This window comes from Syngnathus scovelli, chromosome 1 (assembly GCF_024217435.2).
Source record: "Syngnathus scovelli strain Florida chromosome 1, RoL_Ssco_1.2, whole genome shotgun sequence".
In the NCBI taxonomy this organism is placed as follows: domain Eukaryota; kingdom Metazoa; phylum Chordata; class Actinopteri; order Syngnathiformes; family Syngnathidae; genus Syngnathus; species Syngnathus scovelli.
The window spans coordinates 19,052,501-19,165,494 of NC_090847.1; the positions used below are offsets into that span (position 1 = coordinate 19,052,501).

The 112,994-nt window shown below is 42.6% G+C and overlaps 3 protein-coding genes and 2 long non-coding RNA genes across 16 annotated transcripts; 2 read left to right on the forward strand and 3 right to left on the reverse strand.

Annotated features, from left to right (window-relative positions):
* Positions 1-8,349: 8,349 nt before the first annotated feature.
* On the reverse strand, positions 8,350-18,693 carry LOC125988542 (uncharacterized). The gene is made up of 4 exons (XR_007488398.1): positions 18,609-18,693; positions 15,509-15,659; positions 15,239-15,401; positions 8,350-9,274 (listed from the first exon to the last, which is right to left on the reverse strand). It is a non-coding gene; the product is annotated as an uncharacterized lncRNA (long non-coding RNA).
* Positions 17,092-20,422, forward strand: il12ba (interleukin 12Ba). Its single transcript, XM_049753845.2, has 8 exons — positions 17,092-18,019; positions 18,287-18,374; positions 18,466-18,747; positions 18,844-18,949; positions 19,230-19,462; positions 19,761-19,933; positions 20,052-20,173; positions 20,259-20,422. Exons 1-8 carry the CDS (start codon positions 17,993-17,995, stop codon positions 20,266-20,268), a joined length of 1,041 nt encoding a protein of 346 aa, XP_049609802.1. The 5' UTR covers positions 17,092-17,992; the 3' UTR covers positions 20,269-20,422.
* A 6,155-nt stretch (positions 20,423-26,577) lies between these two features.
* On the reverse strand, positions 26,578-27,909 carry LOC125991025 (uncharacterized). The gene is made up of 2 exons (XR_007489173.1): positions 27,760-27,909; positions 26,578-27,636 (listed from the first exon to the last, which is right to left on the reverse strand). It is a non-coding gene; the product is annotated as an uncharacterized lncRNA (long non-coding RNA).
* On the forward strand, positions 27,592-98,329 carry ebf1a (EBF transcription factor 1a). 8 transcript variants are annotated; one of them, XM_049758264.2, is made up of 17 exons: positions 27,593-28,190; positions 28,886-29,042; positions 29,813-29,876; positions 30,383-30,438; positions 31,448-31,521; positions 32,860-32,928; positions 68,659-68,740; positions 69,818-69,959; positions 72,207-72,337; positions 74,770-74,896; positions 83,202-83,290; positions 87,277-87,342; positions 88,356-88,518; positions 90,545-90,724; positions 93,099-93,296; positions 93,805-93,873; positions 96,185-98,329. In XM_049758264.2, the coding sequence occupies exons 1-16, from the start codon at positions 28,057-28,059 to the stop codon at positions 93,870-93,872; spliced, it is 1,800 nt and encodes a 599-aa protein (XP_049614221.1). In that variant the 5' UTR covers positions 27,593-28,056; the 3' UTR covers position 93,873; positions 96,185-98,329. The 8 variants fall into 8 exon arrangements, with proteins under 8 accessions (XP_049614240.1, XP_049614221.1, XP_049614211.1 ...); XM_049758254.2 differs by having other exon boundaries at positions 96,188-98,329; XM_049758283.2 differs by lacking the exon at positions 90,545-90,724 and having other exon boundaries at positions 27,592-28,190; positions 96,188-98,329.
* LOC125990923 (uncharacterized) lies at positions 44,107-55,487 on the reverse strand. Of its 5 annotated transcripts, none has more exons than XM_068650122.1 (14): positions 54,648-55,487; positions 53,681-53,797; positions 52,822-53,457; positions 52,588-52,692; positions 51,777-51,881; positions 50,968-51,072; positions 50,157-50,261; positions 49,158-49,262; positions 48,345-48,449; positions 47,443-47,547; positions 46,610-46,737; positions 45,871-46,020; positions 45,712-45,798; positions 44,107-44,638 (listed from the first exon to the last, which is right to left on the reverse strand). In XM_068650122.1, exons 3-13 carry the CDS (start codon positions 53,038-53,040, stop codon positions 45,735-45,737), a joined length of 1,296 nt encoding a protein of 431 aa, XP_068506223.1. In that variant the 5' UTR covers positions 53,041-53,457; positions 53,681-53,797; positions 54,648-55,487; the 3' UTR covers positions 44,107-44,638; positions 45,712-45,734. The 5 variants fall into 5 exon arrangements, 2 of the variants coding, with proteins under 2 accessions (XP_068506223.1, XP_068506224.1); XM_068650123.1 differs by having other exon boundaries at positions 52,822-53,011; positions 53,302-53,457; positions 53,681-55,478; XR_011086608.1 differs by having other exon boundaries at positions 46,633-46,737; positions 53,681-55,479.
* Positions 98,330-112,994: the final 14,665 nt, after the last annotated feature.

The following is a 112,994-nucleotide window of genomic DNA, read 5'->3' on the forward strand; positions in this document are numbered from 1 at the left end:
TAGGGTTAGGGGGGTTAGGGTTAGGGTTAGGGTTGGGTTAGTGTTGGGGTTGGGGTTGGGGTTAGGGTTAGGGTTAGGGTTAGTGGTTAGGGTTAGGGTTAGGGTCTGGGGTCTAGGGTTAGGGTTAGAGCTAGTGCGAGGGTTAGGGTTAGAGCTAGGGTTAGAGCTAGGCTTAGGGTTAGAGTTACAGCTTGGGTTAGGGTTAGGGTTAGGGTTGGGGTTGGGGTTGGGGTTAGGGTTGGGGTTAGGGTTAGGGTTAGGGTTAGAGGGTTAGAGGGTTAGGGTCTGGGGTTAGGGTTAGGGTTTCTAAGGGGTTAGAGTTTTCCAAAGGGTTTCCAGGGGGTTTCCAGGGGTTAGGGTTTTCCAAAGGGTTTCCAGGTGGTTTCCAGGGGTTAGGGTTTTCCAATGGGTTTCCAGTGGTTTCCAGGGGTTTCCAGGGGTTTCCAGGGGTTTCCAGGACTTTCCAGGACTTTCAAGGACTTTCCAGGACTTTCAAGGATTTTCAAGGATTTTCAAGGACTTTCAAGGACTTTCAAGGACTTTCAAGGACTTTCCAGGGTCTGGGGTCTGGGGTCTGGGGTTAGGGTCTGGGGTCTGGGTTAGGGTCTGGGGTTAAGGTTTAGGGTCTGGGGTTAGGGTCTGGGGTTAGGGTCTGGGGTTAGGGTCTGGGGTCTGGGGTCTGGGGTTAGGGTTAGGGTTAGGGTTAGGGTCTGGGGTTAGGGTCTGGGGTTAGGGTTAGGGTTAGGGTTAGAGCTAGTGCGAGGGTTAGGGTTAGAGCTAGGGTTAGAGCTAGGCTTAGGGTTAGAGTTCCAGTTTGGGTTAGGGTTAGGGTTGGGTTAGTGTTGGGGTTAGGGTTAGGGTTAGGGTTAGGGGGGTTAATGTTAGGGTTAGGGTTAGGGTTAGGGTTAGGATTGGGTTAGTGTTGGGGTTGGGGTTAGGGTTAGGGTTAGGGTTAGTGGTTAGGGTTAGGGTTAGCGTTAGGGTCTGGGGTCTAGGGTTAGGGTTAGAGCTAGTGCGAGGGTTAGGGTTAGAGCTAGGGTTAGAGCTAGGCTTAGGGTTAGAGTTACAGCTTGGGTTAGGGTTAGGGTTAGGGTTGGGGTTGGGGTTGGGGTTAGGGTTGGGGTTAGGGTTAGGGTTAGGGTTAGAGGGTTAGAGGGTTAGAGGGTTAGGGTCTGGGGTTAGGGTTAGGGTTTCTAAGGGGTTAGAGTTTTCCAAAGGGTTTCCAGGGGGTTTCCAGGGGTTAGGGTTTTCCAAAGGGTTTCCAGGTGGTTTCCAGGGGTTTGGGTTTCCAATGGGTTTCCAGTGGTTTCCAGGGGTTTCCAGGGGTTTCCAGGACTTTCCAGGACTTTCCAGGACTTTCAAGGACTTTCAAGGAGTTTCAAGGATTTTTCAAGGATTTTCAAGGACTTTCAAGGACTTTCAAGGACTTTCCAGGGTCTGGGGTCTGGGGTCTGGGGTTAGGGTCTGGGGTCTGGGTTAGGGTCTGGGGTTAAGGTTTAGGGTCTGGGGGTAGGGTCTGGGGTTAGGGTCTGGGGTCTGGGGTTAGGGTTAGGGTTAGGGTTAGGGTCTGGGGTTAGCGTCTGGGGTTAGGGTTAGGGTCTGGGGTCTAGGGTTAGGGTTAGGGTTAGAGCTAGTGCGAGGGTTAGGGTTAGAGCTAGGGTTAGAGCTAGGCTTAGGGTTAGAGTTCCAGTTTGGGTTAGGGTTAGGGTTGGGTTAGTGTTAGGGTTAGGGTTAGGGTTGGGGTTGGGGTTGGGGTTGGGGTTGGGGTTAGGGTTAGGGTTAGGGTTGGGTTAGTGTTGGGGTTAGGGTTAGGGTTAGGGGTTAGGGGTTAGGGTTAGGGTTGGGGTTGGGGTTGGGGTTGGGGTTAGGGGTTAAGGGTTAAGGGTTAGGGTTAGGGTTAGGGTTAGGGTTAGTGGTTAGGGTTAGGGTTAGGGTCTGGGGTCTAGGGTTAGGGTTAGGGTCTGGGGTCTAGGGTTAGGGTTAGGGTTAGGGTTAGGGTTAGGGTTGGGGTTGGGGTTGGGGTTAGGGTTAGGGTTAGGGTTAGGGTTAGGGGTTAGGGGTTAGCCTCAGCTTGTTGTCTCCCCTCAGCATTTATGTTGTCATGGCAACCAGCCGCAGCAAGCAAAAAAGGTGGGTGACAAAAAAGTATGACTCATCTTCATTCCCATCTCAATGTGCAAATCAAGTTAAAAGTAAGGCCACAGTAAACATTAACCAAGTCACACAGGCAGAACCAGGGAGACATCAATGCCTACACTTTTATGTTTTTGCCGTTCATGTATAGTGTATTGGATTTTAATGAAAGAAAACTACTCAATTTGTTCCCTTCATTCATCTACTGTACCTCAATTTTTCATAAAATTACAGGAAATGGGACGATGTCTCGACCCTGCAAACTAATGAAACTATCTAATTAATTTGCCATCAGTCAACTAATAGATATCAATCTATTTTCTATAGCATGTATCTTCATTAGGATCAAAGGTTTTACAAAATTAACTTCTGGGCATTCTGATGCCTGCATTGTCGTGCCCTTGCGTTTTCTTGGCTCTTGAAAGCAAAGGTAGTAAGTGGAATCTCTGCACTGGTTTGAAGTACCTTGTGTAGCACCTGCAACATGAAAGACACTGCAATAAAAGCTAACCCAATTTGAGCGCTTCACTCAGCCTTAAACAGCTTAATTACATCCAACTCTGTGCCACTCTCAACTCCTTTAAACGCACATTTTGAAGTGATGATGTCAGGCTTCATTTAGTGTAAAATGGAACTCAAACATTCATTGGTCATAAACTTGTGTAATTTATATTTCGACCAAACGTTTCTTTAATTGTGGCTCGGAACTTGCGCGGAACCTTACCACGCAAGGTTTACTACAGCGAGAGCTCAATTTTTCAAGTAAAAACTTGTTGGGCCTGATTTTGTAGTCAAGTCCAGGGGTTTTCAACTGGTTTTGTCCAAGGGACCACCATTATAATCAAAATGTTTCAATTATTTTCCATTTCCAATTTTGTGGACCATCTGCAATACCGCCAAGGATCACTGCCACCGGTTGACAAACCCTGGTCTAGTGCAAAGTACAGTCCAACAGTGTGCCTGTGTGGAATTTTCTTTCTTTTGGTATTGTCATAGAAAGGCGGAGCTAGAAAAGGCCGTTTGCACCACTGTGGGAGTGAACGCAGCCGAATTGCTTCCCAGTCAAATGAAGCGTCTCCCCTCCTTCTGTTTAAATTTAGCACGGGAAAGGCGCACGCTACCTTGGCCGTTGCAGAGGCAAAAATAGACTCGCTGGACGCCATGCAGATAACCAAAGCGTGCAAAGGAACTGCGAGAAGACCCCCAATCATGAATGATGTAAAGTTGAGTTAGGCAATCACAGACCACTGTTGTGAAGAGGGCCCTTGGTCTTCCACTCTCATGTTGAACAACAAAACCAAAATGAGGCTGAATTTTTGTTTTTAGTTAAAAATTGTCTTGTTAAAAAATTGCAACTTGACCTTTATTACATCTACATCAGTCAAACAGAGTTAAGACACTAATTGAATGTTCTGACATTTCAATTTCAAATTTACAAGCGAGTTTACAAGCATTACAGAACTGATTGTGTTTGAGCTTGTAAATTCTACTCATCATGCCTAAATTCATCTGATGGTGAGCCAGACAATGTTTCGGCTGGTCAGTGGCTTCAATGCTTTGTTACTTTCTAGGACTGCAATGAACTTCAAATAATCAGAAACCTAGCTAGCCAGTCAGCCCTGCCGCCACTTTTCTATTCCAGGTGTCTGGCTGTTCACATAGTCTTCTAGGTCAAACATACTGGAGCAAAGCCTTCAGACAGTGCTGAATGATGGTCTATTTATGTTGATAAAACAATGATGTCACGCGCCTCAAATCAGGCCTCAAACGGCCTTTGATTGTGGAAAGTCATGCACAAAGCTGGCAGAGAGAATATAAGGTTTTAATTTACCTCTGATATTTTTGTCTTTGGGACATGCCAATTTGAAGTAAGGAAGAAGGATCATGTTAGTGGCTTTTTATATGTGCACTCAGATATAACTATGTTTACAAGCACGTGATAGCATTTCACTCCTTTACTGCTGCCGATGATGTGTAAATGTAGCCATAAACTGGTTTCTGATTTTTTAAGACGATCTGCTCAATAGACATCTGGTGAAAGTCAAGGCATGTATATGTCTTACCAAAATAACAGAGTGATTTAAACTCAGTCACTCAAGTATGCGGTGAGTGAAGATGCACACGGATAAAATCATCAGCCGAGGATTAAATTTGGCCTGATGCTGTCCTGGTTTGAACTGCTACTTATCATTGACACTCAGGGCTACTAGGTTTCATTTCACCAGTATGCGTACAGCGCCAGCCAGTGAAGGCCAATGACAGCTAGGCCTCCACCTAGCCAGTAGACTAACTAGCATGAGCATGATTTGTATTTCCTGGCAAACACATGCATTCCTGCTTCCTGTTTTGAAATTTAAATAAGACACTCAATGGGCCTTATTTTGAGTGAGCCTGCAATTCAGCAACGCTATGCAATGAATGTTCATTTAACTAGATCACACCCTTTTAAAATGTTGACATGAGGAGTCAAGGCACAGAAGCAACACAAACAACATGATGACAGCAGGTGAATCTTTGCACGCATTGCCTGTCATTCAAATTTAGGGACATGAAGTTCATTTGACGCTCCAGAGACGTCTGTCAGCAGAAGCCACTTATCACTGCCAGAGAGCTATCTCGTCATGCGGTATAATACATTCTTAGCTTAGGATTCAACCTAAACACCAGCGACAGAGCTTGCGTGGAAGAGGAACGTGCAGGAATCTGCTTGCCGTTGGCCGCAAAGTATTTCAATGAGGTCACTGTACACATGAATTTTCACCAGTTGGCACGTACAGGAGTGAAAACAAACATTCTATTTTTTTTACAGCTGTCTTTACTCCACATAGCTTAATTATCATACCAGCTGAAAGAAGGGGGAATTTGCACACACAATAATAGACATTGTTGGATACTCTTCAACATTTGAGCCCTAAAGTAATGTCCGTCCCATTGTTTAACTGGCTAGCTTAAGGTTCTTTTCATTGGAAACAATTCACACTCAACTTACATTTAAGGGTAATTCACATGTGTCAATACACAGTCATACTCCAATACACTTGTCCCATTTAAAATATCTGAGATTATCGCCAAATAGATTTCAGATGTTCTAGCAGGCTTTACCTCACACTGTTTTTGCTTTCTAGCAGAAGCCTGAAGGTTTTGTGGTAGCACTAACAGCTACAGTATTTCCAAATAGTTATTATTCTTTCTTCATCTTCTGAGGCCACTATTCTAGCTGAAGAAAAGCCACAAGATAATGATGCTCTTTGTTTGTTTCTATTTTGTGATGATCTGTGTTGTGCTTTGTGCCAAACATTAAGGGACCACAACAAAATCTCCAGAAAACATGAATGAAAGCTGCCCTGTTTATTTGTGTGCTCTTAATACACTATCAAATTCATAAAAATGTACAGTAGCAGATGACGAAAGAGCCTCCCCAACACACACATATACTACCATGTGCAGAACCTTTCAAAGTCAGAAATAGAGTGATCAGCCTGACAAAGTAACTGAAAAAAGTGCTTCAAAGGCCCTAACAGGAGTGCTTTTACCACCATGCTGTGACCTTTCCGCCAACCCTTCTCACTCACACAAGTGTAGCAGGAGCTGCAATTCTTTACTTTGAGGTTCCAAGGCTCTGATAATAATGGGCAGCCATGGGAAACTAACATCCCATCAGGGACGTAAAGGTATTTAGGGGCTGCTTTCACCAGCTGCCAGGGTCGCTGTGTTCATTATATTTTCAGCCCAGACAGAGGACAGGTTATTTCCATCTAGTGGAAGGCTTGCTTGTTGGCAGGCATGTTTTTTCAGTAGCTACCATGGAGATGGAGACTTGTTTGAGCCAGCGCACATGACAAAAGGCATGACTGAAAATGAATGAATGAAATTAGTGTATTGAAGCATTAGAGAACTGTTTAACTACATCATTAGAAATCCACTTGATGATGGTTATTCACCACCAACTTTCATCAACAGTCTCAAGTTGACGTCCTGTTAGAGCTTCAAAAGACTCTAAGGAAACAGTAGCATAATCTTAGTCGCATTATATGTGCCAACTTCCAGTTTGCAGCTGTTTTTTGCTGTGTATGAGAGACATTGCAACTCGAATCTATCAAAAAGTTATTGTTTCACACTTTATAACACTTCTGAGTCAGATTCATGGAGACATCTGAGCAGCTCCTGTCTTTCAGTTCACTCCAATTCCTTTTGAATACGTGCTATCAAGCCCTGAATAGTGCCTCTTTTTCCCTTTAAGTTCTGTGCATAGACTGATCCCAGAGGATGAATAATACAGCTTCTTAATGCTGAGGGATGCATTAGCAGAATTTTTATTAATAGGTTTGTGTTCAGAAGAGAGCTGACATAATTGTGGAATTTGATTGCTCTCCATCTCCACCATCATCTCTGACGTGTTGTTTACGAAAGATGAATGAAAAACTTAATCGACTGCCATTCCACTTCCTCAGGAACCTGCATATGAATAAATGAATGAATATTGAACAAAGATACCGTGATGTCACAGCAAGTGGTGCGATGGATAAAAAATGGGTGAATTTTGCTGCTTAACTCTAATCCAATAAAGGTGATAGTAATCAGAATGCCGTGTTTAGACTAGTGGGGGCACATATAATAATAATAATAATAATAATAATAATAATAATAATAATAATAATACATTGTATTTGTTTCAAGGCATTCAAGGTCGCCGTACAACATGATTTCCCCCCCGGGTATCAATAAAGTACCTACCTACCTACCTACCTACCTACCTACCTACCTACCTACCTACCTACCTACCTACCTACCTTTATTTAAAGCATTGCTTGTGTGTGTTAAAGGAGTGCAGTCATTTCACTTAGATTTCTCAAACACATTTTATTATGTGATAATTTGGTCTAGTATTATGACCAGTTTCAAATATTATAATACCATTTTTATTACGTTTGTGCTTGTGTCTTGACTGTCCTCACTAACAAAGGGGAAACCTTATGAGATGAATGATTACGTGACAGTGGATTGCTGGCTGTTTAACAACATTGAACATTGGGTCTCTCATCCAATAAGTATAGAATAATGACGTGATCCTCCTGCCTTTACAGTGGCTGCCTCATTGCATTGCTGACATTCCGCTGGCACAGCTTCACAGCATTGGATCTCATATCAGTTAAGATAATGCAAAGTGAGTGAATGGTTGAAAATAGTCATTTGCAATCATTGCAGTATCCAAATTATATACTGTATACCACTCTTCGATCTAAAATTACTTCATCATACAGGAGACAGACATGTGGGGCACTGACACTATCTTTTGACACAGTTTTAAAAATCTTTAAATTATCATAGCATACTGTACTGTCCCCAAATTGTTCAGTATTACTCAACATTTCTGCCTGAGAGTGCAGTACTAAAAGATCGTCCCAGTGGACTACCCTCCAGTATGACGTGGATTTATATCCAAAGCCAACTAAAGATGGCTGGACTTGCCAGAGGCGAAGAAACTGCTCAGTAGATCAAGGTCGGTGTTTAAACCAAGAAAAAGTGAGTCACAATGTTCCAGTATTTTTTAGAGTGATTTGCATAAACAAGGATCAAGTTCATTTAAAGTGTGACTTCACTATTGGACTGTGACAAACCTCAGTAGCTACTGCCAGGTGGTGCAGATGCACACACAAAAAAAAACCATCCAGCTCAGGTGACCAGGACGCTGCAAACATGCACAGCTTGCATCTCTGCAACCTGCACTGGACACACATGCCGAAGCACCTCTGTGCCGATTCATGGACACTTTATTGGACGTAAAAAAGGTTCGAAGGACTCTCTGACAGGGGAGGACGTACTTGTAGCAGCAAAAAGTCTCACACACAGGACCATACCTCTCACCCGACAGGCATGTTGCGAAACATTATCTTTGTGTCTTTATTCAGCAACACCTGATTTTGACAAGTAAAAAAAATACAATAGAAACATGTACTGTGTTTTTGACACATGCTGTGTGTGATTCCAAGCGTAAACATTACTGTTTTGAGTCACACATTTTCCTCATCCTTCAGCCTCATTGCTGTTAGTCATCTAAATGTTGAACAGAGGCTGTGATGTACCGAAGTCAAATTCCTTGTTTGGCACGCTCAAACATGGCGAATAAAAACTCTTGAATCTATATTTGGCTGCCAATGCTTTACAACAAAAATGTTGAGCGACCACAGGACAAGGGAAGGTGTGCCTTTCTTCAAACATTCCTTTCTGAAAGCAATTTAGGGGGAGTGCAGAGCCAAACCTCTGAAACAGAGTCAATGGTAATGGTTCATTAAATTCAAACAATTGTTTTGGGTTTGAAATCTTTAGTTCAAACAACAATCTAGTGTTGAGCAGGTCAGTGAATTTATATCAATCACCAGCGGTGGTCGCAAAAGTATGTCATCGTCAGTTATCGTCGCTCATCGTGATTTCAGGCTAACCAAATTCGGCATTCCATCTTTCTCGTTGTTGTTTTTAGCGTGCTTCCTTCATTTCTAAAAACAATTACTTCATCACAAATTTATGTCAATCAGTGAAAAACTGTTTACAACGTAGAAAATGACTGAAAGGAACTACGAGCCTGAGCCATCAGGTCGTTGATGGTTTGGCCCTAGTTCACAGGCAAAACATTCAGGGCTGGAGTCAGAACAAGGTACTGATTGTTAGGAATAGGCCACGTCTTGGGGTCTCTACTGCAGCATTTTGGGGTTCTCCCTCGGGGGTCAATGTCTGAGGGGAGTAAAGAATCCAAAGCTGGAGTTGGAGCAAGAGAAGCAGGAGAGTGCAGCTTGTGAGATTGTGAGCTTCTGCAGCTTGTTGACTAAAGGTGTGAGTGTAAGCTTTAACTGCTTGCCAGGCTTACCAAGTTACTCTATCACATGCTCATGTTGCTTGAGGACACCCTCAAACCTCTTCAGGGAATTCAGGGGAGGGAATTTGTGTGCGGTCCAGATCATACAGTAACGGATAGCGTCAGAACCAAATATCACACAACACAGAACTCTTGGCACCCTTTGAGATTTAGTTCCACACGTGACATAGTAGTTGCACAACAGAAATAGGGCTTCACTCGATTTGGAGTAACTTGCCACGAGCAGGTCTTGAAACAGGGCTTCTCGTTTCCCAGGCAGGAGTGTTTTGTCTGAGCCAAGCAGGAGATCAGGCAGTTAACCGGGATAAGTTTCATTCAATAATAATATTTAAAACACTGTTTTATTATGATCAGTGTTTAACTTCTTTCTATTCCACAATAATTAAATGACAGCCTGCCTCACAATTCTTGTCACTTTCATATATTTCAATTAATTGTAGTTAACTTAGTACACTTTATTCAAATAATTGAAGATTATATGACAATGGAAATATTCAGTAGCACCGATATGAAGGTGACCACTGGTGGAGTATGTTTGTGTTGTTGTTGTTGTTTTGTATGATTTATTTGTTCCATTAACATCCTCTCACAAGCTCCCTTTTGCATTCAAAAGGGTAACGTAACCATGGTAAGGCACACTCTTTTACACATACCAGAATGGATTAGCCTATTTTGTCAGAAATGGGGACCTACCAATTCAAATTGCATTCATTTGAGCTGTGTAAAAATAGAGACAACACCAAACCAGGAAGACCTACACACATTAAAATAAAATATTCCATCTTTGTAGTCCATATAGAGGTGCAAAGCCACTGAAATGCAGTTGGCGCCTTACAAGAAGATTGGATATAATTACAGCTTTAATTCCAAAGGTTATCTCTACATAACTCTTGAGTATATCTACATATTAACTGATAACGAATCATGAGTATCATGTTTAGTTGGTGTGCCACAAACAATCCAGTTGGACTTGTTTCATAACTTATTCAACAAGTCATTCTGGATATATACAAGTCAGGAATAGATAGATTATAGCTCTTAAAATAAAACTGATTAGGTTTATTTTATCTGTCATAGACAACTCCATGCACATATTGACATCCTAAATCTTAAGATACGTTTGTCAGATGGAATAACATTGTGCTCATCAATAAACTTCTCTTGCACTACCACAAGACTTCCAAACAATATCCCATTGAAAATGAGTAGCATGGCTTGTGTTTGAACGTTCCTGCTATTTACAGCCTCATATGTAATGTCATTCCAGCCACCATTTTGTACTTTTTATTTGGTTTGAGTTTTATCTTGTGATCTTTTCAAAATTACTAACATTGTAAAGAAAGGTACAGGCAGAGATCTTGTAAAATGACAATCACAACATCATGAATAATGTCTCAAGTGTCTGAGATCTTGTCATAATTTCTCCCTTGTCAATGCACAGCAAAATCCATCACTTTAATAACTCCTGTTTTCTACTGATTGAACCTTTCCTCTTGTCTGGAGAGAAAATCATAGGTTTGACTTGCTTATCCTCAAGTCACTTGTTGTTATGCAGTCTCTTTGAGAAGTCTTTTTTTTTTTTTCAAACTCGATTCCTCCCTGAAACATTGCCAAAGTCTAAAACAGCATCCATCTATCAGGAGTAGTGAAACTTTTAGTTTGGAGCCTTGCAGAAGGTGATATAACTTTGAAGAAAGTCTCTTGGGCAAGCTTGGTTTCCCTTCAGTGACCATGTTTTTTTTCTGACAGTGATAAACGGTTTGCCACCAGCCAACGTTTTACTGAGAGACGACGATAGAGAATGTGTTAGACTGCTGTGGGTTCATTAAGGACTTCATCAGCATGAACACTTGCAAAATTGAATTAATCCATTTAGAAGCAACATTTAGTCACCTCGGTTTTATGAAGAGCTGACGTCAAATTGTGTTGATAATAGTGGGTCAAAGTTTTATCAAAATGATTAATCAGCAGTCTAGAACAAAGAGTGCTCTCCGGACTTCTATTGGTGCAATTACTGGGACGTACTATAAAGGTCAAAAGATTGTTCGACTGCCACTTGTTGACTTCATGCAGATGAACAAAGACGTTATTCATTGTAGTGTGCAGTTAGAGGGGCAAGAATTGGATTTTCACAATAACCCTTTTTGTTTAATAACAACAAGATTATGTATTTGTATGTTTGGCAATTCTGAAAAGTGTGTGGGGCCACAAAGTGGATTGGCGCCCTTGAGCACCGGACTTGGTGACCCCAGTATAGCTGTCAGACATGGCTAAAATGAGTTGGCAGTGAGTGTACAAAATTAATGTTAGAATTTTCAAAATGTAAAGATGTAATTTTAATGACCACTTGAAAAAAAGATTTTGGCCTCAGTTCCAATTATATTTTGGTATCGATCCGATATAAAGTAAACTGGGGCAGTATCGCTGATACCGATACTTGACAAAAGTATAATTAAGTATCATTTTCATGAGGTTTAAGTGTTTTTATGATGTTTCTTTTTTTATTTTCAAACCATTAAAATCCAACACATAAATAAGTCAAACTTGATTGTTAAATCTTAAAGTCTCATTTTTCCCCACACATTGTCAGTGGGTGGATGTTTTTTTTTTTCTTAAATAAGGTGAATAAATTGAGTAGCAGAAAGCATTTTCCAGGTATTTTTCAGAAAGTATTATACAAAAATTTGATGGAAATTAGTTGTTCAAGATATCACTTCACAACAAATTTTCCTTTTCAAGTGTAATGTGTGTTCAGAGAATCTAATGCGAAGAAACAAATTATTGTTCAGAAAGTACTATACAAACATTTGATGAAAATTACCCTTCGTTGAACTTTTCTGCATTTTATCCTGTCTTAAAAAGAACAAGTTGTTCAAGATTATCACTTCACAACAAATTTAAACCATTTAGAAGAATTTTCCTTTTCGAGTATAATGTGTGTGCAGGGAATCTAATACGAAGAAATAAATTATTTCTCCCACTTATTTTTCTGGTGGAAAAAAAAAAAACAAGTGGTGAAAAACAACATCAGACGGTGAACAAAAAAAGGGTAAACAATTAATCCCCAGAGCCTCTAATTAAAACAGAAACCACACTGCATAAAAACACATTATGACTGATGGTTTCGTGTTTTTATGTGAACTAGCGTTGTTTTTGGCAGCCTGTTTTAGTCTCTCGTCTTTGTCACAAGCTGTAATTTTAGTTTTTCTCTCTGACTCTCTCCAACTTTCTCTGTCTCTATTCTCTTTCACAAATAAACAATTCCACTTCTCCTTTTGATTAGGTCAGTTTTTGTTTTGGTTTCTGTCAAGCCTTTCCACATATGAAATTAGTGGACTTAATTTCACCCCCAAATGCTCGTCCAGCCCATGTGAAGACTACCCAGTGCTTTATATGCTGCTGTGCAGCTGTGCATTCCTTACATACAATCTGTAGGGCATTAGTTAGAACAGCTGCTTGGCACCAAAAAAAACTGTATCTGCACTGGAAAAGCTGATTTGTCAACCAACACAAGATTGTGCTTGGAGGACAACTTGTTAAACGTGGTTGGCATTAGCATCTTCAGTTCACATCTTGTCCTCTGGGAGCATCTAGTGGTTAGTATGGCATGCACATTTAGTTGCACAAGTGGTAGGTACACAGTTAATTCTTCTCTGACGGCTTGAACATTTTTTGTTGTAACTATTAACTATTTTAGTGAAACTCAACACAAATTAATAAACATTTAACCAAATTCTGAAAACATTGTAATGACAAAAGCAAGTATTGTGTCATCCTTTTGATCTGATTTAGATTCCGAACAGGAGAGGATTCTTGACCGGCAAAAACATATACGACACCTACTGAAAAAGCAAGGCAGCAAGATGTGGCTCAACAATGGCCTTTTCGCCAATAAAAGATCAACAAGGCCTACAGAATATTGAAGCTCAAATCCAGAATGAAACTGGTGAATAGGTGGTGTCTGATTTAAAGTGAAATTGCACATTTGCTCAAGGTGTTTTTTTGGGAAAGCCTTTCAATTCAAAGTGGTGTCATCAAGACTCAACGCCAAAGTCAACATTAAAAGATTTTCAAAATACCAGATCAAATCCACACACATTAACAGTCATCTACACATACACCTAAAATAATTATACAAAGTTACAAATACAATATCAAAAGTTTTATACAATTTGTTAAGTCACACTGAAATTACACCACTGCTACTGTATTCATAAAGCTTTTTCTGTGCAAATGTAATATATGGCATACATGTCATCATGTGGACAACCAACCAAACAGGATCAAATGAAGACCAGTATGTCAAATATTTATGAAATGTATTCCTGAATTGTATGTATTGTTTTTATATTTTATTAACCTAAAAAAAATGTCTTATTATTTTTGTTTGTACTGCTGAACTCAGAAACACTGCTGCTCAAGGGTAAATTGTCAGGTTCTGTTCTTTGATCACGTTAGGTCAGGTACAGAGACCTTTTGATGCTCAAGCCACTTTCGAACTTGCCAGGGGGCTTCGTCAAACAGCTACTGGTGAGTTCAGCTGGGCGGTTCCTTGGCAACACATCAGCAGCTATTTAAGGGCAACTGCTGCAGTGTGTTGGTGCTCAAGGATCGTATCGCTTGCTTCCATATCCTCTGTCGTTTGTCTTTTGAGTTGTGTCTGTTTGTCGTTGGTTATACTATTAGGTACATTAGGGCTGTGCAATTAATCAAAATTCAATTACAACTACAATTATTACACTGCATCATGATAAAATTGGAATAATCGTAAAAAAAGGTCACTAATATGCATTAAAATTGTTTTTACAAGTAAACATACATGAATTTATTAATTAGCACCTGGTTTTATTTCAAACTAATTAATTTTCTGAATTTTGTTTGGTCCAAAAGGAGCTACATGTTATTGTGCTTCAAAGAAATGTGTCTTACTATTTTTTACGATTAAACATTTTCTTGTTTTGCTAAAAGCTGAATGATAATCACCAAACGCCAGTACTTTCGGTGGTAGTCTTCAACAATGCCCAAAAAAGCAAGACCAAGTCTGAAACCCAAAACATGTTGATCACAATTTTCAGGGTGAGGGAAATTGGCAGCTGCAATTTCTTGCTACAGGGCCAGACGATCAACCAGCAGACAACATATGACATTTGCGTCATTCAGTACACGAGAAGAGAGTCGAGGCAAGACAACTCGCGGCTGCTTCATAATGACTATTCTCACGATGTTCGATCATCTGGACACTTTTGGTAAAAAAAAAGTATCACTGTGGTGGAGCCTCCACCCTCCTCACCCAACCTGGCTCTGTGTGTTTTCTTCATTCCAAGCCCAAAGGTGGTCATAAATGAGGCCACTTTTGAAGGTTTTGGTTATATCAAGACAAGCGTGACGTAGGATCTCTGAAGAATTCGAACAGGAATGTATGGAGGCGGGACAGCGAAGGGCTGGAAAGTCAATTAGACTTCACGGGGGATTGGGTGGAAGGGGAAAAATAGTTTGGAGTTTGTATTTGAAATGATGCGTTGCATATATGTTATTATTATATGAATGTTATTTCATCCATCTATTTTTTGAACAGCTTTGTCCTCATGAGGGTTGCAGGCATGTTGGAGCCTATCCCAGTAATTTTTGGGCAGCAGGCGGGCTACACTCTGAACTTCTCGCCAGGGCACACAGACAAACAAATGTTCACGCTCACAATCACACCTATAGACAATTTGGAGTGGTTTATCCGCGCGTGTTTTTGAAATGTGGGAGGAAACTGGAGCTGCCAGAGAAAACCCATATAGGCACGGGGAGAACATGAAAACTCCAATGCTGCACCTCTGAACTGTGAGGCGGACGTGCTAACCAGTGCTCCACCATGCCGCCTTCATTATAGTATTATCATGTCTTATTATATTAGATAATCAGACATGGGCACTACCAAATTTTTCCAAAATGCTCGTTTTTAGTTGGAAGATGACCCTGATTGTGTCTCAAAAAGACCACCAGATCGTAATAGTATCGTACAATATTTGGTTGACAGTGTAACTGCTCAAAAAGAGTCAATCGTATTTCTGTCTTATCTCCCATAAACAGGATTTTAGAAAAATCACTTTACTTCACTTGAGTCTCTTTTTGCCACCTGCTGAATGAAGACAACCAACTTTAAATTTAATTTTCTTTTTGACATTCACATTCAGTCTGAATGCATGGATTACACATGTGGGCCATAGTGGAAATGGAAACCCCTACCTTTGGCAGATTTCCAGGATAGTGTGCTGCAACGATCCGTCAGATGGGCTGAAAGTTTAGTTAGCACCGGATAGGGAGGATTACACGGACGGATGAAAACCGTCCATCTAGGACACACGACCTGTCGACCATTCCGTCCCTTGAACAGAATGCCTGCCCCCCTCTGTAAAAACAATAATATAATCAGTTTAACGTTATTGTTAGCGAATTATAGCCATTCCTTTGATGTTACATTATAAATAACCACCACCCAATCCCTTTTTAACTTACCACAATGTCTTTGTAGTAAACTGCGAAAGGTCTCTTCATGTTTGTTGATTTGTGCCCCGATTCCTTCTTTTGGACTAAAATCAAGCATTTTTCTTCCTTTCAGTGTAGCGAAAATGTGTCCATATATCAGGTCCTTTCGTCCTCCTGCGCCCTGTGAAAAGCATGACCATTAAAGCTTCACTTTCACCAACAAATTGCATATTTGGTCTCGTCTTTGAACATGAACTGATATGTCTGTACATTTCAGCCTAGTTTTTTATTTAATGAACTGCATTTGGTCTCATCTTCATTAGGCCATGAAAATGCATTCTGATTTGTTTATTAAAGAAGCACGAGGTTTTGTTTTTACCTTCATAAAATATTCTCTTAACTCTTCTGATGAAACATTGACTTACGACTGACGGGGTCTGTGTCACTTTTACCAGCACTAAAGAACTTTGAGGAAGGTAGCACAAACCCCGCTATACAATAAAAAAAAATTCCCCTTTCATTGTAAAGACGGAAGTCAAAGTAAATGTCTGCGCAAAATAACTGCTGTTATTGCACAAGCTCCAAAACATGAGAAGAAATGGCCGAATGATGTAAATATAGTAAAAATAATAATAGGGAAGTGGAGTGGCCGGCCACTCTCCTGTATTATATTGTCTCTTTGCCACTGTCATTTTTTTAATTACTAAAAGCCTTTTTTGTAATTCAAAAATGACAGTGACAATAACAGACTCGCATAGAGTAATAAACGCAAGCTATGTATGATTCTCTATATTTTTTATTTATTTTTTAATTCTAATGATGAAAATATAATAGCAGAGGAAACAATAAAATGTGAATAATAGTATAATTAGGTGTACATTCCTTGAGTGACTGAACTGTATATTGGTACGAATTGTGCAGGGTTGGTACAAGTGAGGTAGCACCTTCCTGACGGGATTTGTATGTCTACTGTGCTATTTTCCATCATAACGTTTTATTTATCTGCCTCAAGGGCTCTTAACTCCTCAGCCCATCAGTCACTGATGAGTGAGATGTTTGCTACTGTGTGGTTTTGTTCTCACTATTTGATTGTGCTTTATAAAGATTATCATTTATGTACATATATGTATAATAATCAGTGTTGTACTGAACAAAAGTTATACTTCTTCCCACTCCTTTTCAGGCATGTGAATGTAATTTATGGTTTCTTTGTGGTTATATCTTTATTTCTACCTTTTTAGTTTGTGTGTATGTATGTGTGCATATATATATATATATATAGGTATATGTATATTTTATAGGTATATATGTATATGTATGTATGTATGTCTGTATATATATGTACGTATATGCATGTATTTTGTCATGTCTTTTCATTGTGTACAGTAATCATATTTTTTTTTCTTTCACGTTTGAAATAAACGAAATGAAACAAAACGAAACAAAAGTTCATGAACTCTCATATTTTGGACAAACGTGAACTGGGGCGCGTGTTCATGTGTCCATGCATGTGTGTGTGTGTGTGTGTGTGTAAAGTGGAGTTTTATTGACCAACCTATGACTAATCCATCCATCCATTTTCTGTACCACTTCTCCCCACAGGGGTTGGGAGCGTGCTAGAGCCGAGCCCAGCAGTCATCCAGCAGTAGGTGGGGGACACCCTGAACCGGTTGCCAGCCAATCGTAGCCTATGACTAATCACTCTGGCAAAATGACATTTCAAGACTCAGAGCAGATCCAAACTAAATAACAACAGGAACAACTGTTACTCACCAACACAGAAACTCCAAAATAGGAAGAGTAGAAAAGTGAATGGAAACCTCTCTGAAAGTGGTTTGAGTTTCAACGTATTATCCATGCCAAGAATTTTAGTACTACTACTCAATTCCACATCTCCTATTACAGATAAACCTACAGAACATAAATTATGTTTGTTAATGTGTTTACTAATCACTGTAATCCATAAACCAAAGAAACAACACACCTGCATCAATAAACTCAACCTATACAAATTCATGAACCAAATCACAACACTAAATCACTTGGACCAACACTTATTAGAAACTATTCGACATACCCATCAACTACAATAACTAAAATACACAAAGTGGATCACATCTAATACTTATCAATGCATACATTTTTTTGGAGATGTCTGAACCTTTTCTGAGAAACTCATTCCTTCCATTGAATAGCATAAACGATGTTGGTTCTAACTAGGTAAGCAACATATGGTTCTCTGAAAATAAAATGGCCTTTCAATGAGTATGGGGGCTTAGGCTTGAAATATTACTGCGTATGAATGAGATCATTAAACCAGAAGAAACAAGAACAATGTGTTAGTCTGAAAGTAAACATGAATGCAATCCACAGAGGAGTGAATATGCTGTGGTGGAAGTGGCAAAAGGTCACTCACTGACGCAGCTGGAATGCAGTTCCTCAGGAGTTTTTTGAGAAGTTTGTCAAAGAAAGGTCACTCGACTACATATATATAAGAGTGAGAGGATAATTGCCATGAATGCCTCTGACATCAAAGATAAGGTAAGATGCCACTCATGATAAGAGTTAATAAACGTAGCACAAAACCTGACTGTCGAGCGCTCTAGGCAGTTGTCTTATTTTATCCATTAGCTCATTATTATTATTGACATTGACAGTAATTGGTTGGACTGAAGTTATTTCTTTGGACCGTAGCTATTTATTCAGAGAAGCAGCGATATTTAGTTTATTGAAGGGCACACTATTAAAAAAGACATGCACTCCAGGTAGGATATCTTTTTGTGGTAAAGATCTCACCTTTCCATCCAGATGAACGCAATCGATTTCTGTCTTCTGTGTGCGTTTCTACACGTGGGTTATCAGAACCCACTGAGCTCCTGGACGCTCCAACCTAACAGTAGGTTTGATCACCACGGAAATACTTCAGGTGAAAGTTCAAGTGATCTTTCCTTACTAATTGGCTGTGTATGTGTTTGTTTTCCATTTAGCTTTGGTTTTGAATGTAAATGGTATGCGCAGCCAACAAGTCCTCAAGTGCCTGCACTCAGCAGCGGGATTCATGAATGGCGATGACAAGGATATTTTGTGGAAGAAGAACGGTGAAGAAAAGGCACAGAGGGGTAATTCATACCTAGTGCAGCTCGAGGAGAGTTTGGGAGGAGGCCTCTACAGCTGCCACAGCTCAAACGGATCTCTTCTCAATTACACTGTTGTCCTTATTCAAGAGGACTTCACCAAGAAGAGGAAGATTCTGATGAAAACTGACTTGGGTGAGTCACTTTTTAACCAGTGCAGTATTGCAAGATGTCAAAAGAGTATTTCAACTCACCTGAAATGTTTGTGTTGATATGTCTCCATATGTGTAGCCGAATATTTAAAGTGCACTACTCAGAATTTCGAGGGAACGTTCAGATGCTCTTGGATCTGCGACAGGATGCGTGATGGAAAAGTAGCACTCATCAGAGCTGGACGGTAAGCTCATACACTGAAGCCCTGTTTCCTGTGTCACTGTCAAATAATAATAACACTACATAGACTCACTGCAGCGCTGAAGGGAACAGACAGAAATACTTGTTTTTTAAAAAGCTAAAATATACTTCAGGAATCAAGGGTGCTTTTTTTTTTTAAATTCAGTTCTACATGAAAGCACTTATAAATGATGAAGAATGAGTGATGCTAAAAGACCTAGGCAAAATGATGAAAGTTGTGAGAAAAACTTTGACTACAGAATTCTTATGTTCTACTTATTCAGAGGCAGAGGTGTTGAGTGTTCTGCTGACGCCAGTGGTAAGCACTGGACGTGCGCCTCCACTGAGAGTCACATCACCTGCTCAGTAGACGACAGCAGAGACGGGATCTCCTGTGTGGACAAGCAGTACTGCCCGTTTGCTGAGGAGAAACACAAAATCTTCTTCACAGTCTATTTTAGGACGGAACATTTCCTGCTGGAGAGCTACTCCAAACAATTCTATGTGTCTGAAATTGGTAATTGTCTTTTGTTTGCAAGACCTCCTAATGCTCTCCCACTTTTTTAAATCACCCTGCATTGCGTGATTGTATACAGTTGCACATCCGGCCTAAAAACGTCTGAATATTATTATTATTTGTTAAATATAAATACATACTACACATAAATGTCCCAAGAATAACATTGTCGCCATTTTAATGTAACTTTGTATGTTTAGTTTTGTCACTGCCAACAGTAGTCGAAACATGCTGCAATGTCGCAGTTTAATCATGTGTGCATTTTTTTTTTCTTCCTTCCTGTGCTTTGCTTTAACAGTGAAACCTGACAAAGTGACAATCAGGAAAGTCAACCAATCGATGATAGAACTGACTTACCCAGGTTCCTGGAGCACCCCCCACTCCTTCTTCCCTCTCACCTTCCAGGTTATGCAGAGCAGACATGGGTGTAAAAATTGTGACAAACCCTGTGATGGGTCAACGGGTGCAAAGGTAAGGATCACATAGCAGCTATAATTCATAAAATGGTTAAGAATGAAAGTTACTGTTTTGGGAGGTACTGCACAAGGTTTGCAGAAATGTCAGTGAAAGTGCTCTGTTTCTCTGTCAGATGCCAATGGCGGACTCCTCAAGCGCTTGTCTGTTTGAGTTGGAGAACAATTCCGGGTCTGTCTGTGTCCGAGCCAAGGATGCCCTCGGCGACTCGCAATGGAGCGAATGGAGCCACCTCAGGTTAGTGTTTTGGAAAGAAGGGTGAGAATTTTGCATTTTACTCATTCATTGATTTGCTGGGTTTTGTTGACATTTTCGATTCCAGCACAGATTGAGAAAGAGGCCAAAAAGTAAACAAGGAAAACGTACCAGCGGAAAACGTCAAAGAAATGAGAAGGAAAACCTGGGTGTCTACAGGAGCAATATTTATTAAATGATATATTTCTATTATTGTATTGGTTTTATGAATAAAATGTTTGTAATTAAAAATGGTCTGCTTAATTAATGCACATGTAGTCCTGCACCTTAGTGATCAAATGCAGTGGGATCATTCTTTTTTACACCACAGAGGGCTTAGTGCTTTAGTGATCACACTTTGGACATCTGGAGGCAGTATGATACAAAACGTACAAATATATAATATGGAGACTGTCTTCGGTAAGCTGCAGGTACCTTTCTATTTGTCATTTTCAGAGTAGTGCTTTGATATACGGATGGGCCAAGTTTTAATTTTTGGGAGACACGTACTGTCATCCCAACAATTTTTTGCTGTGTCTCGCGTCCATAAACTCAACATAGGAGCAAATGTACTGTATGTTGACAGTGAACTCGATTCAACTCACAATACAAGAAGCAGCAGTTGTCATGACCGTGTGCCCGGAATGTCGAGCGCCAAAGCAGAACCAGAACACAAGTAGAAACAGTATGTACTTATTAAAACAAGGGACCTGGAGAACATGAGCTAACAAAATAATACGAGTAAAAAACTAGGTCAGCAAAAGACTAACGTGGGATAAATCCAACAATTGCAAAACGCAAACAAAATAACTCAGCCTAATAGGTGACAAAGAAATACAAAATTAACACAAGGTAATCCTAACCACACAAGAAAGCTATAACTATGTTTAACTAGACACGAAACCGGAGAACTGGAATTTGGATAACCGTGACAAAAAACAAGCATACGATCGACCAGGACAAGTAGCAAAAAGAAACAAAATTCTAGCTTCCATCTTCCCAGCACTTAAATAGCTAGCTAATTGGGCTGCCAAACAGGTGTTTGCTGGAGGCTCCGCCCATTCACCTGGCTCACCCACAGGAAAAGTACTGGACAAAGGATCATGACAGCAGTTTTGGGCAAATAATGAACAATTCATCAAAAAAGAGGCTTCGAGGTGTTTAATGCCTTTCCCGGTTGAGATTTACTTATAAGATACACATTTGTATATGTGTAGACAGTTAAAAAGACAGTTACCAGTATATAAAATAACCACAGCTTTGTCTTTGGATTGTCCGTTAAGTTTAGCTTGATACTAATCTACAATATAAGATGCCATTGACATTAGTTGTTAGAGTTTCAGTGAGTGTTGTTTTTTCTCAATGCATTCAGACATTTGTGTTTAAATCACCATTGCTTGAAGCGTTATAACACCACAACACTGATGCTTTTAAAAAGCCATTCATTGGCGTTTTGTTTTGTTTGTTAACATTAAGCTCAAGGGATCTTCTTCAGGCTAGGTTTTATGATTGTTTCCAATATGAAATGTGAGAATTGTTTTATCTTCAGTTTGTCAGCAAACTTTAACTGCGAAAGGGTGACGCCTCATTTTGGAGGAGTTGTTTATCATCTGCTAATTTTCTGCGGGCTGAGGAGTCAATTTGCACAATACAGTGCTTGCATCTCATTTTTTTTAAATTATAAATAAAAGAGAAAAACTAACCACTACGATTTTGAAGAACTTTTAGGTTGGGTCATTCATGTAGTATGAGTGTCGACGTACGTACATATATTTTTTCTTTCATATTTCGGATCCTGTCACGACTTTTAATACTATATCGAGTTTGCGGATTAAATTATTTCACTTGTTCAAGTGTTAGAGATTGATATCAGTTTCTCATTCTGTTCCTCATTTTCAAACCAGATTGACCAATGTGTGACACATGATGAAAATTCCTCTTACATTTTGCAGCTTTGTTTTATGTTCTCTGGAAGGGGATGTGGCCTGTGTGGTGTTTTATGAACTGTGTGGAAAAAGAAACATGAACCATAGTAAAGCTGTCTGTCTGTCTGTCTGTCTGTCTGTCTGTCTGTCTGTCTGTCTGTCTGTCTGTCTGTCTGTCTGTCTGTCTGTCTGTCTGTCTGTCTGTCTGTCTGTCTGTCTGTCTGTCTGGATGTATGTATGTATGTATGTATGTATGTATGTATGTATGTATGTATGTATGTTGTCTATCTGTCTGGATGTATGTATGTTGTCTATCTGTCTGTATGTCTGTATGTATGTCTGTCTGTCTGTCCATCCATCCCCCCCGTCCATCCCTGTCTTTCCGTCTCTCTCTAGCTATAGCCATTAATCTAATATAATCTATTTTTCTGTCTGTCTGCCTGTCTGTCTGTCAGTGTGTTTATCTCTAGCTAGCCATTAATCTAATATACTTTTCTATCTGTATGTCTGTCTGCCTGTCTTCCTGTCTGTCTGTCTATCTCTAACTAGCCATTTAGCTAATATTCCGTATTTTTCACACCAAAAGGCTCACTGGATTATAAGGTGCACCCTCATTGAATTTTGAATTGAATTTCATTTTAGAAATTATTTCATACATAGGGCGCACCGAATTAAAAGGCGCATAAAATAGAAACTATACTGCAACAAACTGAGGTTGACTAGGCTTGCGGTATGCATCCACTAGCCGATAACCAATGAGCCCTCTGTAAACAATCGCGTTTCTCAAACTATCTCCTATAAAATGATCGGAACTGACTAAAGTTCGATCTAACACCTTGGAACTGCTTACTTATGTTTCCCTTCCATATCGATCCGTAAATTTACTCGAAACATTAACGGAGCAGCCTATTTTGAAATGAAATAGCCTCGTGCAGCTATTATTATAGCATTAGCCACCCGCAAACTCCCATGAGCCTCAGCTCGTAGACTCCCATGAGCCTCAGCAAAGTGTCGTGGCAGCCCCTTGTAAACAATCACGTTTCTCAAACTCTCTCCCATAAAAGTGATCGGAACCGATTTAAGACTGATTTAACACATTGGTGCTGCTTATTTATGATTCCGTTGGATACTGATCCGTAAACGTACTCGAAAACATTAACGGAACAGCCTATTTTGAAATGAAATAGCCTCGCGGGTACAACAGCTATTCAGTGACACCCCTGACCACGGTTGCCGTAATGCTGGGAAGCGATGCGACCTTGTAATTTACTAGTCGTACTAAAACGTACTGAAACATTTTGGCAGAGCGCTGTGCGCAACCAGTATGGATCAACAAATTCATCAATTGATCCATATATAAGGTGCTCTGCATTATAAGGTGCACTGTGGTTTTTTGAGTATTTTTTGTTTGTTTTTAAGTGCGCCTAATAGTGCGGAAAATACGGTACTCTATTTTTACATCTGTATGTCTGCCTGCCTGTCTCCCTGTCCGTCTGTCTGTCTAGCTCTACCTAGCCATTAATCTAATACAATCTATTTATTTTGTTTATTTATTCTATAAACCTGTCTGCCTGTCTATCTTTAGCTAGCCATTAATCTAATGTAATCTATCAATTTTTCTGTCTGTCTGTCTCTTGTCTGGTCAAGATATTTCAGAGCAGTGCTGGATGCCCTTGCCACTGGTGTGTTAGCCTCAAAGATACTGGTTTTTGTACCCTTGACACTTGGATTGACTAACATGGAAACATAGCTGGCACAGGAAAAGGAGTAAACACAGTTGGAAGAATGTGTTGTTTGCATGTTCTTCCCATGACTGCGTGGGTTTTCTCCGGACACTCCGTTTCCTCCCACATCTCAAAAATATGCACGGTAAACTGATTGAGCACTCCAAATTTCCCCGAGGTGTGAGTGCAAGTGTGGATGGTTGTTCATCTCTGTGTGCCCTGCGATTGGCTGGCAACTGGTTCAGGGTGTCCCCTGCCTCTTGCCCAAAAGTCAGCTGGTATAGGCTCCGGCACGCCCACGAATCCTGTGGGCACAAGTGGTACAGAAAATGGATGAATGAATAGATGGATGGATGCGTAGCTCTGTACAGGGTAATAACATCATAGCAAGCAGACGTGTATGTATCATGGTGTGTGTGTGAATGTTTCTGGATAAAGTGAAAGCAAAGATGTATGTACTTCCAAGTTAGTTCATCCAACAAGTTAAAAGCCCAAATTAAGTACTTCATACACACGAAATTAGTGGTCACTAAGGAGGAAGCAGCGAACTCTGCTCTCACTTCCCTCTATGAAAGCAGAAGAGTCAAAGAAACAGTAATGTGATATGTAACCTAAAAATAGCTAACCTAAAACCATAATGTTTGACCTTTAATGATGCATTTGTCACCTGCCCTTATTCTTCTCTGCCGTCAGTCATGCTGATCTACTTTATACATGTTCGTGCTTGCAAAAACTAAACTACAGTACCAGACAAACAATTCACTAAACTTTCTCCTACAAAGTTTTGGCGAGTAACCTACTCAGTGTAATTGTTGACAACAGCGTTAGTATAGGTCTGTATGATCTTGGTTTCAGAAAAAAAAAAAAAAAATTGGGTGTCTTGATGATGATTTCACTGCAAAAATTAAGGAGCACTGTTTCCAGAAACACTGCTCTCGACTGGTCTTCTACAGTAAAAGCTAATTACATCAATTTCCCTTGTTAACTCATTTGATGTCGCCAAACAGGATCATGATGTGGGCAAGCTACTCTCTCGAATTCACCAACCTCATTGACCTTGGTCACGTCGGTTCACCCTGTTTATTAAGTTCACAAGCATAACAGAAGAGCAATTTGGGGCACATAGCCTTTTACATGTTGTTTACCGTGCAGCAACCGCATTTGTAAGAAAACCTGATTTAAATGACATTGCTCATGTAATGTCGATTAGCAGCCAACAGATGGCAACGTTGCACCAAATACGAAAGTGGACCGCTTGATGGTGGTTTTGTGATGCACTTTCAAACGCTACTAAATACTTACGGTATGCATAAATACACTCTACATATTCAATTATTTACAAAATACGCAATTTGCCTGTATTATAACTCAACGTATTAAGTATATTAGAGACTGCACTAATCTGCATATTAAAACTGCTTACACGCATATTGCATATTTGTATCTTTTTATGGGGAGCATATTGTTAGACGCAAGAGACACTCTCATAAACATATGTCTGAGTTATACAACGGGTCATTTTACGAGTCTTCAATCCAATCAGGCCATTATTATCATCAGCCCAACCTTTTTTGATTTACATACAGCATCTGGCGGTCCATGCGGCCGTTCGCTATAACAACTCCTTTCTGATCACTTACTAGCTCCTTCGAGATGAGTTTTAACACAGATGTTTTTAAGTCCCCTGCCGTGAGCGCGATCGCGCGCACGCACACACACACATGCACGCACGCATGCACGCATGCACGCATTGTGCTTGACACGCTTTGTTCCACAGCCAGGGAGACACTGTCTGTCTGCGTGGGTGCCACGGAGTTGGAAGATGACAGTGTGGGGGATTATCAGGGCCCAAGTGACATCTCAGTTTGTGGAGGGTGATGCAGAAATATTTGGGCTGTGTGTGTGTGTGCGCGCGCGCGTGTGTGTGTGTGTGTGTGTGTGTGTGTGTAGATATAAATATAGCCGCCCGTGGGGCCTTCTTGACCGGCATGCCGACCGAGCCAGGCGGATCATGGCGCGCTACAATCAAACAAATGTGCTGAAGGATAACTCTGAACCTGTGTGTGTACGTGTGTGTATGTGTGTGTGAGTGTTTATCAGCATTGAGAATATTGTGTACTCACGTGGGGCGGCGCTCCCACTTCTCCTTCCGCAGCAGGAGACATAAACAGATAAAAGAAAACATGACTGTTGCTTGTTTGGACTCTTTAGACTTCAAACAGGACAATATTACGAAATTTTATATGAGCATTTCGCAAATTAAAATGATTGAGAGGGCTTTTATTCTGCTGCAAATTAAGATAATATTGTTCCTAAATGTTTTTTTTTTCACTGATTAAGGATGATCAAATCGTTATTCCAATTATAGACAATGGAGATCTCTGAGTGTTTCCTCGGAATAAATGGCACTTACATGAGATATATATTTAATTAGGTTATACACTAATAGCATAAATGCACAAATATATATATATATATATATATATATATATATATATATATATATATATATATATATATATATATATATATATATATATATATATATATATATATATATATATATATATATATTCATGTGCATTTTATATATGTGGAAATAAAGCATCTATTCCATTCATCTTATATTCTCAATTTATATCTCCTGTATACAAACATACGAAACCTCCGAAACAACTCACCACATTTTACACCAACTTCATTCAATGAGGAGCAGATTGTTGGAAAAAACATTCTGACAGTCAGTGTGAAACCTGGGTAGGTACTGAATTATTATTTATTTATTATTTAAAGCAAAAGTCATTGCTGCAGGGCTCTCATTCAGGCTTTTATGGCCAGAGTCAAATCATAATACAGGAAATCAGTATGGAATGTTGTGCACATCAAGTGTGATGCATTTCTTTCTTGTTATTCCGTGTCTGCACTTATTTCTTGGCTTGTGGCGATGCTGTGGGACAACTCGAAGACGCAGCACAGATGAGCTGTAATCCTCACATTCATGTTGCAGTCACCACTTGGTCCCAAATGATTTATGTCGTGCATCAAATCGAAGCTCTCTGTTCTCTCGCCGTCATATTTGAAACTGAAAAAATGTGCACAGCGACTTTGTTGCCTTTTGTTTTTTTTTTTAATGAATGCATATTCATGCAAGGTTTTTTTATGCACTTCTTGTCCTTTCGATCCAATACTAGGTTTGTGTATTCACTCATGAATAATGCACAATATAATACGTATCACAAATTAAAAATAAACCGTATAACTAATTTGCAGAAATTTGAACATTTATTATTCAACTAAAATTTATCTTCTCTAATTTTCCTGTTTGTAATGGACATAATTTCAATCATTCCCTGTGATGTTTTTTCTCCGTGCATATGGACTCAAACGTGCACAGGAGGTGACATGAATGTCTTATGTAGATTGTCACAAGCAAATCCGCCACGCACATGGACACCCAGAACATGCGCGCAGTGGGCACGGAGGCTCGCACCGTGCACGGAGTGCCAGGGGCGGGACATTGAAAGTGGTGGATATCGGGAAGGGGAATTTTTTTTTTTTTTTTTGGGGGGGGGGGCATATAGCAGAATGCTGAACTGGTCTAATTGGTGGACAGCTGATTGTCCGTCTTATTAACCGTGTTTGGAGGGGCGTTGCTGTTCTCCTTGTAGGCCACGCCCCTCTCGCCCACTCCTCTCCAGCGTGCCACGGAAGGTCTAAAGTGATTCCTCTGGGAAGAAAAGAGCGCAAACCACGCGAGCTGGAGCTGCCGAGGAGCCGCACGCAGTCGCTGTAGCCGAGGACTGCCTCCCGATTTGCGCTGGGGAAGACAGTGAATAAAGGAAGAGAGGGAAGGAGTGATGTCACCTGGGTGTTTCTTCCTCGCGTGGACTGTTTGTTGCCAAAACTGACATTTTGCATTTGTTTTTTTGTCAGCTTGCACCTTGATCCGCGGGAGTGTCGCAGCCTGGTGTTTCCTCTCTTTCCCCTCCGCTTTCATTGACACCAAGTGTACGCTGACAGCCTCGCTCGCTGCTCCCACATGTCGCATCTTTTGTTGACTTTGAGAAGCGCTAAAGTGAAATAGAGCGCGCGACACTTGGCACGGGTGACAGCGCCTTCAAACGGAGGAGGGGAGAGAGCCATAAGCAGAGAGTGGAGGGAAAGAGAGAGAGGGAGAGAGAGAGCGAGAAAGAGAGCGAGCGTGAGCGAGAGAGCGACGGCGTGAAGGTGCGTTTTGATGTTCGGCATCCACGAGAGCATCCACAGGAGTGGGAGTAGTATGAAAGAAGAGCCCATGGTGGCCGGCATGAACGCGGTTCGGACATGGATGCAAGGTGCCGGAGTGCTGGACGCCAACACAGCCGCCCAGAGGTGAGCCCGAGGCGGCCTGCTGCGAGACGGCAGGGGCGGGTGGGGAGCTCGCATCTGCGGCGTTTTGAGCTCCGCACGAGCCGGTACCACTTGGCGGTCCCAGAGGACGCAGTTGTTGGATAACCAGAACCACCGCTGGCTGGCTTTACGACTTTATGAGTTGATCCGCGTTACGCCCAGTAGGATTTAAACGGCGTGGCATTTCAGTATGAAAATGCAGCTCGCTTCCAGCAACTTTAGTTGTGCAAGCATGAAATGTCAACTTTTGCTTTGGAATTTTGTGGTGATGAAGTAGCCTGGGTTTTTTTTTTGTTGTTGTTTTTTTTGTTGTTGTTTTTTTAGCGCACGCATAGAATAATTTAGCAGTGTTAAAATGAATTATTTGGGATTTGACTGAGAGTTAAAATCCATGTTTATTTTTTACTACAGGCCTTAATGAAAAGCAGCGCCTTTTAATTGAGCATATTTAATTCTGTTTAACCCTTATGGTTTAATAGCTCAACAATTTTAGTTTAAAAGTTACATCGTGTTTAAAAAACACACACACACACACACACACACACACACACACACACATCGTGTGACCTTCTTAAAGCAAGAATGCTCGTGGTTTCTAATTGACACGCGTTTCCTTGATATTAAATGAATTGGAACGGTGGCTCCCGGCGCTGATGTTGTGCCTGTCGTGTCCGCAGCGGAGTGGGTCTGGCCCGGGCACACTTCGAAAAGCAGCCCCCTTCCAACCTGCGCAAATCCAACTTCTTCCACTTTGTACTGGCTCTCTACGACCGACAGGGTCAGCCCGTGGAGATCGAGAGAACCACTTTCATTGATTTTGTGGAGAAGGAAAAGGTGAGTGCAAACATTTTAAGAGTTTACATTTATTTGAATATTTATATAACCTACGTACGTATAACAAATATCTAAAGGAGGTTTAGATTTCACCGGGCATGCTTGAGTACCGTTAGCCGACTTGTTTAATTCCCGAAAATAAAGTGCTGATCTGTCACAGCAGGGATTGTTACAACTCAATGTTCATGTGAGTTTTAACATTGAGGCTCACAAAGTTGAAAATGCAGAAAACCCCTTACACGTTACCTTACAGAAATATTTTAATGCATTTTTGGTGCTGCCAAAAAACACATTTAATTGGGTAAAAACGAAAGGAACGTCATTTTTCTCGAATGTAAATTTTATTATTGTTATTTAAGCTCTGTATAAATTGAATGTTTAAATTGAAGTGATAATGTTGCTGGTTCAATTTTATTACATGCTTGTTTTTTTGTTTCTTCATCCTGATGCCATTTAGTATACTGCGCGCCAACATTGATGCCATTAAAAATTTTATGGTGTGTCGTATTAACATTTGCGATTCTGCAATATTTTAAAATGATAATTTTAAAAAACAGCACGTCCGTGTAAAGTGAAAAAACGACTGAAAGAGTGATGAGACGTGATTTACAGTCTTTTTGTGTGAGTGCGTGTGTGTGTGTGTGTGCGTGTGTTTGCGTGAGTGTGTTTGTGCGCGTGTGTGGTTTCAATGCAAAAGTCGTTAAATTAAACTGTTGCCCGTCGTGTCATACCAACGTATTAATTCGTTTTTGGTGTGCATTTGTGTGTAGGAAACGACGGGAGAAAAGACCAACAATGGGATCCATTATAGACTTCAGCTCCTCTACAGTAACGGTAAGTTTCCTTTACGGGATTTTGAAATACAACGAACGCAGAGTGAGAAGCCGCAAGAGCAAAAGCCGGCCAATATTTCACGACATCCTAAAAAAGAAGAACCTAAATGATTATTTTGAAGAATTGCAAGAAATTATTTTTTTTTTAAAAAAAGACCATAACTTGTATCTTAATTGTTTTTATTATCTTACTTTAACAATTATTATTAGTATAACTGTTTTCAATAAAACCAACACATTTTAATATCTTCCTGAATTTGAAAGCTTTTTTTGATTTAAATTATGTTAAATTTCACAAATATGTATTCTTTTTGTCTACTAAAAGTTAGTAGTACATACATGAAATTATTACAACGGGTTCTTTTCCACACTTGACAAGTATTAAAAAAAAGAGCATGGTAAAAGTTTAAACTCATCCAGCTTTTCTAAAATGTTCAAAAAAATTAAATGATGTGGTGTGGCTTTTCTTGGGATGTTAAATCAAAAACAATCCTTTCTGTCTCACAGGAATCAGGACAGAACAGGACTTATACGTGCGATTAATTGACTCCATGACCAAACAGGTAACAATTTACATTTTACTATTCCGCCATAGATTTAAACTTTGCAGCAATTCCACCCTTGTACTGGTCTTAATTATGGTCCCACCACTCCCCCCTCCCCACCCTGTGTCTGAGACCCTCAACTTCAGCACAGTCAGTGTGATAAACGACCTGTCTTACCTGTGGAATACATTTACAAAGGTCCAAGAACGTAGAGGACATGTGTCCTCCTATACTCTACCGCTGCTTCTACCTGCCAGTAACTGGAATGTGGGATTTTATAAGCATCTTTGGGTACATGTGAGATGTATGCCTGTGTGTACACCCAAGAAGTGCAGGAGTGTGTTAGCGTTGGGGAGAGACAGTGATGCATGCCAGTTCACTCTTAGAAGACCTTGACCCTCATTTCCTCAATGTGAAACAGAACAAACTATCCCAGAGAGTGTTATGGCCAATCACATAAAAACAAAAACCCACAGATAATGGCGCAAAAAGTGTGGGGATTCTTTGTTAAGAAGAATGAACAGACGGCAAATCGAACCTCTTTAAAAGTCATGTGATATCATGTGACATTGGGTTTGAATGGAATTCACACAAAAGTAGAGGAATTAGAGTTTATTTTGACCTGATGTTAGCGTGTTTGTTATTTACTGTGCATGTGTGTGTGTGCACGCGTGTGCATGTTGATCGTGGCCCTGGAGTGCATGTTGAGTGGGGTTGCAGGGGAAACCAGACTAGAATTTTGGACGCTGTGCTATATGGAGCAGATGGTGCACTATACTTCAGTCTGGCAGCCCAACTGCTCACTGTACACCACACATAAACATACATGCACACACGCGTACACACACACGCACACGCACACACACACACACACAGGACAACGCAACGTACACGCAGAAATGCTTTCTTCCTTGTTCCCATGATCCAAACAACTAAAAGCACACTAATATTTTTGTGTTCATAATTTTTGGATCACACGAACAAAAGAACTAGTTAAGATAACTTTGTTGTTTTTGCTTTACTCCAGGCGATTGTTTATGAAGGCCAGGATAAAAATCCAGAGATGTGTCGGGTTCTGCTGACCCACGAGATCATGTGCAGGTAAGAGTGAGTCTTATTTTAGTCCAGAGTGCTCCTTTTTATTTATTTTTTTCTACATTGAAAGTGTCACCTGGAGTAAAGGGAGAGCTAAGATATAAAGAGCTAAATTACTATAGAAATCTTATCATTTTCTTCAAAGTGGGTTGGGAAGATGGGCCCTGGCCTATTTCTGTTGGAAGGTGTGTGAGACTGTGTGTGTGTGTGCATATCCTTCTCATGTTCAGCTAATTAGGACAAGGAAAAGCTCATTACTCAAACCCATCCTCCTTAGTGTGCGTAACACATGCTGTTTGCATCGTCCTGACAGTGAGCTATCTGCCGACGAGGACACGCTCGGACTGCGCGTTAAATACACACGCACACTCAAACATGCTCGGTGTACAGTATCAATGAAGGTATCACACGGCCGATGACCATCTAAAAATACATGTCAACTTACGAGTCGAACTAAATGGCCTGTGGCACTTCCTGGTTATCACACAAGGCAATTTAGACCACTTGTTTTCTTATGCTGCAGGAAACGGCCTGAGATCAGAAATCTGATCTGGCTCTGCAAGCCTCCTGTCCTGGGGGACGCAAGAAACTAGGGGGAGGGTCAATTCCCCTCCCTCCCTCTCTCACTCTTTTGTGTATTTCACCGCCTCCCGTCATACACCACTAAAGCAGATGCTCACATGTAGTCAGATACAGGTACACACAGACACGCGTGTACGCCGGCGCGCTGCAGAGCAGGCGAGGCAAGAAAAGGGAGATGTGATGTATTTTTTAAAGGTGAAAAGAGATGGGCGGGATGACAACACACCGTTACATTGTGCTGCAGTCAAGTCATTGGAAAAGGGACCCGTCACATCAGTATGCAACCCCCTTTTACCCAGCATGCACTACTCCCCAGGTCCGGTGGGACCACTCTGTGACCCACTTCTGAGGCAGAGGAAGAGCGAGGCGGGATAGAGGGAGGGGACGAGCTCCGAGGAGGAAAAATAGAGAACACAAGATGTCTGCTTGTGTGATGTCTGACAGAAATGGAGCTAACCTGAGTCTCCGATTGTGATTTAACTTGTGCTCATAATCTAGCCCGACTCAAACTCGCTGCTCTTACTCCAAACTGTGGTCAAAACCACCCTGTTGATCCCACCTGTACATAAGCCCGGTCTTACCTTACCTTACCTTACCTTACCTTACCTTACCTACCTTGCCTTACCTTACCTTACCTTACCTTACCTGGGCTTGACAAGTACAGCCTTCTCACTCCTCTCCCCATTCCAAGACGTCACGTATCACCGTCGTGACACGTTCTTCCCTTTTTAGTGGCTAACTCCCCCTCTTGTCACCCACCAGTCGATGCTGCGATAAGAAGAGTTGCGGAAACCGGAACGAGACCCCATCAGACCCAGTCATCATCGACAGGTAGGCAAAGACTGACCTGGAGATTATCTGGAGAAAATGTCCCTACGACTGACATGTATGCTTGGTCAGAGAGGAGCAGGAACACCCAATTGTTGACATTTCAGCAGCCATAATCATCTCTGTAAGCAAAATGTGCAAAGCAGCAGTAAATACTATTGCAGCGATACGTGCGTGTCTCTGTGTGTGTGTGTGTGGGGGGGGGGCGCCTTCATGTGTGGTCACGCACAATGTTGGGGTGGTTAGTTTGATGACTTAGCTGATGAGCAGTTAGAGTTACAACTCAAGTCTGATGTGTGGATTGCGTGCGTATTGCTGGATAAATCCGAACCGACCCAACGTGCTTTGTTGTTATTAGCCCACACTCCTTACAATTTTTTCTTAGAGTGTGTGCCGCCGATCCTCCTGTCATCATAAACTACTGATGATTAATGCATCAGTTGGGCTGATTTACACTTAGTCGAGGAGGAAAGAAAAAAAAGGAAAAACCGTGCTCGTAGATTTACAGTCTGGCCTCTGTTGTGTGGCACTCTTGGGCACAGTGATTATTCTTGTAGATTTCATCCTGGCATTGAATCATTATTGTGTATTCACGCAGTTTGTATTTTCTGATCTGCATTCTGGCCAGGTTAAAAAAACAAACGTATTTGCTACTTGGGTTTTTATGTTGAGATGACATGTACAAGCATATGTGTTTGTGTTAATAAGGCAGTGACCTGTGCTATCTGATGAACACAGCTGTCCTGTTCTCACTGCCGCTCCGTCAAAAGCTACTCTTTTACCTGTGTATGTATGTGCGTGCGTGCGCGTATGTGCGTGTGTGTGCCACCCTGGTTCCGCTCCAGTGAAGCGGAAGGCCTCACCTCAGTGCTCCCTGAGACAGCTGCACCCCAACCGCACGGCTTTAGACAACACGCCTGCCCGTCACTCTTTGCCCCAACCGTTTTGGTTTGCGTGCGTCCGTACTTGTTGAATTTCTCATCAGCAGAACCGGGCGCCAAGTGAGTTTGGGGCAGTCACAGCTAGCAAAAAAGGAGGAGGCACCGCCTTTAACGCGCCGAGCGTGCCGCGGTCGCTCCGTGGCGTTGCTCCCCTGACATTTAATGGCTCAGGTGCGCAAGGCCACATTAAGCAACAACAAATTAGAGCAGGCGCAGGGAAAACAACGGCCAGATCTCCTCCGCTTTCCTCTCTGATTCTTCCTGGATAGGAAATTAGGTCAGGTGAGAAGAGTGTGATTTGGGGGGTGGGGATGATCGCTCCAACTGACGATGGACGGGGAATAAGAGGAGGCAAGTTTACGTGTTTGCTCATTTAGCATCAATATCGTCTTGGCAGTTGTAATAATCAGTGAATCATAAACAAACAAACAACTGTGATGCCAGCGCTGAGTGAATTAACATGAACCCCCCTCCTTCAAATTCATAAAGAAATGCCATCAGCAGCCCCTCTCCACCCTTGAAGTTATTTAGTTCGTTAAATAAGGGCTCGTTAGCCCGCTGCTGTTTCGCAGAGATGATTAGATTTTACAGCCCTAATTAGCCGGGCTAGCTCAAACTCTTCTGGAAGAGTAATGGGTCTTATTGCCTAATTAGCGCTCTCTCGTTAAGATTGGGGAAACAGGCCACGGCAGCAAAACCGCAGGAATGAGGAAAAATAAAGGCAACTAATGAGAAACTTATTCGATTGTTAGGAGAACAAATGCGTACAGCGTGCATCTCACTGTACTCTCACGAGATGACACCCTCTTGTTCACCACACAATTTGTTTGGACGTTCAAGCGTCTGCAAGCAGTTGCGTGATCCTGACTTGAATTATGAAGCGTATCTGTTGAGAAGTTGGAGATGTCTTCAATGTGCACTGGTGTCACTTTGGATTAGTTGAAGTGTCCTGTTTGTTTTAGCATGAAGGGGGCTTTCCTATTTGGGGGAATTCAGCCGTTTACCATGGCAAATGCGTGTCGGGGGAAGAAGGTGAGATGCTCCTGTGCACCTCTCTATGTCTTCCCCAGGGAAACATGTAGTCCACTTTAGCCTCTTACAGAAACAGGATAATATGAGGGGGAGCCCTTAACCCCTTCACCTCCACTTTCAGCTCTCCTCATCACTCCTGCTTAGCACGGGGTTAATCGTATGCAGACGCTGCCAGCCACTCCGCGCTTTGCCTGGATGGGCCTCGTCTCCCTCTCACCCATGGAAACCTTTGCTAGCTCTTTGCATAGCTTCTGTCAATCCGTTTCCTGCGCTTTCGGAATAACTTGGATTGCCCGCTAATCTGTTCTCTGGCGCCAAATGTGGCCGCCGGTCCGCGCGTCCTCTCTCTCCTCACGCCACCTGTGTCCCGTGGCCTTTTCTCGCCTGTCCGGCTCCCATAGGCTTTCCCCCAGGCAGGCATCCCATCCCTTCTGTGGCCTGAGATAAGGATCCATGGGACACCCTTGCGTATTTGCTGACCCCCACCCCGCTCCTGGCCGTTGCAGCGGCTGTATTTTGGAGTGTGTGTTATGAGGTTGCTGTGTTTACATGCACAGGCGATGTTATTTCAGGTTAATTGCTGTTTTCAAGTGTGTCCTCACGGGTGTTTGTGTTTGCGCACACTCCTGCAGCCCGCTGTTGATGTGGCCCATTTCCTTGCATACGCGTCCGTGCTTGTGTATCGGCGTCGATGTTGGTTGTTTCCCCGCAAGTGTGTGCGGTGATAGAGGCCATTTCCTGGCGAGTGTGTGTGTGTCTTGAGTGAAGAATGTCGGGCAGGAAGTGCTCCTCCCGGGGAGGATGATGTCATGGCGGTTTCCTGTTCTGCTATTGGAGCCGAGTGGCTATCTTGCGCCAGATTTTTGATTGCCTCTTTGCCGCTTCGGCACTTGGACTCCCTCGGCGACATGTGTGCGAAGGAGCGAATACTCTTGGGAGTCGGCCATGTTTGGAAAATGTTGTTTTGCAAGCTGGTGCATTCTGCCGCTTGTTTGTCACTCTCCTGCTAATTGTCTGTCTTTAGTGGGGAACCCCCTCATTGTTTTGGGTGTTGTGTTTGGATGCACTTCCTGGGGTGAGAGTTCATGTGTTGCCTCGGCTGAGCTAACGTGCGCTAGTGAATAATGTATTTCATTGACTTTATGTCAGCTCCGCCAGCCCCCCAAGCCGAGCCCACCCATGTTTAATTCATCCGTCTCATTTGTGTGTCCGCGTGCTCGTGTTTTTGTGAGCGCACACGCTTGCGAATTTGTGTCATTTAGAGGCCCAGTCTGCACCTGTCCAGCCATTAGCCCGCTTCTAATTTGCATTTGATGCTAATGTGGTTTACTGGCAGTGCCTTCCATTGCTGTGGCTTAGTTTCACTTTCATACGCATGGCTGTGTCAGCCAGAAGGTGAAAACATACTTATTGTACATACGGCTGTCGTACCCTCTGCATCTCACCTCTGTGTTTCCTTATTTTATGGTTTTACTCCATTTGCCCCTTTCAAATGCCGCGTAAAAGCAGTTTTGTGCAAAACGGTCACGTGACCTTGCTTTGCTGCACTTTTGAAGAAATCTCCACATTTTTCAGCTATTTTTGTACTTGACTTTGGCTGGCAGAAGGCCGTCCATTGTACTTTTTGCAGGTCCGGGGTCAAATCCCCAGTAGACATTTGGCGGGTTGGCTTCGAGCTACTTGAAGTTGTGCAGGTCATAAGGCCAAACAGCCTGACTTACTGCCTCATCGATATGCAAAAGTCCTCTCCTTCAGGTGCCGGCTGCTCTTATAAGAACCCAAATATACACAGAGCTCACACTCAGATAAACTCATTCCCAAATATGTATGGAGACAAGAACCCACTGCCGTGATTATAAACACACACACATACACAAATACGTTTTGACCTGCAGTTGCCTGCATCTGTTTGGCTGTGTTCTTTCTTCCCTGCAGTGGTTTCCCCCCCTCAGGGTTGGAAGAAAGCACGGCCCCAGGGGACGGACGGCTGGGATGATTGACAGCAGAGAGTTTGGAGGTCGAGGAGCCTCTAAAACAGGGCTGCCTCTTTTTTCTCTCACCGCACCACTGTAACCCCCAACAACTGCTGCGCTTTCACTTGCAAAGGGGGGGAAAAAAAACACAGCATTCATGTGTTGGTTTAGTTTTCCAAATATGAAACATCAATTTCAAGTGCTGCTTTGGGGCAAGGAAACAATGGGGGGCTCATTTTAAATTCTTAACTGTGCGTGTAAATTAGACATAAGAATGTGTGTGTATTTCTGTATTGTGTTTTAATTCAGCCCCCAATAACTGAGATGCTATCACACTCTGTAGGTTGTAAAATTAATGCCCTACAGCTGAACGCAGGTAACAAACACTTTATTAGCCCCCGTAAAAAGCAATTTACAAATGTCATAGCACCCAAAATGGCTCGTAAGTAGCTGACTTTTCTGCCCAAACTGCTTCGTCATTATTGTTTACTTTCCCTCCTTGACCTGGCCCTCTCCTTGGTCTTCCCCTCTGCCTTGGTGCCAATGTTTGTTCTGTCCCGGAATGACAGGGTTTGGGCGGCCAGAGCTGCTCCAAATGAGTAGCGTCCTACTTCTCTGAAAGACATTTTTGGTGCGGAAATTGCAGGCCGGGGAGATAGAGATAGAGATAGAAGGGGAGACAAATAGAATAAGGATATATTTACTGTACAATAGGCCTTGTACGTGTGTATGTGTGTGTCTATTTGACTGTGCGGTGCTGCAAGTGATGAAAGAGTAACATTTTCCAGGACTTAGTCCATGCCCTAGAAGATGCGCTCAATTTGCTTTTCAAATGAGGCGTGAAGAGCACAAGTGTGTGCCTCTCTGTGTGATGGTATATTTGTCTGTGCATGTGTGTGTGTGTGGCAGGAGCAAGGCTTTGTTTTCTCACTGCTGATGCCTGTGGACAGTCAGAGCGAAGCTTAAGTGCGCTCTCATGGCCAATGTGTTACACGGCTGTCTGTTTGTGCCTGTAATAGAAAGAACTCAGCAGCAGTGTGTCATTGAGCTACATGTGCTCGCTGAACCTAGACACACACACACACACACGCACACAAGTACGCACACACACACAAACACACACACACCCTGATCTCAGGCCCAACGATGCATTGTTTACTCCTGCTAAGTGAGAACACAGACAGTGCACCTCATGCCAGCTCGATACCCCCCAAGCTGGCGTCTCACTTCCTCCTAGCCCGTCTCCATTCCAGCCCTCATCTAGGAGGGCTACTTCAGCGGCGTAGCCCAGGATGTAAGTCCAGGTGTCCAGGATGAGTGCTCTGTTGACCCGCTGCGCCCAAACGCAATGTATAGTCTGTTGATTGTTTTTCATCAATCTGTTCAGGAAGAATGGATCACTGGCCAGGCGATCTATGCGTGGCTCTCAGTTTCACACGCCACAATGGAAGGAAGACCTGCACAGCAATGGGGGGTGTGGGGGTAGGAGTGGGGAGTGTGGAGGTGAGGGGGGGGGGGAGTGTTACAGTGCCGTGGAAAAGTATTTGCTCTCTTTTCAAATTCTTATTGTTTTTTTTTTTGTATCATTTTCCCACACTAGTGTTTAAGAATCAAATCATAAAAAAAGTGTTGATTTGATTCATTATGGGGAAAATAATATTCTACTTGATGCTGTGTGAAAAAGTATTTGTCTTCTAAACCAAACTAAATAACTGTTTGGGCCTCCCACAGCAGCAACATGTGAAATCAAGCTTTGCCTATAAACAGTACAGCTAGGAATCACCCTCTAAATCCTTATACTGTATTTGTGTTAACGAATGACTACAAAATTTTATTTTTCCCAAATAAAGTCGTCATATTAAGAAATGTAAACCCAATTCGATCAAAGTGTTAAAAATAGTGCTCAACGTGTTTTACTTAGCCTCACATTTACTTAGTGAAAACTTACATATATACCGTACCATTGTCAAATGTTAAACCCGGGTTTTGTTTTTGCACCAGTTGGTGCTGTGAGTAAGTCATCATTGACTGGGACCATGGTTTCTTGCTAGCTACCTGGATAGGGAGACGCTCCATTGGGACTAACTCCCTGCGTTTGTTGCCGTGACTGACTGAGACTGTTGACAGAGGCATTGATACTCCATGGCTTTATTAACTGTCATTTAATGCTTATTGATTAGCTGACGATTGCTGGTTCAAATTCCAAACCATTAATTAAAGTGGGAAACTATTTAACGAAACAAGAATAAGGAAAGGTCAGACATTTTTTTCATGGCACTGTATATGTAGAGCAATAATCAGCGTAGGGCACTACAACTACGAAATAATACAAGATAGCTCTTTTTGAAGATAAAAGATTTGTCATGTCTATTCTCCTTAAGAAAACATCATTATCTCCAACGTGGTTTGAGTTTTAAGACATTGAGCTTGACTAATTCAAGCTGCAACGTTAAGGTACAAAACAATTCTTCAAGAGACATAATTAAAACCTAAAGCAGGCACGTCAGCAAGCAGACAATTATGGTCAGCAGCAGCATTCATCAAAGGAATGTATATATTTCTTCTCCCCAAAGATATTTATTTTTTATTTATTTTGCATTAATCATTGACAAACGAGACCTAGCGCATGTCACTGTTTCACTTCAGAAAGCCGAGCTCGATTTTAAAGGCCTTTGTTTGTGTTTATGTAACTGATGGGGGAGACAAAATAAGGCGTAGGCAATCGACAGACACTTTGTTGTTTTACACCGCCTCAGCCCTTTAGCGTCTGTACTTGTTTGTTTGTTGGCTGAACGGCTTGACCTCGCTGAGAGGAGCGTTCGCTCCTCCTTGTGTTTGCCTTGCCGACTGCCACCCGTGCGTTTCTCCTCTACTTTCTTTCGCTCGCTGCCCTTTTGACTGTTTTTCTTTGGTCCTCCCACTCATAGCTCCATTTTTTTTTGTTTTTTTTTTGGTTAATCACACATGGAGTCTTCCCGCTTTTGAACACTCTTACTCGAGTCTTTGTCGATTCCTGCGTGTGACGCGGGGGTGAGTCACGCTAATTATCCCAGTTATTGGCTTCTCCTGCATAGGGGGCTTGATTTACATGAGGTGACATTCAGTTCAAACACAGAGACCTTCGCTGCCTTTTTTTGGGAAAACAATTAACAGTGCAGCGTTCTCTTGTATGCTCTTTTGCTCCTGATGCATGCGCCACTCCCTCGCTGTCTTCCTCTGGCTATTGTCTTCACTAATACAGAAGCTTGCAGGCAAAGAAGTGAGCATGTTTGCAAGCAGGCACATTTACAAAGAATTATGGGCCTTGTAAAAATACACAGAGTCGGGGCCCTATTATTCTGTCAATGCCGAGAGAGAAACGGACACGCACGCACACTCGTGCAACTCACACTACTGTCCAATAAAAAGCACGCATCTCCAAATTTTCCACCATGGATTTTTTTTTTTTTTCTATTTTTAGCCAGACAAAGTTCTACGTTTTCCAGCAGTGTCCTTCTACGATATCAGAGCATATCTGAAACGTGATTTGGAAGGTCATAGAGGGTACAAAACCAAGTTACACCACCACATTTTAAGGGGTTAGTTTTCAAACCACAACACCGGCGTCCTTTTCCAATTTTGGGATTGTTTCAAATGAATACAAAACTCACAAAGTTGAAAACAGATGTTTCTTGGAAGAGAGTGAGGAATATAATGCAAATTATGCATTGCCAAAATCCTCATTTTCAGTCCAGGTCACATGAGCTATTATTTCTCAAAGCCCAAATACTTTCTGGTTGACAAATACTGTACAAATACATGTTTCCATGCAATGGATGATTGACTAATATTGTGATTTGTCAACCAACGTTCTAATCCTTTATTAATTTCCAGTCTTGGCAACAGCATTCAGACAAAAGATCTGAGAGAAAATAAATCAATCCCCAACATTTAAAAAATTAAATGTGGCCTGTACACTTTTGATTTTTTTCTCAGTATTGGAGTTTATGTGAAGAAATTGGGGAAACAGTTGTGATCAAACTGGCATTGCCAGAAGTTCCGATGACTTCAATTTTCACTGATGTCATCCCAGTCTTATATATATTTGGCATATTTAGGCAATATCTGGGGGTTGTTGTGATATGGGTGAATAGTTTTCATCAGCTTTTGCGACAAAGTTGCATGTGAATTTCTATTTTGCTATCTAGTTCTAAAAAGTTTTGAGGTGCTTTCCGATGCTGCTTCCCCTTCCCATTAGTGAAATTCAGTACTTCATTGAGTGTGTTCTGCTGCAAGTCATTACTCGCCCTTTAATTGGCAGTTTTTCAGGGTGAATGTAAAGAGAGGTTCATGGGAGTCTTTAAATTCTATCTTATTTGTACAAGACAAGCTCCTGCACCGGGTTCCTGCTTCTGACCTCGGATAATCCACGGCCTTACAAGAGGGGTTGTGCAGCTTCCACATTCAAACACAGAGACAAAGTTGCAAGCGCTGCCGTTAATGAAGCGCGTCTCTCTTCTGTCATGATGCCTCTGTTAGTGTGACAAGATGTTTACACGAACAATCACGGTGGCGCCTCTGATGCGGGCGGGGATGAAAGGGAGACGAAAGAGGAGGAAAGAAGTGTAGGCAGGGACGTGATGGCGAGTGTCTGCTTCTTTCTGTTTGACAGGAGGACAGTTATAACAGTAGCCCACTGAGCGCGCAGACGGAGACATGGGGAGGATTCAACAGCCAGACATGCACACAGAGGGAGAGATATACCTGTAGGAAAATGCTCTGATGCGCTCCTTTTTTTTTTTTTTGGTCCTCTCACAGGACCCCACTCTGGAATCCAAAGGAAAACAATTAGATGCGCCCACTTCCCCCCTTGCAGTCCTGCAGTGTTGATTACAAATGAGCAAACCTGGCATTTATCACATTACTACAAACATTTATTAAAGCCGGTTCCCCTCTAAAGCTGCAGAGATAACAGTGGGTAATTGCAGAGACTGGCTCTATTAGTTAAGTATGCCTAATGTCACTGCCTCCGAGCATTAATGGACGCCATAGTATTATGTTTCTGCTCTCATTACCACCCCACACCCCCTCAAACACACACACACACACACATACACACACACACCTCCTCGTGCATTGACCCTGCAGCAGGAGTCTGTGCCACTCTAATGAGAAATGGAAAACACTACTCCACATGCTCCAAGACATGCACACACACACACACACACACACATGAACAAATGGACACACTCTCGGCGGGAACCATTATGAGGGGACTGAAAGGTACAACAGTATAATCACACACGCCGTGGGAAACAATTGTGGCCTTATCAGAGTGATCGTATTATAAAAGTTTAATAAACATCAAATGGCCTAATGGTGAATTAGCCTGCATTTGCCCTTTGTTGCGCTAAACTATAATTAGTGATTCAACAAAGACAAACAAATGTTTTCAGCCACAGTTTTCCAAACACTACACGTTTGTGTATTTTATTTATTATCTTCCTGGCTAGGAATTAAAAGGAAAATTGTGGCTTGGTGATGATTTGTCAAGTTTTCTTGGAGACACATATGTCGCCAGCGTTGTCACTGGGAGAAATAAACACGCACAAACACTGAAGCACTGCCCGAACGGTTTGGCTCATGCCCCAGTGTGCTTTTCTAAGTGCCACTTGAGATGTGTATGGAGAGAGGAGGATGAGTGCTTGCGACGGTGGAGGAGGCGGAGGAAAGACAAAAAGACACAGGAAGTGATGGTACTGAATGACATGGAATCAGTTAGTCGCGGGGTGGTGCCCCCTCCCCCCCCCCCCCTCCCACCCACCCTCACCCACACCCATTCCTCAACTAAAAGCTTGTGTGTCCCCCTTTTATTTGTCTGAGAGCATTTCCATGTATGGGGTAATTGACGTTAAATCGATGACAATTTGTAATTCACAATCACAAGGACCTATCACTTTTTTATGGAGCCTCCACCCTTGCTCATCAATATTACATCAGGACCCTGATGCTCATGGTGAGGGAGCAGGGCGCTTGGAAAATGGCTGAGGGGAGAGAATATGGCTTTCGGCCACTGTGTGTGTTATGTGTGTGTGTGTCCGAGTGTGGGGGGTGGACGAGGGCATCTGCTGAGGTTGTAGAAAACGTCGCTTCCAGCATACACAAATGTGCAAACGCGTACCTGACCACATGTGCCCTGCATATATGTGTGCGTGTGTGTGTATGTGTGTGTGTGTGTGTGCGTGCATGTGTGTGTGTCTATGTATGTGAGTTGTGCCTTTGAGATGTGTTTATGTGTGTGGGCCTGCCAGCTGAGTGACAGCCTAGTATTGATCTGTGGGAGGCCCCGTGTCATTAGACCCAGTATGGACCAGCAGGCACACGTGGAGGTCAGGGCACAGAGTTTGTGCATGTGAGTGAGTGCGTGCGTGTGTGGAGGAGGAGGAATGGGGACCAAGTGTTCAGTAGTGACAGGCTCAAGCATCTGAAAGAAAATCAATCGTGTCATAAGAGGAAGGTTTCCTCCAGCCTTCTTCTCCCCCTTTCGTCTTCTATCCGCATTTTATTCTCATTCTTTTCAGATGGGAGAATCTCTGCAGGCGCTTCACTTTACAGTTTTACCTCCCTCTTCTTTTATAACTGCTGCCCTTTTTGTTTTTGTTTGTTTTAAAAAAAAAGTAATTCCCTGCCAAAGACGCACGCACACACACACACACACACATACACACACATCCTTGTTAACCTCCCTCTGCAGGACCCAACTTAATTTACCGAGTTCTGGGGTCCACCCTTTCTAGTGGTCCAAGAACTATGAAAAAAATCAGGCAACTCCCAAAAAAAATCTTGTTACTAAAAATCACTTTCAATAAACACAATTTGAAACTTTTTTTTTCATGTCAGTTTTTCAGTCATATCTGGGGCCTGTTTCTAACATTCCGGCTTTGCGGGGTCCACCTTTACACACATGAGATTTTTAGTCAGTTATGGGGATCGCTTTTAATATTTCAACCTTAAGAGGTCTACCTATACACACATTATTTTTTTAGCCAGTTATGGAGCTTGCTGTTAAGATTTAAGACTTGTTAGGTCTGCCTTTATAAAGAGGATCTATCAAGTTCAACCCCAACCCTAATCTAACCCAAACATGCATTTGTGTGGACTTAATCATTTGAGAAAACCTAAAAATTTTGTTAGTGTTATTAATACTTTCATCTGGCTAAATATACTAGATATACATTGAAATGTGCATTCTAAAATACATTCTGAAGTCTTTATTCAGATTCTGGTCCATTTTCCTTGGTCACAGTCTTAATATTCTTCAATTTGTTCAGTCATATTGGTACATTTTAAAATATTTAAATTCTGCATTTTAGCTAACTATAAAGTACACAGGATTTACAAGTAATAATTGTCGAGTCAAAATTTTAAATGGACACATTACAAATGTAGCCAATGAATAAAGGAACTTATTTAATCTAACATTTACGAACAGGAGAAGTGGAGCATAAAAAAAATCACAAACAAATAGTGAACAAATGGTGAAACAGGACCAGCCATGTGTTTCTATCTCTGTTAAGGGAAGCTGTTTCACTCATATTTTCTCCTCATGGTGGTTATTCTCTTTTTGACAAAGTACTTAACAGCGCGGTGCTTGTGGTTCTGCAGCAATGCATCTCTCGCAGTCAAGCTTACCAGGAACCTGATTTGTCAATATATACTTCCTTGAATGTTTATTTACTGCAGCACATTCCTCTGGGGTCCAGCTTCTTTTCACAACTTTTCCGTTACCTAAGGGCATAGGAAGAGCACTTTTTAGTTTACAACTTAATTAGAACAAAATTGCATAAAGAATACATTCACTTTATGTACAATTATCCGACAATATAATTCAAATGATATTTTATAACGTCAACTATCTTTGTCAACAGTGATGAGCCTACAATAGACATAAGTAAATCAGTTAATATCTGAGATATTAATCTGGTCATTTAAGTTGCTAGGTGGTCTTCAGTGTCAGCTGTTTTGATATTAACAAAATTAAAAATAGATGCACAAAAGGGTAACATTAGAATGCCCCCAGTTTTGGTGGTGGGGGAAAGAGGTCTCTCATTTTCTTGATTACTTTTAAGCAGTTTTGCATTTGACCAGAATGTCACTGCTGGTAGATGAAGCAATTCCTGGACCCTACAGAGGTTGCACAGGCAGTCAAACTCCACCATGGCAGCACATTGGGATGCACCATTTCTCTGACAAAACCATTAAGAACAGATACAAGTTGCTGCAAAATCAGGGAAAATAAAAAATAAAAATCAGAGAAAAACTTTTTTCAGACAGTGTTTTACATGTATGGGGAATTTGCTTTGATAACGTGCTACACATGGACAAACAAAGATGATAAAAGTAAATTTGGAAATATATAATGTGTAAAAAATTAAATGCAAGCTGTATAAGAATGGTATCTGCCTTGGTGTGACAATGTGTGAATTTGCATATTCACTAATAGGTTAATCTAGAGCAATTTTTCTTTCTCTCTTTTGAGGTAAATGTGTCATGTATACATTACCTCTATTTAAAAATAGATGTAAACAAACATCTCACATATAATCAAGGTTAGCAATGACCTGTAACTCACATGAGAAAGGATGGGTCAATTTTCATTTTATGACAAAATTCAAAAGTTTAGACCTTACATGTCTAAGAAAAAAAGTCAAGTGGTGTTTAATATATCTTGCTTGGGTCATCTAAATCTTAGTAAGCAGCATATGTGAGGATAATTAGATACTGATACAGTAGTAACAATTGGGTAATTTAAAAGCAACTGTGATAAAGTTATATATTGAAAAGGATTACTCTAAACTCACCTCCCTTTTTGGCAGACTTTTCATTACTTGGGCCACGAGATGCGGAGGTACAAGAGGTCACTTCTATCACTTCTGGGATCAGCCCATCTGAAATGATGATTTTTAAGTACAGAAAAAAAACACAGTATAGCAATATTCTAAAACAAAAATTAACTGCACCTGTATAAGAATGCTTGGTCAAATTTAATATACTCTTGTTTTGAGCAGATTGATTTGCAGAGGTACAGAGCAGTCCTTTTGGGAATCATTGTCAGTATCATCACTGTCTGAGTAGTCCACTTTGAGAAACTCCTTTGATAATTGATAGCTCTATGGAGGGAATTAAAAGAAATGTGTTGTTAGTTTCTGCAAGCTACTCTTATATGCTGTATTAATATAAAGACTAGAATTTCTTTGCTCAAAATAATTAAAATTTCTGTCCAATATCTTAACTGGTAGACGACCGGTGCTGTACACATCCTCTGAAATATGCCAAAACCTTATATCACAGGAAATTTTACATATAAAACATGGAAAAGGCTCCAAAATTTACAACAAAGAAGCCACAAGAAACCATATTTCAGAAATCTGTTATGTGTGTGTGAATGATTGGCTTGGTTGGAATAACCATGACAACCTTAGATCCATACGGAGGGCCCCACAAGTAGCCATCAGAAATCTGTTATGTGTGTGTGAATGATTGGCTTGGTTGGACACCCATGGGCGCATGTTTCAACAATCCATCTATAGGTGTGTGTGCCACTGGTTCGTTTGGGCTCTATGAGGAGAACCACTAAAACCGTGTGATCCAATGGTTGGCTGAATGCTGTTTAAGGTACCTTCTGACTAAAGAACAGCTTTCCAACTAAAAGCTGTAAACTAAGAGAACAAGAAAAGGTCTACAAAGTTTATTTCTTACAACAAAGTCGCACTGAATGTTACCCGTTGGCTGGCATCTTGTTTGATGTTATCATCAGGGTCAGAGTCCTGCCAAGTTCTGGCTGGTTCAGGCAGCGCACCATCAACAGGAGCCTGAGAGCCTGTCACCTGGAATTAAAACCACAAATAACTTACCAACATCATACAGACACCACAAATGACAGACTCAAGACCTGTATAGTTAAATCATGTGAAGTTAGTCCCCGAAACCAAACAAGCTTTTCTAACTAAAGTGTTCCAGTCAGTTCTGGATGTCTAATCAGGTCCTATAACAGCATCTTTATGGATGTAGTGGAGCATCCTTCAGCATGACACTTTAGCCGTTTAGCTGTTGAGGATGTGTGGAACTATAGCTGTAATATAATCAGCCTCCATAATGTCCATAACCAAAATATGATCTAAAAACATGAGACAACTTTCGATCCATACGGAGGGCCCCACAAGTAGCCATCAGAAATCTGTTATTGTGTGTGTGTGAATGATTGGCTTGGTTGGAATAACCAAGACAACTTTAGATCCATACGGAGGGCCCCACAAGTAGCCATCAGAAATCTGTTGTGTGTGTGAATGATTGGCTTGGTTGGACACCCATGGGCGCATGTTTTAACAATCCTTCTATAGGTGTGTGTGCCACTGGTTCGTTTGGGCTCTATGAGGAGAACCACTAAAACCGTGTGATCCAATGGTTGGCTGAATGCTGTTTAAGGTACCTTCTGACTAAAGAACAGCTTTCCAACTAAAAGCTGTAAACTAAGAGAACAAGAAAAGGTCTACAAAGTTTATTTCTTACAACAAAGTCTAACTGAATGTTACCTGTTGGCTGGCATCTTGTTTGATGTTATCATCAGGGTCAGAGTCCTGCCAAGTTCTGGCTGGTTCAGGCAGCGCACCGTCAACAGGAGCCTGAGAGCCTGTCACCTGGAATTAAAACCACAAATAACTTACCAACATCATACAGACACCACAAATGACAGACTCAAGACCTGTATAGTTAAATCATGTGAAGTTAGTCCCCAAAACCAAACAAGCTTTTCTAACTAAAGTGTTCCAGTCAGCCCTGATGTCTAATCAGGTCCTATAACAGCATCTTTATGGATGTAGTGAAGCATCCTTCAGCATGACACTTTAGCCGTTTTGCTGTTGAGGATGTGTGGAACTATAGCTGTAATATAATCAGCCTCCATAATGTCCATAACCAAAATATGATCTAAAAACATGAGACAACCTTCGGTCAATACGGAGGGCCCCACAAGTAGCCGTCAGAAATCTGTTATTATGTGTGTGTGAATGATTGGCTTGGTTGGAATAACCAAGACAACTTTCGATCCATACGGAGGGCCCCACAAGTAGCCATGAGAAATCTGTTATGTGTGTGTGAATGATTGGCTTGGTTGAAATAACCAAGACAACTTTCGATCCATACGGAGGGCCCCACAAGTAGCCATCAGAAATCTGTTATGTGTGTGTGAATGATTGGCTTGGTTGGACACCCATGGGCGCATGTTTCAAATATCCATGTATAGGTGTGTGTGCCACTGGTTCGTTTGGGCTCTATGAGGAGAACCACTAAAACCGTGTGATCCAATGGTTGGCTGAATGCTGTTTAAGGTACCTTCTGACTAAAGAACAGCTTTCCAACTAAAAACTGTAAACTAAGAGAACAAGAAAAGGTCTACAAAGTTTATTTCTTACAACAAAGTCTAACTGAATGTTACCTGTTGGCTGGCATCTTGTTTGATGTTATCATCAGGGTCAGAGTCCTGCCAAGTTCTGGCTGGTTCAGGCAGAGCACCGTCAACAGGAGCCTGAGAGCCTGTCACCTGGAATTAAAACCACAAATAACTTACCAACATCATACAGACACCACAAATGACAGACTCAAGACCTGTATAGTTAAATCATGTGAAGTTAGTCCCCAAAACCAAACAAGCTTTTCTAACTAAAGTGTTCCAGTCAGACCTGATGTCTAATCAGGTCCTATAACAGCATCTTTATGGATGTAGTGGAGCATGCTTCAGCATGACACTTTAGCCGTTTAGCTGTTGAGGATGTGTGGAACTATAGCTGTAATATAATCAGCCTCCATAATGTCCATAACCAAAATATGATCTAAAAACATGAGGCAACCTTTGATCCATACGGAGGGCCCCACAAGTAGCCATCAGAAATCTGTTATTGTGTGTGTGTGAATGATTGGCTTGGTTGGAATAACCAAGACAACTTTAGATCCATACGGAGGGCCCCACAAGTAGCCATCAGAAATCTGTTATGTGTGTGTGTGAATGATTGGCTTGGTTGGACACCCATGGGCGCATGTTTCAACAATCCTTCTATAGGTGTGTGTGCCACTGGTTCGTTTGGGCTCTATGAGGAGAACGACTAAAACCGTGTGATCCAATGGTTGGCTGAATGCTGTTTAAGGTACCTTCTGACTAAAGAACAGCTTTCCAACTAAAAGCTGTAAACTAAGAGAACAAGAAAAGGTCTACAAAGTTTATTTCTTACAACAAAGTCTAACTGAATGTTACCTGTTGGCTGGCATCTTGTTTGATGTTATCATCAGGGTCAGAGTCCTGCCAAGTTCTGGCTGGTTCAGGCAGCGCACCGTCAACAGGAGCCTGAGAGCCTGTCACCTGGAATTAAAACCACAAATAACTTACCAACATCATACAGACACCACAAATGACAGACTCAAGACCTGTATAGTTAAATCATGTGAAGTTAGTCCCCAAAACCAAACAAGCTTTTCTAACTAAAGTGTTCCAGTCAGCCCTGATGTCTAATCAGGTCCTATAACAGCATCTTTATGGATGTAGTGGAGCATCCTTCAGCATGACACTTTAGCCGTTTTGCTGTTGAGGATGTGTGGAACTATAGCTGTAATATAATCAGCCTCCATAATGTCCATAACCAAAATATGATCTAAAAACATGAGACAACCTTCGGTCAATACGGAGGGCCCCACAAGTAGCTGTCAGAAATCTGTTATTATGTGTGTGTGAATGATTGGCTTGGTTGGAACAACCAAGACAACTTTCGATCCATACGGAGGGCCCCACAAGTAGCCATGAGAAATCTGTTATTATGTGTGTGTGAATGATTGGCTTGGTTGGAATAACCAAGACAACTTTCGATCCATACGGAGGACCCCACAAGTAGCCATCAGAAATCTGTTATTGTGTGTGTGTGAATGATTGGCTTGGTTGGAATAACCAAGACAACTTTAGATCCATACGGAGGGCCCCACAAGTAGCCATCAGAAATCTGTTATGTGTGTGTGAATGATTGGCTTGGTTGGACACCCATGGGCGCATGTTTCAACAATCCTTCTATAGGTGTGTGTGCCACTGGTTCGTTTGGGCTCTATGAGGAGAATCACTAAAACCATGTGATCCAATGGTTGGCTGAATGCTGTTTAAGGTACCTTCTGACTAAAGAACAGCTTTCCAACTAAAAGCTGTAAACTAAGAGAACAAGAAAAGGTCTACAAAGTTGATTTCTTACAACAAAGTCTAACTGAATGTTACCTGTTGGCTGGCATCTTGTTTGATGTTATCATCAGGGTCAGAGTCCTGCCAAGTTCTGGCTGGTTCAGGCAGAGCACCGTCAACAGGAGCCTGAGAGCCTGTCACCTGGAATTAAAACCACAAATAACTTACCAACATCATACAGACACCACAAATGACAGACTCAAGACCTGTATAGTTAAATCATGTGAAGTTAGTCCCCAAAACCAAACAAGCTTTTCTAACTAAAGTGTTCCAGTCAGACCTGATGTCTAATCAGGTCCTATAACAGCATCTTTATGGATGTAGTGGAGCATCCTTCAGCATGACACTTTAGCCGTTTAGCTGTTGAGGATGTGTGGAACTATAGCTGTAATATAATCAGCCTCCATAATGTCCATAACCAAAATATGATCTAAAAACATGAGGCAACCTTTGATCCATACGGAGGGCCCCACAAGTAGCCATCAGAAATCTGTTATTGTGTGTGTGTGAATGATTGGCTTGGTTGGAATAACCAAGACAACTTTAGATCCATACGGAGGGCCCCACAAGTAGCCATCAGAAATCTGTTATGTGTGTGTGAATGATTGGCTTGGTTGGACACCCATGGGCGCATGTTTCAACAATCCTTCTATAGGTGTGTGTGCCACTGGTTCGTTTGGGCTCTATGAGGAGAACCACTAAAACCGTGTGATCCAATGGTTGGCTGAATGCTGTTTAAGGTACCTTCTGACTAAAGAACAGCTTTCCAACTAAAAGCTGTAAACTAAGAGAACAAGAAAAGGTCTACAAAGTTTATTTCTTACAACAAAGTCTAACTGAATGTTACCTGTTGGCTGGCATCTTGTTTGATGTTATCATCAGGGTCAGAGTCCTGCCAAGTTCTGGCTGGTTCAGGCAGCGCACCGTCAACAGGAGCCTGAGAGCCTGTCACCTGGAATTAAAACCACAAATAACTTACCAACATCATACAGACACCACAAATGACAGACTCAAGACCTGTATAGTTAAATCATGTGAAGTTAGTCCCCAAAACCAAACAAGCTTTTCTAACTAAAGTGTTCCAGTCAGACCTGATGTTTAATCAGGTCCTATAACAGCATCTTTATGGATGTAGTGGAGCATCCTTCAGCATGACACTTTAGCCGTTTTGCTGTTGAGGACGTGTGGAACTATAGCTGTAATATAATCAGCCTCCATAATGTCCATAACCAAAATATGATCTAAAAACATGAGACAACTTTCGATCCATACGGAGGGCCCCACAAGTAGCCATCAGAAATCTGTTATTGTGTGTGTGTGAATGATTGGCTTGGTTGGAATAACCAAGACAACTTTAGATCCATACGGAGGGCCCCACAAGTAGCCATCAGAAATCTGTTGTGTGTGTGAATGATTGGCTTGGTTGGACACCCATGGGCGCATGTTTTAACAATCCTTCTATAGGTGTGTGTGCCACTGGTTCGTTTGGGCTCTATGAGGAGAATCACTAAAACCGTGTGATCCAATGGTTGGCTGAATGCTGTTTAAGGTACCTTCTGACTAAAGAACAGCTTTCCAACTAAAAGCTGTAAACTAAGAGAACAAGAAAAGGTCTACAAAGTTGATTTCTTACAACAAAGTCTAACTGAATGTTACCTGTTGGCTGGCATCTTGTTTGATGTTATCATCAGGGTCAGAGTCCTGCCAAGTTCTGGCTGGTTCAGGCAGAGCACCGTCAACAGGAGCCTGAGAGCCTGTCACCTGGAATTAAAACCACAAATAACTTACCAACATCATACAGACACCACAAATGACAGACTCAAGACCTGTATAGTTAAATCATGTGAAGTTAGTCCCCAAAACCAAACAAGCTTTTCTAACTAAAGTGTTCCAGTCAGACCTGATGTCTAATCAGGTCCTATAACAGCATCTTTATGGATGTAGTGGAGCATCCTTCAGCATGACACTTTAGTCGTTTTGCTGTTGAGGATGTGTGGAACTATAGCTGTAATATAATCAGCCTCCATAATGTCCATAACCAAAATATGATCTAAAAACATGAGACAACTTTCGATCCATACGGAGAGCCCCACAAGTAGCCATCAGAAATCTGTTATTGTGTGTGTGTGAATGATTGGCTTGGTTGGAATAACCAAGACAACTTTAGATCCATACGGAGGGCCCCACAAGTAGCCATCAGAAATCTGTTATGTGTGTGTGAATGATTGGCTTGGTTGGACACCCATGGGCGCATGTTTCAACAATCCTTCTATAGGTGTGTGTGCCACTGGTTCGTTTGGGCTCTATGAGGAGAACCACTAAAACCATGTGATCCAATGGTTGGCTGAATGCTGTTTAAGGTACCTTCTGACTAAAGAACAGCTTTCCAATTAAAAGCTGTAAACTAAGAGAACAAGAAAAGGTCTACAAAGTTTATTTCTTACAACAAAGTCTAACTGAATGTTACCTGTTGGCTGGCATCTTGTTTGATGTTATCATCAGGGCCAGAGTCCTGCCAAGTTCTGGCTGGTTCAGGCAGCGCACCGTCAACAGGAGCCTGAGAGCCTGTCACCTGGAATCAAAACCACAAATAACTTACCAACATCATACTGAGAGTAATTCAAATAAAAGAGACAAAAATCTTCCTTTTTTTAATAACAAATTAATATTCCAACTTGCATACTTGATCTTACTGACTTACTTTTTCACGCCATGGCCATTTAGAATCACCATAGTTGTAATTGATTTCAGTTCCCATTTCTATGTTTTTGATGGCAAAAAGGCACAAATGGGGCTCGTCATTTACTATTTTTTTCATGGTGCAGTTTGGAGAATTGTGGTTGTCATTCACTAATCTTCCAAGAGAGCCATCCTCTGTTGATGCATCAATACTAGGAAAGAAAAAACAGAAATCAAACATTTTGTATCATATAACTAGTTTTTTAGTAAAATAAAAGTTGGCTTACAGAAATAAAAACTTGCAACATTTCAAAAGAAAAGTTGAGAGGGAAACAATGTCTTTTTGAACATCATAGCACTAAATAAAAAAAATTGTTAATGCCACAATCCTGATGTGTTATTGAAATATTGCTTCTGAGTGACTCACTAATTTAGGGTATTTTATTCCAGTCTCTTTCTAGAGTTCATAATTATTGTATAGAAAATATTTGGATATACATACCACCAGTAATGATTCTGCCATTCAAAGAAAAGAGAAATGTACTCTCCTTTTCAGAGTACTTGCTTGTTTGGCATTTTTCTGCTGACAGAAGTTGACCCCTGTATTATAAGATGAACTCTCCTTGTTCAAAGTGCTGGGTAGCAAACACGCCTCTTCCTGCAAGGACATTTTATATAAAACCATTGGTTATGAGAAAATATTTCTTTAAGATACACCTTTAACCAAATAATTGTGGTGTTATCTTACAATTTTAATACTAAGTTCTCGCTTAGAAACAGAAATACAACAACCAATCTGAATTTGATTGTTTTTTGTGTTGTTTTATAAAATAAATAAATATATACTTAATGGATAAATGGTCTAAAAATGAGTTTATTACCTTTTTGATCATCAATAAATCTTTCCACTAGTCCAGGTTTGTCCTTTGAGGATTAAATGTAAAAGGCTGCTTCATCAGCAGGCTTTTTTCTTGCTTTCCTTTTGGACATTTCTGGCTCTAAAAAATAATTCAAAACATGGCAGAGAGAACTTTAACAAGCACTCTATATTAATTTTAAAAGATTTGTAATCATCCACTGTATAAAGACTGAAGGAATAAGCCTGGCCTGAGAACTAACAGAACAAGAGTGATTAAAGAAAGAATATTTTTCAGAAAATACTGATATATTAATGAAAATGTTTGTCGGTTTGAAGCTGAGCTTTGTTACTTTTAACTAGTCACAGTTCCAACCAGGTGCTGCATCCAAAGAAAAGTTATTTCAATAGGTTTACCAGTATAACTCGTTATACTTTTCAGGAGCTACCAACTCGTTTTTATTATGTTTGTGTTTGAAAAGTGAACGTAGCATCCTGATTAGCGGTAGCTAATTAGCCAATAAGCTAGTTTCCGGATAGTTTTATTTGCGTCAGAATGCTTGTGTTATTTAAAGAAAGCATTCTGATAGAAAACCACCGAGAAATACAGAAGACATGCAGATATATCATAACACTGAGCACACACGTGTTTGACGAGTTTTGAAGTGGTTTCGGCAATTACGGCCAGAGTCCGGTTCTGGGCTTAGCAATTATGAAACATTAGCACATCGAAATCATCCTGAATATAACACGGAGCAATTATACATTCTGTCGTTCTCTTTTACACCATTGTTTTTAAAACCACTGCAAGCTAAGATGAATAACAAGTTAAAAAGCCGGACTGTCTGAGGGGAAAACGTTACGCCATCCGAGTGACAATATACCGAATCCGAAGCCATAATCATTGCATATAAACCCCTCGGGGTCTGGACAAAAAGCATTTCTACATCAGTTTCTTGTACTTAGTATTTACATGCAGTTGATTTACTCACCGTGTATGTTGTGTTTCGTTATGAGCAGCGTGTCTTCGTCGCGGAGCAGTCTCAGTCTGGCGGCGTCACACGTGGCGAAGTGACGTTAAGCTGGTGGTTTTAGCCGCATGAAGCTAACACATGCAATACCTGCTGATTTAACTAATATGTAAACTGATGGTAAAGAATAAATTACTATTTATTTATACCTTTATTTTTATGTTTAGAACATGAAAAATGCACGAGATGCTGATTTAACTAATATGTAAACTGATGGTAAAGAATAAATTACTATTTATTTATACCTTTATTTTTATGTTTAGAACATGAAAAATGCACGAGACAGTTTTTAAAATAAGCCTAATAGAATGAGCGTATTTTTATAAAGCAAGTGTAATGAATATTAAATAACGTAGATAAATTGCAATTGTAATGCAGGAATTTTATGTTTACAGTATTATTTTAGCTGCTATGGTTACTAAAATAATAATTACCTGGTTTAAATCTACAGGAAATAGCATTTTATTTTCTTAATCAACACTCGGATCACGAGGTGCCCTGATTGGTTGAATCACACACACTTCCGGTAGTGTGTATACTTGCAATACCACTTGCCATGGTCGGGGGGCCGCTACTGAGCACACACACTTCACACACACAATTCTCAACATTGCGACCATGAGGGGTAAGTGAAAAAAATTCGTGAGGCATGTTGTTAGAGCATTTCAAGCTGTTTTAGAGTGGTTTCCCGAGTGGGGTCCATGATTTTGGACCCCACAACGACACAGGGCCCCACTTTGTTGGTGGGCTCCCTGTCTTCGGACCCCCCATACTAATAAAAACAAGTACACACACACGCACAAACACACACACACAGTTGGGCTCCCGGGTTAGAAGAAAGGTTGCATATGTGATGTGTGGATCAATCTGTGAGGTTATCCTGGCAAAGGCAGCCATTGGTGACAGAACTGTTCCTGGATCATCCCTCATTAACTTAAAGGGCAGCGATGCTGTTTGTCCAGATAAAAGAAAATGACCCCAAACGGGGGCCAATTAAGTGAGAGGAATCGACAGCACAAGTTGCTTTATTTATCCAAAGTTTCAATCCAAAAGTAGCTGATTAGACTTTTGTTTTATTGTGAATCCAAGCTGTCCTTCAGTTATTTATTATGAAGGATGAATACGCACACACTCATACACTTGCACACAAACACACATGCATGCAGGGCAAGCATCCACCTGTTCTCTTCTCTCGCCTGAGGGCACTAGTATGGTGGATAACAGTTTGAGGGAGCCGCCTGCAAAACACTAATCAGACCTAACGCTGCCTAATTAGCACAGAGTCCACTGATTGGCTTACAGCAATAATTAACACAGGTGAGAATAATTAGCTCCCCATAGACCTGTGTGTGTGTGTGTGTGTGTGTGTGTGCGTGTGTGTGTGTGTGTGTGCGTACGCATGTGTGTGAGTGGGTAAGATGTTATTATGCAGCCTCGGTCCCCAGTGAGACTTAGCAGGCAGAGAGAAGAATCAAAGTCATTACAGAAACCAGGCCAACCTGTGTTAGGTACTCCGCTTTCCCACACCCCGAGAATTAGCCAGAGCCAGATCCACCTGCCGTGCGCATGTCCCCCCTTCGCCTTTCTTGCTTACTTTGTCGGTTTTCTGCCTCCTCCGGTTCTCTTAAGCCCCCCCTCCGTCAGTGATGACTGAAGGTGTGTTTGAGGAATTTCACCGCGAGGTGAACCTGCTAAGATGAGATGAAACACAAGCATGGGGCATCTTTCTATCATATTCTGTCTCGCTGCTGGTGTGCTTCTCGCTTTCATTCCGCTCCCAGCCACTTCCTCTCCTTGTATTAAAGAAAATAAAAACTCTTTACAGTGGCGAAATAGCCTTAAAGCCGTACTCATCCTTTCTATAAAACTACACAAGACATTACTTACCTGCTGGCTGTATATAGGAGGCCCAGCCACCATGAGAGAGAACGTAGCAGATAATGAGAAAGACAGAGATGGACAGACCAAGGAAAGAAATGGGGAGAGTGTTTTTGCAGAAAGTCTGGCCGTCGTTCATCAGTCTGTGTAGCAGCATGGTGTCTTCCTATTTTTACCAAAGTGCTGCTTCTTTGATCAAACCAACATCACACAGCGGAAGACATGCGCGCAGACAACAAGAAGTTTCTCTTTTTTTTAATCGAAGCACAATTGACGGCTTGTCACTTTTAGCTCCAAGGCACCGACGTTGTAGAGTAGTTAGAGATGTATCTCAGAAGGAGATGGTGGAAAGTAACACACACACACACACACACATACACACACACCTTCAAGAGCTTGGCGTGCTAAATAAATAACAAGCGACGATGTAAATTGGTGTTTTCCTGGAGTGTGTGGTTGCTTCTGGGATGTATTTTTCATGTCAAAACATTTTACAGTGGTTTAGGAGTGCATGGTTATTAAATGTAACCCTGCCCCCAGCATCCCTGGAACCATATGCATAAATACACACACCCATGCAGGGTGATAATCAATGACCAAAGATCTACTGCCCGCATCAATATATATATATATATATATATATATATATATATATATATATATATATATTAATTTGTCATTTATCATTTATCTGATCATTTCTGTCTTATGAACGTTTAATCGTTTAATAACATGCAGGGTTATGGAATGCAAGAGGAAGCCGGAGTTCCCAAAAGTCAAATACAAAACAGAAACAAACTGTGGGCCAGATGTGATCATTTGTTTACTCTGCTGTCAATAGCTAAATGGGTGGATATGGTTAGGTGGATGGATGGATGGATGGATGGATGGATGGATGGATGGATGGATGGATGGATGGATGGATGGATGGATGGATGGATGGATGGATGGATGGATGGATGGATGGATGGATGGATGGATGGATGGATGGATGGATGGATGGATGGATGGATGGATGGATGGATGGATGGATGGATGGATGGATGGATGGATGGATGGAAACAATCTCATTAAGAGTAATTTATGGTTCAACGCTATTGAGAGCACTACAACTTCTCTTAAAATTCCTGAATGCTCTTATAGGATGATCTTATGGTTGCCGTTTGACAAAAGCAAGTGGGGACTGGGGCTGCTTGTCACGCCACATGAGTTTTCAGCGACTGGAGCATCTGTTATCGCGCTTTGTCGCATTTGGATGACATTTGTGGCGGGGTTTCCAAATACTTTTTCTGCCGACTTGTTTACAGTGTGTTTAGCAAGCGATGTCTTATCCTGAAGTCTTAGAAGAGAAAACCGTTTGTTGGACCCAGAATAATTGCGTTGACAAAAATGTTCATGAAGCAAAGATTCACTAGGTTCCGTTCACGTTTGTCCAAATTATGAACGAGTTCATGAACTTTCGTTTATTGAACGCATTCAGATACAACACTGTAATCACCATATGTCCAAAAAAAAACATATATCAACAAAAGTCTGTAAGCTTAAAGCTAACATGTAGATTTTATATTCATAGACAGGTGCATGTGCACTCAGCATGAAAACTGGTGTATCTTCATTTTTGGGCTTGACCTTTAGCACGTTTGGGAATTTGGCAGATTAGTTGTCTAAGTTGTAGCGCAAGTGGTGTCGTGTGATTTTAGTGAATTTGATCAAGGTGCAGGTAGGCCCCACTGATGTGTGGTGGATGTCATTCATAAATATAACAACAGTGTGCTTTGAACCTTTTGAATCATTGTAAAAATGAATTAATGGAATATATAATAATATTAATCGGAATCACTCCCACAATGGCACAAACACCCATTTCGAAATGCACCCGAAAATACCAACTAAAAGAAAACTCCACTCATGCACACAGTTAGACCGCACTTTACACTAGACTTGAGTTGGGCGGGAAAATAGGGTCCGTAATGTGAAACACCACATATGGGCTAACTGCTGGAAAGTTTTTTTTTTTCTTCTTTTTGCTAAATCGATGCTGCCCAGCATGTTCCATCACAATTTGAATCTGAGAGACTATTTACATGGTGTTGCACTGCACTGCTGTTTTGGTTAGCCATGGAGTTGAGCAGTTCTGCCACGGTAAGCAGTTAACTCTGCTGTTTTTTTTTTCGTTTTTTTTGTGAGCATCTTTCCAAAATAGGCTCCTACTACCCAAAAAGATTGTCAGTATCTGACAGTGGTGTTACACACTGTACTTTGAGATGTTTGCATGAGCGGAATGGATGTACTGACGAGCACCTTAAAGCTGTATAAGAGCTGTTAAAGTGGTGTTTATAAGAGGCATTTGCATAGGGTTCATTGCTCATTCTGCCTGCTGCCTCCTTCAAAACACACATACACACATACACACACACACACACACAAACACACACACAGCCCACTTTTCCCTCTTGAATACTTTGCACATGCCTTCCTGACTAAAGAAAAATGAAAGAAGCTTGATTGAGGCAAAACAAGGAAGGTTGGTTTTTTTTCATATTTCCTGTTTCAATAATTAATATGCATGAGTTTTATGGCCGCTTAAGATGCGATCAATTATTCATTAACAGCATGTTAATTGCATCCACAGTCGTGAATATTTAACCAAACGCTAAATCAATGGGGTCGAATGAGCAGCAATATGGACATTTTATAAGCTTTGCTGAAATTAGGTTAGGCTTTAATGAAAACCATGGACAACAGATTGTGAAGAAATAAAAAAAATAATGAAAAAGGAAATTGAAGGAACTTGAGGGGAAGAAGCTTCTGTTTCCAAAGAAGATACGACCAATAAATGCAAGGTTGTATTAGTCTTTGACTCTTTGCTTTTTCTTTGGTGCTGTCTTTTTATTCTCATTTCTTCCCATTTTAAATGGAGATGTAATCTCTTCATCTCTGTCCGGTGCAGCCAGCCTTTTTTTTTTTTTAACTCAAAGACTCCAGACTCCTTTGTCCTGGATCTGCGTGTGGACTTTGTATGCATAAGTGTGTGTGCGTGCGTGTGTGTGTGTGTGTGCATGTGTGTGCGTGACAGTGGCGTCTGGACGGTGACATTTCTCTGCTTGGATAACCATCGAGCCCCCTGTCCCCCAGTCCGTCCAGCCATGACGCAGGGTAATGTCACCTGTCAGTCTCGAACTCCCACTTACAACCGCTGTCTGGCACCCGCTCATTTCCCCCCCACCAAAACCACTGGAACACCCTCTCACCCTGACCCGCCACCTAACCCCATAGACAAAGCCTTCGTGCCTCCATCCTATTACTTTTGTCTTCCTCTGTAGTAGCTTATATGACTTCATATCCGCCTGCTCTTTTCGCTGCCGTTTGTGGAAATGGCAGCCTCGCCTCCTATTATACCCTCTTACATTTGCCCCGGGGCCTTCAGAAGAGTTCTCGTGAATGGTAAAGTCGGGGGTGGGAAGTAAACTTTTTACTTGAACTCCGGTGCGTCGGGCGCCTGTTTCCAATTACTTTCCCGGCACAGGCGGGGTGGAGGTTTATGCGTTATATGGGGATGTAATTGACTATAACTGCCCTCTTAACATTAACCAGGTGTACTTGCTGAGTGTGTGAGATTAGGCCCGGGGTCTTGGCCTGTTGGAGTGTGTCTTGCCTGTCTGTGTGTGTTGTTATTGATGTATTTATACTGTGCCTCTGCCCATGGACCAGTAAATACGGCATTTCTGCAACGTCGGTGTGCTTCGGGTGTCCTATTGTGCCTGCCTGTGTGTGGAGGGAGGGAGGGAGGGAGGGAAAGTAATGGAAGTGGGCTTCAAATTCAAACCGCTTCAAGGGGGTGCCTGACTTTACAAGGACAAAGTCAAAATGGGCCCTTTCACGGGACTGACACACTGTGATTTGTATGTATGGTGCTGTGCAGCCTGCGGGGCACAAGCCCAGGGGCTGTCGCAGATGCAGGCAGCGGTCCACGGGCAGGGGTGATGGTGGAGGTGAACCGAGGCAATGTGAGTGTGGGAAGGGACTGTGGTGCGGCGTGGAAAAGCCAGCCTCAACCGACTGTCAATCAAGCGCCGGCCGCAGCCTGTCACTCTTGGATAGAGCTCGTCCGGTGGGGACGGGAACTCCCTGGGACCCCGAAAGGAAAAAGGAGGAGTTGACTGCCTGTCTGTCTCAGCGACTTGATTTGATATTTGATAGCCGGCATGTGGCATTTGAATGCAAATCTATTTTGATCGTCTCACTGTCTGATAGGGTTAAGAGGAACCTATTGGGGATGTGCATGCATGTATGCATGTGTGTCAAGGGGACTTTCTGGGCAGCCACACGCACACACAGAAAATAGGAAATTATTCAGATGCATTATATTACTCGCCGGTTCAATCGCATCAGGCACTTTTTGCTCTGAAAGCAATATGACGGCAGCTCGCTCATAAAACATAAAACAATAACTTAGAGGCTACAAATATGTTTAGTGTGGTGATCTTTGACTCGATGCGGGTAAAGTTGGATAGCGGCCACCCTGCAAAAACGATACATCACGCATACATATTTGGTTTGTGTGTTTAGATGCACAAGCCTGCGTCGAGTAATTATTTTTGACGCTTTGCGGGCTCCTTTTAAAACCAAGCATGCCAAGTAGGTAGACAGACAGATAGATCGACGGACGGATAAAGCCGCTAGTATTGCTGTATGGAAATGTGAGCCTCATTTCCCTCCCAATTAGAGCAGTGATTTCTGAAATGCCATAATACCCATTAATTAGCCGGCTGCTATTTTCTCAGTGATTTGACTAATTAGTCTGCGAGGCGCTACACAATCCGGACCATTATTATTGGGTTGAAGCCATGCAAATACGCTCGCTCGTGTACGAGTCGCCGCGCAAATACTCGTGCGCGCACATCGGTGTAGTATAGCACTTGCAACAATTGCCCGCAGTTGAGTGACCCTATTTTAAGTGACACCATTACGCGCTTCAGCACCCATCGCACAGCATGAGAGGGTTAATGGTGAAGAAGGGGTTGGTTATGAACAGTTAGAAACTGGTCGCCCTCTTTAGTCTCCTCATAACATCTTAGTATATGTGATGTACGAATGAAAGTGAGCAAACAGCCGCACTGGCCTGTGCCCTCCTCCGGGAAACCTTTAAACACCTTGTAATGACTCTGCGAGTGTGTGTGCTGTGCCCCCTCCCTCCCCCTTGTGTGACAGTCCATCAGGCTCTCCCTTTGGACAGACAGGCCACTGACACAGCGCCGTGAGGCCCCAAAACCTTTTCAATCACTCCCCCACTTTTCCCCCTCTGTCAGGTGCCAGATTGATCTGTTGTTGCTTCATGGGCGTAAAGCAGTGAAACAAACAAAAAAAAACTTAAAAAAGGGGTGCAAGGGGGATCTCCATGTGTGACAAGCACCATTTTAAATTTATGAATCATTGTCATCAATAATGCACCCACAGCCCCTGCACTGTGCAGCTTGTGTGTTTGAGTGTGCAAGTATGAGCTCACCCTCCTCGCCGCCCCGTGAACTTCATAAGTGTCCCATCACCACTTTAATCAAATTACTCCTGAACCAAAATTGACAGTTTTCATTAATTATAAAGGATTATTCTAATTGCGATTCAAATTTATTCATTTAGAACAGACGGCATTCAGTAATGTTTCAGCAAATTTGCATATTAAATGGAGAGGGGAGTCCATTAGCTATGCTAATATATGCATGATTCCTTATTTTGTGATTGGTGGGCCATATGTAGCAAGCTGGGGGAGTGCAGGTGAGGAATCTAGAAGGAGCTGTAATATGTTTGATAAACACAGAGGGACGCAAGGCCAAAACACCCGCACGCACACGCACGCGCGTGCGCACACACACGTACTACTTACAAGTCACAGTGAATCTAGGCTCAGCATCAGTCTGTCTTTGCATTTCCCACTCTCTTTTCATAGTCCATCCTCAAGACCCGTTGGAAGAGCAACTTTTCACCTGAGAACAAACTAATTAAGTTTGAAATTCCTGATCCTACTGCATTTAGAAACAATAACCTTGAGCCCATGTGCACTCGCAGTCATGGTTATGATTTAATACACTGCTTAAATGGAACAAAAAGAAAGAACTTTTGCAAGCGCTACATTCATCCCCACAATGTATGGAGCCGGTCCCGAGTTGACACGATGCTCTTTATCAAGCTATATTTAGTCGATGCATTATGCATTGAGTTTAACGTGTACTTAAATCAACACCATTCAATATGAATACACTCTTCACCCAAGTTAGAGGAGGGAACATTAAGGTTGAATGAGCGGTGAGCTTCGCGGGCGGGCACAAATTCACGCTCACACACGGTCACACACACCTCGGGGCTGTCTGGTGCCGTCCACCCAAGCTGATGACAGGGCCATTATTCACCGGTCAGTCCCACGAGTGCAGCGTTTGGGTTGGACGGGGCGGTCGAGCGTCGCTGCTTGGCAGGACGGCGCTGAGGTGAGAAGGACCAGGACCCTTCATTACTCCACTGATCCAGAGGCCGGCTGCTCCCTCTTGCTCGCTCTGTGTCTGCCTCCGTGTGTCCTGGGCCTGGCGCGCTCCGTCGCTGTCTTCATCAGATTAATGGGCCAGGCCCGCCAGAGGAAGTGTTTCAATCAGCACCGCCTGCCAAGCTTGTCCATCACTCAGACAGCCACTTATTCCTCATGGCATATGAAAGCACACACTCTTCCATGTTTGATGTTTATTTGGCTGTCTTTAACCCCTCAATGTGCCACCGAGTAAAACCCGGGTCACCGCGAGCGATGTTTCCTCGCTACAAGTTGTTGAATCAGGCACCGACAAGCTGGACACGTTTCACCGCCTGTCTTTCAGAGTTCTTTCAGTTGAATTTTGAATGATCCTTTTCAGATGAAATGGATGAAACACAATTTGTTAAGTGTCTCTGGGACTTCTGTCCCCAAGCTAGGACTGCAACTCCAACTCAATGGAAGGCCACCGACAATCTCTCCCAAGTGGGGCTTCTCCCGGAGCGGCACTGTGCCGATTCCCCTGACCCACCATCTCCCTCCTCCAGGGTCCATTTGTTCTGAGAAATATTTAACGACGGGGCAAATTCGGCTGACATGACATGCATGCACAGACAAGGCGGGAGATACGGCGGAGCGGGAGGATGGGGCGACCAAGCTGGGAATGAATTTTTCAGCATAGTGAGATGTTCTATTTGAATAAATCATGACACTTAAGATAGACATGAGGGCAATATAGAGGTGCACAACACCGCTTTGAGGGAGGATCTATCTATCTATCTATCTATCTATCTATCTATCTATCTATCTATCTATCTATCTATCTATCTATCTATCTATCTATCTATCTATCTATCTATCTATCTATCTATCTATCTATCTATCTATCTATCTATCTATCTATCTATCTATCTATCTATCTATCTATCTATCTATCTATCTATCTATCTATCTATCTATCTATCTAAACATGGGCTTCAATCTAAACTGGGCCACTGCAGTTGTGTTAGTGTCCGAGGCCCCGGGCCAGACCCAGAGACAGACCTGGTTCTGGATTATTAATGTCCCTCCTGTGGAGCCAGGGACCCTCCCCCACCCAGTGGCCCCCTACACCCCTGGGGTCAGCCTCCGTGGCTCCTGGTGCAAGGCTCCCCTCATAAATCTCCCTAAATTAGTGCGCGTGTGTGTTTATGTGTGTGTGCGCGCTTCCAGCCTTAAATATGTACTGCAGGAAGGCAGACAGGTCACCAGGAAAACAAGCCAGGCAGGCAGGCAGGCTCACGGTTGAAGTGTCAGTGATGCATGGCGGAAGGAGGGAAGTGGAGAGTTGCAGAGCCAAGAATGAATACGAGAAATGACACACAAGAAGAGGGAAAGAAAATGCGGAGAACAGAGGATGGACATTCTGTATGACACTTTCCTTCCCTCCGATCTGGCGCTACATTGTACTTACAAATATTTACACTTAATTTGAGGCGCTCATGACTTCATTAGGATGGATCTCCTGAACAAATCGTATCACTTAATTGGCGGAATGGAGGATGTCCCATTCCTCTACCTGCCTAGATTAGTTCAACATGTCCCACGGTGGTTAACAGGCGCGGGGAAGTGCTGTTGTGTCACTTAGTTAACCTTGGAGATAAATGGCTCCCCTCTGGAGCACACTGAATTACACACCTCATGAAGCATATTAGGGGCCTGATACAGAGCTTTTCTTGTGGAGATGATGTGTTTGGCAGAAATGGATGGAGGGAGGCGGAGAAGGCTGAGTTATGGCATCACTATTCTTACAGTGTGTGTCAGCTTTGTAGGAAAACTGACAGCGCAGAGAGAGAGAGAGAGAGAGAGAGAGAGAGAGAGAGAGAGAGAGAGAGAGAGAGAGAGAGAGAGAGAGAGAGAGAAAATGAAGAAATGTGACAAAGACGTGCAACACAATGAGAACAAGGGAGAAGATGAATCAAGTGGAACTACTGAGGTAGATAAAACCGTATCGTTGTAAAGTTCCCCCCCTCGTGTTAAATTTGACAAGGAAGTATACTGTTCTCCTCATTTGTGACTAATGTAGGAAAATTATTAGAGAATTTAACACAATGGTCCCTTTGAGGCTTGCTTGCTGTTGGCTAATCACATAGACATTCTCTAGCTCTACCAGAGTAATAATATTTAGATGCTATAGGGATTACTTAAAAGTTGTGTTATAATTGCTTTCCTTGTTTTGTTTTTATGGGCAGCGGGTGATTTTGTGTTTAATTGCTCCGGAGTGACAAATAATGCCAGCTCATGATGAAAGTGTGAGATCATTAAATGACTACAGCAGTACACTTCCACTGCGTGCGTAATTCACCCGTTTACGCTGCTACGCATTTTTGCCATGTGCCGTCAAGAGGCCGAGCAGTAATTTACACAAATTCACTTCCACAGCCATTTCTGGATTTGGGAGTTGAAGGGGAGGAAGGGGGGTAATTATGGGAGACTACAATGGGTTTATTTCATTTAATCCAGCCCGTGAAGCAATTTGCAGTGGTAATATTTGTAGCAGTGCAGTCTGTGCTGTTAAAACAGCGTGAAACCTGCAAGAGTGCGAAGCACAAACGCAAGGTATTTGGAGGAAAAACAAGCATCACAGGGGCCACGATTAGGTGCAGATGCAAAAATCTGCGTAGAGAATGTATGGTAACAGTGTTCATTTTAAGGCTTTTCAAACCGTACGAGGCCTGAAAATTTAGAATAGTATTATGTAAACAAAAATTTCAAACACTGCTCAGTTCTGCACAGTCCAATTCACTCCACTGGAAAATACACTCATGAAAGTACAGATTTTTGTGTAATCCCCAAAGCTGAACACAATTAGATTTCTTTCCAATAGGAAATAATCATAACCTTTGTTTAATGTTCCAGTGGAAGTAGTTTTAAAGTGACATTTTAACATTATGTATCAGCCAAGTGTAAAAAGAACTTGACACTGCAGTAAAAATCAAAAACAATTGAGCCCTCTTTAGATTGCTCGACAATTAGTCAATCCATAAAAGCTCTTGTCTAGATTTTGGAATTTATTTTCTCTTGGCATCCCTTGCAAGTCTTCAAAAAGAGCTAAACAGCTTTTTGCTTAACTTGAATCGTATTGGATCGGACTTGATTATGCAGGTATCTTTTGTACTTTTGTGTTCATTGTACTGGCGCAACCCAGCAACAACAACTCATGTTTTGATTTTTTGTTCTTTTTGTTAAATCCACACAGGGGAGAAGATAAACAATAATGTTTTGAGGATGAAAATGTGATGAAGTAAAAGTTCAAATAATAGGCTATCATAAGCATTCTGTCCATATTTACTGGTCATCTGTCAAGCAGATTATTCACAAATCCTTGCAGTAATCTCTTTGCTATTTCCTATCAACATGCGATGCCCTTTACCCCCCCCCCCCCCCCCCCCCCCATCCATACCCACCCACTACGTCGATCCGTGTACTGTAAACGTGCTCAGTCCCCCGACACCCGGCGGTAATGAGAAAGAGCAGCGAGGAATCACCATGCTGCAGTTTTGTAATGTTTCCATGCCACTGATCCCAGACACCTTAAGTCATGTAAATAATGAATCAGATGATCCATGTATGGGACGCGCTGGCATATAAGTGTAACAACTTGGCCTTTTTTTCGCGCAGAGTATCCCAGGCGATATCTAGCACCGTCTCGTTTCTTTTCCCCACTGCTTAAAGTTGATATTTAACCTGCTGATTTAGTCACCTCTGACTGCAGTGACCTTAGCTTTCCTACTTTCACTTATGCATCATTCCACAATCATAAACGCCTCCGAGGAGGAAAAGGAGGACACTTGGGGAAAGATCGGAGTCAATGAATTAAACAGGAGGTGCCGATAGGAAGGTAGAGGATGTGGTCCGCAGCTGTCTGCGAAGATGCCCTTTGACCCCCTGGTGGATAAGGAAGTTAGAAGACCATCAGCCTGTGGGCTTCAACAGCCACTGTAAAAAAGGAGGAAAAAAAACTCCATCTCTCAGCTTTATGAATTATTGAGCTATTGGTCCACAGCTTCTAAAATATACAGGAGGGTGGTCTGTTTCTCCTTTCGGATTTCGCATACCCTCTACTTTGTCCTTTTTTACCATCGGTTTCTTCCTCTACTCCCCCCTTGCCGCCTCCATTCAAATCAAGTGTATCTTCTTTGCACCAACAAGATTGTAAATCAGAACACAAACAAAGCAGGAGGGGGAAGAAAAAGGCAGCACCAAAAGACACTTTGTTATTCAGATCATCTAAGGCTTTTTTTCTTCTTTGCTTAAGGAACAGCGTCAACCACTAACCAGCTGTCATGCATTTAAAAGTTGTCGGAGATAAATTCACAAGTTCTCGAATTACATCAGACGCATGTAATGCGCACAGCAGAAGGGCAGCCCTTGAAATGAGACGGAACTCTGCTCTGTCCATTTATCTTTGTCTTTTTCTTGCCCCAACCGTGTCCCACTTGACATGCTGCTATATGTGCACGTGACACATTTGCCGGTGCATGATTATATATCCGAGGCAAGTTGGCTCCAGAACACGCTGCCCAGTGCAGAATCTCAGCCGTAATAAATGAACAGAGGGGAGAAAATAAGACATAAGAAGGAAAAGCTGAGCAAAGGAGTGATTCTCTCTCTAGCTGGTGGAGATCTGTATTGTAAGCACTTTCGGCTGTCAGCACTTCTTTGAGCTACCTCAAAGGGAGGATGAGGAGGGGCGCGATCGGGAAATGTAGCCTTTCTTCTAAAAAAAAAAAATCCCCTTTTTTGAGGGTTCCTGTTTATTTGCTCACAGTGTTATTTATATTAGTCGTTCATTCGATGTGTGTGATTTATTTGTCAGGTAGACAGACAAATCCAGCAGCGTGAAGTGGAGGAGAGATTTACTGTAGTATCTGTTAAGGAAGAAGTTGTCAGGCTTCAAGCAATCGGGCGGAGGTGGGGGTGTGTATGTATAAATTGCCAGCCATCCTCTTTCTGCTTTTCAGGCCTCCGGTGTGCCCCCCCATACACACACGCACGCACACACACACGCGCACGCACACACCCTCCTTTACTACTCCGACCCAGCCTCATCTCCCCTCCCTCCCTCCCTCATTAAGTATTGATGTGGGTAGCCATACTTGCCATCTCAGCCTATTAATAATGCATGGCAGGTGCTGTTGATGTGGTCTCTCACACTGAGATTGAGAGCGGCAGGAATGGCAACACTGAGCTGCATAGTAGCTACAGTACAACCTCCGTCACTGGGCTCTGCTGGGGGGGGGGGGGCTGCATCTGCCCATTTGAGTTTATGGCAAGCTGTGACAGCAACCCCAAGATGGATATACAAGGTAGCATCTTACTCAATATCCCAGAGCAGTTTTTACATCCAAAACTGCCTTTTGTCATAAAGAACTGATGGATGAGGCTGCGGCATGCAGTGCGTTAGCGCTGTCTGCCACTGCTGCTGCTTTATTTTGTTTTCTTTGCGTTTTATGTTTGCAGCACAGACACAGTAGTTTCACTGACAGACAGGTGCTCTTTTTCCATCTCAACAACTAATTTCTCCCCCCCTTCTGCACGTAGGTTCTTCCTCAAGTTCTTCCTGAAGTGTAACCAGAACTGTTTGAAGAATGCTGGCAACCCACGAGACATGCGTCGTTTTCAGGTGACATGTGCGACTATAATGTACAAATGGACTGCATGGGTTAAGCTGGAATAAAACAACAAACTGATGAATAACCAGTTTTGAAATCAGAGACTAGTAAAATGTTTTGGATATTTTAAAAGGACGAATGGTAATAAAAATTGCTAGCAATGTCTCCATTTTTTTTTAAAAGTGAAGACATTTGTACTTTTAGTAATGACACAAAGTCGATACAAAATGTGTCTTTGTGGGCCACATAACATAATGTGGCAGGCCATATCTGGCCCCTGGGCCTCGAGTTTGACACCACGGGCTAAATGAACGTGATCGTGATGTGCTTGACTCCTTACCAGCTCTGCAAAGAGTCTCTTTCAGCTGGTTGTTTTGATTTCCCGGCCGTTCCTCTAGACATGATGGTCATCATCGGTAGTCACTCCTCTCCGTGCGCAGACAATAGTTCTTACAACTTGAAATCTCAAACCACTCAACGGTGTTTCAATACATTCACCACTTGGCTGAGTGCCAAATTTTTGTTGTTGGCTATGAACAACATTGACACACAAAAAAAGAACAAAAGAATGACAGAGGTTTTAACAGTTCACATCTACAGCAAATGGCCGAGAATTGACAATAAACAATGTGCATAAGCTTAACCGTAAAATGATAAATGGGCTACATTAGAGGTGAAAACCTCCATTTTTGAGAAGAGGCATCTGTTTTATGGGCCTTTAAATTATCACCCCGATTTGTTTTAATTACCTCTGAGATATTGTATTGATCAGCATGTTTTTCTTCGTTAATGGTTAGAATTATGCAAAAATGTAATGACTGATCTACATGTAGTATGAGGAGGGCTGGTGCACGTGCCAAGGAAATACATTTTGTTTCAGATTGAGATTTCATCAATTTAAGTTTACAAAGTACTTTTTATTCCCCTTTGGTTAGACTGTATAAACTTGAAGATGAGTTTACATATATCAAGGTGCACATTTGCATTGGGATTATTAAACTTTCAATGTTTTGTACTCTGACCAAGTCCCATGAACCTTTAGTCTCTTTGTCGCTTCAATCGATTCCACTTTGCTTTCTGTTTTTCAGGTGGTGGTGTCCACTACGGTGAGCGTGGAGGGTCACGTGCTGGCAGTGTCGGACAACATGTTTGTGCACAATAACTCCAAACACGGGCGCAGAGCTCGAAGACTGGACCCGTCGGAAGGCACGCAGTCCTACCTGGAACACGGTACTAAAAGCAGCAAGATGACATCAGACGTCTTTGTCTTCACCCTCCCCTCCCTGACACTCCTCATCCCCTCCTCGCCGTCTGTCTCCGAACTCAATCCCTCCTCTGCCTCCCATCTTTCTTGTTACTCGTGTTTCTCACTTTTTGTCTCTTGTAGTGTTTGGAAATTGTGCTGAGAGAAGAACGTGGTAGCGAGTGAGTCTCTTGTATGTCCCATGCGTCTGGCTCCCCTCAGGTGTCTGCCTCTAGGCCTTCTACTCTGTCTCGCATAAGCACTATGTATCTTATGAGGACCGTTCTGCTTAAAGCCAACACTGGCTTTATTTCCTCGGAGACCCGCTTTTATCCCGCAGCCCTCCATCACTCCCTATCCCTCAGGTTTTTAAACACACCCATGCACATTGCACTCGCACTGTCAGACCAAAACCTTTAATACTTCATAATGACATGTGCACATGATTTAGGGAGCACGCACTGATTCCCAAATCTCTAATCCATTTATTTTCTCATTTCAATTTCCTAGAGATTGAATAAGAGAAACATATTTCTTTTTCTCTTTGAGGAAAGTCAACCTCAGGGATGATAATGACAGGAAAAAAAACAAACTAAACTAAGTAAGGATTTGCGTGATGGCCTGTGGTAGATTGCATAAGAGTTGAACGCTATGGTTAAGCATTTTTAATGACTATTCTTCGGAGGTGCTGCGGACTACTCGGCCTGCTCTCATAGTCGATTAGGAAAGTTCACAAAGACAAGACATACTGGAGTCATCATGAAGGCTTGGCTCTTACAAAGAAAGAATAGTACGACACACCACACTAACAGATGTTCTCCGTGTCAGGGAGATTTGTTTGGGAATTTCCTCCCTGTGATTTTCTATTCTCCTGATGATGGGGGTTGGAAGGCGGAACAACAGGAGCGAAGGAGAGAAGAGAGAGGGCCTGACAGGAGAGGGGGAGCAGCCGTGACATGAGGAGAGAGCAAGAGTGCTTGATGGTACAAAGAAAAGATGAAATGCTACGCAGGGAAACACCGTGCTTTCTTTTTGTTGTTTTGCCTTCACTTTTCATCCACCGCCGTGTTGAGTGTATGTGTGGCATACACAACTTTGGGGTGGGGGGGGGGGGGGGGGGGGGGGTTTGCTCATTTCAGAAGATAATAGATAACAGTGCATAGAGTTGAACAGATGGCACAGAGGAACACCCCAAAGTATAATCCTATCACGTGGATTCACGTTCCACCATCTGGTTAATCCAAACACACACACATCCGCACACGCATGGAGCGCACATAATATCAACGGCTGTGAAAAGGAGGCATCTTAGGCCGTGATTACAGCCAGATTGCCGCTTGCCGAATGTTGATCTCTGCAGGCGTATAGGCAGGCTAAATATCATTCCGGCTTGTTGGGGAGGATCAACAGAACACAGAGTCAGGCCAAGAGCAAAGGCTAGGCTGCCGGCGGGAAAAAAAAACGTCAGCCTAGTCTAAAGTGGATTATGCCGCTTTGCAGAATTACAGCATGTCTAACAAGCAAAAAAAGAGCTTTAGCTTGTATAAACATACATTTTCCCCATGTTGTTCTTCTCTTCAATCACATCCCGCAATCTCTAAATCCATAATACCAGAAGAATAGTGGTGCGCTCGTTATTGAAAATATGGTTTGTTGTTGTTATTCCGTGCAGTTTGCGAGGTAAGCCCTAAAGATCTCACAAAAGGCATTCCCCAAAGACCCAAACCCGAGTGACCGCAGGCGACCGCGCACTGACCAACTGAGAGCTGAGACAAGTGCGTGCAGGAAGCAGATAGCTGAGCAAGTGCTAAGTGTTTGCTTAATGAGGGCGACGTATTCTGAGGGCAGCGCTACTGTTGGGTCGCCCCCGCTCCCCGGTCGCGTGGCCTTTGATCAGACACTCAGCACAGCTGACATTTACACGCCTTCACGCTTTGCTACGTGTCATAAAACAAGCACACCGCTGCTGCCCTCACACACGGGGCAGGGGTGATGTTTAATAACGGGGTGCGTATAATCACTCTGATTAGTATTCCTCGCTTGCTCTCAGCCCTTGGGATGGATGGGCCGAGCAGGTAGTGTGTGAACGTGTGTGTGTGTGTGTGTGTGTGTGTGAAGATGGGGACTGTTACATGTGTCATATCCATAAAGGTCTTTGCCGCCATGCCAACAGCAAAGACCTTTATGGGCTTGTCATTAGGTTACTTAACGTCTCATCTTTTGTGTCTTTGCAGCAACCCCCAGCATCAAAGCCATTAGCCCCAGTGAAGGCTGGACCACAGGGGGCGCTACAGTTATCATCATCGGCGACAACTTTTTTGACGGCCTGCAGGTCATTTTTGGCACCATGTTGGTTTGGAGCGAGGTTAGTCACCCTTTTGTCAAATGAGAACTGACACAGCACTTTTCACAAGGGAAGAAAAACATGTAGTAAATTGTATTTCGTTAATCAAAACAGCAGCCCCCAAACATGTAGTTTCTCAAATTCATTTCAAACCATAAATTGTTGGCAATTAGTATGAAAGATAAATACACTTATCTATAAAGAAGGTAATCGGGGATTTTAACTCAGTATCATTTTCATCTATATAGCCGATTGTTTGCGCTTTAGGAACACCCTTATTTGCTTTGGGGTCCATTCAACCTGACTTGATGGAAACAAGTTACAGTACTGTACATTCTCTTGAAAGATTTCAAACCACACCACACAATAAAACGTCAATATAGTTTGTCAGCAAGATGACACACAAATCAAACAAATCACTGTTTTGTCAAATTCCTGATTGACAAATTATTAGATGTAGTAGATATACTGACTATTAGAATGCATCCAAGGCGCAACCCTATTTGTGTCACAGTGGGGTGAATTAAACCTAATCACCAGCTTGAGATTTACTGTAATGCAATACAAATCTTCTGTCTCGTATTCTTAAACAATGAGTGTCAAAACAAGTCACTGTTTTTCAGCTAAGCGACATGCACCCACAGAGCTACATATAACTGTCACTCTTGAATTTAGTTGACATGATGATCCATCTCTTCCGCCATTAAAATAATTATAAATATAAATAATAAGGTAAGTCAACACATGAAAGCTGAAAAGTTTAGTTTAGTGAAATGCCTCACCCTAGTTATTCTATTTTCTCAAGGCCATAATGCATAAAAATGTGCTTTATTTACTTATCTATTTTTAAAAATACCAGTTTTTGTGTGAATTTGGCCCAAGGCTGATTGTCAAAACACATCCCAATACACACAAATGTTGCAACCTTGAGTATGAAGCATGCAGCATAATACACAAGGCCATGCGTTACTGCAACAAAACAAAGCAACCATGCCCCATTTTTTTTTTTTAAGAAAAGATTGTGTTTGTGTGAAAAGCTAAACTAGGAATAATTAGATATGATAAGTGTTTGAATAAAAAAAAAATGGGAATAACTGCCAAAAATCAAATTATTCAAGTGAATGTGCGCAGCTTCCTTGCCTTTTGTCTTCCTTAATATCACATCTTATTTTTGTCAAGTACCTGAATGTGCGGCTCCCAGTCTATCTTTTGTTAAATTTGTATCTAAGGAGCATACACGCCGTAGCGTATGAATCACTTTGCAAGGAGCATCTGCCACATAACAAAAATGTAAATGCAGTCTATGTGAGAAATTGAAGGTCAGCGAGCAGCGCAGCCAAACAGCTTTCTCTTTAGTAAAAGAATTATTCTATAAAAAGCTCCTATATTATCGCGTAGGAACGTGAGTGGGGGTCAGACAATGGCAGAATGAAAGCCTAGTTAAGTGAGCAATAAAAGACGGTTTGAACAACACACGTGCACATACACATGCATTGCACGCTGGCAGGAGCACTGATAGCTTTTGAGCGCCGCTAGCTTTGAGTGCTAGTTCGACACAGGATGCGGAAAACGAGCACTCAGCGAGGTCTCATCTGTGTTTTGTCTTGTTGCCGCTTTCCTCCTTCAAAGAGCCTTCAGCGCGCACGCACGCACGGCGAGTGGGCCCATCAGCCACACTAAGTGAGCCTCTTAAAGACACCGTGGCGCTTTAATGTAAACTAACGGCAGCTAGACAGCCAACGCTGACAGACACAGAGACAAGGGGGCAGCGAGGATGAGCTTATCATACGTTTACTTATGCGGCATAATAGATGTTTGCAGTGAGAGGTTTTTTTTTTTTTCCTCACATACACATAACTACCTTTGAAATCCTCTGTAAAGATCCGTGTCAGCAACCATAACCATCTTTAGCATGACATCGCCTTGGGCTTTATCGATTCACCTCAGGCCTTAAGAGCAAACTGATTTGGAGGTGATGTGTCCAACTAAAAACAATAATATAATAAAGAAAAACCTTCATCAAAAGGATTTTTTTGGTATGAAACACTCTATCATCTTTGTCTCATTATGTCTTACATGAGCACTCAGTTGTCAGTGTGTCATTTTCTTGCTATGTAAAGACAAAAGAACATAAGCAGAAGGTTTTTCAGCTTGAATTATTAATTTCACTCTGTCCACACTATGAAGCGCTAATGTGCTAAATAAAATAAAATACATAAATTAAAAAAAAGTAAGAAATCATTTTGTTTGCTTCAATTTATTTTAATATCTAAAAGGGGAGAAAAGCTCAGTTCTGTGACTCATGCTTCTCATTTGACAACGTTGGCGTCATTCGATCTTTGCCTTGTGATACTATCGTTACCACGAGTAAAATAATGCAATATTGAATTGCCAGTTACGCTTGCCAGTTCATTCATCCTAATGAAATTTCTGCCTATGCTGCCTCCCAATAGCTGATTACCCCACATGCCATCCGAGTGCAGACTCCACCCAGACACATCCCTGGGGTGGTAGAGGTCACGCTGTCCTACAAATCCAAGCAATTCTGCAAAGGCACACCTGGACGCTTCATCTACACAGGTATAACCTCTGCACCGATGCGCACCAATTATTTCAGTTTCATGTGTAATTTTAATGGATCTGCTGGATCACAGTATCATACAACATTGCTCCTTCATATCGGTTCCGACAAAAACATAGTTGATGAAGGTATCGCGGTGATTAATTAATTAATTGATTATAAAAAATATATGCCTTAGCATGGCTAAGAATAATGCAGTACCTCAACTGAAACAGGGAAGGAATGTGTTTACTGTCTTTTATGAAGCAAGCGAAGGTCAGGGGGAGGTTTAACCTTTTGATTAGTGGGATTATTGAGATTTAACCCTGTCGAAGGCAGGATCCAGCGGGAGGGCGATCCATACAGAAAGTGTGATTTCTGACGATGTGAATAGCAGGCGTGTTACATCGAAACGTATCGGTGTAGATTTATAGCCACGCAGTGAAAAGAGCAGCAAGGAGAGTGAATGTGAAGCAGTGATTAACCGACGCGTGGACACAGGTCTCTGGGGAGACTGTGAATCACATAAATCTGTCCGTAATCTGAACTACTGATGGATTTAGCATGTAAGCCCCTGCTAGAAGTGCCAACATTTAACAAAATCACATTTGTGTGAGCGCGCTGGATGCGTCCCTGGCATACGTTTGGTATGTCTTTTAAATACCATACTTTGACAGAATCCATGTCCGTGTTTGCATACTTGTGGCAAAGGCGGCAATTGGCCTCCTGAGCTAGCATGTATGTGTGAAGGGAATCTAGGCACACACCAGCACATTGACACTAACTGCATTAGTAAGACAGAGGGCAGATGGGTGGGCAGACTTTGCCATGCCAGAGCTGTCCAACAGACCTCAACTCTGCCAAGCCTATAAATGTGCGTAGGGTTTGTGTGTGTGTCTGTGTGCGTGCGTGCGTGTGTGTGTGTGTGTGTGCAGCCTTTTAATGTGCCAGACATGTGGAAAGCGTATGCATAAACACCCCATCTTTTCACCAGCCCTCCACTCTTTCACCTTGTCACATTCACTTACTCAAAATTTGCCCCTGTGAATGAATTCATCGCCTTTCTGCCTCTTGGCTTCTATAGAGATGCATTGAAGAATCTCAACAGGTGAGATTTAGCAGAGGTCATCCACTGGGACGCACACACACACACAAACGCGTACACGCGCACACTATGATGCTATTTGCCAAGCACTGGCAGCTTCACAGTGATACAGTCAACTGTGTCAAGGCAGAGGGATCCCACTCTGCTCTTTGCCCTCTTCACAGTCTGCACACTCAGAGGCCACTTGTATCCGCCTACCCAGGTTTATGAGAATGATGGGCTAACCATTTGGAGGAACAAAGCAATTGCCGAGAGTAGAGAGAGGTGGATGCGAACAGGAGGACGCTGGAGAGAGATGGTGGATTACCATGGGCCATGTTGCCCTCCTGGGTCTGTTTGGCACCAGTTTGCACCCAGTTGCCAGTGGGTACTAATCATGGAGGATTGGCAGCACGGCATGGCAGCTGGCAACACACGCATACACACACACAAACACGCCGTCACCACAGTTCCCCACTCGCAGACACACATACGCTTGCGTATTGCACGCACGCGCACCCGCGCACACACCCCGAATTACATTGGGGACAGCTGGCATTGCTAATCAACTTCTGCTGAGGATAGGAAAGCGAGCAGCACACAGACCTAATTAAGTCAACACTACCCAATACTGCTGCTACTGCTACTTTGCAAAACTGCACACACACACACACACACACACACACACACACACACACACACAAACACGCACGCACACAAACACACACGCACGCACACACACACACACACACACACATACACATATACACAGAGACTCCACCATCCATTGGCTTGTCCTGCTCATGGTCCTCATTGATGCACTGTACTTCACAAGAACCCGCGTGTTACAGCACAAACACAAACATTCGGCACAGTCGTAGACCAGGACGGACGAGACGAGGAGGGGACTTTTGCTGGAGAAGAGATTGGTAGAGAAGCCATTACTGTAATGTGTTCTCCGCTGTCTCTAAGGACTCCTCTGCCATTAGACTTCAGAAAGCTCCAATTAGACTCATCAAAGGCAATTAAGCTCTTCACTGATAAGAATAAAAGAATGTTTTTCATGCTCTGCTCTTCCTCTGTCTTTTTATCCCCTTATCCCTCCTCTGGCCTCTGCCTTACCCACCTCTGGGGCTTCGATCCCCCCTAATCTCTCTTTCGCTCTTATTATCAGGTCATTGCCCCCCCCCCCCATCGCTACCCTCCTCCCTACTCTCCACCCTGTATAAATGCATTACATGTTTGGCTGTGTATCACCTTTAACCAGATTGCTGTCTTTATAACATTCATCAGCGAAGCGCTCTCTTTTCTTTTCTCCATGCAATATAAGGCGGTAATAATAATAATAATGTCAGCGTTGTCCACGATTTTGTGTGTGGCACAGAGGTGCTGGCAACAGATTGAGGAAATTGATGAATCGCCCTTGTCGTTCAAAAGGCAATCCCTCCCTCCTCAGTATGCAGCCTTGTCTGCTTAGTGCTTCCACTCCAGTCTGTGCTGATATTAAAAGGCCCTGCTTGCTCACATTAAGGCCACCGCCGCGTGCAGTAGGAGGCATCTGCGCACACGCACGGACAAACATTAGGGGTAGTCTCTCACTGCTGGCTGGATATTAGGTGTGTAGGAGACATTATTCAGGAGCGGGCGGAATAAAGAAGAAAAGACAAAAGTCAAGAACTGAATTTAAACCGGATGAGATGACGACTGACATCTCTGTTCATCTTTGCTCTGGCTTCCAAATTAGTTTTTTGAGCGGCAAAACTTGTTTGCTTATTTGACAAAATACAGACAGTGCAGAGAAAAAAAAGGTGAGCTTTCAATAAAAGCTCCTTGTATGCACATATTTTATCAGCTTTTGATTGACATTTTAAATCATCATGGCAGATCAATACTTGACATGCTGCAGGTAAAAAACACCTGCGCAATCCAATGCAATTGAAAATAGTGCCTTGGAATAACAAAATGTCTTTGTGACAAGAAAACTGTTAGCAACTGTTTGCAACCTTTTAGGAACCCATACAAAATTCCAACATCCGCTATGTGTGCAAACCCTCGTGGCTCAAACAGGAAAAACAGAACGGAAAATGGCTCTACTGTCAGTATCAAGGAAGATCATATAAGCCATCGGTTGTCTTTTTTCATGCATATTTGACCTATCCAAAATACAAGACAGAGCCCTCACTTTGATTGAGTTCAGTTCTCCACCACTGCAAACTACAGCTGCACTATTAAACAGAGTGTTAAGTTATTACTTTGCCGTCAATGTCAATCAAAAGTGAGCATTATTATCTTTGTTGTGGCAGAAATTTTGATACAGCTTTTGTATTGGATCTCATTAAATAGTGCAGGTGCCAATGCAGGCATCCATCAATAAAGCCTGTGCAAAAGGGAACATAATGAGAGTGGAAATCCTCCGCCTGCCTTTCTACCCAAACCGAGACTCCCAGATATACTCCTCATTCATATGCACATGCGATACAAGAGGCGCATACGCGCGCACACATCCCCGACACTCAAGTGCAGCATGCAGTCATCTGGCAATAAAAGTGGGGTGCGAGCATGAGGAGATCAATTACTTGTCTTGCTCCTATTTGTGAATGCTGTCTTTTATTGAGCTTGGGTGGAGGCCTGCTGTTGATTAAAACGGCTGGCCTCCAGCTGGAGACGGAGGGCCAGCTGAGATAGCGGCGCACGTTCACATTCACGCCATCTTAACTGCAAGGAAATTCACACCTCTATTTGAGATTGAGATTAATTTTCTGCACCATGTGGCTTGTCTTCCCTCTTTAGCATGCTCAGTTCTTATTACACTAGCATCTGCTCCATGATGATGATGTAAATGAATTTGGAATGTAGGTTCCCGCTGAAATGAGCAGCGCACACCGAGGGAAATGATTCCCTGTGTTTTGTTGTATCTTAATTCGAGCGCGCACTTTTCATCCATACTTGCAGAATTTGCATTCTCCCACTGAAGATCCACGCTGTCAGGTGTTGTTAACTGACGACATGTGCTGCTTTTTTTTTTGCAACAGATAATTAGAGCTTAGGTTGTAGTAGCTTCCACACCTCAATTGATTTGTAGAATCTTTTAGCACTCCTCCACCCCCACCGCCTCCCAGACCCCCCCCCCCCCCCCCCCCCCCCCGCTTTAAGAGAAAAAACCTCCACTCATCTCTTTTCTCTGTATGAATTTCCAGCCATGCATTAGTCTCCCTGACATTTTCAAGCAATGCTTTATTTAGCTTGTCGGATTCTCCAAATAAACGCAATCTCTGGGTTTATGGAAAAATGGATAAAAATTAGATTGTAGGCTATTGATCTGGATGGCGAGTAGAGGGTGGGAGGTGTGTGCGTCGTGGCGGCTGAGGGGGGCAGCTCTCATCTGTGTGTAGGGGGGGAGAAATGAAGCCGTAATTCAGGGCTATTGAACCCCCTGCCACTGGCGGCATCGATCGCCAAGCAGCGCTTATGAGATCACACCTGAGCACTGGAGACTGTAGAAGGTGGGTGGGGGGGGGGGGGGGGGGGGGGGGGGGGGGGTAAGGGGGCGGGGGGATACGAATGAGTTGAGAGGGAGAAAGACAGAGACACGCAGGGTTGTGATATGATCAGCTGTTTGAAGGCCCGAGAAGGCGCTAAAAGCCAGCCTCAGAGCCAATTAGCTAGCCCCACAAGTCCACGCTCACCCGGCTGGCTGCACGAGTTGTGGCGCAGGACCGGTGGACAGCGTACTTGCCTTCCCACTTCTCCAGCTTTTGCTCCTCCACTCTGGGTAACAATCAAGAAAATGTGACCTCTCAATTATAGTCCCCCAGCCCTTGAACACTCTGCTTCCTCCCTTTTGTCCTCTCCGCCAGCGCATACCTCCATCTTTCCATCCCACCTCTGTCTTCCTCCCCTCTTCCTCATACCCCCACTCACCCCTTCCGTCCCTCTCCCCCTGCGGCTCTGTGGGTTATTATAGTGAAATATGAAGCGGTGTAGATTCTAAGCTTCATGAAATTTCCATGAGCATTGATCTGATCTGATGTGGGTGATTGCTAGGTGAATCCCTCCAGTCCAGGGCTGTTGCTCATCTATTCATTTATTTATGGCATTTATGTTTTACTGGCTTTGATTTGCTCTTCTGGAGAGCGACAGCTAAAGATTATAAATATACCTGTACAGGAGAGTGTGCCGTGAATTCCGGACTGCACCTGCTCGCTTACGCTATCCGCTTGTACTCTTCCAGCATTAATTCCCAATGTGAAATGGGGGATATCGAGAAATAGATGTATGAGTGAAAAATCCCCAAAGAGCCAGCGCCAGGTAGAGCGTGCTGCGCCAGGTTGCCCTGCACATGTACCCCTCTTCTGTTTTATGGTCCTTGCAAACAAGCAGAGAATATGACTTCCTCTCTCATTTACCAAGATTGCCTCTTTATTTATGGGGGCTATCTCTGTATATTTTGCATTTTTTGGAGTTTCTTAGTGTTCATTTGAGACTCATCTGCCACATTGTGAAGAACTGATTTAAAAAAGTCAGCAATAACAATAAACGCGTCTCAGATGAAAATTTTGTGAGAGCCATTACCCGATGCCACTTAGCCTAATTGAACGCAAATTCTGCCTTTTAAGATTATAGAGAGGGGGTCTCAAACTCAACCTATATTGATGGGGTTTGGGTGTGTCTGGGCTGCATCAAGTATTCTGCAAAATTGTGTTCAAAAAAGCACAAGCAACCTTTATTAATAACAGTTCACTGGTACTTTGCGTATTCCTTTGCATGTCTAGTTGGATCATGACATCAGATGTCCTGAGCACTGTAACTTTCTCTGTGCATTCAAGACATGTCAGGTTGCTCCGAAATTGGCTGTTCTTGTCCCCAACCTTCTTTTCACAGCAGGTTTTGATAAAGACGTGACAGGGACTAGGCGACAGGATGTCTTTTCCTTCCACTTGACGTCAGTTCAGAATTACGTTCTGCCGAAAGCTGTCACGAGCTTGACCTATGGTAGCCCATAAGTGAAGAAACGCTCAGGGCAACAACAAAACACACACACACACACACGGGCTGCACTAACTGTCATCCTGCGGGCCGCAATTGGCCCTGGGGCTGCAGGTTCGAGACCCGCTGACATAGAGAGTCACTGAATGGGGAATGCCAAATATTTAACCTCAGACACAATTCCCACTAGGTTCATTAGTATGTGATCATGTGATGAAGCTTATCAGTGAAGAAGTAAAATGTGGTATTTGCCCAAGATCTTTAGAACAAATGCGGCTTGAAAACTAGTTCAACGTGTTTGAGACGACCAATGTCTGACTTGTGGGAAAACATACCGTACGTTACATGAAGTAAGCAGAGTTGCAATTCAAAGTGCGTTCCGAGATTATTTCAAAAGTATGTCAGGCATAGATGATGCAACGTTGAGGCAGGCGATGACCGCCTGTTTGCTAAAATTCAAGTTAACATTATGAGGCACAGGAGAGAGAAGTCAAGGATGGGTAACGTCGTCTTCGAACAGAATCATAACATTTTTATCAAAGGTTTTACAGATTTTACATAAACTTCTATATATACTGTAGCCCATCCTATAATTAGAAATTTTCTGATCTCCCCTTTCAAGTCATAAGTTAAGAAAAAGTTCTCTTCACTTCTGTTCCCTCAAACATTGCCTGTACAGATGGCAGTGTTTTCTGGGGGGGGGGGCAGTTTGACTTGGAAATGGTTCAATTCAATTTCACTTTTTTCTTATGAGAAAGTTTTGAAATCAAACTGGAGCTCAAGTGTCCCAGAACGGATTGTATTTGACCTCCGCGGTTCCACTGCAGTTACTTTCTCACCCCCCACCCACTCCAATATAATTCCATAGCCTGTTACCTCTCCTCGCTTTCATTTGGGTGTGTCAGGCTAAGAATTTCCATTGGGAGATTGAAATGTCTCGTCTAAATTTGTATGTGCCATCAAAACAGAGCATGCAGCAACCCTGCACGTTTCTTTGTTTTCGGCTTCTCTGTTTGAGTGAGCCGTTCGGGGAGGAGCCACGAGCGGTCCAGCAGGACAGCTTGTACTCATAGCCTCTGGGGGCCTCTTTTCTAGTCAGCCTGGCTGCTCAGATGTGAGGCGAGCAGGGCATCGGGCCCCAGGAAACGTCCAAGCTGTGACCCACAGGGGAGACAGACGGACGGACGGCACAAACACATAAGGGCAATCCCTCACATATGTATTTTTTACGCCAACACACCACCCATTTGGCTCTGACAACAGGAATTTCAAACTCAAGTCATCTTTTTATATCCACGCTTGCGTCGGCTCACTGGACTTAACATCAACCATTAAACTTCATTTGGTGTTCTAGAATGCCAATAAAAAAACGGTTTGACATTTTCATCAAGTACTACTATGTTGTATATGGTTTATTTAAAACTGTGAATTTAAAAGTCATTAGTATTTTGTTGAAAACAATGCTATTGCTTTAGGGCAGCTTTGGAATAAGAGGTAGGGGGCTTGTTGGTGGTGGGGGCGGAGAGAGTGAGGGGTGCAAGAGAGTACATTAGGAATTAATTATATGGGGCGAGCATTTATCCAACAATCCTCCTCTGAAGTGTTTGTACTGTAAGCCTCAGATCTTCATTGTATTTATTCAAATGTTTAAATATTCATGGTAAATCTTCTCATATTCAATTACAGTAGCACGACCACAGCATACAGAGCGAATGCTTTTTCCCTGCTGTCTGGATGATCTGACTCTCTCTGTGTACACAGTGTGAGTGTGTGTGTATGTGTGTGTGTGTGTGTGTGTGCGTGCGTGTGTGTGTGTGTTTAGTTTGTTCCCCGGAGCGATCAAGCCTTTGTTATATTGGAACCCGGCTCTGTAATTGCTTATATTAGTCGCTGATCAACACAGGACCACAGGACACACATGCCCAAACACACACATACACACACACACACACACACACATTTACACACATGCATGCTCAGAAATACCCTCAATCGTGGCATTTTAAGTGCCAAAGCGGATGACAGAGAGAGATTCATTACGTCACAAGCAAACAAAGGCACAGGTCGGACTAATAAAACACCCACTTTTTGTGCCAAATGTTGCAATATTCATACGCGCTTGTGGTTAATTCAGTCGTTGCGACAGCAGAAGCGAATGGCTCATTCATCTCCTTCATATCATCACACACACGTGTTTTCATTACTAAGAATCAAGCATTTGAATTTCCCATCTGTCTGTTCTTGTTTGTGCTCAGCACTGAACGAGCCGACTATAGACTACGGCTTCCAGAGGTTACAGAAGGTCATCCCCAGACACCCTGGAGACCAGGAGAGATTACCCAAGGTACCATGCATCCACGACTCCTCTCATTTGTTGGTGACCATGTCGGTCTGCCACACGCAATTATTGCATAGCAATTTGTCTTGGTAACACTGATACCGAGATGTATTTACGTCTTCTACAGTTTCATATGGCGTATGGATATACATGCCACAAGGGCAGCATGACCTCACATACAGACAAATGACTGTATTCCCTGGACACTGAGACACTTTGCAGTGGGAACATTAACATTTTATTACACGTTCATGGTCATTTTCTGCAGTTTATTTTGCACCGAAAACGCACAAGCAGCTCTATTCATGCTGGCGCTGTGCGTAAGGTCGTTTAGATTGGCAAAGGGGGAGTGATGGTGGGAGGAAAAGAGGGGGAAATGAGAGCGACAGACAGAGAGAGAGAGAGAGAGAGAGAGAGAGAGAGAGAGAGAGAGAGAGAGAGAGAGAGAGAGGCAGAAGGAGGTTAGGTGATCCATCATAGCTGTCCAGTCTACCTCCTGCTGGGTCAGTGGATCGAAGTCAACCCCGGGTGGACTTTATTACTTCCAACACACACGCTTTCACAGAGCAGCATGCACATGCACACGCCTGGGCGCGCGCACACACACACACACACAGCAAACGTCACCGTGAGGTGGAGATGGAGAGCCCAGGTAGATGTAGAGGGGAGATAAAGAAATCACTTGTCCGTGGTTGTGTGTCATGTCTGTTGGATACGGGACTTGTCCTGGTGATGTCTTTAAACCCCTACATCTCTCTTCTTTCGCCCTCCTGTTCCTCCCTCCTTCCCTCGCTCCGTGGTGTCTCCTCCTCCTCTAAATGAACAGCAGTAGCTGGCAGGCCCAGTTGTTCATTTCAGCTCTATTGATTTGTGCCTTTATTAGGTAATAACAGTTTGTTGACCACACTCCTCTCAACGGTTGGCCTCAATCATTAGAGGGGCACACGCTGGCAACTTTTTTGCGCCCATTCAGTGCAAGCCAAGCCTTTTCTCTGCCTGTTTTTCCAGCCGAATCTTGAATTAGGAACAAAGTTTTCCCTGAGGCACCTTTAGTGAGGAGATTCTTAATGAACCCTGGAAATGCCTGCTTTGTCTCCATATGTCGTGATGTCGTCCAGCTGCACCGTGCTGTCGCTAATAGTCCGCCAGTATGGAAGCAGGGAGCGCTGGATCGCAGGAACAGCGCGCAGACGGCGCTTAGCAGCTCAGGTTGTGGTGCAGGGGAGGGGATCTGGGGCCGGCTAATGAGTGACCGTCCTGCCAGACGAGGCCAGGCTCTGCTCTGGATCAGGTTCCCCTTCCTGTTGACGTCTCGACGGGCCTGACTTTACGGGAAGAGACCCTGCGCCCAGGAAATGGTCTCTCCTTACAGCGGCGGGGCAAGGCAGGCAGCATGGCGCTAACCACATTTATCTGTTTATCAGAATGACTCTGGAGCGCTGCCTAATCGCGTTTAGCTTCTGGACAGATCTCTTTGCTAACGAGAGACCGATAAGTAGACCGGCCACTGGACCATGAAAAAGTGATTAATAGAGAAAATGGGAAAGAGAGCGAAGAAGAGGAGACATGAAATAGATGAGTGAGGAGAGGATGGTTGCTGTATGCGTGGCCAGCTTGTCAACAGCCATTTGCTGACACACAGCATGAAAAAAAAAAAACCACCAATTATTTTTATATGACAGACATTCAACATGATAAAGCCTTGATTAAGGATTACCTCTAACCTAGCAAGATGGGCAAATTCCACAAACACAAAAATCACTAAAGATACATACAGAAATCTTTCCGGTGGCGATTTAAAAACACGGTTTAAAGTGAAGACTGACATCAGAAATGTTGGAAATTTAAAAAGAAAAACAACGAAATCAACACTGATTTTACTTGAATCCCGATAACTGACTGGAGACTTGTCCACAGTCAGCTGGGATAGGCTCCAGCTCCCTGCGACACCGAACAGGATAAGTGGTTTAGAAAATTGTTTTATCAATAAATGAACTTCTCACAAAGGAAAAAAAGAAACAAATAAACGTATGGTAGCTTAAGGCTGCCAAGATTAAAGCAGCTATTTTCCGTTCCAAAATGTTTGGTGTTTACACTCATTGTGCATTACTCGTCACTATACCTCCAATTGAAAATGACACAAAACAGATCCAGACAATGACGATAACCGAAAAAAAAAAAAAAAAAACTTACCATTTACAGACCAGACATGAATTTGATCACAAATCTGTGGGTGCTGCTCACAGCTGATGCCTTTACAATCAAAGACAGATGTTTGAACATTATGGTTGGAGTGCTGAAAACTGCACACCTTATCCAGCCATCTATATTGCTTGTCCTCTTTAGGATCCCCGAACTGGCTCTTTGTGGGGTGCGTGTAGACAAATAACCATTCACTCTCTCAACAACAATTCAACAACAATTTCTAGTCTTCAAGTCCCTTAACGTGCACGTTTTGGAAATGTGGTGGGAAGATGGAGTGCATGCTTTTGTTTGGCTTTAGTGTTTCCCCCAAAATATGGGGAGAAAAGATGAAGGCCCCTGAGAACCTTTTTCATGGAGTGCGGCATATCCCACGTCTTCCACGAACACCGTCCTTCTCCAGCTGGGGATCTGTTTGTGCCATAATGCTTCTCTCTTCCGTCATTTCCCCTCCTACCTCCTCTCCTTCTCCCTCCCCCCCATCCATCCATTTACCTATCCAGTAATCCCTAGGAGGCATCTGGCATGGAGGAAAAGTAGTGAGAAGCAGGCGAGGAACGACGCATACATACTAAAGAACCACTTACCTCACTCGGGCCTCTACATTTCTCAATCACACGGAGCGGGCCTCCTCTTTGGTCCCCCTCTTTTGCCGTCTCTCCAAACCTCCCACCCCACTGCCGCCGCCTTGCCTCCCCCCCTCCCCCAGATAGTGCTAGTAATGGGAGGTTAACACAGAGGCAGCGCTCCCATTATTGAGTGAATTTAGCACCTCGGACAGCGCTCTACAATCTTTATTGCTTTCCTGACCCTCCCGTCATGTCCTGGGCGTGCTCGACAGCCTCCACATGTGTGTGGCTGCGGGTGTATGTGTGGGTGTGAGTCTGTGCGTGTGTGTGATATGAGGTCTGATTGAAAGGCGGTGTGTCACGGAACAGAGAGCACACATGCTCCGGGGCTTGTTCACAGCGAGGGATACACTGTGGAGGGTATAACGCACAGCGTGTGTCGGGGGGGGAGAAAGAAACGAGGGAGCATAGAAGGGAAGGGGGCTGCAATTTTCTGGTTGTCGCGCCTCCAGCATATATCCTGGCCCCGGCACATTAACTTTTAAAAAGGGTTCCGTAGGGCTGAAGGTGTCTACATCACACACATACACGCACATATAAGGACTGCCTTGAGACACACATAGACTAAACGAGTGAAAAGAACGAAGAGGGTAAAAGGAGGGTAAGTGATGGAAAACGAGCACAAAGACTATATGCAAGGAAAAATATTTGATATGGGAAATTCCACTCCATTCCACAGCGCAACTACATTTATCTCGCTAAGTGGGTGCCTGACTATTTGTGTGGAAGATGCTCAGGGTCAATAAGGGTCAGAAGACAGGTGCGCCCCAGCTAAAAGGGGACTTGTATCCCTGTCAGCCTGATGATATGTTGTGTGACGCTATATTGATATGTGACCAAGAGCAGGGGATACATGATCCAGCAGGAAGGAGGCCGAAGATGCAAAAGATGCTTGACTGATAAAGAGATACAGGCTCATGTTTTATTCACGGCTAACGGTATCTTCCCTGTGCGCTCCCAAACTGCCCAGCAAGTAACAAAGTGCACGGACAGAGCCATTTCTCTTCCTCTAGCCCGCTCTCACCGCCCTCTTCCTGTCGTACAGCCTCTGTTCTGCATTCACAGCATAATGCTACTAGTGAAATGTAATGAAAGTGACTGAACTCCTCCAGCTGCCACACTCATGATCAATCTCCCTCCTCTTTTCGCTCCTGATTGTAGGAGGTAATCTTAAAGCGAGCGGCAGACCTGGTGGAAGCCTTGTACGGGATGCCTCACAACAACCAGGTAGCGCACAAAAACTTTAGCATCATTTTCCTTTTTGGACGTCTCTGTGAGATAATTCGGACCTCTAAAGTAGAACCAAACCAAACTTTCTGTTAGAAATATAAATCATAATGTAGCCTTCCGCAAAACCATCACAGTGAAAGAGTCGCTTTTATGAAACAATTTATTATTGTTATCTGTCACGGCCAGTAATAGGAGAAAAAAAAACAATATAGAAGCTATAATGCAAAGGTGAGTCCCCTTCCAGATTCACCTTACCTGTCTCGTTTTTCAACATTTTTACAACTGTAAAAATTAAGTCAAGCCACACTAAATACCACATCTAAAATATAAAACAATATATTAATATGCGTACAATACAAAACAATAAATCACTATGTTCATTTTGCTCACAGAGGGTTGGGTCTTTTACTGTCTGTCTTTTGTCCCCCCTCCCAAAAAAAAATCCAAAGAAAATGCAAAATAAAAGCCTAGAATGAATCATTTACAGGGATAGTGCACTTATTTAGAATTTTTCAGTCGCAAAATTGTAATATTTTTTGTATGATTAATTTGATAACATTTAATGCGATAAAAATATTGCCTTTGCTAACGAATGAAAATGTCATCACGTGCTGAGGGCTCAGGAAAAAACTTTTTTCTGGGTTTGGTCGTATAACATTTGCAATCTTAGCAGTGATTTGTCTTAACCTGAGCCCTCAGCACATGTGATGTAAATCGGTTAGTTGACAAGGAGCAAACTGCATTTCAAAGGTATTAAATGTACGTGAAAAACAATTGTTAATTCAATTAATTAAAATTAATTAAATTAATTTTAGATTAAAAAAATACTATTTACTGGTGAAATAGGCCTAATATCCCTTTAAGCTGTGGACATGAGCAAAATGCAAGTTTTATCCACTCAAGTTGTGAAGAGTGCCGACAGCTAGGAAAGCTCCATAGACGAGCAATCGAGAGAGCAAAAGAAGACATAGGACCTGACTTCTCTTCTTCTGATCCTCCCTCAATGGCAGGAAATGATCCTGAAACGAGCAGCAGACATCGCAGAGGCCCTCTATACGACAGTGCCGCGAGGGCACAACCAGCTTGCCGGTCTTGGCAGCGGATCTGTCCACGCGGGCATGATGGCCGTAAACTCCTTCACCGGCTCAGAAGTGGCTCAAACGGCCAATCAGGGTGAGAGAAGATGATACAGATCTGGTAGGATTGTTGTCATTACATCATCTGATTGCCAAGCGTGAGTAATTTTTGACCGTCGTGGAGGTTAAACGCGGGGAAAGCAGGACGCGAGCGGCGGCAGTGGCAACAAAAAGTGAAAGGTGCAGATGAGGCAAGAAAGACGAAGAGATTGTAAAGAATGGAGAAGTAGAAAGTCAGGGATGAGGCACGATGGAGAAATATGAGCGGGTCCTAGGGGTGTGTATATTAGACTGGGGTCGGCCCCCGTCTGACAGAGAGAGATGTGGGTGCAGTCAGGGGTGATTCATCACATGTATCGAGGGAAGGAGGGAAAATCGGGTGAACGGATCAGCCTCTGGATATGTCGTAATACTTGCAATGAGCATCATCTCAAAACGAGGAAAACAAAAGCCTCTTGACTTATGGTTTATGTACTGCAGCAATATGTGCTAATTATGCTGGAAGAGGCTACTTTGATGCTTAAAGCGCAGCCACTATTACACAAGAGAGCACACTAGTGATCAATTCCAGGTGTTATTTTCTGCTGTGTCAGCATTTGGACCAGGGATTTATATTTGGAGTCTTCTATCTTAGCCTCCAACTGTTCGCCGCCTGGTAGCCTACAGCCCGTTGAGAATAAAGAGCAGAAATCTTCACATCTTGGAGGAGGTTACACAAGTTTGAATTGCCATATATTGTATATACTGTATATATGTTTTCTTTGTTGTTGGATGAGAGCCAGTTAGGTTAGAGACCTCTTGTTTTAGTACTTGGTTCACTCTTTTTTTATCGCTTCTCCTGCCTTTCTGTTCATTGCCTTCTCTCGGTGCCATATGCCTTCCAAGATTGTCCGAACATTTCTTTTGGCTTATTTCACCGTGGCCATTATCCACGTACAAGGTAGTATGAAGTGATGTACCCCTCCCACCGCAATGAGTCATCTTTATCCGTTGCAGCAGTGTAGCTGCATACGCACAGCTATAGTGCACCATAAGGCTTTTGTATCCTCTGCACTTTATAGCTGGGCAACATAGCAGTGACTTTGGGATCCCCAAAAAACTGTCACAGTGGACCTTCTAAAGTGGAATTTTGGATTATCATTCCTATTATAAAAATAATCTGTTCTAGGGACCAACTATGGTCATGGTATACTAAACCATAGTAGTGGCTACAGGTCTTCCATGGTCTAAAAAACAAACAAACAGACATTACTATTAAAATAAATAACGGTTTACATCGATGGTGAGCCATTTTTCCACCTCACACAATTGTAAAAGTTAGCAACTGCAAATAGCAAATTGCTGTGAATAACTGACGCAGCCCTCTGAATTGCCTGAAGTAATAGTTCAAACCATAAATATAGCACACGATCCCAAAATTCAACAGTAATTCTTACCACTTAGAAACATCTTCAAACATTTCCATACTCTTAAAACTACACACAATGCACATCACTTTTATGCACACATCAACAATTCTGATGATTGTGATGATGAAGAAATCCTCTTGAGGTGACTTAAGAGTCATTTCTCCCCGCCACCCTAATTCTGAATTGTACAACCTATGTTTGACTTTGGAGGCGTTTGACTTCTGAGGTCTCGTTGTAAAATCGGAGCTCAATAATTAGACCTCAAGGGTACAATAGTGTAATTGTACCTTAAGGGACACAAATCAAATCCAACGATACGCATAGTGTCGTTTGAGCAGCGCCTATTTCAATTCAAGGAACATTAAGCTAAAAGTAACTTGGGACAACATCTCGGTTCCCATTCTATCTCCTCATTACAGTCAATTACGCAGTATGGTGGCTCTTGTGTGAAATGTGTGATGTCTAACACTTTCTGCCACTCAGGGGGTTTGATCGCAGAGACGTCTGCCTCTCCGGTGTTCTGCGTACTCTCTCAAAGGCAGCGTTGCATGGATTTATTTTTGTCTGCCTTCTTCTACTATATCCTTAACACCCTTTCTCTCTTCTATTCCCTTCTATCTTCTCTTCTGCCTCTCCATCTTTCCCTGTCCATAGGTTTCAGTAGGACTACGAGCAGTGTGTCCCCTCATGGTTATGTTCCCAGCTCCACTCCCCAGCAGGGGAGCTACAGCTCTGTCTCCACTAGCATGAATGGCTACGCTAACTCTGGCATGGCAACCTTGGGCACCTCGCCCAACTTCCTCAATGGATCCGCGGGCAACTCACCGTATGCTAGTGAGTAAATGCATCACATCTTGAAGCTATCGGCCCTCACGTGAGTCAAACGAGTGGGTGCCGTAGTTAAGGAGTGAGAAGTGGACGCAAACTTTGACGTGTGAGGAGCAAATTGAGCAGTTTAGCTGGCTCATCTATTTCTTTAAGAACAGAGTCAAACACAAATCCTCCCTTTATTGGCAAAGGGGAGCAGATCACCTTAGCGTTGCCCCTGACACATACATGCGCGCACACACACCCTACACTAGCACTCCATACACACTCCCACGTGCGCGCACACACACACATTCACTCTCTACATTAAAGACCCTTGATTAAATCAATAAACTAATTGCTAGAGAAGCAATTTCATTTCGGCTCTTTGATTCCTGGGTGTTAACAAGTATTTTAACAGGCTCATCGGCCCCACACAGACACTTTCAATCAATGGCCCCTCAGCCTGCCTTTGTAGGTCCAATTTTCATTAATTGATTAGTTAGGCCCCTTCATAAATGGATTATGACTTTATTGCAAGGATTTGGCAGGAAGGGCCATAAAAGCTAAGTGTTGGATAATAACAACAATAAAGGCAGAAGCAGATATCAGAGGGCAGGTGAAATACGACTTGCTTGATTGTAAAATCACTGAGGGGGAAAATGCTCTTAGTGTATTAGCAGACAAAAGACAAACCCTTGAGAAATGGATAGATGGGATGATGTCAGTGGGAGAGACAGAATTTGGCTGAGGGAGCTGGTGCCACACATGTACAGTAAATCCAGCTCATAGCCATTGTGAAGAAAATCTCCATTTTCACTTTGGAGACACATTCACAAATCCTGCTATATCATTTAATAACAGAAATCTTCAGAAAATACCACTCCAAGCTGTGAAAATGACTTTCATACGACCATTAGAATCTCTAGAAAAGACCAAGATTCAAAATGGCAGTCGCACTCTTATATTTTATATGAATTCATGAATGCCATTTATCCCTGCACAGTTTGATGAAAACAATTTCCATTTCAAAATAAAAATGCCCAACTTTGGTTGCAACGATGGCATTAACTTATTATATTATTATTATTATTATTATTATTATTATTATTATTATTATTATTATTATTATTATTATTATTATCCATCCACCCATCCATTTTCTATACCGCTTGTCCCCACGGGGGTCGTGGGCGTGCTGGAGCCTATCCCAGCAGTCATCGGGCAGTAAGCGGGGGACACCCTGAACCGGTTGCCAGCCGATCGCAAGGCACACAGAGACGAACAACCATCCGCACTCCCACTCACACTTAGGGGCAATTTGGAGTGCTCAATTGGCCTACCAAGCATGTTTTTGGGATGTGGGAGGAAACCAGAGTGCCCGGAGAAAACCCACACGGGCACGGGGAGAACATGCGAACTCCACACAGGGAGGGTCGGAGGTGGAATTGAACTGGCACCCTCCTAACTGTGAGGTGGACGTGCTAACCAGTGCGCCACTGAAGGACAACAACACCCCCAAAATCAAAAACAAAACACAATGCACAAAAGTATTAACATTACAATTGCAGCATTAAATCTCAATACACAAATTGTTTAATTCTTAACACATATTCAATCGTTATTATGCTTTTAAAAAGTACAGCGTTATAGAATGCTCTTTTTATTTATTTTTTATTTTTTTATCGGGTGGAGGCTGGGACGGATTAATGGCATTTCTATTCATTTCAATGTGAAAGATGACTTGGGATCCAAATGTTTTCAGTTGAGAGTTTGAGAAGTAATTAAACTTGTATCTCAAGGCAACACTGGACCTCGCTTTAGCACCAGTTCTGGTCCCTCACCATGCCCCCTTGAGCATAATATTCATTGCCCAGGGGATGCTGCCAAGAGTCTTGCGGTTGTAGGTTAAGCTTCGCAAATAAGAGAGGAGACAATATATCTTGGACCATTAAACAGGAAATAGCAATTGGATCTGAACTGGCAGTTTAAGTTGAAAGATCTTCTTTGGTGGGGAAATACCACCAATTGGTCCAATGCAACATCACTCTTATCAATATTTTCAAAACGGGAGGGTTCAGGTCTTGGGATATCAAATCGTCTTCAAGGGGGGAAGTCATATCAATATATATTCAATAGATTAAAAAAATAAATGAATGTCTCTGTGTAAAAGGTATGTGTGCTAGACCTCTGAACTATTATCCCCCCTGCCATCATCCGTTGACCAGTCCCCTTCTGTTCGTCCCGTCTGCCCGTCCTCTGCCCTCGGCCCTCTCTCTAACCCCATCTCTTTCCCTTTTTTCCGTCTTCATCTTTTCTCTCCATCCCTCTTCCCTGACAACCTCCATCCCCCTCTCCTGCCCTCCGTCCAACCTCCCCCTTCCTCTTCCACACCTCCCAGTCGTCCCGTCCAGCCCCACCATGGCGTCGTCGACCAGCCTGCCTTCCAACTGCAGCAGCTCTTCCGGCATCTTCTCCTTCTCCCCTGCTAACATGGTGTCGGCCGCCGTCAAGCAGAAGAGCGCCTTTGCCCCCGTTGTACGACCCCAAAACTCGCCACCCCCCACATGCACCAGCGCCACCGCTAACAGCCTGCAAGGTAAGAATGAGCGAGCAGAGAAGTTATGTGTACACACTGGCGGAGCTAAAAAATTTTTACTTGGGTGGCAATGGGTGGCCAAGAATATTCCAGGAATATTACTAAATAGCTCTAAATTTTTCAGAAATAAAGATTGAATAGATCATATTATTATTAAGAGTCATTCTATGTTCTCTATGGAGAACGTGCTTAAACGTTGAAAAAAGTTTCCCAAAAATAAAACAAACATCCGTGATGCGGTGCCTGCATATTTTAGGATGTGGGGGCCGTGCCCCCACAGCCTCTTCTCTAGCTCCGCCAGTGACTGGACTCTTTAAAGCCCAACACAATCATCCGCCCATGACTTGCTAATCACCAATGCCGGCTGGTTACATTAACCTCCTTTTAATAACAATTTCTCACCTTTTCCTTTTCCCTCTTGCCTCTTATTACCCCTCTCTCCCTCCACTCCACCCTTTTTTTTCTTCCTCTACCCTTCTTGATCCCTGACTGTCCCTCCTGACTTCAGATCAGTCTTTTGTGGACTCTAGCAAGTACTCATCAGCCAGCTCCCTGCAGGGCCTGGCCTTCTCCTGAAGTATGTTACCCCGCTCTCGCTCTCTTTTTGTTCGCAATTCCTCTGTTTCTTTCCATCCCACGCTGTCCCACCCAGCTCGTTCACAGCAGCAGCTCATCCTGCCCTGCCTTTCCTTCTCGGTTTTTTATTTGTCACGCTCCACTTGTCAGTGGGAACGCATATGTGTTCCATTTCCTGTTTTCACTTCCTGTTTCCTGCCTTGTGCTGCGGTTGCCGTCCGTTGAGAGGTGTGCGCCGTGCCACCAGGGGTCATTCTGCTCTCCCGTTTCCATCCAGCACGGCTCGTAGTCGGCCCGTCTAGGCAGGATGTTGTATGGTGTTGAGATCCTGCGCCAGAGAAATGATGGATGGGAATCTTTATCAGACCCCCAAGCTAAGCACTTCCTCACTTCCTCTGTTGGCGTTGATGAGCACTGAACATGGTGACCCTGGGGCCACTGCGCGCTGATCATAGTGACACACGCACGCGCACACACAGATATACACACACATCATTCAGTTAATCCCAGCAAGACGAACGCTTTTAGGAAATAACCCAGGAATTAGTGGATTGAAGAGAGAGGGGGATCAATAGGAAGCCAATATCTTATATGAAAAATTCCTCCATGTGATGGCTTATGTGTAAAACTGGGGGGAGGGAATGGCTTAAGGAGTGAAGCATGACTGGCGATCGAACAGATTGGGTCCACCTGCATGAGCCAATACGAGAGCAGCGAGAAAAAGAAAATCTATCATTACAAAGATAATAATGCTAAGTCAGTCATGTATTCTTCTTAACCTTGATTGGACAAGAGACAATATTTAGTAACTTGAAGCAAAATGGGTGCCCATGTCTAGCAATATTGCAATACTAATGCACAAAAACAATAATTTAATAAGGTAGTGGAAGTGAATTAATGCATAATGAAAAACTATAAGGAGCATATTAACATTATAAGGCTTAACGTAACGTAAGAATTTCACCCTTTAAAGACGAAAGACACTTTTAGATCAAGCATTCTACATGATTCTAAGAACAAAGTCTGAGAAGAAATATTCTGAAAATAAAATTTAAAAAGTTATTATTATTATTGTTCAATTATCGAGTCATATTCTTTCATGAATTTAATATGGCCCTCAGTCGGCTTTAAAAAAAATTGCAGGGATAAAGTTTCTCACCCTTGCTAAAATGCTCACTGGGTCATTTATAGCTATTGTGACTTTGTGCATGATAACTGACTTTCACTTAGAGACTTTGACTTTCGGACCATATTTTTCCAAATTTTAAGCTGCACAAATTTGAGGTGACATCGTCTTAAAGGCATTAAAAGCCGGAAGTTTAATGTTTGCATTGGTCATTCGTGATTTTTTTCAAAGCGTTAGACATAAAGACAACTTAATAATAATAATAATAATAATATGTATGTAGCCGTTTTCTTGACAATCAAACACTTTACAGTGGATACATTATTCATGTGTTCACACATTCACACTCATTGGAGGTAAACTACGTAAGCAGCCACAACTGACCTGGAGGCATGGCTGCCAGTGTGAGTTTACCGCCCCTCCGACCACTTCCAAACACCCATACACAGGCATATACCAGTGTGAGCGGCACTGGAGGCAAGGTGTGTGAAGTGTCAGGCTCAAGGACACAACGACACATGACTTGGACAGAGCGGGATTCAAACCGCTGACTCTGCAGTTACTGAATGACCCGCTCTACCATATGAACCACAGCCGCCACAATAGTATTGGACTCTTACGTGACTAAAAACAGCATACATAAATATTAGCGTGATGAAGTGCAAACTCCAACCACAATAGTAAACAGATTGTTCAGTTAGATAAACACCTATTTGGTGCTGACACACATTATTATCTTTATTTTTGTTATGTAATTCTTCCATTGTTTGTCGCGCAAGTTTACAGATACACTCTTGTTGGCTCACGATCCATTTCCACCAGTCAAACATCATCTCACGGCCTCCGTCACCCATGTTGCATTTGTTCACACACTTTGGTGTAGCTGCTAACAATTAGCAGTGGCAGTGTTCACATGAAACTATTTGCGGAGAACCCTGTGCCAGACTGAAATGATGTGGTCCGTGTGTGGCGAGTTAGCAGGAAAATGTTGTGATTTGAGCAGATAATGAAGGGAGGGAGGGAGGGAGGGAGACGTGTCCTTGCTGCAGCACATTTGGGTTATGGCACTGTTGTGATGACAGACGAAACCCAGCTATCACATGACTGACCTCCCGCTCTCTTTTTCTTTACCCCCCGCCCCACCGCCTGGCTTTCTCCCTCTTTCCTCCCCCTCTTTTCCCACAAGCAGCGATTCCGGGGATGATTGTTCCACCCATGTAGAGGATCTGGAAACGAAGAATGTTGAAAGGAACAAGACGCGAATGCGTGTTGGACTCGGAGCTGAAGTGACGATAAGAACTCTGTTCAAAACTCAGGCCTTTCCACTCCACTGGGATTGAGAAGACGGAACAATTTTTGCCATGTCATTTCCCTTTTGGTTGAATTAGTGTAGCTTGGGAATTCATATTCATGAGATGTGTTTTTCTTTATTTGCCAACTGTAATGTGCACAAAAAGCAGTGTTTAGCTTGCTTGCTAAAAACACACACAAATAAAACAAAATGAAAAAGAGCATAACACCTAGCCTATTCTATTTATGCTGTTTGAATTCTACTAAAACTGTGACCACGAAGCTTGTCACAGGAGTTTTAAAAACACAATGTGATTATCTAGCCAAAAAGGGTTTGTAAAAACTTGAAAAGTCCAATGACGTGTGTGTGTCCAGCCAGCACTGTACTGAAGGAGTCAAGCAAATGTTACATTAGAATAAATGTTTGATATATTTTTGTATATAAAAAAAAGGTGCATTTTGGGGGTTTTATTTCATTTGGCTTTTTTTTTTTTTTTTTTTTTTTTTTTTGCAATAGCTCTAGTTTGAAAACCGTCTTAAGGCAGCTTCTCCGTACAGAAGATTTAGAGATACAACAAGGATTTGGATACAAAAAAAGGGGTTTGTGTAAAATATCCTATAAATACTGTATTTATCCCTTGTATTTGTACATCACCTTTGTTTAGTTGTGTTGTGAACATACTTCACCGTGTTTCGTTCCATGATTCATTGTCGTCTCTCACTATTTAAATGTGACTTCTTTTGGTTTTGTATGGGACTCATCAACACGCCATTGTCTATTTTTGTATAAGTTAATAAAACGTGTCTGTTGTTTTTGTTTTTGTTTGTTTGTTTCCTTATGAAAATGTTTATTGTATGGCAAAAAGTAGCATCTTATTCAGAGTATTTGGTTGAAGTAGTTTTTTTAAAGACTATATACACACATTAATATATACTGTAAAGATATATCTTTTTGTTTTTTCCAGATTGATACTGTTAATATGCATGGGCTCTTCTCTTGAGTGGCACCGTCTTTGTGTGTGTGTGTGCGTGCGTGCGTGTGCGTGCGTGTGTGTGCGTGTGTGTGTGTGCACACACGTTCTTCTTTCTTTCCCCATGTTATTTATTCCTGCTTACATAATGTATCTCAACACTCTTGCTTTCTGTCACTGTAATCTTTACCAGCAGTCTAGATGCCTTAACAATGCAATCCCATTCTTCATTCAATCATGTGTACAGTTTTCTAGCCTCGCCACAATTGTCTCTTTGCCACAGAGGAATTCATGGGAACTTGGGGGACAAAGCACAAACGCAAGAACACAAAGAGCCATAATTCAAAAACGTTTGAAAATACAACAGCAATGACTTGCTATGAGAAATTCTTTGACCTTATTGAGTTGTTTAATTGTAAGTAGCACAGTGAAGCGCTGCCACAGCACAATCTCATCACAGTCCAGACCCAAGTAACCAATCCCTGTGTCATTCACACCACGTCCACTCGACAACGTGGTTTCGTTACAAGCCAAACAGGAGCTCATTTTTGTCGTCGTCTTTTTTTTACAATTATTTTGTGTGCCCGCGTGTGTGTGCGTTCACGCTGTCGCTGGACAGACAGACTGAGAATGGGGCTTTTCTTTAGGCTTCTCTGGTTTTGTTGTAGAGTATTTGAAGAGAGAGGCGCCCGCTGACAGACGAGTGTTTTCAGGCACTTGTGTTGTTGTTCTCTGTGAGGGGCCGCGCCATATCTGTTTCCCAAATCCACCACAGAGGTCTATTGTAGTACACAAATGAATGGCTTCTTTGGAAACTTAGCTCCTTCCCCATTATGATTATTGGTAAAGTTTTGTACAAGGAAAATGACAGATCCAAACCAAATAGCCAGTGTCTATTTTTTTCTTCTGTGTGTGTGTGTATTTTTTTTTTCGTCTTGGACTGCAAATACACTCAAAAGCTCGAAGAGAAGAAAAAAATTCTACTGTATAGGTTGTTATTGTTTTTGATGAGCTGTAAGATAACTTTTGGACTCTCACAATGTTGAATTAAAGTTACCTCTTGTCTGTGACTTTGTCCGCATTTTTATTATTATTAATCAAGAGCCAATTTTGGATGCCTGCACTGGTTACTAATTGAAACTTAATGCTCATGCTGCTAAAACTAACATTGTACAGCACCATGCTATGTGCTAAAAGTTTCCCACGCTGTATGAATCGCAGCTTGGTCATCCCGTAAGGGCAATTTCTCCATCTATGGTCCTCTATCAACGTTTTTGTCTTCTGTCCCCCCCAATGTGTTTTGTCATGACTATGGGATGTCATTCATCTTTGTGAACTATGGGCATGTAAAGCACTTTAGACTCTACATGGGCATTGTATGAATTGAAATTGTAAGAATTGATTTGAACATTGGCAGACCAGTGGTTAGCATATCAGCATCACACTGCTGAGGTACACATCTTAAATGTGGCTACTCCAACTTGCTCACACATTCCAAAAACCGGCATGTTAGGTAAACTGAAAACTCTGAATGGTAACATGAATGGCTGTTTGTCTTCGTGTACCTTGTGAATAATTGGCGACCGCTACATAGTGTAGCTTGCCTCTCCCCCAAAGTCAGCTGCTGTACACTCCATCTCACCCACAACCCTAATGAGGATAAGCATGTTTGTGAACTGGAAGATCAATTGGGTTATTCAATTATTATATTTATAATGCTATAAGGCATTCACATTATTGCACTTTATTTTCTTCATGACCGTAAGCTAACTTAGAAAAATGTAAGAAAAAAAGAAAAGAAAAAAAAGTTCAAATCAGGATTATGGAGCCCAAAGGAAAGCTTAAAAAACGAACGAAATAAATACGAAACAGAGTCATGTGATATTTATTTCAACTAAGGGTGCTACATACGTTATTGTTTATTATTATAATTATTATAATTAATTTTAAAGTATGGTGGCTTGCGATAAACAGTGCTATACTAATGCAATTAAATGGAGCGCCAACAAAGAAATCTATTTATTATGAACGTTCATCATGGTATTTTCTAGGCTTTGAAGAGGAACTATCATCTGCTGAATCAGGCTGACAAAATGGAAAAGGAGTTGCAGGGACTACGCAATTCCTCAAGTCAAGAACAAGTGTGCATCCCTTGTCCCTTCTCTCTCTAATGAATCAAATTCATCAATGCATTAGCGATGGCATGGTGAACATGGTTAGCCTGACAAGTTTCCTCCTAAACATATTAGTTAATGATGATTCTGAGGTTATTAATTGCAAACGCACCAGCCCACCATAATTGAGTCATCATTTGCATAGCCGGTCATCAGCAGAAAATTAATTCTTTTTATTTTTGCATATGTAATTTAGGAAGGCCACGATTGGATTACCTTAGCGGATCCTGGGATTCTGCTGACCTCCGAGTGTTGCGGGGTCTCCCTGGTAACTGGAGGCTTCCGTAGCGCCCGGGGAGGCAAACCTGGAAGTGGTGATGAAGGAAGGATTTGTAAACACTGCGTGCAGTCTTTAATCGCTTGCAGGTTTATAATTGTGCAGAGCTGTATATCTAATAAGAGAGTTGATAGTTTTGCTGACAAACACTAAAGTGTGTGCATGATTTAGCTGTAAGAGGTAGAATATTGAATTACCGAGGTGACTACATGCAGAGGAAAAGCCTAATGCTTTTGATTAGCGTGCCAAGCATCAACACGCGGCTCAAGGGACTCTCCAAATGCGCGCACACTCACTCACACACACACACAGCATCCAAGCAGACACACATTCAAACACATAAATCATAAATACACCAAGACAAAAGGTGATGCCATTTTGCTCCAGCTTTGCAGGTCCAGATAGAGTGGTCAGTGCGGAGGAGGACAATAGGAGTGGGCGGCCCAGGGCAGACCCTCAGCAGCCTCTGGAGACTTTGCATTCAAAGAAACTATTCCTGGAGAACTGGAGGCGCCAACAGCCTCAGTGCACATCAAGAGTGGTGCTGCTCAGGAGTTTCTGTCCTACTAGTTTCCTAATGAAATATAATAATGCACATTCTGTATTCCCCACCATCTCGCACATTCTCCTCTCTGTATGGACACATGAAGAGAGGAAGGGTGGTGGAGAAGCATATTTGAAAGCAAAAACAGGATTCCCCCATGGGGATCCTGCATAAAGAAAGGAAAGAAATGGAGAGGAGAGGACGGATGGGGGAGTAGTTGGGCGGGGGGCTTTGACAATGGAAGCAGAGCTAGTCAGTGAACAAAAAGACAAGGAATGAATATTAATAATATTCAGTGTTGGAAAATAGCTACAATGGACAAAGCTGCATTCCTCATCACACTTGATAACTCTTATGAGACCTTTTCCTCCAAACTGGCCAGGTTACAGGATGCTAAGGGTAATAACAGAATCCACTAGAATCCATTTGAAATGAAGAGAATGGAATAAGTCGTTTGGAATAATAACTGTTTTACAGCAACAAAATAAATTCTCATATTACATCAGCCAATGAGACCAGCATTTCCTCGACACTGTATGTGCAGATGTAAAAGGCAAGCTGTATATGAATAATTAGATACCATACGGATGTGCCCTCATAAATGGGAGGGCACATGGAGACTTCAGCATCCTCCCACATTCCAGGAACGTGCATGTTCGATGAATTGAAACTGTCCGATGGGAAGAGAATGTATAGTTCGTTGTGTCTTGCGATTGGCTGGTGACCAGTCCAGGGTTTACCTGCCTCTGCCACAAAGTCAACTGGGACAGACTTGAAGCTCACTGGTTGCCTGAATGAGTACAAACGTTCTACAAAAAATGAATAGTTCCAAAGATGTAAAGGTGAACAGCAGCAAGAATAGTGAGAAGTGTTGAACTTACCAAATAAAGTATCAGTGAATTAATAGTCTGCACATGAGTACTTCAGAATGAAAAACAACAGCAGTATTACTTAAAATCAATTGAGGGACGATAATACATAAATAGAGAAAAACTAGATAGAGCACTTTTTTACAGTGCATGTGAGCAGACGTGAATAAAAACAGCAAGGCAGTGCGGTTGCAAATGACAAATTAATTTAAATCAGCAATATGAAACATATTGTGTGTGCAGATGGCATGGTCCCAATAATTAATTATCAATGAGAACTGCTAAATAAAAAGGGAAAATCTTGACATAGTGCTCCATATTTAACACTCCAGCATCAGGAACACTCCAAGCATATGTAATATTTATAAAAACAAATAATAACAATCAAAAAGAAAAAAAAAAAGTAAGCCTGTGAGTACAGCTATATTATCTGTCTACATGTCTTGCTCCATTGTTTGTGTTCAGATATCCGTTTCTTCTAAAACTGTACTGAATTGTTCAATTTTGCCCAGCGGCTCTACATTATTGAAGTGAGTTGGGTTCCTCATAGCTCAAGTTTGCTCTCACACATGACAGCTCGTATCTCAAAACTTGTATGTCAGGTCAGTCGCATCTTAAGGTGCAAGAAGACTTTACACCCCAATGCGATGTGGGTTGAGCATTCTGAACTGCGCTGTGGTCGCCAGACCTCGCCACTGCTCTAATGTGCATTTGCGGCTACTGAAAATGTTGCTTTTGCAGGTGCACACAACGCCATCCTACATCTGGCTGGCAGTAAGACAGAGCACGTATGAGCTACACGGCAGATGAGCGTGCACTCACATTTGAGGTTTGTGCTCTCACTTAGAAGGGTGTGTGGTCGTTTCCCACAGTAATTACGGCGGTGACTCTGTGTGTCTGTCTATGATCTGTGTGGTACCTGTCAGAGGGAAGCCGGCAGAGCACATGCTTTATACGCCTTGTAATTGCTGCTGCTAATTTACTGTGCAGTGGTCTAATGAGTGGGGAGGGTGAGGGGCTGAGGTGTGTAATGGATGTTAGAGCGATCCAGATACAAAGATAGATTTTATCGTATATATAGAGCAAGAGGGAGAGGGGGAGGCCTGCAAAGTGGTGTGTGTGTTCAGCAAGCATGTTAGGACACTTATCTTTATTGTTCTACTAAGGCAAAAAAAACTCTTTTTCTTTCGATTTCTTTGCCATATGCATCCCCCTCAGCCAGCACATTAGACACGCTTTTTGTTATGTTGATTAATGATAAAAGCAAAAACCATAAATAATGTAGATTATTTATTCCATTCATTCAAATGCTAATTAGGGCTAGAAGCAGCTACCTCAGAGAGCGATAGGCCCTTTATTATTATATATTTTTTGTCTTCTTCTTTCTTCATCTGTTCCAGTACAGCTAGATAGGCCAAGTGACGGAGGCACATATTAATGTCATTCACACTTTGAAGCACCAACGCTATCTTGTGATGGCGACACACCCAGCCTTCATTTTCCCCTAATGAGGTCGTGATAGAGGCCAGTGGTTTTTGGCACACGCGCACACACATGCGGGCACATTGGGGTTTTTTCTTTAGTCTGTGCGCTCTCGATGAACGCTGGATTGACAAGGTCCTCTTTGATTGATGCGCCGCGGTCCGTCCACATGTTCTACACCTCAGTCATTTAATTATGTTTCCTAAGCATCATTAAGTACCATTATTTTCGATCATATTCTAATGAGAGAGGTGGCCGGTCGCAGGACAAGCTAATTGGTGATTAATGTTGTGTATCAGTGAAAGACAACGCAAGATTGCTCATTTAATGACAACGTTGTATTTAAGTGCTGAATATGGGAAAACGCAAACAAAGAAATTGAGACTTATCGGGATCGTGTCACATCCTCTGAATCTTCCTCCCATCCAAATACACACCCACCTTGCATTACTTTGAATTGTTGACCTCTTAGCCGCATTATGCACACTTATCGCGATAACGCCCAAAGACATAACTCAGCTGCTCCTCCAGATTATCCACTAATAACTAACTCAGTATTGATGCAGTGCGTCACAGCTACGCTCAAACACGAGCGGGCGCAAACACCGACACAAACATCTTCATGCGGTATTGATGTGGCGCGCGGCTGTAGGTGTTTCCATTTAAAGTCAGTCGATCGCCTTAAGTATGTAATGTAAGGAGGGGGGTCCGTAAACATGTCAAATTAGCAGTAATGAATGGGCAGGCGCCAGCAGGGGGAAGTGTCAGGGTGCAGGCTCAGGACAATATATTAGCCTGAGTTATCCTAGTGTGGCCCTCTCTAACACACACTGCAGCCATGCAGACACAGCGTGTAACCAGAGGGACCCATTCAGCGGTCACACTCTATGCTTTAATGGGGCCGCATGCCTGATTGGTGTCCTAAGACAAAAGTTCACTTGACAACAGAACGTTAGCAGGTGGGTGGTTCAAAACACTTAAAGAGCAAAGTTAAAAGATTGAGCGATACAACTGGGAGGGGGACAAAAACAAGAGACCTCCACCAAGGATTGTAATAGCCAAATTGGTCTAAAACATGCACATTTTTTTTTGGATAGAAGTAAAATTAAAAAAAGGTGAGAAGATTCCACACAACCAATTTGAATCACCAACTGTTTTGATGATTTCACCCCATAAATTTTAAACATTCGCTTTAGCTAGCTGTCACGGATCGGATGGAGCAGGGCGACCAAGCGCAGCTTGGACCAGGGTTTAGTGAAGAAAACAAACTAACACTCTGTAAACTGACATAACTTAATAACAACACCAACAATAGGACTGACCGACAAAGACGTGAAACAAAAAGACATGAAGACATTAACAACAGGAACCAAACGACATCAAGACAACAACAAGGCCTTCCAGCAAGGCGTGAGGGGCAGACAGGACTTATATACACGACAGGTAACAGGAGGCAGGTGAGAATAATCAAACTAATCATGGGCACACAGGAGGGGAGGGGCGAGCACACAGACAGAAACCAAGACAACAATTTGGCTGATTTCTGGAGTCCATGAGGTCAAAGTGCGCAAAGTATGTTCATGTAGAATTTCATGCAGACTTTCATGGGCGGACAATGTGAAATTGGCCTTGGAGATTTTAGAGCTGTTAAGTGGGCACTTGGAGATTACCTTGCACCTGACCATTTGACCAAATGAAAAACAATATCAACAAGGTATTTGTGGCCAATGTTCTTCTTCAGGCCTGTCAACAAAGCAGATGACAACTGCCAAACATCTCCAGAATAACTGAAGAATGGCATGTTTCGTCCATAGATTAGAGATTTCAAAATGATGAAAAAGCACTGATCAATCCATCATCTAAATTTGAGCAGAAAATGAACTGTTCAATGGCCCGGGCTGTCCAATACTTCTTCACAAAGTTTCCATCACAACATTGTTTTGTTTTTTTTAAGCAAGAGCAAATACATGAATTGCTAATAGAATATTAAAAGACCACTTGGTTTATGAAAGATGATGTAAAATGTTTTTTTTTCTTTTATTGTGGCAAGGAGAATACTATGATGAGTTTTGCTCTTCTACTCCTCTGTTTAGAATCTGGTCGATCCACGTATTTACGCTGCAATGTCTGCATAGGTGTATAAAGGCCCATTTCCAGCAACCATCCCTCCAGTATTCTAATGGTCCATTGTGTTTGCTAATTGTGTCAGAAGGCTAATGGATGATTAGAAACCCCTTCAAAACCCTTGTGCAACTAATTTATTAGTTTTCATGAAAAACACATTGATTGTTATGTTCTTCTCTTTCGAATCAATGGCCGTATTTCACTGTTTACAATATTCCAGGCCTATTCCTATAATATTCCTATTACTAGAGGAATAAAATAAACAACTTGACTGTGCTGTCGTTGGTGTGTGAATATGTTTTAAGTGGTTGCGGCTACTTCCTGTTTGTGACATGTCGACAAGTAGTTTCAAGAACAGCTGTTACCAATAACCTGGCGGAATATCATTGCAACACAATACTTTTTAATCCCAGATTCCCACGCAGTCCGTAATTTATGACAGGTCGTCATTAAAAAACAGGCCCTGCTCGTTACCCCATTGCTTCATTATTTACTACTTTAAATTATTTACTCCCCTAACTTACAGTATTTTTTAGCCAGGCTATGTCAGTATGCAGAGATACCAGATGTGATCGGCCATTAATTTTGTATCGGGGTCCTTTGGCGGCCTGGGCACCTGCTCATGACACCGCTCCAAACTGTGGGTAAAGGTGGCACATATATTCTGTGTACTCCCAAACCTTGAAGATTCCAGCACTGGCATCCTGGGGCAAGGCAAGCAAATCCACGAAAAGAGAATCAATTCCTATATTGGTATTTTTATCTGGATTTACTCCCAACTCAAATGGGTTTTTGGTCATTTGGTGGAGGTCATAAACACACACTCATGATTACCTCCCTACTCTTGGATCGGCTCAGGTAAAAATCCGGCTTGATACATCAAAAGCCCATGACAGGAGTTTGTACACCCACAAAAACAACAAATAAACAAACCCACAGTGAGGATAACTTCCTTGGCGAAGGTAAAAATAAAAAATAAATAACTGACCGCTATATGGCTAAGAAGGGAGAGAAAGCAAACCTAGGTATTTATTTTTTCTTGTTCGTGTTGAAACAGGAAAAGGACCTCTAGTTTAATAAACCATGAATCCTTTCACAGAGTTTGTATGTTATTCTTCGGCGAAACAGATATGCGGGGAAGGAATGAGAGAGCGAGGGAAAGAGTAACAGAAAGCAGCGGGGGTGGGGTGGAGGAGAGATATGTATGTCGCAACCATCTGAATTTGCTTTTCCCTCTCTCTCCATTGCACACACATCATTTCCAGGCTGTATGTTAGTTTTGGGTTGAAAAGTGAGGGGTGGAAGTGGGGAGAGCGTGGGGTGGGGGCGGGGGGGTTACACATCCTTCTTGGTCCAGCCTGGGAGCGAACAAGCATAAATGAGAAGTAAAAGATCCACTTCCCATCTGCGAATGATTAAACCTCTCTCCTCTTCCACTCCACTTTTGACACTTTGACACACCAAAATTGCTCTCTAACATATTTGCTGCACAATTGGCTTCACCACAACAGTACTTGTGTACATCTTCAGCGTAAATCGCTGCGCGATGCATACTTAACCAAAAGGCGGCTCCGATTTAGAGGATTCCTTTGACCCTTGCATCCACGGAGGAAATGGTGATAAATAAACATGTACACAAGTGTCTATGTAAGTTGTCTCTTTGGCCCCCTCACTCCCACTCACCCCTCGCTTTCCCTCGCCTTCCTGTAACAAAGGTTACATTGATCATGTTTCTAAAAGAGGCTCTGTATTTCCACGCAGCTCGGCCTCTGATATGTTTTTCTTGGCAACTCGGACTTCTACTTTTGTCATTCACTCAGCATATTTTAACAAATTAGAAACATTAGAAACCAGGATCGCCACGATGTTTTGGTTTGGGTTTGAAACTCTTACGGTCCCCACAATTATATTTCAAAACACGGCTGGATTGTTTGACAGCCGAGCGGAATAAAACCCTAAAACAACTTTTTCATGAGAACCACATGGAGTTGCAATTAGAAGTCAGTGTGATGATGACAATGTGTGTTCGCGCTGGTTCATTTGCTTTCGTGTGAAAAGCGACGCAACGTCCAGGTTGGAGGTCAATGCGCACGGACGCCGCTCACCTTTTTAAATGTGCATGTGTGTGTCGTCCTGCGCGCGTGTGTGTGTGCGCAAGGGACAAAGGGACACAGTGCTCCACATAACAGCATTACAGATGGCTGTTGTGAGTGGTTGTGACAGTGAAAGCGGGTGAGTTCCCACTCCATACAGATGTACTCTGAGTGACCTTACAAAGTAAAACAGCCCCCCCTCTTGCGTCTCCCTCTCACTCTGGCACACACTGTCAATTCTCACTCAGCCCTTGCGGGCCACTAAAACTTGTTTCCTGAGCCAGGAATACATCAAGGGCCAGGAATATATAAGCAGTGAGCCGAGGAGATGCATAGCAAGGGTCCAGGAAAGCAAAACTTGGACTAAATAAATATTGGACTGAAGGATTAGTAGCATTTGCCACCTATGAAAGCAAGACAAGTATGCCAGCCTGCGTTGACGATCACAGGATCCGACTTTACCTCCATTGTCTCTCTCTTTTTTTTTTTTTTGTACACCAAAAACATTCCAACACATTTACTTATAAATAGGCAAAGTACAAATAACTTCCCTTTGCTTAACAATCGTCTCCTTCCTTTTACTGACTATATAAAATGTTCGGGTGGAGAAAGGAGGGTAAAAAGCCAAGCATTGGTAATTGATGCCTTTTGGAAGCTGCAATTGAGTGTGTGTGTGTCGGGGGGGATGTAGCACACATAAAAATGATATTAAAGCTCCAAATTGGTTGAATTTCTGATGACTTGATAACCCAACATGTATTGGGCATCAAAGATGGGGGAACCTAGTTAAAACTTTAGTATTTCAATGGAATAATCATTGACAGCCAGCCATTAACTTTTGTAATGAAGATGGAATTTTTGTGGCCTGTATCAGGCTTTCATACACAAAGACCGATGATGACTCACCAGAGGATACTCTTTGGCTTTGTTTCCATCACATAGTTATATTTAATACGTATGTCGTGGTTTCTATTTTTTAAATGAATTTGTATAAGTAGAATGCATGTCATACTCCTTACAAAGCGGAACCTCTAAAGTTATTCAATTCATAACAGAACCAAAACTTAACATGGGAAAACATACCTCTAAAGTCAAGCAAAAACAAAACTGACATGCCTCAGCTCAGACCGTCGTAGGCCCAATTCTGTGTGCTTTGCTTTTGTGGTTTTTCTGTTAAAATTTTACTTTGAAAATCCAAACAAATCAGCGGTGGATCAATTCCTATTATGTGGATGCATGCATAAAATGTGTTTCGTAATCCTAAGGAAGATGGTTTTTATATTGTTTTATACAATATTTATATGCAACTGGTGTGAGCCAATGTTCTGTGACCTGTGGGGCAGTTATAACTGTGCCCCATGAACTCTGCCTGACGACAAGTTGTTGCACAGGCATGACATGAAAATAAATCTGAGCAATTCTGTTGGATCGTTCCATCACAATCTTAGATGAATGGGGTCTGTGAAATTTAAGAACAATGTTGGAATTATAAAAGCTGTGATAGTGTAGTCTAATTTTCCAAGTATGTTGGAGTCGGTTCCTGCCATTTTTTCATATGAAAGGCCACTTTCAATGAGATTTATTATGCTTCCCTCCTAAATGTTTGTCGTAAATCTTGCCAAATGAATGGATAAAATGAATCTGGAATGCTATTAATGAAGCTTGAGTCAAAAGGAAAAACTCCCCAGCTTTCTGAATGAAACGTTTTTACAAAAAGCCCTTCTGACTTCTGTCTTTTCGTTTGGAAAAACAAATGTATTTTCAAGGGCTTCCGTTCTGCAGCATTCCTCTCTGCTTTCTCTGATGTTCAAGCTGATTTTGATTTTCACTTTTGCTTGCTCATTCTTTTTTCGTCTTCCTTTGAGCCAGCTATTTTCTGGTGGTAGATTGTGAAACAACAAGAATGTGTTTTAATCTCGTGTGGTCTGAGCCGGCACATTTGCTTTCAATTTGATTTGATTTTGGAAAAGACATCCATGGGAGAGTGAATGATGGCTGCATGATGGTTCACATGTAAAATCTTGAACCAAGGCCAGGTCATGTAGTCCCTGTTGTACAGAGGCTTTCTGCTTTATTTCCTTCACGTCCACTCCTCTTCTGGTTCTGTCCAAACAAAGTCACCTGGCTGTGTATTGTGGGAGATTGTAAAGTTTTCATTGAGCCCATGTGGAAGTGATTTAGCCGTAATCTCCAGTAATTGTGACTGTAACACAGAAACAGGCTGGAACACATGGGCCTCCTATTTTTCTTCAGGGTCACGACAGGCTTATCTCAATATTTAGCGTTTTGCCTGATTGAGTTATCATATCACATTTGCTGTTAAGAGCTGAGTGATGTCAACAAATGTAACCAGAGAGCATGAAATGTTGCTTTAAATCAGGTTGCCGTTTGAAGGGAGCGCACACAGCCATGTCAGCACGTCCCCAGGGAGTCTCAACTTTTTAAAATGCATGATATTTAAGGCCGCTGTGGAGATGTTTGACCAAAACACTTATGAAAAAAAAGCCCTCACCAATAGTCTGTGACCTATCTTAGATTTCAACTCAGTGTTACCCCTAACACGCACACACGCACGGACAGAAAAGGGACACTCTGCTGAGGTGCAAATGGTTTGTCTCTACGCATCAATGAAGCAACATTGCTTCTTCACCTTCTCTCTACCCTGCCTGCTCCTTCTTGACTCTGTCCATCAAAACTCCACCTCAGTCACCTCTGTCTCCTTATAGCGTTGTCTTTTCCTCACTTTAACAGCGGTTCATCATGGGGAGGGCAAAGAGGTTGAAGGATTTCAAAAGAACTCCGATATGCAGCTGGGGGGGCACCCCATCAAGTCTGTTTTTATAATGTCAAACCCAAGTGTACTGTGCATCGAGCACCCTGATTTTGATGCAAATGAGGGATACCCTTAGGATTGGAAAGGAAAAGACTACTTCCGTCCCACCATAATGTACAAAACACCAAATGACAGGCTATGCCCAATTCTACAGGTGCAAAGGCTAACAAAATTCCTTAAGAAAGAAAACTCCACCCATGTGCACAGTTTGCACTTTGCGTTAGATTTGTGCTGGGAATGAAAATAGGGGCTTGAAAATGCAAAATACATTAACACATTGACCATCTCTTTTGCAAGAGCAAAACAATGATGTCACTGTATTCTATTTAAAATTGTCATTTACGTTATATTTCTATTAACAAATGTGATGTGATATCGTAACTGCTTTTGGTGAGAGGTGGCGACACCTGGAACAATCGCCAGTAAAATACTGCAGGGATCACAGGTTATGGAGCTCAAATACTTAATGCCACTGTTCTTCAACAGTGCATCATGTTTTCCATTTTTTCATGAGCCCTGTGGCCCTCACACGTTCTCTCACATGTGCTGATGAATGCGTAATCTTGTTGCATAGCGTGCAGTCATCCTTGTCCATGTTTGATAATGACTCTTTTGATTCTTCCATTCCAGTGCTGTGGCGAATGACAAGGACATGGAGCTTGAAGCCATGCAGTTATCATATAAAACACATCAAGTGCGAAGCCACAAAGCCTACAAGTGATTAAAACCTGTCAACTCAGGGTTACTTCATCACAATCATTAGTCTTTTCTTGTCCTACCTTCTGGCTGTAAAAACCCACAGAGCCTTACCCCTCCCTACGTGTTAATAATATTCACTCTGCCTCTGATACATTAGCCAGTGAATGATAGGGCAAAGCCCCGGCCTAATTGCTTTCTTCTTGTAAAGTCTCAATTCATTTTTGCTGAGGAGACACGGCGATGTCTGCCTGTGCGCACACACACACAAGCACGCGCACACACACATGCACACACACAGACACACACACAATACATGCACATGTGCAGTCTTCTGGCCTCCCCCCACCATCCCATGCATCCTCAGCCCCATCCATCATAAAACAGCATTGGAGAAGGTGGGGCTATGTGTGTGTAAGTGTAAGTGTGCGTGAGATTGGTGTTGTGTATGCGTGTGTGTGTGTGTGTCCGTGTGTGTGCTTGTGTGTGTGCGTGTGCATGTGTGTGTATGCTGCATAAGTACGTGTGTGTGTGTGTGTGTGTGTGTGTGTGTGTGTGCGTGCGTGTGTGCGTGTGCGTGCGTGTGTGTGTGTGTGTGTGCGTGTGTGTGTTGGCTGGAAAAAGAAAAAGAGAAAGAAGCTGAGAGTAGAGGAGCTCTGATTAACGACACAAAGAAGGGGTCCCAGTGGAGCATGGCTGGGGGGGGGCAAAACTATCTATGGCCAGTTGAGAGAGTAAGAGAAAGAGAGAGGGGGGGGGAGCAAGGATGGGAGGGAATCTGTTTTCTTTTCATATGTTTCATTAAGGGAATTCGCAGTCGCATGAAACTTGTCGTATCCATCATTCCATTCATCACCGGTGCAGTTAGGCCTCTCTCTCTTAGCTGCACTATCGTCATTCTGTATTTGACACACACGTCTGATGAAATCCTCTCCTCTACCCTGCTTTATGATTGTGGAGGAGCGGCAGGCCCGAGGCTTGTGTCCATAGTTTTGTCAGCAGAGGAAAGAATGTTGCCAGAGCGTGGGCCATCACCTCTCCCTGATTGCACATGAGAGTAAAGGTAATGGAGGTGTAATAGCGCCTTAAGTACCCTGCTCTCACTGACACTGCCTGTATAGCATTACCCCTTTACACTAGATGTGCGAATGAGAGGATGTGGGCATTGGCATATGTCCATGTTAAATTTGTGCGTATGTGTGTGTGTGTGTGTGTGTGTGTGTGTGTGTGTGCGTGTGTGTGTGTGTGTGTGTGTGTGTGTGTGTGTGTGTGTGTGCATGTGTGTGTATTTGTGCGTGCGTACACGTGTGCATGTGTGCGTGCATGTGTGTGTCTACTGTGCAGTGAATCAGAAAAGAGTTTCCGTGCCTGTGTGTGTGTTTGAGCGCGCACATGTGTGTGTAAGTGCGTGTGAGTGTCTGTGCTCAAAGACATTTGACGGAGGTTTGTTTTGTTATCCCAGCGGGTCGCCTGAGCGGCGGCGATCAAAGAGAAAGATGGAGGTTAACTGACCAGACCTGAGAAGCTCCACAGAGGGACCTGAGGGACTCGCCTCTGTTAGCCCAGGTAGCAATCATCTGACACACACGCACAATCAGCACAGCAAGGGAGGGTGACCCAGGGGAGTTTGAAGATCTGTTCGGTCCAAACTAACTTTGTCATTTCATTCACAAAGCCATAGCCTTTCACACAGGAGACGCGCACCATAAAATAAATTTGTCGCATCTCCTGCCGCAAAAAAAATATTCGCAATTCCTATAAAGTAAATATGAATTTGATTTTGACGGTCCCTGGAGACCAAGCCAATGAGTAGTATTTTGGTTAAAAAACTAGACGCTATTCCAGTGTCTATCTCAAAGTAACGACACTTGCACGCCCGAGGACAGAGTGGCGCATTTCTTATTGGAAGTTAAGCTGGAAGTTATCAAAAAAGAATGCAAGAGAAAAGAAAGTGTGTGCAAGTGTTTGAGTGTGCGTGTGTGTGTGTGTGTGTGTGTGTGTGTGTGTGTGTGTGTGTGTGTGTGTGTGTGTGTGTGTGTGTGTGTGTGTGTGTGTGTGTGTGTGTGTGTGTGTGTGTGTGTGTGCGTGCGTGCGTGTGTGTGTGTGTGTGTGTGTGTGTGTGCGTGTGTGTGTGTTTGAAAATGAATGAGAGATAACCATCAGAGGCAGCTGCTGTGGTGAAGAGAGACAGCAACCACCAGCTAGAAGTTTCCTTACAAACGACATTGACAACTTGTTGATTCAGCGGATGCTTGAATCTACCACATATAGTAGAAGTGGGATCAAAGCTTTGTAAGAGCTTTCATGCAATTATATGAATGAAACGCAGGTAGTAAATCTAATAAATTCAATTGTTCTCTTTAAAAGAGCTGGATATGGTATCTCAAATGTTTTGCAACCAATCTTGTCACAATTTATATTGTGCTGCATTATACCTGTGCGAATGGCATTCATTTTAAAATGGTACACCTCCATATAGTATGCAACATTATGATTATTGATAAGCTATTTCATTAAGTCTTACATTATGCCCTAGTTTTTAAAATAATGATGATATTATCAAATGAAGATCAAATTTGTTGTTGTTTTTGTGAGTGAGTAACTAGGTAGTTCGTAGCTTGTTGTTATTACAACAAGTTACTG

Coding starts and splice junctions, on each gene's coding strand:
- LOC125990923 (XM_068650122.1), bottom strand. CDS start 53,040: ATGTTTGATTTCTGTTTTTTCTTTCCTAGTATTGATGCATCAACAGAG. Junction 50,262..50,967: donor AACAAGATGCCAGCCAACAG/GTAACATTCAGT, acceptor TTTTAATTCCAG/GTGACAGGCTCTCAGGCTCC. Junction 48,450..49,157: donor AACAAGATGCCAGCCAACAG/GTAACATTCAGT, acceptor TTTTAATTCCAG/GTGACAGGCTCTCAGGCTCC.
- ebf1a (XM_049758264.2), top strand. CDS start 28,057: ATGTTCGGCATCCACGAGAGCATCCACAGGAGTGGGAGTAGTATGAAA. Junction 30,439..31,447: donor TTGACTCCATGACCAAACAG/GTAACAATTTAC, acceptor GCTTTACTCCAG/GCGATTGTTTATGAAGGCCA. Junction 88,519..90,544: donor GGCTCAAACGGCCAATCAGG/GTGAGAGAAGAT, acceptor CCCTGTCCATAG/GTTTCAGTAGGACTACGAGC.
- il12ba (XM_049753845.2), top strand. CDS start 17,993: ATGAATGCCTCTGACATCAAAGATAAG. Junction 18,748..18,843: donor TCTGATGAAAACTGACTTGG/GTGAGTCACTTT, acceptor CCATATGTGTAG/CCGAATATTTAAAGTGCACT. Junction 19,934..20,051: donor ATGGGTCAACGGGTGCAAAG/GTAAGGATCACA, acceptor TTTCTCTGTCAG/ATGCCAATGGCGGACTCCTC.